The sequence below is a fragment of the Amblyomma maculatum genome, chromosome 11, assembly GCF_055883805.1.
Source record: "Amblyomma maculatum isolate TAMU_Amacu chromosome 11, ASM5588380v1, whole genome shotgun sequence".
Classification (NCBI taxonomy): Eukaryota; Metazoa; Arthropoda; class Arachnida; order Ixodida; family Ixodidae; genus Amblyomma; species Amblyomma maculatum.
This window is the reverse complement of record NC_139354.1, coordinates 1,940,124-2,084,302: the sequence shown is the minus strand read 5'-3', so window position 1 is coordinate 2,084,302 and position 144,179 is coordinate 1,940,124. Positions and strand designations below refer to the sequence as shown.

The window sequence follows — 144,179 nt, the reverse complement described above, 5'->3', positions numbered from 1 at the left end:
AGACTTTTGAACAGGGCTGTGATTGTGGCTTGAAAGAATGCCATGTTTACTTCGGCGTATGGTGTGTATAGTCTTCGGCATGGCACGTTTTTGTCCTCTGGTACACGCAAAGAACTGGTTTGGCCAGATAATGTATTGCCTTCGCACATTTGGCACATTGATCTACGGATACACATCCTGATTTGAAAACTGAATGGAATTCAGAGAATTTTTGCACCGCTACAGATCGACGCAGAGTCTAGAAGCATATGATGGCGCTCCTGCTTCTCTCTACGTTGTCCTATAACTCTTAAAAGTCATGTTAGGTATGAACTAACGAGATAAGCCTGAAGTTAATTATTTCAAAATTTAATCAATTTATTAATTATTAATTTTGTTAATTGATAATTAATGCTATGCTTTGTAAGCAAATTCGTTATTTCCAGCTGAACGTTGCTTTTCGCAGTTTTTACTTGAAGTACACGTTTTCTAGCTCTTTTTAGCTCCTGACTATTTAAAGCCGCCGGTCCATCGGTTAGTGCTGGTCACTGGGGCGGGTACCCTCTCAGTAATCGTTTAGAGAGGACAGATTAATCAACGGAAACGTGAATTTCACTCTATTGTGTGCCCAGGCGACAAAAGAAACCTTGTGCGAAATGTCCACTGCTTTCTGCAGGTACTGCAGGTAATGCGTTAGGTCAATTCTGGCCGATTCTGGTACTGATGTTCATACTGTGGCTGTGGCTTCGACTATCGCTGCTTTTGGACAGAGCCGAAGTGGCCGTGCTTAAGATGTTGTCGTATATATGACGGGCACATGCCACCGCCCTTGTATCGATCAGATAATGAGTCAGTACAGAACCTGTTGTCGAGCGAAAGCGTTGGTCGATGCAAAGGAACCAGAAGAACGTTACTGCCGATTCAAATAAAGTGAACTTATTTACACTCCTTGTTCCATTGTGTGTATTTGGTTCCCCACATCGGATCCTCTTGCTTGCTGTGAAGGGTAAAGTGAGAAAACCCAGCGTGATAAACTTTCTGGAACGGGGCTTTGGTGAATGAATTTAGTATCTGCATACGAACCTTACTGAAATAGATTTATATGGGCGTTCAGAAATGATAAAACTCAAGCCTATCTTCTGTAGGCTGCTTATAAAGACACTTGAATTGGTAATTTGGGCTCTGCAAAAACTCAAGCCCGGCTAGCGACTGTACTAAAGCTACACGTACAAGTTCGAGTATAGCTCTTGTGGAAGAGTCATGCACTTAGCCGCATGTCCTCTTTAGCCGTGTTATGAATACTAAATTTTTTCATATCTCCTACTCTCAGGACTGGTCGTACCGCGACATACATGGCAAAATCACTTTCGAAAAGAGATTAAAAAGCATAGTGAAAACTTTCCTAAACTTCGCACACAATTTAATGAAGTTACCTCACCAAGTAACGACATTTCCTTACAGCTACTTCCGACAAGTAATGCAATTACTCTGAAATAATTTTTTTAGTTTTCATGCTTATAAAAACCTAAATAAACAAAGTAAAGAAGCACCAACCTATCTTTATATGCGGAACGCCATTTTTTTTTTTTGGTCTTCGCGATAAATTCCTTCTTAGTCAACTCCTGGATTCTGCTCCTTTCCTCTAGCACGGGCCATTGAAGAAGGTAAATGATCGCCAAGAGAGAGAAAAAAAAAAAACAGAACGATGGTTTCACGTATATTTCAGCGCGGTGCAGTAGAGGCCAAAGCTTTAACGACGAGCAGAGCAGTAACACCTCTTAATGAAAGTAATGTTGGCTGCAATTATTTTACTGCGAAATTACTGCCGCAAAGTAATTCCTAGTATTAATAAATTGTCAGACCGGAAAAGTAATTTTTTGCATTGCAAATTACTAGGAAAAGTAATTAAGTTACTATTATTTCATTATAGTAACTCAATTATTGCTATGTCTGCCACATAACATTTCAGTTCTGCTTTGCTACTTCCTTTACGCAGGCATAGGAACTGGTGTCACCTCTGCATAAGCAAAACATTAACGTAATGTTTGGCATTCACGTATTACGTCGAGGTTCTGTTCGTTCAAGCAAGCGTCTCTACATATGTACAGCCTATGGTGCCTGAATGCAAGGGATCACGGCAACCACCTAACGGAAGAGCAGTGAGAGACCCAGCTGTCAAACCCCAGCCTGGATGACCAGCGTAGTCTCGTCATGACCGGACTATGAACATAGCTTGGGTCCACGGCTTCCTGCGCTGAGGAGGCTGCCCACGTGGGGCGAATATCACGTTTCTTTTAATAAAAGTTTCTCTCTGTCCCTCTCTCTCTTCATGTTGTCAATGCACCTAGTATGGAGGGCTTGAAATTCGGACCCGCTTTATTGCCATGTATTATGACACAAGGTAAAAAGTAACTTATTTCATACAATGAAAAATTATTTGTGGAAGCAACAACTACCAAACAACCAAAAATGTCCCCCCCCCCCCCCCCCCCTCCGTCCCCCTAACCTTTGAATGCGACGAACTGCCATGATTAGCTTATCGAATTGCAATTTAGCGAGAGAAGGAGGGAAGTACAACTTTATTATTGAAAGAAAAGGTAGAGGTTGAGAAGTATAGTCAGCCCGTGACTCCGAGATTGTGAAGTTCCCGGGTGACACGCCCATTTCATGGTTCGAAATTGAATGTTCGGGTCGTCGCTGACCTTTACTTCGTTCCACATGCCAAGGGAGGGATCAGGCATATGTTTTCTAGGAGTTGGGTGGGTCCAACGGTCCCAAATTATGTTTTTTAATCATGCTATTTCACCTCAAAAGCAACAGGCCGGGCTAATTTATGAATTAAGGAATTTGAGAAAGTCATCAACCAAGCGAATTCCTCAGAAGAGAATGAGCCACGAGCTCTGCGCCGCACGCTCGTGGCTCTTCCCTGTGGTTATGAGAAAAATACAGAGTGCTTTGCAACTGCACGTGCATACGCTTAAGCATATATATCTCAAATTATTTGCTGCGCTCGAATTTTGCAAAGTAACGAGTATCTTGATCGTCATTAGAATTTTTTTCCCTGCCAGAGCTCTAACTTCGATGTTCTTGGGGTCCGAGCCACTAATAATGATGCAGTGCAGTTGCAGAATATGAGCTGAAATGAATGCTGTAAACTCACCGTTAGAATTGTTCCTCAAAGCAGGTAGTTGAAATGGTTGTAGTAGTAGAAGTAAAAGACTTTGTTAATTTTTGTTTTGATTTGAATCAAAATTTCGGAACAGAATTTAAACATACCGACCGGAAACGGGAAATTCGTTTCTATAATTTGGCGAATAATATGAGGCATTTTTTTACTGACGGAATGCATTTGCTGACAACACGTGAACTGTGTTGATGAAGCACTTGCTTAATTGAGTGCTCTTTGCAAACGTCATAATTCTCTGGGCGCACTTGCGCCGACGGATAACACGATCTAAGCAAATTAAGCCTCTAGACTCTTTAGAACAACATAATAAGTGTATCTAAAAAAAAGTCGAGGCAAAGAATCTGTTCCAATATGTCTTAATTTAAATAATCGCGTGCCTTCACTAAAATACAACACCTGTGCCCGAGCCTTAAACACAATCGTCTAATATACGTTTTCCAGTGTATACATGAGTCAAATGCGATGACCGAGTACTTATGAGATACAACTTACTGTAGATGTGGGCCGTGTCATGTTATTTAGGACGCTGCGGCTATTTAGGTTTTTTTTTTCCGAATAAAACAATGCATACTCGGTTTATTAAAGTTGAAAGTGGGCTGGTCAACAGCATAACGTGAGGAGACATTCCTGAGTTCAATAGTTATATATATCTTGTCACAAATATCCAAATAGAGGCAGCTCAGCTGAGCCCCTGTGGTCAGCGCCTGAACCCAACTGCGCGAGCTCCTTCTTTCGCTGCCAGCTGGTAAGCAGGGGGTATTATTCCTTCCCGTAAAAAAAAAATACCAACACAAAATTACGGAAGCATCAGGTGCGGCAGTACATGGTAATCAAAGCACGGTATCATGCCACTACGTCACACATCGCCACAACGGCATCACACATTACCGATGACCGGGAAGTAAGGTTTCAGTCGGGCAATGTGCAAGCATCGGAACGAGGTTGGCGACGGCTAGGTTGGCTAATACCGTCGGGAACCACTTCATATGTGACGTCCATTACACGGCACAGGATTATGTATGGACCGAAGTATCGGCGCATCAATTTCTCTGACAGTCCCGGGCGTCTTACGGTGGTCCAATCCCAAATTTGTTCCCCAGGGTCATAGCTGCTGTGCCGGTGGATGGATGGATGGAAACAACTTTATTTAATAAAAACAAAAGTCTTCCAGGGTGGTCCCCTACTAGTCCGGGAGTCCACGGGCTTTTGCTTCACATAGAGCCCGATCGACCAGCCATTTCTGACCGGCGGGTTGAGCTGTCCGCAAAGCAGCCTCCCAGGAACTGTGCCGGTGACGAACAGAGGTGGGCAACCTCATGAGGTTTCGACCTCATGAGGTCAACCTCAACCTCAAAATGACCTCAACGTCACGCAGTGAGGTGAGGTTGAGGTGAGGTCGGCTACACCTGAAATATTTTTGAGTGAGGTCAGCAAATGAAACCTCAACCTCATGCGTGAGTTTGAGGTTGAGTGAGGTCGGTTTGTGAGGTCGAAATTATTGTTTCCCACAGAGATAAAATAGCCAGCAAAACACCTTTCATAATACCTTCTCGTGTACACTCTTTTGGCTCTACCAACGCGCACGTAACGAACGGTTTGCGCCTGTGCGTTTGCGTTCGACACGAAAAAAAAAAAAGGGTGGGGGGGGGGGGGGGGGGGGGCGTAAAGTGCAGCGCGGCAAACAAGTGGGGTTGGACGACGCTTGCAAACTCGAAAGAAAGTGAAACAAGATCCCGCCACCATTCCGAGCGAGTTTGGGAAGTAAAGAAAGTCTGCGCAAACTCGAAGGCTTTCCAGACCTACGTGGGTGTGCCGACTTCTGTGAAAAAAAAAATTAGAAAAACTAGAATAGTAGAAAAGAGAGAAGCGCGAGATCTAGCAACCAAGGAATTGCTTGGGGAGGACGGCCTGAGAGAGGAGGTTTCACAGAGGCATATGGAAAGAACAAGATTGCAGAAGAAACGAGAGATGAATGGCTTGAGGATAAGTCGCCCCACGAATTAGTAAATAAAATCTGCTTTTGCTATTGTATATTGTACGAGTTAACGCGAAAGACAGCAATAGGACTGGTTGTATCTGTGCAATTCACTCTTTCATTATTATTATTATTATTATTATTATTTTATTATTATTTCTGTCACCAGACATTAAAGTAACCCTCACATAAAAATCTGAATTTTATGTGCCCTTCTCGAAAAATCATTGAAGAACCGTTATAGTTCACAATTGAATGTGCTATTTTGTTTGTTCTTGCACTGAAGTTGATCATCTGTATATTTGTCTTCTTTATTTTTATTGCTGTATATTCTAAACGTTGTTTTGTAGGTTGTACTTTTATACTAATTACTTGTTACACTGCTTCCTATTTTTGCTTTACATTTCTACCTCACTTGCTTTGTTCTGGGACGTCCCCCCGGCAGTCTTGTACTACGGGACCTCCTTCTGTACAACTCTTACTGTATTATTTTTTTCGTATGTATGTATGATATAAACTTGAAACTTGAAATAAACAGGTGACTGACGACTGCCTGCAGTCATTCCTTTCTCATACCCTATGTGAGCTAGCGCCTTTTTCAATGTTTGTTTATCGAGGGCCTCCCCTCCGTTTTACAGCTTGCAGCCAAAGTGACGGGCCCGCCTTTTGTTCGTAAGCTGGCTTGTGTTCTTTCGGCTCCGCAGCCGGTGTCCGATCTCAACTAGCGGACGAAGCGCGGACCCGGGAACCCCTCGGCATTTCTTGGAAAGTAAGCCACTGAATATACGCGCGCCTCAGCCTCTGTTTTGGGGTTCCTTCTGTGAGTTTGTGAGCTTTAGGTATTTTTAAGTGCGTTTCTGTCAACGGGGTTGAGAGTTACAAGGACAGTGGCAGTGTGGGCGAGAGAGCGAGATGCGTGCGCGGTGCTCAAGCGTGTGAATGCGCGAGTGAAGATCTGCGTCTCCTCTTCTCTTTAGTTTTCCAGTACACTTGTACACCCCTCCCTGTTTTTGCTCCTTTCCTATTTTCGGTTTGTGTGGTCACTTACCAGTGCCCTCTCTCGTGTTTGTGCACCCGTTTACTCACAACCAGCCGCTTTTCTGCGGTACGGCCGATTGAACCCCCCCCCCCCCCCCCGTCTTCTTCCCCCGAAGAAAAAAAAATGATTCTTTCCCTCGCAACAGTCTTTTTTTTTTTTTTTTACTTATTTGGCTTTTGGTTGTGCGCTACCTCCGACTGGCGTATTCCTGTTGGTCTAAAGAAACATAAAGACAGGCCCTTCTCGCTTCTCGGAACACAGCGGCGGCTGCGCGGACTTCTGTCTCTTGTCGACCATGCAGCCACCTCATCGTTTCGCAGGGGGGACACGCCAGTCAGTGTTCAAACTCTGCTCTTCCTCGTAGACTCGTCGCCACCCTGCTCACCACCCGCTGACTTTCCTCTGTTGACTGATGTTATGCAGTCGAAGAAAAACGAAACAACTCCCGTACCATGAGTTAAGTGTTCGCGCTTCATTCTTCCAGTGGGCGTGGTTCTCTCATCGCGACTAGAAGCTGGTGTCTCAACCCCACGTTCTCATCGACACCAATCGTTCTTGGAACGTCTGCTTGAAAGTCGCCCCTAAACGGCGTCGATGAGCCGCCCGAAATCGGCAAAAAAAAAAAAAAAAAAAAAAAGGCAGCATCTAAACAACATGCTATGTTCTTCTCCATTTACCGTGGCCGTCCTTTTCAAGCGAAGACACGCAGCCATGCCGTGGTCGGCGACTTGCTGTAATTCATGACGGGGGTTTCCGCCCTTTCCAGCTCAGGTCTGCCCTTCTTCTTCGAGGTCTATCGCATTGTTTCGTTCAGCATCGAGGGTGCATGACATGGTTTTCGGTTATGGCAGATGTGGTTATGGCAGATATAGCGAAAAAATCTAAATATGACGATAATGATGTGCACGCTCGCAGTTGTCGAATTACAAAGACATCGAAGGCCATTTCCGTTACATTAGCCACGCAAAAGAAACGAAAAGCACTGTAAACTTGGAATGCATTCACTGCGACATGAAGCTGTGTGGACAAGGAAACCAGCAGTTGAGCTTCTCTCAGCATCTCAAGGTAATGTGCGAATTATCTCTCTTTAATTTACATGAATGAAAAAAGGACTGTTTTGGGGCTGCATATTCACCGTTAGTAATTATATGTAGAAGAGGGGGTAATCTTTCCAATAATTTGTCACGGCGTTTGTTCCATGCAGCACAACCCACTCGTCAGGATCATCGAAAGTAGCGCAAAGTCAAAAGTCAAGCACGCTTTACCTTTTCCTAAAAGCCGCGTTTACACTACGTGTGATGTAGAAGAGGGGGTAATCTTTCCAATAATTTGTCACGGCGTTTGTTCCATGCAGCACAACCCACTCGTCAGGATCATCGAAAGTAGCGCAAAGTCAAAAGTCAAGCACGCTTTACCTTTTCCTAAAAGCCGCGTTTACACTACGTGTGATGTAGAAGAGGGGGTAATCTTTCCAATAATTTGTCACGGCGTTTGTTCCATGCAGCACAACCCACTCGTCAGGATCATCGAAAGTAGCGCAAAGTCAAAAGTCAAGCACGCTTTACCTTTTCCTAAAAGCCGCGTTTACACTACGTGTGATATGTAGAAGAGGGGGTAATCTTTCCAATAATTTGTCACGGCGTTTGTTCCATGCAGCACAACCCACTCGTCAGTATCATCGAAAGTAGCGCAAAGTCAAAAGTCAAGCATGCTTTACCTTTTCCTAAACGCCGCGTTTACACTACGTGTGCAACGTCTCTGCATATGGCAACATTTTGTTCCGTCCGCGTCTTGTGATCAGTCCAACGTGAGAATTCAATTTGATAAAAGACTGTCAATACAATTTAAAACGCGAGATTACTAATAACACGTCTTTTTTTCATAAACTGGATAACTCTGAACTCAGCTACAAAGTCTACGAAACGACAAACATCGATAAGTGGCATATTAAAACATACAGAACAACATACGACTGTCAAACACTGAAAAATACGCTGCCACGTCTCCTGAATTCCCTTCATTTCAATTATATCCCACTAGAATATACCTCATACAAAAAACTGCTTGAATATTTCCTACTGAACGACGCTCCATTATAAAAGTAAAAATTCTACATGGTGATTTTATTTTGCATGTGAATAATTATGTATGTGGTTTTATTTTTGTTTTTGTGACGAATACTTGTCATGTGCTTATGTAGTTTTCTGTGATTGTCGTTTTCTAAATATGATGTACCACTTTTGCTGCCAAAGTAAACGGCTGGGTGCCTGTGGCCTTGTCCAGCTGCCCAACAGGCAGCTTTTACTGTAGGCATCCTGCCACCATGTACTTTGTGGTGGTGAAATAAAGTTATTATTATTATTATTATTATAAAAGAATGTTATGGTACTACAACTTCCATATACACGTAAGTGGTCGATCTATTTTTTTTTTTTTTGTAACAGAGACGTAACACTGAAGAAACATTAGATTGCTTGTGATTTTGTCATCCGATTCGATTTCAAATCGCTGAAAAATGTCTTCACCAAGAAATTATTACTTGCTTGTCATAGAGGAAACACTGTTTGACGGTCACAGATATGTGCGGCGTTTCATTGCAGACCTTCGGGTGTTCGCATCCAGCAGCGCCAAGGACGCAGAAGCATTACAGCGGGAATTAGGTCAAAAGTCACCATATCAAAACAAATAAAAATAAAATTCGAAGAGTTGAAACTGACCAATTATACGGAAGTATTAGGTCAACCTGCTATGAATCAGTAGCCCCGCTCGCAAATGTTCATTTCAATGTTTTTTTTTTTTTTTACTTTACGAGTGAGCCTCATCATATTCAATGTTATTTAAAATTTCTGTCATCAATCTGGCGTATCGCTGCACAGAACCTGTGCCTTGACGTTTTATAGTTAGTGTTCTCAAGGAAAAAATCTTTTCTATTTTTTTTGAGGTCGCGCAATCGACCTCAAACTCACACTTTGAGTTTGAGGTGAGGTTGAGTGAGGTCGGTGGTGGCATCAGAAAAATTGAGGTGAGGTCACCTGGTCAAACCTCAACCTCAAAGCATGAGGTTGAGGTTGAGTGAGGTCAGGGAATTTTTATTGATGTTAAGGTGAGGTTGCACTTTTTGAGGTCAAATGCCCATCTCTGGTGACGAAGGTTGTAGCGGCGCGCATCCACGGACTGCTGATCTTGAATGTTGAGACATGCCAGTTGGCGCGCTTCTTCAGCGTGTTGGCAGAATAGCTCAGCTTCCAACGCCAACGGCTTGTCGTCAGAAGTGCACGGTATCATGGCGTCCAACATCGCCTGAGCGTCCCTTCCGTAGATAAGACGAAACGGAGTGAACCGAGTCGTTCCCTGCATGACGGTGTTATGACTCATGAGCATATGTCACATAAGGAAGGATTGCATCCCCGTTCTTGTGCTGCTCGTCCACACACATCGAGATCATATCGCCGATGGTCCTATTTATTATTTATGTCAGCTCATTACTTTAAGGGTGATAAGCCGTTGTCTTGCGGAGGCTTGTTTGGCTGAGTTCGAGCACGTCTCGAATGAGCTGTGCCGTGAACGCTGTGCCTCTGTCAGTAACCACATACGATGCGGCACTATGCCTCAAGACGATTTGGTGCACGAAAAAATTGGCGATCTCGGAAGAAGCGCCCCGTTTCACCATCGTCGTTTCCGCATACGTCGTTAAATAGTCGGTTGCAACTATCACCCATTTGTTACCGGCTGCAGACCTAGGAACTGAGGCGCCCAGAAGATCGATACCGACTTGGTCGAATGGAGTAGCAGGTGATGTAAATGGCTGCAGCAAATGTCCAAGAGATGGTGACTTACGGCGTTGTATGTGACGGCAGCCCCTGACGTACTAGTGAACAGTGGCATTATGTTTCGGCCAGTAGTAGGCCTGACGCACTCCAGCAAGCGTGCGTGCGAAACCTAAATGCCCGACGGATGGTTCTTCGTGACAAGCGAGAAGGATGCATCACGTAGATCTGAAGGAATAACCAGGAGATAGGGTCGAGTCCCACTACTTGAGTTCCTTTTGAAGGAAACACCGTTGCGCAAATACAACGAAGAAAGAGATCTGGAAAGATGACGGGGCACGTCAGCAGCACGACCTTCCAGGTGGTCAATAACAGGTCGGAGTTCATATCGCCTGCTCGCTGCCGTGCCATCAACTGTATGTCACTGATCACATCAAGGAAACAAGTTTCATCAGTCTTCTCGTAGATCCCGTCATCACTTTTCTCTATAGGGGCCCGGGACAACGTGTCGGCGTCTTCATGTTTGCTCCCAGATTTATAGGCAATGGTGTAATTGAATTTCTGTAACCGCAGATTCCACCGGGCTAGGCTCCCAGATGGGTCTCGAAGTCTCGCCAGCCACAGGGAATGGTGGTCGTTATCACCTTGAGAGGACGACCGTAGATGTCAACACCTAGTGCGTGGCGCATGATAGTCCTGTAAATAGTTGCTTATACGCCATGAAACACAACACAACGCAACAATGGTTATATTATCCTGTTTTTAATGTAAGTTCTCTCAAACATGGCTTGAAATGTCGTCGGCATAGACAGACAACAAAGTGGAGTTCATGTCAAAAGGCGACATTCCTGTAAATGACCGAGACGATGACAAACGGCTGGAACAGACTGCTCGAAATCGCTTGCTTGGCCGACTGACAGCGAACCCGCCGCTGCAACGAAATAGCATTGGAGGTGGAAACCTCGACGTGGGGAGAGGGAGAGGAAGTGGCTCCCTTCAGGCGGCCCCGAAGCGTTCAATCGGGGAGGTCATCGCGTCGCGTCCTTTGTCCGTTAATCTCGATAGCGGTTCACGTACGCAGCAACCGGCTCTAGCGGGACACACGTGTCATCAGGATAAGCAGTCCACCCGCATTGAGTCGGCTGCTCTTCTTAAGCGCTGCTCTTCTTAAGAGCGCCTCCCCTCTCTCTCTCTCTCTCTCTCTCTCTCTCTCTCTCTCTCTCTCTCTCTCTCTCTCTCTCTCTCTCTCTATTCCTGTCTCTGCCTGTGTCGTTTTCTTTAGCCAGTCACTCGCAGTGAGCTAATTGCTGCAAATGTGTGGCGAACATAATTGCCAGAGTGTATTTCTCTTGGCGTGCCACTGCGGTCGCTGAGAAGACATGAGGAAAGCAGCAAGTGTCGGATCAGAGACCGGGAGCTACGCCGCTTGCATAGACGTTCGCAAGAATACAAATCAGCCGTTCCACTTAAGCTGTTCTAATCCCTTGCACTTTTTGACCGGTGCTTATAAGTATACAACATCTCTCTGTCGACTAAATGGCGGCTGGTTTTCGAGCGCGCATTTGCAGCTGTCTCACCGGCGTCCTTGAAGCATTAATTCTTCGGGGCGCTCCGCTTCCTGTATAGGCTCATCGAAAATAAATGGGTGCACTGTTATCACGATTTTACAGAGGCCAGCATAAGCCTTTGCGCTCCAGTTCCGCTTTGTGGAGAAAGGAGGGGATGTAGCGGCACGTCTCAATTCGACTGCAGGCCTTTTACAATTCGTTTATATGCTTGCACCGTATCGATTATCGCAAACTCGTCGCCGTGACCGCAGCAGTGACTTCCTGGAGCGGAGCATAGTGCGCAGTGTTCGAAAATATGCACCAGGGATTTGACCTTATAAATAGGAACAGGTTTCAGGTATGTAAGACGGGCTTTGGTCACTTTGCATGAGAAAGGCATGGACGCTTCCTCACAGAACCTACTTGAAGCAGCTGTCCTTCCTTAAAATTAGTAAAACGGAAGAAAAGAAATACATGTATCTCAGTGGTTGGTTAAAGGTGTTTTGAAGGGATTCCTCTTCTCCACTTCGTTCTGAAATGCCTCAGCAACCTGTAAACAAGTCAGCAGCTCGGGTTACATAACATCTGCTTGTCTTCTGAAGAAAGAAATCAGCGCATAGTTGCATGGTTGTTTGGCACCCGTGTCTTTACGTAACGGTACACTATTAAGTGGTATTTTTTTAGCACATTTATTGAAGATATTGCCAATGTGTCGGCCTACAGCTTCGGTGCGGTAGTCGAATCAAGGCATATGCTGATTTCGTTCGCTCAAACCACGGTTGAGAGTATCAGATCATGGCACACGAATGCACTAGTGATGTTTCTCTCTCTCTCTCTTCGCGTGCGCGCGCGCGCGCGTGTGTGTGTGTGTGTGTGTGTGTGTGTGTGTGTGTGTGTGTGTGTGTGTGTGTGTGTGTGTGTGTGTGTGTGTGTGTGTGTGTGTGTGTGTGTGTGTGTGTGTGTGTGTGTGTGTGTGTGTGTGTGTGTGTGTGTGTGTGTGTGTGTGTGTGTGTGTGTGTGTGTGTGTGTGTGTGTGTGTGTGTGTGTGTGTGTGTGTGTGTGTGTGTGTGTGTGTGTGTGTGTGTGTGTGTGTGTGTGTGTGTGTGCAGAGGTGGGCATTTCACCTCAAAAAGTGCAACCTCACCTCAACCTCAATAAAAATTTCCTGACCTCACTCAACGTCAACCTCATGCTTTGAGGTTGAGGTTTGACCAGGTGACCTCACCTCAATTTTTCTGATGCCACCACCGACCTCACTCAACCTGAGTTTGAGGTCGGTCGCTCGACCTCAAAAAAAGAAAAAAAAAAAGAAAAGGTTTTTCACTTGAGAACACTAACTATAAAACGTCATGGCACAAGTCCTGTGCGGTGACAGGCCATAATGACGACATAAATTTTAAACAACATTGAATATGATGAGGCTTACTTGTAAAGTAAAAAATTTGAAATGAACATTTGCGAGCGGGGCTACTGATTCATAGCAGGTTGACCTAATACTTCCGTATAATTGGTCAGTTTCAACTCTTCGAATTTTATTTTTATTTGTTTTGATATGGTGACTTTTGACCTAATTCCCGCTGTAATGCTTGTGTGTCCTTGGCGCTGCTGGATGCGAACCCCTGAAGGTCTGCAGTGAAACGTCGCACATAACTGTGACCGTCAAATAGTGTTTCCCCATAACAAGCAAGTAATAATTTCTTGGTGAAGACATTTTCCTGCGAATTGAAATCGAATCGGATTACAAAATCACAAGCACTCTAATGTTTCTTCAATGTTACGTCTCTGTTACAAAAAAAAAAGTAGATCGACCACTTACGTATATATGGAAGCTGTATAGTACCATAACATTCTTTTATCAAATTGACTTCTGACGTGGGACTTATCACAAGAGGCGGACAGAACAAAATGTTGCCATATGCAGAGATGCTTAGTTACGAAAAGGTAAAACGTGCTTGACTTTTGACATTGCGCTACTTTCGATAATCCTGACGAGTGGGTTGTGCTGTATAGAACAAATGCCGTGACAAATTATTGGAGAGATTACCCTCCCTTCTACTTATAACAACTAACGGTGAATTTGCAGCCCCAAAACATTCCTTTCATCATTGATGTAAGTTAAAGAAATAATACGTTGGATTAAGGATAATTCGCACATTACCTTGAGATGCCGAGAAAAGTTCAAAAGCTGGTTTCCTTGTCCACACAGTTTCTTGTCGCAGTGAATACATTCCAAGTTTACAGTGCTTTTCGTTTCTTTTGCGTGGTTATTGTAAAGGAAATGGCCTTCGATGTCTTTGTCAATTCCACAACTGCGCGCGCACACATCATCGTCGGTATATTTAGATTTTTTCGCTATATCTGCCATAACCACACCTGCCATAACCGCAGCCATGTCATGCACCCTCGACGCCAAATGCAACGATGCGATAGACCTCGAAGAAGAAGGGCAGACCTCAGCTAGAAAGGGCGGAAACCCCCGTCATAAATTACAGCAAGTCGCCGACCACGGCATGGCTGCGTGTCTTCGCTTGAAAAGGACGGCCACGGTAAATGGAGAAGAACATAGCATGTTGTTTAGATGCTGCCTTTTTTTTTTTTTTTTTGCCGATTTCGGGCGGCTCATCGACGCCGTTTAGGGGCGACTTTCAAGCAGACGTTCCAAGAACGATTGGTGTCGATGAGAACGTGGGGTTGAGACACCAGCTTCTAGTCGCGATGAGAGAACCACGCCCACTGGAAGAATGAAGCGCGAACACTTAACTCATGGTACGGGAGTTGTTTCGTTTTTCTTCGGCTGCATAATATCCGTCAAGAGAGGAAGACCAGCGGGTGATGAGCAGGGTGGCGACGCGTCTACACGGAGGAAGAGCAGAGTTTGAACACTGACTAGCGTGTCCCTCCTGCCAAACGATGAGATGCCTGCATGGTCGACAAGCGACAGAAGTCCGCGCAGCCACCGCGGCGTTCCGAGAAGCGAGAAGGGCGTCTTTATATTTCTTTAGACCAACAGGAATACGCTAGTCGGAGGTATAGCGCACAACCGAAAGCCAAGGAAGCAAAAAAAGTATGTTGCGAGAGGAAGAATTTGAGAATTGTCTCTTCAGATTTTTTTGCCTTTTTTTTTTCTTAAGCGAGGGAGGGGGGGGGGGGGGGGGGGGGGGGGGGGGAGGGTGAAGGTTGACGATTGGCCGTACCGCAGAAAAGCGGCCGGTTGTGAGTAAACGCGGGTGTACAAACGCGAGAGGGGGCACTGGTAAGTGACCACACAAAACAAAAATAAGAAGTGAAGAAAAATAGGGGTGGTGCAAGTGTACTGAAAAACTAAAGAGAAGAAGAGACGCAGATCTTCACTCGCGCATTCACACGCTCGAGCACCACGCACACATCTCGCTCTCTCGCCCACACTGCCACTGTCCTTGTAACTCTCGGCCCCGTTTACAGAAACGCACTTAAAAATACCTAAAACTCACAAACTCCCGGAGGCGCGCGTATGTGCAGTGGCTTACTTTCCAAGAAATGCCGAGGGGTTCCCGGGTCCGCGCTTTGTCTGCTAGTTGAGATCGGACACCGGCTGCGGAGCCGAAAGAGCAGAAGCCAGCTTACGAACAAAAGGCGCGCCCGCCACTTTGGCTGCAAGCTGCAAAACGGAGGGGAGGCTCTCGATAAACAAACATCTAAATGAAAAAGGCGCAAGATCACGTAGGGTATGAGAAAAGAATCACTGCAAGCAGTCGTCAGTCACCTGTCTGTTCTTTAATGATTCTTTGAGAAGGGCACATTAAATTTACCTCTTTATGTAAGGGTTAATTTATGTCTAGTGACTAATAATAATAATAATAAAAGAGTGGATTGCACTGATCTACGATCTACCGTCCTATTGCTTTCTTTCGTTTTAACTCGTACCATATACAATAGCAAAAGCAGATTTTATTTACTAAAATAGTCTTTGCGGGGTGACTGCTCGTCAAGTCATTTATCTCTCGTCTCTTCTGCATCCTTGTTCTTTCCATATGCCTCTCTGAAACCTCCTCTCTCGTGCCATCCTCCCCAAGCAATTCCTTGGTTTCTGGATCTTGCGCTTCCCTCTTTTCTAATATTGTAGCTTTTTTTTTTCCGAGAAGACGACACACCCACGTAGGTCTGGAAACCCTTCGAGTTTGCGCAGACTTTTTTTACTTCCCAAACTCGCTCGGAATGGTGGCGGGATCTTGTTTCACCTTCTTTCGAGTCTGCAGCCGTCGTCCGAAGCCACTCGTTTGCCGCGCTGCACTTTACCCCCCCCCCCCCCCCCTCCTTTTTTTTTCGAGTGGAACGCAAACGCACAGACGCAAACTGTTCGTTACGTGCGCCTTGGTAGCCAAAAGAGTGTACACGACAGGCATTATGACTACTGTGCCGGAGTTCCCGGGTTCGAACCCGACCGCGGCGGCTGCGTTTCGATGGAGGCGAAACGAAGTGGCGTCCGTGTGCTGTGCGATGTCAGCGCACGTTAAAGATCCCCAGGTGGTCGAAATTACTCCGTAGCCCTCCACTACGGCTCTTCTTTCTCTCTTTCCACTTTCATTCCCACCTTCCTCCCTTCCCTTACGGCGCGGTTCGGGTGTCCACAGAGCAAGTGTGACAGTTACTGCGCCTTTCCCTTCCTGTGAACCAATTTATTTATTTAAAGGTGTTTTGCCGGCTATTTTATCGCTGTGGGAAACAATAACTTCGACCTCAAAAGCCGACCTCACTAAGTTACGACCTCAGTCAACCTCAAACTCACGCATGAGGTTGAGGTCTCATTTGCTGACCTCACTAAAAAATATTTCAGGTGTTGCCGACCTCATCTCAACCTCGCCTCACTCCGTGAGGTTGAGGTCATTTTGAGGTTGAGGTTGACCTCATGAGGTCGAAACCTCATGAGGTTGCCCACCTCTGTGTGTGTGTGTGTGTGTGTTGCGTGCCGTTCTTTGGAGCTGGGAAAATAAATATCACATGAGGCTTTTTGTAATCGCGAGTAATGGAATAGCGGTTTCTGTAGTTGCTCTTCAACTTTGCAAATCTCATTTATTGTCTAGAATCAGTGTTTAATTGTAAACAACCTCAATCAAATAAATTCCAACACATAAAATGCCTTTGGTACAATAGTGGCCCCCACCATTATGCAACTTGTATCCGTCATCGCCTGTCCCTGATATTTTTGGCTGGGACATAATAGAAACAGCGTACCACAAACGGCACAAGGAACAGAATACATGCTCATACAAACATTGCACTGTGGTTGTCTCCTCTTCCTTGCGCATTTTGGGGTGCGCTGTTTTTATTAGGTCATTTACCAAATCGCCCGGATCTTTGCGCCATGCAGCTGGGACAGTCGGAGTAACGATGAACCGAAGGTGTTGGCAGCCATTTTGAACCACAGCTTTTGAATCATACCAGTTGGGAAACTCCGCTTCAGGAAGTGACTAGTTTTTGTATGTATTGTTCGTATGCCTATGAATTGTCGCACCATCTAGAAGTGGTGAATACAAGCTTGCTTCTTTTGCTGTCATTGCATTTTGTAAATTGCTTTTTTTTTGTTTCTTTTTTCCATCTTGATTACTCCGCGGCTGTTATCTCTAAGAATTTTTACTACTTCAAGTCTTCAACTAATTTTATTGTGCAGGTGGTTCCGCATTTATCAACAATCTGAAAGTTTGCAACTTAGCCGCAGTTCCTTTTAATGACCGCGGGCGTCGCCATTATTCGCCAACCGAATTTTGACCAATCAAAAGCGCCGTTTTTTTCTTTATGCATGAGCCCTATAGTTCCGCAGCTGGCAGCATTAAAAGGCTCTGTTTTGAACGGCATCTTTAGTCACACGTGATTAAATTTCATGTGCTGCTCCTAGCTCCCACGTGTTACACATTCAATTGGCACAAAGTTCAATTATCATTCTGGACTGTAGAGGGAAAAACGTCGTTTCTGAATGTATTCCTTCTGAAGCGCCCTCTGTGCATTTCGACCCACCGCGATCCTGCAGAATCATCTTCGTGCAAGCCAGAAGATTGGTTTGGTTTATGCGGTTTAACGTCCCAAAGTGATTCAGGCTGTGAGGCACGCTCTAACTGGAAGTTTCGACCACTTGCGGCTCTTCAACGTGCACTGACATCGCTCAGCACGCGGGCGCCTTGATTTGCGCTTCCGCCGAAAAGCCGCCGCCGCGACCGGGTTTCGATCTGGCACCCTTGGGTACGACAGTCAAGCAACTTAATCGCTGCGCCCCTGCGACGGGAGCAAGACAGAAGTGGGAGTCGAAATATAGTGTAAGGCTGCAATGGTCGTTTTACAAAGCGCTCTCCTCTCTTTGCATTCCTGTTTTTTCTCGAACGTTGAATAAGTTTCGTCTGTTGCTCCGAGTCCTTCGTCGCCCCGTATCAGCTACACGTCGTCGGTCAAGTCTACGGGAAGAGACGAGGGAAGAATAATCCGAACATGTGTCCATTTATGACAGCGTTGCCCCAGAGTACGTTCCAAACAAGACTACTTCAGCGCAAATATTTGGAACAGAAATCATTATTTTATTAAAGAAAGGACATGGACCAGGAAGGCTAAATGCAACAAAACGTAAGACAACGCAGCAGTCGCAAATTAAGGAAAGCACGCGCATTTCGGATAAATGCCGAAATTTTAGTTAGCTCAATCGAGCTGCTTAGTCATGAATTTTGAGGAAAAATTAAGGCGAAATGACTGTGAAACTTTCGTAGTTCTCATAGCAGGTAGCAAATAGTTCGTGTTAGTAGTTGTGGGATTCTGGCTTGTCTCGGCTGCCCTTTGTGCGGCCGCCGCCCGCTTCCCTGTTGTTCTCCTCTTTCCTTTTCTCCCATCCGTTTCACATGGTGCGACGCGCACGGCAAAATTCGGCCCGGGCACTGTCGTTGCGACGGCAATCGCAGCAGCCCGTTTCACATGCTTGACAGCGCCCTCCGATTTATGTCGGTACGGCGCGAGTGGCCGATGATTCCGAAGAAATTATTTTCAGAAAATCAATGTCAAACATGATGTATTGTTTTTATTTGATTGTTCGGTGTCTTTTAATTTATATATGCAACCTACATTGAGGCAAAGAACTGTTTTTGAAACTTTCATCGGCTTCGACGGCTTCCGCTCCGTCGTTTCCTGTGACGTATGCCTCGGAATCCTATTGGCAGCGGTAGCACCGGCCGTGCGGCAATGCGACCAACTCGTTGGAAGCCCGTCGCAGTGGCTCTGCGACGAGAGCGGCGAGCATTTATGCCGCTGTGCGGCTGAAATCGCACTCTGCTGCGGCAAGAATAGCATCATGTGAAAGGGGCTTTAGGCGGCTGAGAGATCTCCGGACGACTTGTCACTGTCATTCGGCCACAGCTCCGCCCCTGCGTTCCGATGGCTTATCTCATTGGCGCCTTTTGGCGGGAACACGGCACCGCTTCGACGGCCGCGCTCGCGCGACCGTCTGAGCGGGGCCCAGTGAGAGACCCTCGAAGACATCGCAAGGTGCGTACGCTACTCTTGTCTGCCGGCCTTTGTCCACGCAAACCATTGTGCACTCGAGTTCGCCCGCTCCGAGTCGTACCTAAGAGCGCAGCTCGAGCCTGTCGATTATGATCCAACGATCCGTGACAGGCATACCTTGCGGTGGTTGCCCACTCTCTCTCTCTCTCTCAAAGGAGCCCTTTGGTCACCGCGAGAGAGAGAGAGATCACAGCACGCCCTTGCGTGCTTGCGGCGCACAGGGGAGCCTTGCTCCTCGCGCGCTTCCGGTACACGGTAACTGAATGTGTGTGTGTGTGTGTGTGTGTGTGTGTGTGTGTGTGTGTGTGTGTATGTGTGTGTATGTGTGTGTGTATGTGTCTGTATGTGTATGTGTGTGTGTGTATGTGTGTATGTATGTGTGTATGTATGTGTGTGTATGTGTGTGTATGTGTGTGTGTGTGTATGCGTGTGTGTGTATGTATGTATGTATGTATGTATGTATGTATGTATGTATGTATGTATGTATGTATGTATGTATGTATGTATGTGTATGTGTATGTGCGTGTGTATGTGTGTGTGTGTATGTGTATGTGTATGTGTGTGTATGTATGTATGTGTGTATGTGTGTGTATGTGTGTATGTGTGTGTGTGTATGTGTGCGTGTATGTGTGTGTGTGTATGTGTGTGCGTGTATGTGTTTGGTTTGGTTTGGTTTGTGGGGTTTAACGTCCCAAAGCAACTCAGGCTATGAGAGACGCCGTAGTGGAGGACTCCGGAAATTTCGACCACCTGGGGATCTTTAACGTGCGCTGACATCGCACAGCACACGGACGCCACTTCGTTTCGCCTCCATCGAAACGCAGCCGCCGTGGTCGGGATTCGATCCCGGGAACTCCGGCACAGTAGTCGGGCGTCTTACCACTGCACCACCCCGTGTATGTGTGTGTATGTGTGTGTGTGTATGTGTGTGTGTGTATGTGTGTGTGTATGTGTGTGTGTGTATGTGTGTGTGTATGTGCGTGTATGTATGTGTGTGTATGTGTGTGTATGTGTGTGTATGTGCGTGTGTGTATGTGTGTGTGTATGTGTGTGTGTATGCGTGTGTGTATGTGCGTGTGTGTATGTGTGTGTGTGTAGTGTGTGTGTGTGTATGTGTGTGTGTATGCGTGTGTGTATGTGCGTGTGTGTGTGTGTATGTGTGTGTGTATGTGCGTGTGTATGTGCGTGTGTGTATGTGTGAGTGAGTGAGTGAGTGAGTGAGTGAGTGTGTGTGTGTGTGTGTGTGTGTGTGTGTGTGTGTGTGTGTGTGTGTGTGTGTGTGTGTGTGTGTGCGTGCCGCTGGAGGATGGCGTTTCAATAAACGTCTCCTTTGTGAACTTGGAGGCTTGAAGCGAAGCGCTCCTCACTATGGAGGTTGAGTGCGCGCTGCGATGTTTCAGTGTGCGCGTGGTGAAGGCTGATCGGGGCTTCGGCTCGCTCGACGCTCGAACCCGCGCTGGTTGGTGTCCTATGCCCACGTAGAAACCACATAGTGTAACCTCTAGACGCCTTTCACCTCTCGTGACAATCCCAAATTCTCAAGCTTTGGACGGGAGTACTATCCTCCACTCCCCATATTATTCGCTCAGACTCTGTTGGGCTCGCGTCATTCGCCGTCTTCAGACGGGCACTTTCGTCAGTCCCACGTTTTCCAACCGCTTCCGATGCACTGCTGCTCTGCACTAACTCGCACCATCGAGAAGGACGCTCCACCGCCTTTCACGTTGGGTGGCAAAGACGTGAAATCCCCAACCTGACACTCATCTCCTGGGAGAAGGGACTGACCGACTTTACCGCCGCCGGTCATCAGTGGATGGTGTAGAGGCAGATGCGGCGGAGCGGGCAGAGCGCCACTGAAGACACTTTGGACTAGGGGCATAATGTGCTAACTATTTAAATAAAAGTGACATTAGGCACACCATAGAAGCCAAAAACTGTCACTCAGAGGCGTTGCTGTCTTTCCGAATCCTCAACTTGCCATAGCCAGGGCAAGGTGGCAGATGAAGAGGGGAGATTCCCCCTCTCCACTTCTAGAAAAGGGAATAGATAGGGCGGACTCATAATGCCTCAGCAAAATTGAATCAAACACGCAATTAGGAATAGAGGTGAAATAAGAATAGAATTATAACAGTCGTAGTGTGATGAGTGAAAGGCGATGGAATCAGAATCGGAATAGATTGGCGAATAAATGGCAGATGTCATCACGTTTCCTTCGTATCCATCGAATTGATCACCCCTGATATTTCTCCCTCTCTCTCTCGCTCACTGCGATAGAAGTGACTTGTCTTATTAATGATTGCTTTAGCTCATTTTAAGCGGGAGATTATAATGGCAGAACTTTCAAGTTTTGCATGGCATGAGATCTCACCGCAGTAATCATTATATCAGCAAGGACTCCCTTTTTATAGTTTTCTGCGATTTCTTGTGCAAAACGCACCTCACTGTTTTTTTTTTTTTTATGACAGTCAACAACTGTGCACGAGAGCAGGACAAACTTTAAAAGCAACATTTCGCTAGGAATCTTAAGTTTAAACATTCCTATAAGCATAATTATGTTCATAACTGCATCATAAAATAATTCACATTTGCCTCATAATTAAATGCGATGCTCAAGAAAGCTTTACTAGTTTAGCGTCCTTGCCTTTCCTCAAAGACTGAGCTACAGCATCAGAATACGACAGCGACCGAAGTGCCTGGCTATGGGCTGGTTTAATTTACCAGGGAACAACTAGCTCCTCCTTGTCGGTGGACGTACCACCCAAGCTTTGCTATCATATCCGTTTACCTTTCGCAAGGGCGTGCAGTACAATTAAGTGCATTCGTTGATACGGCGCTTGTCTTGGCCTGGCTTGGCCGAGACCATTTCATTATCGTCTCTGCGTATCCGCTTCTATTACGCAATCTAGGCGAACTGTTCACGATTGCGTTACATATCCATTTATGTACTCTGGGTTTTTCCTTTTCCCAAGAAGAACCAAACAGAAGAGGAGGCTTGCTGCACTGCCGTATCTTCCGCATGCATCGCAGCGTTTTACGATAGTCCAGCGCACTACATGCACGTTTTTTGTTTTTTGGTTTGTTTCTTTTCGTGATAGCCAAGAACGTTTCTATTCTTCTTTTTTTCTCGCCGCATCATAATATGACAAGAATTGGAAAGAATAGATTTTGCAGTGGGTTTTTCTTGCGAACAGCAAGCCGGGCTGAGCGGCAGAGATGATCAAAGTGAAACACAGCCGCGGACGCCGCAGTGACCACTTGTTGCGGCCACTGGTCCTGCAATCGACGATTCGTAGTGGTGGTTTGGACGCAGGCACAGCAAAGAACCGGTCTCCGGTGAGCGCCAAGGAGGGGCGGTGTAGAGAGAAAAAAAAAAAATTCTCCTTGTCCTTTGTAACTTCTCGCTTTTTATCCCCTTACGGACTGCTGATCACCATTCCGAAACAGAAGCGCGAGGAGGCAGTTGGGGCCGTGTATATTATATATACACACCCGCATCGAGGAACGCAGTAAAGAATCCTTTTGCGAGCGCGGTGATGATGCATGGCCATAAAGCAGTGTTCGTGGCTTCTTGACCGAGGAAAAAACAAGAAAGAGTTAATGAGCCTGTTGAGAAAGAAAGGTTGAAGCGAGAGAGAAAGACACATGGAAGACTGTTTCCTCAAAATCTTTGGCATCACTACTTACGGCTGTCAGTGCTTACTCGCGGGAGTGGTTTTCAAACTAGTGGTGGTGTACAGCGAAGCGCCGGAAGCCATTAAACGAGAAGCATCTAAGACTCGGCGACGTATAGGTCCGCTTCGGGGCAGACCACCTCAGTGAAAAAGTAAACCTAAAAATCACGTTAACAAATCTGAACGAATCGCGTTCGCTTTTAATGAAGGACGACAAGCGGGGAACTGCTCCTTGCAATTGGGTAGTGAATTAAAGCCATAAGCTGCGGAACTAGAAAGAAACGGCGGGCCCGATACGACGCCTTGACATCGCCGTAACACGAATTCTGGACTGCTTCTTCGTTTTTATCAGGCGACTAATTCGTACGCTTCCTACTGATATCTTATCTCACTGCTAACTAGATAGTAAGCACAATTGATGGTCAGTTAGCTGCCCACCGTTACTGCTTGTTTATTCTGCGTGCTCAACAAGTCGCTTGCTGTTATACGGCACCTCGTGACATCTCCAGCAGGGCGAGAACGTTTGTACAGATATCGATGGTCACGTCCACGGGGACTTCTAAATATGCGAATTGGGAAGAAGTATTTGGGTTCCGGGGTGTCGGTTATACCTGATAGTCAGTGCTAAGGTGGCACCCATTCATCACACTCCTCATCCATTACGCATCACCTATTCATTACGGCGGGCTTTGGCGTAAATGGTATGAAGGGAGCTTCCCTATTCATTACGGCGGGCTTTGGCGTAAATGGTATGAAGGGAGCTTCCGAAGCTCTCGGCTGTACAAGAAGCTCAACTCTTCTTCAGTGTGGTGTCCGCATATTTGATAGTCTTTAACTGCGACCTGTATTGACCGCATTAAAAAGGCCAGTTTATTCGATGTATTTGAAATACCGAAAGGAAATGATTTTTTTAATGAAAAATACTTGCCCAAGAACGAGGAACGAATAGTTTTTTCGCCGATTATTTTATATGTGAACTCAAGTGCAGCAGTACATTGACTCAGCTGCTTTGTGTACCGTTCTCCAACCTCGAAAGTTTCGTGTGCTACAATATGTTTTGCGCGAAACATTTGCCTTTGAACTTGCGCTACTGTAGGGCTATTTTTTCTCCTGATGTTTGTAGTCTTCGTATTATTGTAAGCATAAGCTTAATACCTAATTGTGATATAGTTTTCTCCAATGCAGCGTTTGTATCTTTTTGTGCGATTAAAAAAGGCTGTTACTGTGTTCTCGCAAACAGCTTATGTTTCAACTCATTGCGTCATTGATAATACTATATGCTGTTAGCTTTAAAGCTTTTAAAGCTAAGCAGATTTTTACGCATAATAGTATATACTCCACCAGATAGGACGCCAGCTTGAAAACAAAAAAAAAAAAAACATGGTTACACTATATGTGACGTTTCAGTACGCTCACTCGTAGTTTAAAACGTGGTCAACAAGAAAGAGTAAGAAATTACCGTTGAGAATTCAACGTCGCGAAGTCATGCATAGATGCCGATTTGAACGTTCCTTTCCATCATCGAGGGACAAGGGACACCAGGACAGGGGAGTGACAATCCACTCTGACCAGGGTAGCTATTTGCCCGTGTTTTGATACGACACTATCGATGTTCTTGACAGTTTTTTATGGCGAAGGGCCAAGTGCGCCATGACAGGGCGTATCCTTTCTCTATACAAGTTGATGTCAAAGATCCCTCTCTTAAACATTTCATCTCAGGTAAGTCGAGCAACAGACCAGCTTAAAAGTTTAAAACGTGCACTCATTTGGTGTGACTGGTGCGCACCTGGCGGTGCAGGGCAACGATTCCCGCCCCTTCCGCTTGCGATGCAGATGTTCAAGCCGCTAGACCACAGGCGTAGAGCGATATAAGACTCTCAGAAGTGCAAGCCTTACGGGTTGATTTTTCTTAAACTTTATGCAGCTTGACTTCTTTGCTTGCATCCTAAACTCTTAGCATAATCATCATCAACCTGACTATACCCACTGCTGGGCGAAGGCCTCTCACATATTCCTGCAATTAACCCGGTCCTGTGCACTGCTAGCTGCATCCACTTGACCCATGAAAACCGCTTAAACTCATCTGCCCACCTAACTATCTGCCGCCCCTGCCACGCTTTCCTTCCCTTGGAATCCAGTCTGTTACCCTAAGCGACCATCGGTTATCCTCTCTTCGCACTACATGTCTTGCCCATGCCCATTTCTTCTTAATTTCTACTAGAATGTTAGCAACTTGAGTTATTTCTCTGACACACTCTGCCCGTTTTCTATCTCTTAACGTTATACCTACCATTTTTTGTTCCACAGTCCTCTGCGTTGTCCTCAACTTAGGTAGAACCGTCTTCGTTAGCCTCTGCGTTTTAGCCACATAGGTAAGTACAGGTAAAATGCTACTGTTGCATATTTTCCTCTTGAGCGATACCGGTAATCTGCTAGTCATAATCTGCGAGTGCTTGCCAAATGCGCTCCCTCATTCTCCTGGTTATTTCCCTTTCATGGTCCGGATCTGCGGTTACTGCCTGTCCTACGTCGACATATTAACCTACTACTTCCAGTACTTCGCTACCTAACGTAAACTGCTGTTTCTTCCTGAGGCTGTTGAACATTACCTTAGTCTTCTGAATATTGACTTTCTAGCCTACCTTTCTACTTTTCGTATTTAGGTCATCAATCATTCTTTGTAGTTCATCCCCTGAGTTACTTAGCAAGGCAATGGCATCAGCAAATCGCAAATCACTGAGGTATTCTCCACCTACCCTTATCCCTAACTGCTCCCATTCCAAATCTCTGAATACTTTCTCTAAGCAAGCTGTGAATAGCACTCAGGATATCGTGTCTCCTTGCCTAACACCTTTCTTTATAGGGATTTTGTGCTTTCTCTATGCAGAACTATGGTTTCTCTGCCCCCCCCCCCCCCCCCCCTCTCTCTCTCTCTCTCTCTCTCTCTATATATATATATATATATATATATATATATATATCTTCCAGTACTTTCACATACGGCTCGTCTACACCCTGATTTCGCAATGCCTGCATGTCCGCCGAGGTTTCTACTGAGTCAGATGCTTTTTCGTAATCAATGAATGCTATTTATAAGGGCTGGTTATATTCCGAGAATTTTCTAAGCACTCAGACCCCAACAGTATCGAATACCCATCAGTTTCCCTTGTTTATTTGCCCCGAGAAAAGTTTGAATAATCACACTGATTCTCCTGTGCGTAGTTGATTTTTTTTTTCTGTTTATTTTAAAGCTCGCAAATTCATTGAAAAATTTCAATCTCCACGACATGCATGAGTCGGCTTGGGATTGCGACATGTCATTCAAAAATATTGATCGCGACTAGAGATTCGATCTCTTAGTGCGGCGATTGTCATATACTATATATAATTTTATGTATGAACTGCGGCTTATAATCAGTGGGGATTCCCGCAACTTCGAGGGATTCCCGACCTCTACTATAACTGTCCGTAGAGTCGGAATGGGAGGAAACTGAGAGGCTCCTACGAGCACCCGCTCACTTTTCTTGCTTATGGCCAGTAATTTTTAAGAATCTTGACCGCGGATAACAGTAACGAGAAGCTGATTTCATCGTTGAAGGTTTGGTATCTAGAGAGCGCAATTCGGGAGATCAGAGTATCCATTTCGAATCATGTACGAGAATATGCCAAGTCGTTCGTAACGTCACAGTAGCTATGCACGCAAAATCCCTTCAAAGCAGCCGCCGCCTGCTTCGGAGAAGAGCGATCTCGCTGCTATTTTTTTTTTGTGTGTGTGTGTGTGTGTGTGCTCTTGTTGTTGTTACCTGTACAGCATTAGGACGGTTAGGAGGCGACTGATATCAATACGATCGTAAGAATTTGCAGGAAACGGGTGCGGATAACAGCAAAACAAATGAACAAACCTCTGTGTTATGAACAGTACGACCTCGCGGAGGGAAGCAACGAACCGGCAAACTATATCAACGATCGGCTTCGATATGTTTATAAAAAGAGCCCGTGAGAGAGAAGGGCCGGCAAGAACAATGCTATTATTCGAAGATTCCAAGGCCCAGTTGCACAAGAACCGCACTTCCGGAGGAGAGAACCTTAAGCTGCTATAGAACCTTCGCTAGACGATCGTATACTCCAGTGGACCTCCGTATTTGAATTGTCTTTTCTTGCTTCCTGCCCCGCGTACTGTTTCTCGTCTCTCTTTATTTCGTGAAACAAAAAAGGCCTCAACATCTGCATTTTCATTCTATTATATCCGTTTGAATATAATCCCCTCTTACTGATAAGATGACATACATGGGCACCTAACGTAGGTAGATATTCGAAACGCGCGAACATTAAACGAGATTAAACTTAACGTCGCAAATAAGCGAATACGCGATGTTCAGCCGTCATAATTTGCTGCGCATATAGAAAGTAACTAGCCTTGCCCCAGCCCAACTGTAACGAAGTACTGACGACTAGTACTTTCTTTCGCTTCCGCATTCTCTGGAAAATTCGTACTGAGCCACAAATGAAGCCTTGAGCTGCGGGACAGGCTTAAAAGAACTGTCCAATATGAAGCTCGCGTTGACAGACGGCTCTGTGTTGGTTCGACTCCGGAACTTGGTAGGGCGAAATCAAAGCAATATTATACGCGAACGGGGGAAGCGTGAGGGTTGCTTATTCGTTATTTTTAAGAGCGTTAGCTCGAACTATTTAAATTTGCCGGTTTCTCGTCTGTTTCTCCGTCGCTCTCAGATCCAAGATGGCGGCAAAGTCAGTGATGAGAGAGAGAGAGCCCATCTCTTTCCACCTCTCTATTCGTCATGATTCGCCAAAGCCACGCTAGCGAGCCATGTGACATGATCGTGCAGAGCAGAAAATGACGGGAGCGCCGGCCTATATTTATGCGGGCCTATTTTAGTGTCTTATTGGTCACGAAACCTACCTACTACGTGGTAGGTTTTTATTTTTAAGCATCTACAACAGACTGGTCATGGCGCGGCGTTGATGCGAGATCAAGCCTTCTGATCAGCACTCACACTTGCTTGGTGTCCCGCCTTTAATGTGGAACTGGCCCGAAAGCGCTACGGTTCTCTAGAAGAGGTTCTCAAATCAGCCGTTAACTTTACAGGACCTCATTCTCTGTTTCCGTGCACTTCGGGCTGCACTCGATATATACAATAAATACTGCAAAAAGCGCAGAACGTATGTTTAAATCATTTTTTTTTTTTTTGCTCGTAAAAGCTGTGTATCTTCTCTTACACCAATTTGCTTTACTGTTTGCATAACCTACGAAAACTGCTTTTTCCGCGCTACTGCTAATCCACCATAATTTGAACGCATTTCATGCACTGGTTAGTGAAAACTTTTCAGAGAAAAGACCTTGGCTTCAGCTCGTATAACGCACGAGAGGGCGCGTGCGGTCGTCCCGTCCCCACTTTTCGTCAATAGTGTGCGTGGCGTTCACAGCTAAAACCCTGCTATTGAAAACAGCGGTGTACATCCATCTTACCTGACAAGCTTGAATCTTCAAGCAAGGAAGAAATGAAAGAACGTAATGGCCGCCCAACCTTTTTCCTCGAACCGTTTACTTTCTATTACTTTTTGCAGCCTTAACAACGACTTCTGTACGCCGGGCCCCATCCTTAAAATCTTCCATTGGTAACAATTATATCGATCATCTCTCGTTGTTCAGGGCTATGGTTTATGATCTGTTACTTGAACACTGTTTGCGCCAAACATGATCCAGATTATCCCTCTCATGCGGCAACGACATGATGGCACGTACGGAATTAATAGCACGCATGCGAGTAAGAAATAAAAAATTTCCAGCACATTCGGATTTTGTTCTTACCGCCCGGCAACCTATACGTGTTGTCATTTATAAGGAGGGAGGGGGGTAGTGGCAGATTCCATTGTTGCGCGCGTGCGGAGGTAGTATGCACTACGTGGATCCATCATCGTCTGTTGCTTCATCGTGGCCCGATGGAGACTATACATGGAGCCACGGCGGTCTGCAGGTTAGGGGAAGGACGGCTGCTGGCGAAAGACGGGGGTCACTCCCGTACCCCCGTCGGAATGCGAGCGAAGTATGATGACGCCGGTCGGGCCTGTGGCGGGGACCGCCAGACCCCTTCCGACCGACGTCAACATGGGCTCACCGCGCTTTATGCTTCAGTGGTAGGACGGCCCATGAAACAAGCAAGGATGGATGCGCCGAAGGAGGGCAGGAAATCAGAAGGGCAGAGGAAGGACTCTTCCACATTGTTTCTTTTCCTTTATATGTTTCTTTTTATTGCGAAAGCAATACTAGTCCCATTTGCAGCCCTTCGCGTAGCAACGGTCGGTAGGCACGTTTGACCTTTAATGACCCCAGATGGCTGTGACGTCATACCAGCTGCGAGAGATGGGCTACCAAGTCGAGTCGTCGGATGGCGGCGGTCGTTAGGCACGGCGCGCTGCAGCTGGAGAGCTGGAGCCGCGCTGCTACCTAGTGGAGGCGCTACTGTCACTTCTTCTCTTGCAGTTGAGAGGAAGAGAACGATGGGTATATAAATGCTCGCGATTGCTAGCTCAGGCACTCGCTATGCATCCTGATAAACAAAAAAAAAAAAATGTCACGTTGTCTCGATGAAGCTAGGAAACGACAGCGGGCTGCAGAGACAGATGAAGAACGGGAACAGCGTCTCGCTCGACAATGCGCTCAAGATGCAGCTAGACGAGCGCGTCGCGCTTCTCTTGGATCGTCCTCAACCGGTGACGACTCCTAATGGAACGTAATGGACGCTGTTCATTACAATGATGTCATTACATTACATGTGTGTCCTGTGTTAATCGTACGGTCAACATGGTACACCACAATTGGCTACACTACGAGCTGAACTATAACATAGCCATGCTATTATTGCTTTCGCAAACTACCGGGCTTAACTAAAGCTAAGGCCACGGTAATTTTTTTCTTGTTTTGCTTCCTACCCACCTACCAACCTGCCTGCCTGCCTGCCTTGCCTTGCCTGCCCTGCCTGCCTGCCCTGCCTGCCTTGCCTTGCCTGCCCTGCCTGCCTTGCCTGCCCTGCCTGCCCTGCCTGCCTGCCCGCCAAGGCTTAGCGAGCGCCGCGGCCAGGATTCGATCCCGCATCCTTGGGCACAACAGTCGAGCGCCCTAACCACTGCACCATCACGGCGGAACTAATGTCAGATGAACTATACGAAAATTTGCGAGTGTGTGTGTGTGCGCGCGCGCGCGCGTGTGTGTGTGTGTGTGTGTGTGTGTGTGTGTGTGTGTGTGTGTGTGTGTGTGTGTGTGTGTGTGTGTGTGTGTGTGTGTGTGTGTGTGTGTGTGTGTGTGTGTGTGTGTGTGTGTGTGTGTGTGTGTGTGTGTGTGTGTGAAAGAGAGAGAGAGAAAGAGATGCTGGACTGCAGGGATTCCTGCGCTGTGACCACATAACTGCCAGTGACATGCGTACCTCTGGGGGACGCGTAGTAGGTAAAACCACAGGCAGCAACGCAACACTGTGGCTTTGACGAAAGGGCGCTGTCGTATTTAAAGATTCCAACTGCTCGACGTTCACACACATCCACAGGCGGGAAGCGAGTCCCATACGACGTATGCAGGCAGCCCCGGAAAAGTGGCGCCGGATCAACGCTTCTTCTGATGTCAAGTTCGAGGAGACGTGCAGGCATCGCGAGTGTGGGATTCTCCGTGCGGATGTTTAGTCTACGAGGATCGGAATGTCCTCACTTCAGGGGCGTCGATGGCTGCCTTCCCCTTGTTCCTGCTCGTCTTACCCCGTGTTGAGAGATACGTCCGGCACGGGAGGGTAGCGGTCTCGAATTTCAAGAGCCCAGGCGTCGGCACCTCGTTGGCTTGCGCTCCGTAAACGAAGAGCTCGCCCCCTCCGGTCGTTATCCCGTGCATGTAAACAGACATGCTATGGAGTCAGATGGCTGGTGCCGCACGCTTTGGGTGTTCTCGTCTTCGTACCTTGTCTCGCCGGCTTCCCCTGGGAAGAGGTAATGCGAGTGACCTCTGGCACGTGGTTACACGCAAGCGTTGGACGGCAGCTGCCTTGAGCTGGCGACTGCGAATTTGCCTTTCTGAATGCCTGAATGCGGTTGAAGCACTTCTTTCATTGTTGAGCCTCCCCTCTCTCCGCCTTTTAAGGTGAATGGTCGCGGGGATAAAAGTATCGCGGTAGATTACATAAAGAGGGTGCTCCGTGAACAAAAAATGCGAAAAGCAGACTTGTAGCTCAGCGTCAAGCTTTTTTTTCATACACGTGTTCATTTGTCGTAAGTTAAGCGTCGTTATAGGCGGTCACTCCGAGTTCTTCAGAGACAGATGCGAACGGAAATTCCTACAAGTGCGCGTGTTACCACCAAAACGCAATTAGGCTACCGTGGCCTTGTGAGAGTAGCCAGAACGATGGTGATCTACATGCAAACACAACGGTGGAATGGCGAGCGGTGAACCAATGACTGTCACTTGAAGATGTGCGCTGAAACAATCAGGAACTACGTTTGAGCATACTGGTTTACTAGCTATGAACCATGGCGCACACATGTCCCGGACAAAACAAAGTGGTCAATATTTGTACCCTAAGCTGATCCTTAAATGTAATCTAAGCCTGCCTAACCCTGTGTTTTCAGGGAGGCCAATTTTGAAGTCATCAGTACAAAAGATAATCGCAACGAAACCTACCACTCTCCTTACCTAACGGTTAACTGTTGCAGTTTGTATTCAAAATATTGCTGCAAAATGCATTTACACTATGCAAAATTGTGAAATGCAACCTAATCCTTCCTAGGCCTGTGGTATATATAACTATGCGTCAGAACTCTCTCAGAAATTATATATGAGGGCTGCATTGCCCACCCTCCCCTGTCGGGCTTTTTGCATAGATGTTTTTCGACCAGTGGCACATTGCACCTCCCCTCCCCCCACACCTCGCGAAAGTTATTTCTGGCTACACCACTGTGTAGTGCATATGATAGGCACGTGTTAGTTAATGATTCATTCTTAATTGCTTGAAGCAAAAAGGAAAAACCTACCACATTCGTAAACTGACCCTGAGGCTCCTAACCAAACTTCAAGCTTAAACTGATTTAATCACAGTCAAGCTACAGCAAACTGTCAGGAACTTACGCGTATCTGTAAGCCTCGGTTCAGGGAATATGCCTGTGACATTTGCGTACCGTGTAGATGCTTGTGACCGTTTCGGCCAGAAAGCAGCCGCTTTTTGCTCGTCGAAAAGTTGCAGCCGAAAAACTTTCGCACGCCGCTCGATTGTCCAACCTAGCAAGTGCTGCGACGCGAACAGTTGCAACTGGCATGTTCCATATTTGGCTTTTGGCTGCAAAGAGAACAACTATAGTGCGCGGACAAGGGGGACCCCCTGCTCATTAACCGTGTTCGAAACAAAGGTTTTTTTTCTTTCTCTCTGCTTAGTTGCCAGTAGTAGTTCCGTACAACGCCATTAGTGGAGGCGCCCGCCGGCCGCCCATTCTAATGTGCGAATTCTGTCCAGCCATCTGGCAACGAGTGACAGCCGTTCTTATGCCCTTCGCAACTAGCAAACATGAATAAGGCCCCAAAAAGCTGTGAACTCTACTCCGGGTTGTCTTAGAACTTGTGTGGTTTACCTGCGTTAAGCTAGTGTCGGTTAAACATGCCTTATTTTCGTGGTGTTGGAAAAATTTTCTAAGTGTGTTGACCGATGCTGAACCAAACTTGGGAGCGACATCTTTGGCTGCGGGCGACCGACCATTGTATCGAACAGAACCATCGTTTCGTTGAAGGCACCAAAGTTCATCGGCGTTCTATGCAGAACCCACTTTCATGCCTGTTATGAACGTGCCTGCGTGGTATAGGTGTAACGTGAATTCAAATGTCATGGCAGGCTGATCCTAATGTCCCCCTCCCACCTGAAAGGAGAGTCCAGAGTTGGCGCTCTTTCAGGTACCGGCGAAATGTTCAAGTGTAGAGCAGTGTAGCTTTCGCTACAAAATTGTTAAACACCTCAACCGTGAACTCCGTCACAGTAAACCAAGTGATCGTGAGCATGAGAGAGTCCACACTTGCGTTTTCCGTCGTTGACCCCCCCCCCCCCCCCCTCCTTTTTGTTTTTGTTTTTTTTTTAAATTTCCTTCAAGGAGCGTACAAAAGTTCATAGTGCAAAAATTCCCCAGTACGATGAGCCTTGACGGGGACACGAAAAAATGCAGTGAGCTTTGTCCTGTCCGGGTCAGTTCAAAATTACCGAGCTTCATTCGGTAACGTTAACTGCTATGAGCCTTTGCCTGAGATTAAGAGCCCGCGTAAGCTGTGTTGACCCTCAGGCAACCGTGCAAAGTGTGGACGTAACGTTTGCTAAAAATTGGAGATTTTCTGCTGTAGTAACACTGAAAACGAAATTTTCAGGAGCGCAGTCACTACTTAAAATACTGTTTGTAAAAAGGCAGCACGAAGACGTTGTGTTCATTTTCCTTAAAATTGAAGTCAAGGGCTGTTGATGACACTGTCTAGCTATTTTTGTTCCTTCCTCAAAGAGGTCAAATATGTGTGTGCATATCATGAAGCTGGAGAAATATCCCCACTGCTGCAGAAGTTAGGGTCGTGGTACTCGTTTTCTTATGCACTTTTTTCTTTTCAGGCCGGAATGTGGAGGCGAGAAATGTTATCCTTATCGTTCGTAGTAACATGTTTCCTATTTACCTTTCTGCAACTCCTATCCGTATTTACTGCACCCATTCAATTGTGTACGCAGGCCGCTAAAAAATATATTGAATCGGCTGTCATCACTGTGCACTGGCTTTCCTGGGTGCGAGATCCTGCACGGGGAAAAACTTGCCGGTCAACCTCTCATTTCCGGTTCGCAGACTGCTGCTCTCTAACCATTAGCAGAACGTGTTCCTAAGGCGCACTTCCGTGAGGTGCGCACATTCCTAAGGCCGAGCGAAGAACTCGCATGCCTGCCGATTAGCGTACATGTACCATACCCTACCCAGCGAAGACGTAGCCCTACCTCCTTCGCAGCGCTGGACGGATACAGCGTAACCTTCGCCGGCGGATCTACTATATAGACCTCCAGAAGACTACTCTAGCAGGACGCCGCTGCATTCGGGGCGGTTGCGCCCTGCAAGGGGAGGGGTCCGACGGAGGAGAAGCTCCTCTTTATCGACATCATCGGGCTCTGCCTAACCAGCTCTGTACCATCTAGTTCTTGCTTGCGCGGCGGCGGCAAGCTTATATATGCTCGCACCGCACATAAGGTCGTACCATAGGTTTCCTCAGAGCCGAGCCGACCCGCAATCTGCGCGCTGTAGTAGAAGAGTTCGCCCCCCCCCCCCCCCCAGCAGTTTGTAACAGATACGGACCACGCTGCTCCTCCCCCTCCTTCTTTCCCTTTCATTGGTTTTATACCAGCGGCCGAATAACTATGCACGGATGGCTGCTCCGAGCACAGGGGCATGCAATGTGCGTAACTACCTCCCTTCCACCCGATCGGGGTTAGCTCCGAATGTTGCTTATTTCTCTCGGCTTTCTGTTCTCTTTTTATCTGCACGCCTATCTGCTTTTGTGATTAGCTCTAGTTTCCTCGCGTTTTTCATTTTTTTCTATATCTTTTCCTAAACGGACAGTGCGAAGCAGGCATCAGCGTCGGGCCGGCGATACACCCTGACCGGCCCCTCCCTCCCACATCTAGTAACTCGCTAGAAAGAAGGCGCTTGCATCCTTCTCCCACAGCCGCTCCGCTATGGCAGCATCGCCAGCAGCTTCTTCTCTGGTATCGTCCGGCTTGGTATTACTCAGATAGGTTTCGTTCTCCGCTTGCTTCGCCTCTTCCCACTGGCCGCAAGCAGTTTATATAGTAAATGCCCTACGTGCTTTCTTTCTTTCTTGTTGTTGATTTTGTTACTTATACGCTCTCTCTGGTCTCTCGCGTCCGCGCGAGAAGCTCGATTACCTTTGCTTCCGTTTTGCTTCTTGTTTCTTTTTTCCTCTAGCGGGCAGTTAATAAACGCAGCGCATCCTCGTAGCAATTAAAAGGGCAAACGGGCAGCGAAATGAACCGATTTCGAAGATAGAAGGAAAGAGAGGGATGAGTAGAGGGTGAAAGAGGTTCAACACGGAGGGCGCAGAGAAATGTAGAGATGCGAGTTAGAGGAATTGGTGCCCGTGAGAGAGTGAGGCAAAGCGCTAGAAAAATAGGAGCCGAAATGCGGTCCGTACTGCCTGGAGCCACTCCTTGGACCGCCGAAGCCTTTTGTATACATGACCCTGATGCTAGCGGGTTGAGCCGAGCCGCACCAGATGTCGAACTGACTCAGCCAGACTCGACTATCACTTAGATTGACCGCCTAACGACGATAAATGCGCCCGACTGCCGGTTTTCAGACCGACAGGTCTACCCGGCATGACTTTATCGGGCATCCGAGAGTGCATGGGCTGAGGGAGATCATACGTGCGCCCGCTATCCCGTGTAATAGCTAGGGAGAATTGGCTAGGGAAAGGAACTATGCTTGGTTGTTGTATGAGCGGCGAGGAGAGGAGGACGATCATTAGGGTATAAGACAAAAAGTGCGGTGGAGATATTTGCAAAGCTCCACACAACTTAATTTCTTTGGTTCTGATTGCTGCCATTGTTTTTCTCATCGTCCTTTATTACGTGTTTGAGCAAAGGGTGGCGCAACAAGGGCTGCTGCTGTGGAACCCAGACGCTAGGCGGCGCGAGATGCGTAGTTATGGAAAAGTTGGTCGTCGTTTATGCTTCATATATACAAATCCGAGCGGGAGATGGTGATCTGTAAGAGAGGAGGCAGTGACCTTTCCCTTGATGGAAAGGGCGGATGGGGCAAAGGCGCGAATGACAACAAAGGGTTCGCAGCAAAAAGACCACGAGGGAGAGGAGGGAAGAGCAAAACATGTTATTAATTTAGACAACTCCAGCCTTTCTTCACAAGCCTTTCACTACTTCACCGACATCTAACGTTTGACTCCTTTTTATGCGTTTTGCCTCTGTTCACTCCAGGCCTTTTGTCGGAGCGCATCTAGTTTCTCCTCCGTATGCTTGTTTATATTGTTATTTGTCTTTTCTTTGCCGCGTCGCTTCGTCCTTTGTGTGGGTTCCTTTATAAAGGGGCGCATACGGCTGCACACACGCAAACGCAGCTCGTTACACAGGTTCCACGTTCGCTCGCTTAAAAAGCGAAAGGGTATGAAGGGGAGGAGAGTGACTGTCTCTTTCCACTTCTCCGCTGTCTTTATCTTTAGTCTTTGTTTTCTTCTTACTTCCGTTACTCTTTCCGCCCTCTTTTTGAGGCTTTCATTTAATGCGGGGACTGAGAAGCGCGAGGAGAGGAGACGCGTCTGGTCTCTTCGGCGTGGTATTAACTACAGGGCAGTTTGTTACGCGCGTAGCTAACCGGGCGCGTAGGCGAGAAAGCACCGCATTGAAGGCAGCCCTACTCTGACTTTATGTTCTCTTTCGGCGCTGCTGAGTGAACAGAAGGCACCAAAGTAAAAGAAACGAACTAGCTTTGAGCTGGATAAAGCCGCCTTTACCTGCTGACGGGAAGAAGCTTAAAGCGATACAGGAATTTAAGTCTACTTCCAATGTTAAACGGGCTGTGCTCTAACAGGGATTACAGTACAATGGGGAATGCGCGTGGAATCTGCGCTGTTTTACAGGTGACCTTTGTGGAAATAGTGTACTTCAATCATGCAGTTCAATCAGTAATGGAATAAAATTTAAGAGGCAGATTGATGCCGGGGAAACACGCAGCACAGTTCTTTCAATCTATCTGAGTCACGTCGTGAATAACTGTTTTGCGCACTCACTGCCCTCTCTTGCACACTTTTCTAAATAAAATAAAAAACAAGTACAAGAAGAATTTGGCGAATTGATCTATTTATTGAGGGAGGGCAGACTGGCACTGTGGCTGTTTATGGCTTTCACCGCGGTATTAGCACGTACAGTGTGCCATCCTGTAAAGGGGGCAACTGAACCCCACTTGCTTCTCTGAAATCCGACGGAGCCCTGAAAGTTACTTTGAGGTAAAACACACTGGATCATCTTTCTTTTGCGTGTCTCGTATCTGCAGGGGTCATCATCGTCATCAGCCTGACTATACCCATCGTAGGGCGAAGGCCTCTCCCATATTTCTCCAATTAACCCAGTTCTGTGATAGCTGCATCCACTTCACCCCTGCAAACTTCTTAACCTCATCCGCCCACCTAACTTTCTGCCGCCCCCTGCCACGCTTTCCTTCCCTTGGAATCCAGTTTGTTGCCCTAAGCGACCATCGGTTATCCTCTCTTCGCACTACATGTTCTGCCCATGCCCATTTATTCTTGATTTCTACTAGAATGTCAGTAACTTGAGTTATTTCTCTCACCTATTCTGCACGCTTCCTATCTCTTAATGCTACCCCTACAATTTTTCGTTCCATAGCCCTCTGCGTTGTCCTCAACTTAAGTAGAACCCTCTTGGTTAGCCTCCACGTTTCAGCCCCATAGGTGAGTACAGGCAAGATGCAACTGTTGTACACTTTCCTCTTGAGCGATACTGGTAAGCTGATAGTCATTATCTGCGAGTGCTTGCCAAATGCGCTCCATCCCAATCTTATTCTTCTTATTTCCTTTTCATGATCCGGATCTGCGGTTACCACCTGTCCTAAGTAGACATATTCGCCTACTACTTCCAGTGCTTCGCTACCTAACGTAAACTGCTGTTTCTTCCGGAGGCTGTTGAACATTACCTCAGTCTTCTGCATATTGATTTTCAATCCTACCTTTCTATTTTTCTGTCTAGGTCATCAAGCATTATTTGCAGTTCATCACCCCGAGTTACTTAAGTAGAAAGGCAATGTCATCAGCAAATCGTAGATCACTGAGGTATTCTCCTTCTACCCTTCTCCCTAACTGCTCCCATTCAAAGTCTCTGAATACTTCCTCTAAGCAAGCTGCGAATCGTACTGGGGAGATCGTGTCTCCTTGCCTAACACCTTTCTTTATGGGAATTTTGTTACTTATGCAAAACTATGGTTGCTGTGCAGCCACTATATATATCTTCCAGCACTTTCACGTACGGCTCATCTACCCTCTGATTTCGCAATGCCTGAATCATCACCGAGGTTTATACTGAGTCAAATGCTTTTTCGCAATCAATGAATACTATGTATAAGGGCAGCGGTAAGCGGCACCATATCGCATTTGTTTATTTTTCCCTCTTGAAAGCGACGCAAATGGAGAATGTATTCTCCAGATGACTTTAGATAATTAGTAAAAACTACATTTTCTCTTCGTTATAGCGACCACATGATTCTAAAAGCCAAGCGTGATTACTAAAGTGAGACGCAGGTGTTCTGCGCCATTTGCCGCGGATCACAGAGTCTATATATGTGCTATGTGGGATCGCGGTGCATGGCGGAAACGCAGATGAGTCACTATACCACGAACGCAAGCCAATTGTAAATGTCTGTTTCATTTATGATATCTTTACGAAGACCACGAGGACAAGTTCAAGTTCACTTGTCTCGATCGACAACTCCGTTATAGTAAAAACAACACTACTTTCACTGAAAGAAGAGCTTGCATAAGCATCGATATAGGCCACTAAATGAAATTATTACCGTTCTTGATACCATTTTGCGATTACGTTAAAATACTTCCTTTCTACTTGGACTACGGAGGACAGCGTACGCGGGCATTCACTCTTAACACCATCGAGTTGACCATGGTGTCGGTTACACCCCGTTAGATGAAATAAACCTTTCCACTCACTTCCTGTCTTGACGCCGCGGGTTGCAATCAAATGGCCGGTGAAAAATGTATTCCAGTTTCAAATTCGATTTTCTCTCCAATAAATTTGTATATTGACGATGGAAAAATATGAACGTACCCAGAGAGAGCCAGAGCCGCTTTTTCCAAGTAAAAGCAAGAGTTCGATGGCATTGTCTTCAGGACCTATTTAATGACACCGACTAGGATACGCACTCAGCATCAGATGATAGATGCAGTAAATTGCCCCCTTGACCTACTTAGATTGTATGACCACGTTGGCCATGTTGTCAAGAGCATCCATTAAAAGTTATTGTTAACAGCTTGCCGAGTCGCTGAAATTCCGCTGTGAAAGGAGCGGAAAGCAACCGTACTCAAGGGGAGGGCTCCATCGCTTCGAGTCTTCGCAAAGTGATTATCCATGCTAAACCTTTCCCGATGACGTTTCACAGCTAGCAGGCCAAAGGGGAGCGTTCACTTCCTTGAGAGATCGACTCGACGCCGGTCACACAAGCGAAGCCATTCACCCCAAGGAAAAAACACATGGCAGTTTGATAATCTCAATTGCAGCGATGGTTTCAAATGCGCTGGTGAATGTATCTTCCCTCTCCTCACTCCTGCTTATTTTCCCGGGAACAATGTTTCATAGCAAGCGCGATGTATATATTGTCTGGACGCCTGCACGGTGTCTGAGACATGCATCCAGCCGTCTGCCCCTACGCGCCCTTCATGGTCGGTCGCTGTGGCCTGCCCGATTTCTTTCCTGATAGTTTATTGCATGAGAAAGATGATGGAAGAGAGAACAGCAATGCGAGGTCGAATCGTTCTACACTTCGAAGCTACATGGTAACGTACGCAACTAGCCGGGGAAATTACCTCACATAGTTTCTTCGCCCTTATTCGTGCCTCGGGGATTTTCCTTTACGCATCTGCCTCGAAGGTAAGGTGCTTTTATTTCTTTTCTTGGTATGTGAACAACTCATCGCGCTGTAGTTACTCCCGTGGAGGTCGCTATAGTTGCGTGCACCTTCGATGCTTAAGATGGAAAGCAAGGGAATCGAATATCGTGCTAGCTTGCATTGGTTACTTTCGGGGTTGTCCTCGCTAACCTTACTGAACAGGAATGCCTTAAGTGCTGCAGGCTGCTGGCAGCATGGAGGATTGCGGCTGTCACTTCTGCGTTTGCAGTCTTCAATCTATACGGCCGTGTATTAGTGCTGGACGTGGACAAAAATTTTGTGGGACGCGCGTTTGCAAAAAAAAAAAAAAAAGGAAAAGGAGGAAATCATTTTTACGCTGTCAGGCAAAAGAAGCGGGTGAAAAAAAACGCACGACACAACATTCCGGTACCGTGCGCTGGAACAAGACACAAAACATATTTTCTGCTAGTAAACTGAACGACTGTACGTTAATGAAGACGATGCTATTCTAGATCGCTACAATCGTCTTGTTCCGCTGCTTGCCTATTCCGTCAGAGTCCTTGTTTTGTTCTCAGCCGATGTATACAAGTTACGCTAAACAATTTATCGACGATCACGTTACTTCCTAATGCGAAATTTGAGCGCAGCTCGTCAGCTGTTTCAGCTTTTTCGATAGTTTGAGGCAAACATTTCGAGCAAGACATGCATGTACTATTACAGACAACTATTTTATTTTTCACACATATTCCTTCAAGAAACACTCTACTAACAGATCTTGACTATCATGATTGAAGCTTCGTGGTCGGACTCAATGAAGAGAGCAATTAGGTTATTGGGAGGTTGCGGGAGGCAGCCTATAGGAACGTTGCGTGGTGAAGAGACTAATGCCACAAGCTGCAGACGAGAAGAAAGAACCTTCGCAAATGTCATAAACGGACTTGAAAGCGCTGTAGCCAAAGTTAGCAAGCATCTCATCGAATGTCTAGCAATATATGTTTTAAAGAAAAATGATGGCGGGCTAGATCCTGGTCAGGCCTTCCTCTAAAGCCAAGGGACGGTCGGCTAGATATCCGTACTATCAAGCCAGCTGTATATACGCAAACTACATCAAAATATGATGCTTTTCTCTGACAGTGTGTGAATACTCGGTTACTGCACATTATACCCTACAGTTCCAGTGTGGGCGCTCGCACTATTCATTAATTATTATCTTAACAGTGTATACCATGTGTGGTCACGTCTTCCACTTGAGCTCTGAAGCGTGCGTTTTATAATTGGTTCACAGGAATGGAAAGGTGCAGCATCTGTCACACTTGCTTCTGTGGACACCTGAATCATGCAGTAAGTGAAGGAAGGAAGGTGGCAGTGAAAGTGGAGCTGGTTACAATGGAAAGGCGCAGTATCTGTCACACTTGTTTCTGTGGACAAGAAAGGAAGGAAAATTGCAGTGAAAGTGGAGCTGTTTACGAGGGACAACGCCGACGCCGCGAAACCCAGGGAAGGGCGCCAAAGAGATTCGCTCTAAAATTAAATGTATGTGCTGTTTATTTTAGGTGAGACCGCGAGGCTGCCAGTAATTCTCACGGATAGTGTCCCGACGGAAGCCGGCAACGGAGAATTAAGTTGCTCTATTAACGGGCCGTGTTGGCTGAGTGGATAGGGCGCTAGATTATAGAGCCCGGGGACCCCCGGGTTTTTTTCGCATTGCCAAACCATATTCCGTAGCAGACTTGAGCAGACAACGCTCTGGCGCGTGATTCCGATTGCAAAGTTCGAACCTGAGTCTGCTGACTAATTCGATACAAAACGTTACCCGACAGGCGACAGACCACGTCACGACAAGTGTGTGCAAGAATTATTGCACATCCTCTACGTATAACTCTTTTATCACGGTCGATAACAGGCGCGAAGAACAAACGCAAAGCCGAGGCAAACGAAGCGCGTGTCCGGACACGCATCAAATCCAAGGACGACTACAACCCGCACAGAACTTACGAGACGTATATACGTCCTGTCACGAATGAACATTCGATACCGTCAAGGGCGCCCTGGTCGCTAATAGATGCACAGAAATAGCAAGAAGCGAACGGTATAAACCGAACAGAGTGTGCGAGATGGCAGCGGGGGCTCCTTGTAGGCTGCCCAACGGAGCGGAGGTATGTAGCGCACACATTGATCGTGTCTTGCCTCGCAAGGACACCGGTTCCGTTCGCCGAAGCTCCATTTGGCTTTCTGCTCTCAAGGCGACCGAACGACGGCCGGCATATCGCTGCCACGCTCAGACGGACAGCCATCACGGACCAGTGGGTCCAGGTTTGCTTCAATGAACACCAAGGAGAGGAAAAGAACGTAATGTTTTACACTTATTTGTATACGAAAGAACGAACCAACTCGCCGCGTCGTGAATCGGGACAGTGCCGACTGTTTTGTAATTCACTGGCGGCTGGGTGTGTCCTTAACACTGACTGGGTGTGTTGCGGCGAGCTGAGCTTCGTACATCGAGAGGCCCGGTTGTATATTAGGTATTTTGCTATAGGGAGCAGCTTCGATTCGCGAGATTACATTCTTCGCCCCTTCGGGTTGGTGCGGCGTGGGAGCCGTTCGTTATGCGAGGTCGAGCTTTCTTTTTCTTTTGTTGCGAAGGTTTGGATTGCTGGCCGGCTGAAACTACAGCGCCACTAAATCTTTGCCGACTATGCCGCGGAGTTGTATACTTTGTAACCATGGCGGTTGTACCGTTGGTTAGGTCTCCCTTTTAACTATAAGCCCAATCGGTTTTCGGCTCCAATATGGTTTTCCCTTTTCAAACTTTGCTTTTCTTCACGGCGGAGTAGCTGCATTTATCAGCAGACGATTTCACGGTAGCTTGGCGTCTCAGCGCTTGTTACAGAGGCTATCCGCATGTGCTGATCTCCTCACAGAAGTGGTCGTGGGAATCTCTTTATTCTTTGTCGAATGCGATCGAAATCTCCAAATCCACAACACGGTTGTTTGTACAACACGAAGACGCTTATTTATTGTTTCAGTGGTGTCATACTGAGCAGGTCTGCAGGCTGAAGTGTTTAAGGAAAAGAGACTAACGTTTTCAGGATTGTTTGCACGCGCAATTAGCGTTCGCTCGTTTAGATTTCCTAATACAAATACTGCCAGGTAACTAATGAATACAGGTAATACACCTTTCTTAATTTTTGCCTAGTCGTCAAATGGGACAAAAAAAAAAATCGCCAATTAAGGCTGCTTGCGTGTAGGAATGGAAAAGCATTATATATAGCCCCGTGAGCGGTCGAAACGGTTTTCAGTGAGGTTTCTTACCATCATCTCACTGGAGCCTCATGGACACAGAGGGTTGGGAGATCGCGGTCTCCAGCTCCGAACCGGCCTCACAAAGGCGGCCGGTGGGCGGGAAAGGTTGCCGCAAGTCATGGACTGTTGGCCGTCACCCGGTATCAAGAACTAGAGAAACACTAGGATGCGGCAGCCTTTTTAATGCTAATCAATGAAGTTTTCAACTATCTATACACAGTGCTTAAAGTCTGGCTCCATCGGAGGGAGGTCTCTAGTGGTTCGAGCAATGGTAGAAAGGGAAATAAAGAGGGGGAAAGAAAGCGGCTGGTGGCCTGCCTTGCACATCATTTTATACAAATTTAAAGGGAGAAATCATATTTCTCCTTCTCGGCTTTTAGAAAATATATTAATGGCCTGTTATTAAAACTTACTGAGATATTGCCGAAACAACTGAGAGGGAATGTTCTGACAACCACTGACAAGAGGAAAACGTGGCAGCCTGCTTTGTAGGCATGCAGTCCTTATACAATATTAGAGCGCAGAGGGGTCTCAGACACCTCCTAAATGATGGTGAGAGGTCTCAGACCCCTCTAGACCCCCCTGACTTTAAGCCCTGCCTATACATGTATTTAGGTTCCTTCTGCTGGTAATGAATTCGCAGTATGTTTGAGTTTTCCACGTAGACTGCCATGTTTCACGTTTCACATGAGAACAGTGTTGGCCAAAACTTTAGTTTGTGGTCAGCCAACTGACGGCACTACTGCTTCGAACCCATGTCGCGACCTACCCTGTATCTTGGTTAGCTCACGTATGCTTTATGCAACGAGAAATGGCATGACACCAACTGGAACGCTGCGCGACAAATAACTGAGCAACAAATTAGATATGAATATAAAAAAACTGGCACCAAATAGCGGTCAACCAGTGGCGAGTATATTAGACGAATGGTAGGAATGTATAGGATTGTCTGAAGTGGCGTTCGTCTCGGTCACGGACAGATCAGGAATCCGCAAACTGATGCATCTTGGATGCTCGGATTGGTGTGTGCGTCATAGGGTTGCTTGATGACGGCATCGATATAACTTGCTATTTTTGAAGCGAAAGCTTCGCTACCCCACTTCGGCCTTGATCAGCTCACATTTGGCCTTCAATGTGCCAGAAGTTTGCTATAAGCAGGCATGCACCGCCCATATGATGTCGCACCACCTTTGACCTTTGATTGAAAGTGTGGTGTAAGCAAGGACCAAACTGACAGTTAAGGAAAAAAAAAAAATGTCGCCGCCGAGAATCAAACCACTGTCGTTTCCCCAGCAGACCATTACACCACGAACGGCTCGCGAAAAACAGATCGTATTTCTCCTCATCTAGCGTGAGGGCGATAGCAGCGATCACGATGCAGTTATTTATTTGTTTGTTTCTTTATTTATTTTAGCATACTGCAAGCCAGAGTTGGCTCAAGCAGGACGGGCATACAGCTAAATATAAACCTATAAAACCTATAAAAGCATCAGCGATAACAACCGCAAGTCAATAACAGGACACAAAACCAGCAGGCACCAAAAAACAATACTAGGAAACATACAATAAATACTCCAGCTCATTTACAAAACGCTTGGATGTATATAGACCCGAAAGAAGACTATTCCATTCCGCGACAGTATTCGGGAAAAAACTGTGCTTAAATCCACTAGTTCTTGTGAAAATTGGTGCTGATGAACGCTCATGTACATGTCGTGTTCTCCTAGTGCTCGCCAATTTCACACAATCAGGAAGATCTGCCTTCAGATTTTCAGTCAAGGAATTATGGAGCAATACTAGACGGGTAACTTTTCTTCGTATTGCTAAGAACTGTAAATTACTCTAGCGAATTAATGCAGTTGGAGAGTCTGTCCTTCTATCAGTTCAGTTCAGGCGTTCAGTCGTGTCCGACTCTTCGTGACCCTATGGACCATGTCACGCCACGCTTTCCGGTCTCTCACTATCTTCTTAACATCACATAACTTCATCTGCAATGCCTCGAGAATGCCATCTAACCATCGCGTTCGCTGCCTACCCCTTTTCCGGCGACCCTCAACCTTTCCCAACATCAAATCTTTCTCCAGCGACTCCTCTCTTCTCATCAGATGACCAAAGTAGCTGAGCTTTAACTTTAGAATTTGACCCTCCAATGAGCAGTCAGGGTTTATGGTCGACAATATCGACTGATTTGATCTTCTGGCAGTCCAAGGAACTCTTAAGAGTCTTCGCCAGCACCACAATTCAAACGCGTCAATTCTTCGGCGGTCAGCCTTTTTCACAGTCCAACTCTCGCATCCATACATCACAACTGGAAAGACCATAGCACGGGTTATACGGATCTTGGTTGGCAGACTAATGTCTCTGCTCTTTACTAGGCGGTCAAGGCTAACCATTGCTCTCTTTCCCAGAAGCAGGCGTCTCCTAATTTCATGGCTGCAGTCTCCTTCCGAGGTAATCTTGGCGCCCAAGAACAGAAAATCTGTCACAGCTTCCACTTCTTGTCCATTGATGCTCCAGGACTTGATAGGGCAAGACGCCATGATCTTCGTCTTTTTAATGTTCAGTTTAAGCCCAAACTTCTCACTCTCTTCTTGTACGCGCATCAGAAGTCTCTTGAGTTCCACTTCACTTTCTGCCATTAAAGTGGTATCATCCGCATATCTAAGGTTGTTGATACGTTTTCCAGCAATCTTCACTCCAGCTGAAGACTCGTCCAGACCGGCCTTTCTCATGATGCACTCTGCATATAGGTTAAATAGGCAGGGCGACAGTATGCAGCCTTGCCTCACCCCTTTCTCAATCGGAAACCAATCAGTAAGACCATGCCCAGTTCTGACTGTGGCCTCTTGCCCTTCATAAAGGTTCCTGAGGAGACAGATGAGGTGAATTGGAACTCCCATCTCTTGGAGAGCTTGCCACAATCCGCTGTGATCTACGCAGTCAAACGCTTTCGCATAATCAATAAAGCAGAAGTAAATGGGTTTCTGGAACTCTCTTGCTTTTTCCATGATCCAGCGAAGGTTGGCAATTTGGTCTCTAGTTCCTCTGCCCTTGCGAAACCCAGCTTGCACGTCCGGAAGCTCCCGATCCACATACGGCTGCAGCCTACCTTGCAGGATTTTTAACATCACCTTGCTAGCATGCGAAATAAGCGCGATCGTGCGGTAGTTGGAACAATCTTTAACACTGCCTTTCTTTGGAATGGGGATGTAAACTGACCTCCTCCAATCCTGTGGCCACTGCAGGGTTGTCCAAATCTTTTGACATAATGTATGCAGTGTGTTAACAGCGTCGTGGTTGAGGTTTTGAAGCAACTCAGCTGGAATACCATCAATTCCGCTAGCTTTGTTCTTAGCAAGGCTGGCTAAGGCCCATTCAACTTCACTCTTCAGGATGCCCGGCTCGAGATCTGTAATCACAACCGTCCTATGTTGGGTTTGCACATCCGGGTCCTTCTTGTACAGTTCTTCTGTGTATTCCTGCCACCTCTTCTTTATCTCTGAGGCTTCAGTGAGGTCCTTGCCTCGTTTGTCCTTTATCACGCCCAGCTTAGCACAGAAGCTTCCTTTGATATCTTTGATTGTCTTATACAGAGCTCTTGTGTTCCTTAATTGGCTGTTGTCCTCAACTGCTTGACACTGTATGTTCAGGAAGGCATTCTTATCTCTCCTTGCTATTTTCTGAAAATCCGCATTGAGAACCTTGTATCTTTCTCTTTCCCCCATACCTTTTGCCATCCTCCTTTCCTCAGCTATTTGCAAAGCCTCTTCAGATAACCAGTTTGCTTTTTTGCATTTCTTTTGCTTTGGAACTACCTTAGTAGCAACTTCTTGTATTATATCACGAACATCAGTCCACATCTCTTCGGGCTCTTTGTCTTCTAGATCTAATTCTTGAAATCGATTCCTCACTTCCACAGCATATTCTAATGGAATCTGATCCAGATCATACCTGAAAGGCCTTCTAGTTTTCTGCGTTTTCCTCAATCGAAGCTTAATTTTGGCAACAAGAAGCTGATGATCGGTGCCACAATCGGCCCCAGGCCTTGTTTTTACTGCTTGTATAGCGCTTCTCCATCTCTGCCGGCAAATAATATAATCGAGCTGATTCCTGTACAGACCGTCCGGTGAAATCCATGTGTACAGGCGCCTCTTGGGCTGTTGAAAATGAGTATTCGCTATGGTCAGGTTGTTTTCTTGACAGAACTCTACTAGCCTCTGCCCAGCTTCATTTGGCTCACCAAGACCGAAGTTGCCTGTAATTCCGGATATTTCTTCACTCCCGACCTTAGCATTCCAGTCTCCTATGAGAAAAACGACGTCTGATGATGGGGTGCGGTCTAAAAGGCATTGTAGGTCCGCATAAAATCTTTCAACGTCAGCTTCTTCAGCAGCAGTGGTCGGTGCATAGACTTGGATAACTGTTATGTTGAAAGGGTGACCTTGGATCCGAAGTGAAATCATTCGGTCGTTTTTGGGGTTGTACCCTAGCACTGCTTTGCCCATTCTTCTGTTTACTATGAGAGCGACCCCATTCCTTCTCTTGGATTCGCGCCCACAATAAAAGACATAATGGTCGCCGGAGTTAAATTCTCCCATTCTGGTCCACTTGAGCTCGCTGATACCCAAGATATCAATGTTCAATCTGTCCATTTCTCGCTTGACGATATCCAGTTTACCTTGCGTCATAGATCTTACATTCCATGTTGCTATGTGATATATCTCCTTGCAACATCGGACTTTCCGGTCGCTTCCCGACACATCCACAACTGAGCGTCCTTTTGGCTTTAGCCCAGCCGCTTCATTCGTCCTGGAGCTACTAGGAATCGCCCTTTGTTCATCCCCAGTAACATGTGGGACGCCTTCCAACCTGGGGGGCTCATCTTCCGGCGCCATATCGATAATGGTATTGTGACTGGCCATAGTGTTTTCTTGGCAGGAAATACCGGAGTGGGTTGCCATTACCTTCTCCAGTGAATCACATTTTGTCAGAACTCTCTGCCGTGACCTGTCTATCTTGGGTGGCCCTACACAGCAGAGCTCACGACTTCATCGAGTTTCGCAAGCCCCTCCGCCACGACAAGGCAGTGATCCAAGGCAGTGTCCTTCTATATTTTGGCGTAAATAAAACGAACTGCTTTTCGCTGGACACGTTCCAGTTGAGCAATGTCTTTCTTGTTATGCGGGTCCCACACTGCTGCCGCATATTTAGGCCGGGACCTAACACATGGCTTGTATGCAGTGATTCTGGTACTTACGGGAGAGTTTCTAAGTTTTCTTTTAATAAACCATAACTTTTTTACTGCTGATGAGCAGACGTCGGCTATATGAGAGGACCAAGTAAGTGAGGGTTACTCCGAGGTACTTATAGCTCTCTACTTCTAAAATGGAAAAGTTGTGAAGTATATAACTGGGAAGCGTGAGCACTTTTTTCCTTGGGATTCTTAATAATACGGTTTTGTCTTGGTTGATATCCAGCGCTCACTCCAGTCTGCAATTGCCACTACAGTTTTTTTGTAGGGACAAGTGGTCAGAATCACTATCTCTTTAAAAACAATACAATCGTCGGCAAACAACCTCACCGCTACACCCTTTTCAACAATGTCCACAAGGTCGTTCACATAGATAAAAACAGCAGGGGTCCCAATACACTGCCCTGAAGAACCCCTGAAGTCACATGCAGCATGTCCGAACAACAGTCATGATAATGATAGCAGCGATGATAGTCATGCCACTGTTAGGACATTGATGGCAGTAGCGATGACGATCACTGTGCGTCTAATTGATTATGATGATATTGGCGTTAGTGATGATAATGATGAGTAATAAGAAACGTAACCAAGCCTAACGAAGTTTTCGCTTCGTCCGGATTTACCCAATTAAATCGCAACACTTTTTCTTGCGGTGAAGCTGCTAATGGTTTATTTTTCTAGCCATCTATAGTTTACACTAGGTTGCAGGCTTTTCTCGTAACGGGATAAGTAATGTTTTCGCATTAGAAAAAAAAAACAAAAAAACGAGGGCGATGGCGATGTCAACTCTGCCGGCGCTGTCCATTTCCTTTGCGCGCTTCTGTTGCAGGTATTTTATTTAAGAAGCGCCGCGAATCCTCAAAATCTTTTGGGCTTTGATGGCTGCAACCTTTAGCACCGCTGGAGAGAGGAAATCCACGGCGGCTTGATGCGCCGCTTTGAAAAGGACGACACGGCTTTTCTCACTCCGGCCATTACAATAGCGCAATACACTTCTTTCTACCCCTCTGTCACCTCTTATATCTCACCCTTGCCTCCCCCGCTTGATATCTGGGTCAGTGAAACGCCTAAGAGACCTCGAGACAGCACCGCTCGACGTATGTCGTCAGTACAAGAAAACAATGACAGCAAAAATAAAAAGGAAAAATGAAGATAAGGCAAGATGACCGCATCCATAATAACAACACCGAGGCGACCTTAACGTGCTGACAAAGAGCGAATGGCGGGCGACGTTGGAAACTCGGCCGGCGCGCCGTTAAGACAGCCAGCGAAAACGCAGTACACACAATGGTGGGAGAACAGTGAAGTCAGAGCGTGTACTTCCTGGTGATGGGCAGGCCGCAGATAAGCGGCCTCCAGCTTGAAACGGCGCTGCGCTTGCACAGATGTGACGTGTGGAAAGCGAGGGTTTATGTGTACGTTCGAAAGGGAAAAAAAGGGGGTGGATATGGCAGTCCTTTGTCTGCGGCCAGACAGCGCCGCTTTGTGGGTCAGCCGAAACCGTTCGCTCTCTTGACAGGCCGACGACGCCAACGCCGTTAGGCGAGACAGCCGAAGTGGCTGAGCTCAATTAGACGACCGCCGCTTGCAGGGCTGCGGCGCGGCTACAAGACGCCGGCGGAATGACGATGCTCTCTTCTGTAAGCTCGATTGGAATGTTGGCTGGCGCAACGCTCCGGCGTTGCTGTGATGGTGGACCCTCTAGAAAGCTACGCTGTCACCCGTTGCCGCGGAGGTTTGGATGGTGGCTTTCGGCTCCCGAGCTTCAGATTTCGAGCTCGATTGCCGTCTACAGCGCTCGCATTCGTACAGAGGCTTCAGTGTATACTAAATATGCTGTTAAATATTAACGCGGGATGTTCTACTACGAAGCTGCTCCCTGTATCTACTTGCAATACCAAGTACCCAGTGCAGTCTTGTATCAGTTTTGACGAACTTCCACACTCGGGAGACATTTTACTGGTTCCTCGGAGATATGTCAAAAACTGCTGTTCCTCTCTGCTCCATGTACATTAGTAATGTAGTTGGCTCGAAAGAGAAGGCAAGCCTAGTACTCTCTTGAGAGTTAGTTTCAAGGCGCATGCCGAATTCGCCTTTCTTGTAATGTATGGCCCAATTCGGCATTAGCGATGGGAAAGGAGGCGGGTATTCGACAATAAGGCAAGGAAAAGACACAGCTTTCAGCCATTGCAGTCTGGATACTTTAGGTCGGAATTCACCTTTTGAACAGTAACATGCATTTCCAAGCTGATCATGAAGCAATCCGAAAACACGTGCTTACAAACCACATGAAAAATCATCACGCACGTTGCTCAAAATAATCTAAAGTTGCAAGAAAGTTGGGCATGCCGGAACTGTCATGTGGATTTATACTAGCGGAGGAAATAACGAAACAAAAAGTGCAGGTGACCTGACCAAAAGTTGAGAAACACTTATCACCAACCAAATTATCTCTTATCACGAACCAACCAGGCGGAGTTCCGCCGAAGATGTTCTCGTTTAAGTCATGGTGACCTGACCGTGCTGAAGCGAGGCATAATTGAGTTACGAACGCGCAATCTTAGTATTTGCACTTAAGTGCAAAAGCACAGACAAATTACACTCACTAAATACGCCGTGACAGATAAATTTGATCTGCAAGTCATGTACGTTTCATTTCTGAAGCCCCTTGCACTTTTTGCAAAATACCCATGCAGAACATCAGCTATTAGGAATTCAGACTATTACCACCTAGTCCTTTTTGTTCCAGCACGGCTTTGTTGCGGCATGACCACTATATCAAAAATAAGCCTATTGTCAGGCTTGCAGAAAATGAGCCACTTGCTGAAATCTGTGAGTCAGATTCTCTGCCCGGCATGTTTGACAACCAAAAAGTCTCGTTCCCAGATGACACTCTCGCATTACTCAAACAACATGAAAGAAGAAAGCTGCCGCTTTTAAGTGCATGCACTTCAAGATGACTCAGGAAAAATCTGTCCAAAGGGTACAATGTTTAATGCTTGATTGTTTACCACCTTATAATAAGTAAAAGAGAGGAGGAAGGGGATGGTTATCGTCCAGTGCCTTGCTCCTCAAGCATGACTGGTTCCGACCCATTCCTCACGTAACCCCCCCGAACAGCGCGATAAAAATATAAGAGGATATCAATGGCTGCAAGATTACCTAGTGATTTGCTTACTATCTCTTGTTTACAAAGTATTTACTAAGGTAATCGCTGTTCGAATGAGACAATCCTTACACTTAGTTTAATCAAAGGGTCGGGCTAGCTTTCGGAAATGCTACAAAATAATTTACCATATACGCAGTATGAACTAAGTGATCAAAGCGCGGAATGTGACAATCGGCCGCCATAGCAATGGTGGCAGATTGTCACATTTTTACGAATGGGCTGGGTTTATTCAGATATGGTGGGGGTTGAACTGCAGGGCGGAACAGTAGCCCGGCCAACGTCCTTCGCTCTTCTTCAGCCTTCTCTTCTAACTACAGTCACTTTCACTTCGTTCACATCTGTTGCTGCGCAGCGCGTTACACATTGTCAATTGTTCAGCAATACAGGTCCCCGTATTTCGAGAAATTGACTGGCACTAGAATCCTCAATATATGTGCAGGTCTTGTGTATGAAATGTTGTGGAAAATGTCTGCAGCGGTCGCACATAGACCGTTGTCCTTTTCACAGAAAGTGATAAAATATAGGTCTGGAAGTATTTTAGGCACCTCATCTTCAGTAGTCTTCACTACATGTTCACAGGAGGTATTCGGATAAATGGATTGGGAAAACCACCCGGGATAAAAGCAAATGTAGAAAGTTAAATTGTAAGTTCTTTTCTCCACCTGTCTTCCTCCTCACGCCGAAGCCTGACCACCACGGAATTTTCAGGTCACACAAGAGTTTATTTACTGCTTTTTACACAATTTTCCGTGTTCAGTTCGTCATTTCGTTGTTCATTTTGCTTCAATCATCTCTCTTCCAGCACGCCTATCCCTTTGGGGTCCTCGTCGCCATCTTTTTTGTTGACCCTCCTTCTTCCGACATTTTTCCAAAATCTCTTGCCAAGGCAACGGCGTCGAGGCTGGTCCCCTGAACCCGGTGGCCGTTGCAGGCGTGCGCCGCAGATCCCAGGCGCAGACTGCGGCCAGCTGCGGCGACAACTATACACGGAGGGACGCGCTCTGCAGAAACATTATTCATCCCAGCTTTTCACCACCTTGGAGGCGGTAAGCCTCATTCTTCTGCGCTGCGTTCCTTTAGGGTGTATTTCGTCCGACGGCCGGACGCGCACACACGCGTGCACGAAGACAAATCCGCCGACGGAGATCTCCCGGTGTTCGTTGCAACACAACCGCACCCACTGCAGAAAACGCCTTAGTAATATACATTTTGCTAATGACATCACCTTGCTACGCATTTCAGAGGACGAACCGCAAACTAATATCGAGGACCTAAATGGGCAGGGAAGGGCGATGAGTAGAACAAGGGAAGGTGGGTCTGCCGAGGAATCGAAGTTAAGGAGCAGAGAGGTAAGAAGTGGCTGAAGGACGACTCCCATTCAGTTGCCCATTGTTGTGAACGAGGGCTGACAGGAGGTATGCGATGTAGGCAAATCAATGAATAAAACGGCGAAAGTATGAACACAAGCCTCGGAAACTCCCAAGATCTTTGACGGGCTGGAGTGGCTTGAAATGCTCGACCGCTTCAGTCTCTCCGGGGATCAGGTCTGACGCCAGTCTTATCAATGAGGTGTGCAAGAAGTAGCGCTTGACAAAGTGGCACATCTTCAAGTTCAGCACAAGTGCTGCTTTGCGTATGCACTCCAATACAAGAGCTAAACGGTCGTTGTGCTCGCTGAACGTCTTGCCCCAAATTACAACATCGTCCAAGTAACACATTTAGACCTCCCAAGGCCGAATGGTATCACAATAAATTCGTATAGTCCATTGGGTGTAATAAATGCAGTTTTTTCTTCGTCGGCTGGATGCGTCGGAATTTGCCAATAGCCTGATCTCAAATAGGTTGACAAATGGTAGTCAATGACATCGTCTGCAGGGGAAAGAGGGTATACGTACTTCCTGATGACAACAGTCAGGCAACCAGCGCAAAAGCGCCATGCGCTTTCCTTTTTCCGGACAAGAATCTCTGGGGCAGCCCAAGAAAGTTTAAGACTTGAATAACGCCCTTTGCTAACATCTCTTGTACTTGTTCGTTAGTAACTTTTCGTTCAGACGGTGACGCTCGATTGGTAGGGCTTTTGTCGGATCGGATGTAAAACGTCAGTGTCGACAGGGTCCCCTTGCACAGGTGAGCCCCTTGCTGAGAAAAAAGTCAAACAGGAATGAGAATGGCCAAATGGACACGGCGCTACTTCGAGATGTCAATCATGCGAACCAATCGCGATTGATAGAAAGACTCGGTTCAGTCACTGTTGACGGGGGGCTGGGACGTGTAGGAATTTTTATCTGTTGTACGCCGTCATTGCACCCGCCACCGCTTAGGTGGTGGCAGACGACGGCTGTTGCGCGTCTTTCTCTCCCTCTTATTTTTCTTCTCTATTTTCTCTTCTGTCCGCACGAGGCAGCGGAGGTGGCTCAGCTACGGAGCAGGCCCGTGCCTTTTCTTTTCAATCTTCCTACAGCCACAACAGCAACAACAGTCACTGTTATGTTGATGGCACCAGTGGTGAATACTACATACACTGGCGGATAGGTACTGCAGGACGCAAATTTCAGCTTTGGGGCGTGAACCCTTGTTCAGTGCCCTATTTTATACCGCGCGTAGCCGTCTCCTTTCTCTCGTTCTACATGAGGCAGAACGACAGGCTTAGCGGAGCAATTCACTGCGACCTTGATCGACACGGTATCGTGAGGAATAAATACATTTTTCTTTGCACACGTGATGTGCATCGGTTCCAGATTCGCATCAAACATGTCGAGGGTGGAGTCACGGCAGTAACCGGTACGCACGCAGCCATCTCCGGAAACACAAGACACACTGCTGGTAGTACTAATAGCGGGTCCGTTGCCTTCGGAGCGCTTTCGCTGTGTTGCTCTGTCGCAGCAGCTGTGGTTCCCGGCATTCGTCAAAGTCTGCTGTATCAACGGCGGCTGCCGGAGCGGCAGACTATAGGCGAATACGTTGGAGTGCAAGAAACGCTGAAAAGTACAAAGCGAACTACAGAGACCGGGCTACTTCCTCCAGAATAATCTGGCGGATCGTAGATGCCAAATCGCCAGTTGCTATTACGATAGCAGCGTCAACAGCGGCTACCGAAGCCACGCAAGCCAGACGTCCGAACTTAGGCGTGATGTGACGCGTTTTCAGCGTCTCAAATCTACAGCAGTGCTTAATTACATCAGCTGCGGAATCGACGCTTGATTTGCGGATTAGAACATTGTAAATGATCTTCCACGAGCCCTTGCAGCAGCTGGCCGACTTTGTCATCTTCAGCCACGTGAGGAGAGACTAGTTTGTACAGCTGTAGGACTTCCTCGATGTACTTAGTGCGTTCATTTCTCGCTGGTGGCCTGAGCTCTGAGAGAGTGCTTGTTGAGCTCGCTTCTTGACATCAGAGTCACTGAAGCAATTCTAATCTCATCTCTGAAGCGGTCAAATGAGAATTTTCTCGTGGTTGTCGCATCACGCTAAGGCCATATCAGAAAGCGCGAAACCCCACCGACTTGCCGAGCGGCAGAGTCTAAGTTATTGCGACTCACCCACTGGTAATGGGTCAACCACTCGTCGACATGTTCCCTGGTTGAACCCGTTAACGAACGCGGCGCCCGGTAATACTGCCACGGTTTGCTCGGCACGGTTCTCGCAGCGTCACCGCCGAGACAACCTTAGGTACACATGGCGGCAGGTCAGCAAAACGGTGTCCCCGGCTTGGTTCAAGTTGTGGTTCCGTCTTCGGGGTATCTGGTAAATGGTACTAACACCTTCACCACGATGTTACAAGCGAGACTTTATCGTCCGTAAGAGGAGCATCGCAAGCCAGCTGAGTCCGCTTGATGAATCCCCAGCATAAGTTGATCCTTCCTCTTCCTTCCTCATAACGTCCCGCGTTGGAACTTTGCAGTGGGTGAAACGCTATATTACATTTTAGCCCATTTAGGGGTCAAATAGGCAAGCCCAAATTGGGTTTGCCCTGCATGTCCCATTTGGGCGTCGTAAAGGCATGGCAAGGACGGCCGAGTCATATTGCCACATGAGGTCCTTATATTCCCTCGTGGGAACTTTAAGACAGACGCAAAAGAAATGTCGGCTTTATGTAAAAAGAAGGCCTGGACTAATCTAAATCGGTCTACCCACTCAAGTGCCCAATAGGTCCGCATGGGCTGTGACGGTGCTGTAAAATGGGCATGCCCGCACTTTGCCCCCATGGGTCTCTTCTGGGGTACTTGCAGGCGAATGCACCATATATTCGCTTCTGTATGATAAAAACACGAGCCCAATCGGGGCTGTCCATGAAATGCCAAGGAGACGCAGCTGCCGAACCGCCTTATACGAGTAATTGAAGATTTGAATAAATTCAAAGACACGCTGAAATGTATTTACGCGCCTTAGTTTCCGTTATCTACTTTGTAGTGTACTTTGCTTTTAGTTTCCAATTTTTCCTCGTTTTCCAATGCGTGACAAGATTTCCTTCCACTGTTCGTCGCCTGTTTATCTTTTTTTCGGTTATTGCTTTCATAACCACTGTAGCTGTGTTATCATACTGTTATTTAGTCCCTATATATGTAGGCATTATGCTCACTATATAGACCACGTTTTGTTGTTGCTTTTGTTGTGAATGTCCACCCCTCATGTAATGGCCCTTCGGGGGTCTTTGAGGTTACAAAAATAAAAAAAAATAACACAAATAAAAATGTACCGGGGTACCTCTGACTCTTCCCATTGCCATTATGAATCGACACAAAGCGCCAAGATAAAATTTTTCAAACTTAAGTTGCTCAGTATGGAATAGTACGTATAGAAATGCCGCACAGATTTTTACACTCAAGGGTTACTAAGATTGTGGCAACCGCGCAAATGCCAACATCCACCCATGATTACAATGCGTGGGTCAGCCCAAATAGGGCTGGTCCCCGCAGAACCCATAATGTACATCCACTTGGACTGCCCCCGCTTGTACAAAAGTAGGACCCATTAGTTAATTTGGTAGGCTGCCCGCATCCGGTGATCCGGGATGAATGTGGGCAGCCCTGATTGGGCTGCCCACAAGGCTACGAATTGAGGCTGATCGGGGCATATTTGGGCAGTCCAGGAGAGGCCCCTCTGGGCACGAGTAGCAAATTCCGCATGGAGCTCGCATGGGCTGCACGCAGTGACCCAGCATGGGTCCCGACTTCGTAGGGTACTTTATGGTATTTGGTACCATCCTTTTCTGGGTGTCATATTATCTAGAAAACTGGAGTGATATTTCAGCACCATGCAAGAGGAAAGCTGTGTACACTAGGCAGCGTGGTATTGAAAGCGCTAAGGGAATACCTTTTTGAGGGAAAGTAACGAGCTCAGAACTGGAGCAAGAAAGCGAAATAACGAAGATGAAAGAAGGGGGGAGTGCATTTGACGAGCACTAACTCTCAAGTAATGAATAGCAGTTTTTCAATATACCTCAAGCAGAAACTATGTTAAAGCTGTACCTGCTACTACCTGGTACTTGGAACTGGTTCCTGATACCGATGGGGCAAACACCTGGAGGTTGACAACAAGGATTGAACATAAACTGAACACAATGCAGTCAGCTATGGAAAGGAAAATTAGGTGTAACGTTTATAGGCAGGGAGAGAGAAGAGCGGCGCAGAAAACCAACCTGAATTAATGACATCCTAGTAGAAGACAAGAACAAATGATGCGAAGGCAAGCGTATTATATAGCAGGGGGCGGCAGAACGTCATGTGGGCTGGTTAGATTAGATCGCCTCATTTCCTCCCTTCAATTCCATGCTCTCTCTCTGCCTCGCTCTCGGTTCTATATATATATATATATATATATATATATATATATATATATATATAGGATAGTGACCAAAGCATATGTGCTAGGTGCTTTGTTCCTGGTGTCGTCTTTCTCGACTTAATCTCACAAAGTATTTTGCTGTTTGTTTTCAGCGAAGTGCAGGTGATCGAAGAAGGTTTTCAATAATTTTTTTTACCCAAAGCGGAGTATACAAAAGGAAGCCACTGCGATGAGTGCAGGTTCACGTAAACTATTGTTCTACTTCTGATATTCTTGAGCTGGACACGTCAGAAAGAAGAATGACGAAGTTTGTTCTCTACTCGACGCTTCAGGCAGTCAGTGCGCTGCTTCGAAAAAGCCAGCTTCGTGTCGAGTAATGCAAGCAGACGACCCGCCCCAGTCGCCAGCCGACCCGTAAGTAGCTTAACAGTTTTGCCGCTGCCTTGTATTCCCCTTTCGGAGGCACCGTCGCCGACCTAGTGTTCCGTGCTCGTCTCTCACAGGTCGCGCATTCTACGCGCAGAGCAGCTGCGCAGCGCTCTGAGAACAACGCGGAGGCCGACTTGGAATACGTACATATCTAGACTGGACAGGGACCAGTACTCGGTATTCTCTTGCTGGCTTTTGCTCGCCACCTCCGTGGGCCTGTTCATCGTCATCCTGCTGATCTTTGGCAAGCAGTTCTGCATGGTCGTGTTTTTATTTATAGGCACCCTGGTCGCACTCTTTGTGCTGTTCGTGCAGCCTCCAGAAGGCGTGCACAGGCGACAGGCCGTGAGAGACATGCTGATGAGGAGCTCACCCGTGGTCCCCGCTGCAACTCACACCGTTTCAATTCACAGCGCGGAACATGTCGCAGTACCGATTGAACTTACTTCCCCTGGAAGTCAACAGCAGCACCAGAAAAGGGAGAACTCTGTGACGGGCCTCAGGATGAAAGACCCGCCGACTCACTTGGGGCCGCCCCTGTACCAGTTGCGCAAGGCCAGCATGATGTTCGAGAAATACGACGCCGCCACACACGTGCCTCCTCCGCCGTCTACCACTACGGAGGCCCCCAATGAGACGAAGCGCGGCTTTTTCCGCTCACTATTCTCGAGGATACGGAAAGGGCACCTTCAGGCGAACCCTTACTACACGACACTCACGGACGACGCAACGAGCAACGAGGAATGTGGTGAGGTGATGACCCAGAGGACGGTGACGCAGCGCAGCGCCGAACTCCTAAGCTGTTCGAAGAGAGACATATCGGACAGCGCGAAGAAACACATCGGTTTCCAAGAGGAACCGGTTCCCGCGGAGTTGGCCGAGCAGCAGACAGGCGCAATCACGCCACCCGGCCCGAGCCCGAAGAACCGCCAGCGAAGTAGCCAGTCCATACGACCCCAAGGTGATATGGAGATGAGCACTGGCCGCGCCAGGGTCGACCGTAGCACCTCTGTGTTCACCACCGTTGTGCCCGGTTCCAGCGCACCTGGCCTGAAACCCCTGAAGAGTGGCGTCAAGGGCTCCATGATGCCGAAGCTGGGAGCTCCTGTGCGGAGGCAGAGTTCCATCGCCACTTCGAAGCGTACGGTCAACTTCTCAGGAGCCGTGTCTACACCAATCAAGAGACCGTCCCCGCAGAGGTACTACCGCAAGGGGGAAGACTGGCGCAAAGTGGCCGATTCGTCCGTATCCATGGGCAACGAAGGGGTTGACCCTGACCTGCTAATCGCTGCCTCTTCCAAGCCGTCTGAGTCGCGCCCGCCGAAGCAGAAGGCGTCGCCGCACAAGCGCACCGCTAGCACCGACTCCTCGTCGCCGGACTTAAGAACGGGCACAAGCAAAACATACGTTATGTGCGATTCGACCAGCGGCTACCGAAAGGTCTACCATGTGTGGAGCCACTGAACGGCATGTTCTGTCGTCCAGGAGTCTGCGATCACATCGCGACAATGCGCTCCGCACAGTCAATGCAATACAAACACTGCGCTTCTGCGCACGAGAGATTGTGTTAGTAAGCGCCTATGAAGAGTGGCACCCACCGCGTCCTGTTTTCTTCCATCGAATCGGAGGGATTGTGCCAGTGCGTCTCTGTGACTGGACACGCTTGGCTTTAGTATTTCCAATGAGCCGTGCTGAACACCAAATAACGCTTACCTCCATGTAGTAACATAAGATATGCATGTGTACATCAGGGATTCCAAGGGAACGAAAGCATGAATTAGTTGGAATCACAGCTGTGCTTAAAGACTCTAGAAACTTTGAGGAAGTTTGCTTAATAAATTACAAGATTGTTATAGTGGCAGCAGAATTAGAACAGCTAATTTACGTTTACACCTTACGTTCTAACCTTAGCTACGTATACATATAGAATATTTGTGTGATGACTTCGAAACTGGTCATATTTATCGGGAAGTAATACATGCAGCAGCTAAGCAAAAAGTGTGCGCCATCCTATATACATGCGTTAGGTTTGTTCGCGATAATGTATTTTCCGATAGGAAATTTGCTTTATTGCTGATGCGTATTTGCTGAGCTGTATCTTTTTTTTACCCTCAGCATTATGAACCTTTTCTTTCCTTTTTTTTTTTTGTCTTCCCTTCTTAACTGGATCGTTCCGGAGAAGTGCAGGATTGATTGGAATAAAATGGTAGAAGACTTTATCCTTCTGAGGACATAGCCCGGCTGATGATGGTGCTAAGGCTGATGATTGTTCGCCGTTCGTTCCGCAACAGTTCCCCATGCAACAGCTATACTGCAATGGGCCAGCCGTTCTCTCTGAAATGATGAAACCGTTTAGAACGTCGCCACTTTCTCTATACTAATTCTACTTACTTCTGTAAGTTCCAACAACATACAACCAGGCGCTGTCATTTGCTCAGTACGAGCGTTGTGTGGTACCCGCCATTATGGTTTGGACGTCCAAAACTTCAATCATACTGCTGCGTCAAGAATATTTGAGTAGCCGCAAAAGAGTTTATACGGGTGCCCCAGAATGCCAACCCTATGACTGAGAGTTTGAGGATAGCTATACTACTTGCACAGATAGTAAAGGGAGCCTTGGAGCATCGCAATATGATGCGCCTGCGACAAACGAAAACGTGATTCTGAAACAGAGACACGTGGCGTTCTTGTCGGTGCTGTTCTTGACAAAGAATCAAATGTTAAGCTGCGGGCCTGCTGACTGCCATTAGTACACACATTTCGGCATATATTTTTAATGATTTATGATTTCTAACCTTTTGTGCAAGTTCACAAATTCCAAGAAGGTACTAAGCAACAAAAACAACAACACCAAAAAAGGCGTGCAGATAGAAGTGCACGCTCCATTCCAAAGTACACACAAGTTTGGGTAGCTTTTCTACTCCTGGCTGAGACCACTTTCTGAGCTATATCCTTTGTAAATAATCCTGTTTCTCTGAAGTTACACGCAGGGCATACATCATATTTGTCAATTCGGCTACCTCCGACTTTGAAAAAGAAGCAGTCGTGGTTGTTCTGAACAGCAACGCCAAGGAGACAGAAAATCCGTGCCTGACTTCTCCACTCGAGCCGCCGAAAACCTTGGCAATTGTTCTAGCAATAGCCTACAGCTGGAAAGTAAGGCAGGGCCTGGCCCACCAGGATATGCGACCATGGACATGGATGGATGTCAGGCACGGGGGATTACCGGGGAATGGGTAGGCGGACAGGATGGCTTGACCTAGTACGAACCAACACTATCAAGCAGATTTTCCCGCACCTCTTTACTCGACCTTCGTAGATTACTTCGAAGCCTTCAGTGGCACTAGGTGCAAATATTGGCGTATTCAGAAATCTTCATTATATGCGTCATGTATCCAGTCGTTCCTTCGCGCGGAGGAACACCGACATTGATGTGCACGTAACGAGAAAGTCTTAAATAAGCCCGGTTTATGACAACACCTTAAGTCCTCCAGCGGAGCAGTGCGACGAACAACTGACCAGTTGGGACCTGCACGTCCAGCGAAAGCTGACCGCTAAAGACGGAAAGAAGCTTGACGCATATGATTGAATAGAAGAAAAAAATGCTGCCATCCGGAAATATTTGCACTATGCAGATCTACGTACTTCACTAAATGTGAAATATTTCTGTGAATTGTGCAACACACTCAATAAGTGTTCTTAGCATAGTGTTCAATTTCTACGAGCAGGCAGAAATTCCCGGAATTCTTGACTTCCTGAGATAATGTGCTCATCTTTATTATTTCTTGAAATTTCGTAGATTGACTAAACTAGCATCTTATGTATTTTCCCTACGCAGAGATTATAGTCATTAAAGCACTCCTTGCATAAAACAATTGCCCGGAGCGGCGGCTACGACTTGAAGCTATCCTCAAACCATGAACGCCTACTAAGGCCGACTACCTACTGAAAACTCTCGTCCATCTATAACCCCTTTTTGATTTATTTTTACGCGATATTTGAATTCCTCATTGCATTAAGCATTATCCCACGACCCTAGTAGTGCTTGCTTGAATTCTTCTGAATGTAGTTTTATTACATTGATTATAATTTCATGCTTGAAAATTGAGCTTACGGCGGAGGAGCTCGCCTTTGACCTCATGACGTGCACTGCTGTTAAAGGACCCCGTCGCTCGCAAGACACTCGTAATTCTTCGTAATGTCGTCCAATTGCTACTAGCAGTGAGAAATCACCTCACTGGCATCCGTGCCATGCGTTCCTTTTGCACGCCTGCTCAAGCTCTACAGTAGTGCAGCTGCATAGATATAGTGTAGCGGAACAAAACGGTCCTATCGATCGCGACATGATCAACGAAGAAGAGCGCATATACGTCAAAAAAAAAAAAAGAAAAAAAAATCTGAAAAGCCGAGATCATGCGTACCCCTCACGCCTGGGTGAACGCGAGAACGATGCGTGCGTAGCTCATCGGCGGCCGGTGATATGTACCTTTAACCTGTCCTTTTCTTTCTTTTCTTACCGGCGATGACTACGGGCGGCGGAGTAGGCAACCCCTCTCTCGCCATCTGAACTCTCCTCTTCGTCCTCTCTCGTATCTGTGGTCCCTTTATTTCTTTACTTTTGTTTAATGTCTCCGGCGGGGCGGCTACTAGACTTGTCGTAGATACAGGGGAGCAAATAACAAGCAACCACCCTGTACATATACGTTGCCGCCCGACGACTCGTTGTTCCGTTTTGCACGCTCGTGGCGCCACCCGTATGGGCGAGACCGTCTCGCTCGGCGATATGACCGTAAGCACGCTCCGTCGAGTTAGTTGCGTGCAGTGCATGACCCTTGTTTCGCTGATGGGTGGAGGAAACCCTGGCTTTGGGACCTTCCTTCTCCGAAGTCCTATGTGCTAATGATGAGCGCATATAGGCTATTTTTTTTTTATTTTTTTTTTTACGATACGGATGCAAGCTTTTTATAGCATATATTTCGCTTGCTTACATGCAAGCCAGGTTGGAGTACAAAATCGCGTGCGCGTTCATATCAGGTAATATTTCTGTAGCTGCCTAGAATCGAACGCTTATCCGCTCTGGTATTCACACTCACGCTTCGTCCATGCGAAAGCGACAACTAAGAAGAAAAAATGTGAGAGAGGGAGGAGTATGCATGATCCTGACATTCGGATTATATGCGTTATGTGTTTTTAAGAAAATATAACACGTTTCATTTAATTATTTATCGAAGTTAACTATGCATTTTTCGGCAAGACTTTCGAGGAGAGGTCGCTGCGGCTTGCCATTAACGAATTGCTCATGAATTGAAAGCATTTTTCTTAAAATTCAAACAGCTGAGCTCCACAAGGTATTTTACCACGTCTTTTGCGGTACTGCAACAAACAAATAAATGTATGAACGGATGTGAGTATAGCTTTAAAGAAAGGGAGGGAAGTGTGTACATTGCGAAGAGGGAAAACCAAACAAATGTTACTGAAAGTTTGCCAGACGGAATTTTGCTTGTAACTAAACACAGACCAAAACATGCATTTGCCAAATCCAAGATCCTTGGACAGGGACATAAAAGGGCCTATCGTGGCTGTTTTGTGTGCAGTAGGAAACAGTGAAAGCCAGGGGCTACTTTTTCATCCAAGAGGGGAGCATGGCATCAGATAGGACCCAGTAGGTCTCCGAGCGGTATCGATTTCGAATCCAGTTCCCCGCCCTCTCAGAGTCTTCTTGGTTTTTCCTTAGGTTTCCCCATGTGAAGAGTCAGAGAGAGCCTGTTTATTTATTTATGCATAAAATATTGCACACATAGGATATTGTTAAGCATGAAAAAAATATGAACAAGGTCGGCGAACGCAGTCAAATGAGATTGGGTAAGTCGAAGGATACCAATGGATCAACACTTGGCAACAGTTTCTCGATGAAAGTCGCGCCATTGAAAAGCCCCCATTTGACACCTGGCGAATAACGCTTATTTGGATGCCTCACCGGAGGTCTCATCGATGGACCGTTAGTCTTCCCCACTGCATACAACTACGCCACGCAGTCGTTTCTCCGCACCGGCGGCGGCTGCTGTGAAGAGCGAGAAATGGCATCCTCTTGTTCGCCTGCGACTGTGACGATGACCCCGCCGACGAGACCCCGCATTAGCCGCTTAACAACCCTCCATTTTCTGTCGTCGGCTGTTTTACGAGGTTAGCCGGAGCGCGGAGCTTCCTGTTGCTCTTCCTCGACCGCCGCTCTATTTTCTTGCCCGCTCTGTAGGCACAGCGCTGTTACCTCTATGTCTCGTTCCCTCCCTTGCTTGTCTCCTGAATGTCGGTACTCCTTCGAGTTAAGCGTTCCGCTTAAAAGGATCGCCACCAAAGGTAACTTTGCTTTCAGCACCGTGTTTACTTTTTTTTTTTTCTGGCAGTGTTTGAATTTACAGAGTGCCGTAGTGCAGGACGATCGGAATGTTGAAAACCGGCGCGTTTACAGGCGGGCAAAATTTAAATATGAAGATTAGGCTAAGTCAAATTCGGGTAGCGCACAACTGCCTGCTACCGTAGGCACTCCTGAGACACAGCCCACAGTGTCCGCCAGAGTTGGCCTCATAGAATTTCTTAATATTACTTAGAGCCGGTAAGGTAATATCACCTTATATTACCTGGAGCCACAGTACATGCGAGTTTCTCACCCAGTACTTGATCTACAGCAGCAAGATTTCCCTATAGGTAATCTTAACAAACTCCACGTTCTGTGCAGCTAGTTAGCAGTCAACCAAAGCAAGGCAAAGCAAGAGAAGCATGGAAAAGAAAACAAAGCAAGGAAAGAAAAGCAAGTAAATGAATCCAAGCAAAGAAGCAAACAAGCGAATAACAAAGCAAGAAAAAAAAAGTAACATGCTTACGGAAATGCAACTCAAAATTCATCAACTCCATTGCGCGATGTAATTGCAGCCGAAATTCGGAAATGCGCCTCATAGCATATAGAGCGTCAAGCTGGATGAGGGCAACGACATAAGCTCGCTGTAGACGATCCCATAAAAATCAATACACCGTCAACGACACGAAAAACTCGTCACCAATATTTCCAGCTTTAACACCGTACTTCGCTAAAACAAATCTGTTCAAATATTCATACTTTCCTTGCACAATAAACGAGTTTAATTTATTGCCTGAATCTATTGTCATCAGTGAAAATTTTAAAAGGACGCTGAGCACTCTACTGTAAAAAAAAAAATAAATAAAAGAAATGTAATGCAATGTGTACAAGTATCTTTTTTGTTGGCTCTTTTGTGTGATGTGTTAAAACATTTTTTTTCCTTTACATATTTTATGGCGTATTGAAATTATCTTGCTATCTACTCATCCTTTTTGGACCGCATGAGGTCCGCAGTATTATGTAAATAAAATAAATGAAAATAATAACTGCAGCTAACAGAATGATCGTGAATGGCGTAAGTTCATCAGCTTCTGCTTCCCTTTGTCACTCCTTGTTCCGCGTGAGGAAATAAACTGATAACCTGATGAAGAAATCAACAAGGTACTGTCAGTTATCGCACTGGGTTGCTATGTTGCAGGTAGGACAAAAAAGCAACCGGTATGAAGTGCAAAGAAACACTCCGCGCTCTCTCTTCCTGCGTTCCGGTGCTCAGTGGCTGCGGAACCAAGGTTTTCTCCTTTCCCTCTATTCTCCCACCCTCTCACCCGCCTCACGCACCGATAGGTAAAGCTGTTCACACACGTTCGCCGGCCGAAGCTGCTTCTTCCGTGCCTGCCTTTCGTTAACTCGGCGAGCGAGCGCGTGAGTGCTGACAGCTCGTAATGGCCGCATTAATCGCTGCTTGGCGCGCTCCATTAAGGTGTCCGAGCACTACTCCCCGCGCTCTATTTGTTCGCGTCTTATTTTCCCCGGCTATATAGTTGCACGAAGCAGTTGGGTGGTGCGATGGGTGGCAAAGGGAGGGGGCACCAATTAGTCGTTTGATCGAACGGTTCACTTTCGCTACCCCTGCATTATAGTAAGTGGGAAGAGGAAAAAAGTGTTGAAAGCATTTCTCGTTCTTTTTGTTCCCTTAGCTATAACGAGCAGCCGGCCATTCATCTCGAGCTGCAAGTGGCAACACGCAGTTTTTCCCCATATGGCGGCCATATAAGAGAAGAAAGCAACGCCGCCTAGCGATCTCCGATGTGTTGTAACCGCGGCTGCACACGCCATTGGTCCAATATTGGAACTTGGAAGCACCATAGAAACTTTACCTGCACACCACCAGTGCATTGCCACCGCATTCCACTAATGGGACAGTTGTTTTTGCTGGATGCGAAAAGGTCGAGTTGAGGAGGTTGCATATGGGCGCAGCGAAGTGTCAAGGCTATGGCTTGCAAGCCTCGATATTTTTTGTACGACGTTATGCTCACACTTCCTGCTCACGCCACTGTGGAGGAAATAGGCTTTCGCGTGAAAATATATTTTCATTGCACCGTAAGGCAAGCATTGAGCGAAAAGCGGTGGTTATACCTCGATTCATATATTTTCGCAGCCCGTGTAAATAACAATAGGTTAATAAAAATCTGCCGGACAAATTCGTCACAGCACAATTCGTACCTCAGGCTGTCACCAGTAGACCTAATTCCGAGGAATACATTGCAAGTTTCCTCCTAATTTACTTTTTTTTTTAAATCCGTCTCCAATATTGCGTCGCCTGTCGCTAGGAGAGGCGTTTACAAACGCCTATTCCCATCTAATCGGAATGGCAGACTCTCCAACGTGTGAGCAGTGCGGATGTGTTGAAACGATTGCGCACATACTTTGTGACTGCCCTCAGTTTGAGCGTGAGCGAGCCTTCCTGGCTGCTACACTCAGCCGCTTGGACTCTCGCCCTCTTACACAAGCTAAGATTCTGGGCCCTTGGACAACACCTTCATCAGAAAGGAAAGCAGTTAAGGTGGTCCTTGAGTTTTTAAAAAGCTCGGGGTTGAGTTCTAGACAGTAAGTGTATGCTCTCTCTACGCCCTTTTACTGTATCTCTGGTCAAAATATGTGACAAACGCTTTTCCTTGGCGCTCTTTCCTTTCCTTTTCTTCCTTTGTTCCTCTCCCCATGTGTAGGGTAGCCTAATGGGCATCGCCTAGTTAACCTCCCTGCCTATATGCCTATATTCTATTCTATTCTATTCTATTCTATTCTATTCTATTCTATTCTATTCTATTCTATTCTATTCTATTCTCTCTCTCTCTCTCTCTTTTATTCCGATATCATTATTGGCTCTCTTTTTTAGAAGATCCGGTGTCGGCTTTGTGAAGGAGAAATCATGTTCATGGCTCTGGCAAGTTGTATGTTTGACCGTTTACATGGCCGGGCATAGGTTCATTGTCGGATTGTGTGACGTTGCCACACGTCATGACATGGCTCAGTTGACATGCAGGAGCTGCCAACTCAGGCGGTAGGTCGAGATGGGAACCCCGAGACCCTTGAATATCGAATCAGGAAAGCTGCACCCCTTGACCACGTGGGCACGTTCCTGCGGTTTGGTTTCACCAAGCAAGGTTTCACTGTGAAACCGGCAATTGATATCTATGTCCGACGCTTTTCCTTATATTCTCGTAGCATATGACACTAATAAGTGTGTGCGAGATAACTGAGGCGCAAATTAAGCGATGATAATTAAGCGAGCACCAATGTGCATTTACACGAAGCGAAGTTAGGGAGAGCAATCGCAGGCGGGAGCCGTTAACACCGTCGCGTCGTACCCTTAATGGCGGGGCTTAAATACTCCCACCCCCTCCGCCCCCACTTTTTATACGTGGCTTAGATGCTGCATCAACAGAGCAGACGAGGTTCAGTTTTACTCCTGGGCCCGTATTCAGAGTTTGCGTCGTTATTGAAGTGTCGCTATCTCACGTGACCTCGAGTCATCTGGTTGGTAGAAACGCCGGAATATGATGTTGCCACCTCTTCCGGTTGTTCCATAGTGGCACAAAATAGTTCCGGCGTTCCGACCAATCAGATTATATATATATGTGGCGAGGGAACGGCAATTGTTGGCTGATTCCTGTGGTGATCGTTATTTTATGTACGTGGTTGTTTCATGTACGCTGCTACAATCTCGCAATACTGTTGTTGTTTTTTTCTGACAATGCTTAGCAGCTAATGCGGCAGCAAGTTTTGGGGGACATTTAAGCTTCGCCTTTAAGGTTATGACGAGACATAGTTAATGAGTCCCGCCTGTGGCTCTGTGTGTCGATCCAGGTTCACGTACATGACTAAAAATAGCTTAATTTGTGCCTCTTTAGTCGTAAGCTAGTCGTAAGCTAACACATTATATAGTCGTAAGCTAACACATTATATGAAAGACCACCTTGTGCTTCAGATATCAGATAGCAGATACAGGGGCTGGCAAACATCTTTTCCTTTCTTTTTTATATAAATAAAATAACCACTACTACAACCACCACCACCCGACATGAATTTAAGCTCCGCGCTTATAACCAAGCAGCAAGAAAATACCTGCGTGGTCTGGTGTGCCACGCGTCGGACATGGGATCAAAGGGTCCCTGTGTGTTCAATGACTCATAGGAGTTGCCCGAATTGGCAGGTTCGGCCACGTCACGTGGTCTCGTGACGTCACAGAACCTGCCACCAATCAGTGTCAGGTCATGTCAACCGGCAGCTACCTATTATCAGAACCATGACCGTGATACATTGCTCGCAACGTCGACGGCGGTTTTTTTTTTAAACGGGGGGGGGGGGGGGGGGCACCGCGGGGCCATTAAAAAAAAATTAAGTGGAGTATATTAAGCTGTGCTTTATGAGCGCCAGGACATTAGAAGAAATTCAATGGCGGAGTTCCACTGGAAGTGCGTCGAAGCAGTTTTTCTTGCTTCGCATTGACGAGTTCGAATTCCACCAGTCGGCCTATCGGTAAGTTGGGCGGGTTCAGCTGGTCGTATGGAGTAGCAGGGCGGTCTAGCTTGAACTGACGACCAGAGTAGGACCTGGCTGAAACTTTTATTGTGATAGCAATACTGCGCCAGGTTTCGAGCCGTCGCGTAGCTCGCGGCTGGTCGCCACGGTTGACCTTGAACAGAGCAAAACAGCGCAAACTTCACAATGGACAGAGAAGGGCAGACGAGACACAGGCGCTGACTAACAACTGAAGGTTTATTGTTCTGACACCTCGGTATATATACAGCAAGCATCAAAAACAAGAACAACAACAAAGCCTGATAGACACTCATCTCAGCCAGACATCAAGCAGGGGCACCATGATCATCCAACTCCCGGAGTTGGATGATCATGGTGCCCCTGCTTGATGTCTGGCTGAGATGAGTGTCTATCAGGCTTTGTTGTTGTTCTTGTTTTTGATGCTTGCTGTATATATACCGAGGTGTCAGAACAATAAACCTTCAGTTGTTAGTCAGCGCCTGTGTCTCGTCTGCCCTTCTCTGTCCATTGTGTTGCGCTGTTTTGCTCTGTGATGAACCAACTAGCTCGAGATGTTTTCTTCGACCTTGAACAGCCGCGAAGAAGAAGAAGAGGAGGAGGAGGAAGGAGAAGAAGAAGAACGCTCGGTCACCCGCAGCTAATGCTTTCGCTTCACATTCGGTTCAATAGCATTGAACCCTTCTCATTTATATAGTGTCCCCAATAATGTAGCACCTTAAACTGATAGGGCATGATAAGGGAATAATGTAGCAGGAAAAAGAAGCTTCCGCAGTTGCTATGGCAATTCAACTAAGGTTAACCAGAGTTAAACCACAACTAATTTTTTGTTGACGATATCATCACTCGTTAATATCCGGAGGCGGTGGGATTTTTCACCTAGTTTTAGTGGTTTCAGTAGGGACACTGAACGTCTCTTTCCAAGTGTGCATCAATTTGTGTCATCAAACAACGTGTACAGCGTTAACAGCACACGAGAGCAAGTTTCTGACTGCCGCCCCTGCGCCTATTTATCAATCGCAGCATATTTTGGTGCTATGATGCGACTTCAATATCCGGAAATGGTTTAGCACCTTCCGCCGTGCGCTCTGCACGCTCCACTGGTCTACCAAGGCTGATTCGGCGTGTAAATGATTTTTAGATTTGGGCGCCGAGCTCCATTCGTCCAGTGGAATTCGTCATAAGGTGGTCCGAAAAGCAACTCGGAAAAATTTTGCGAACAGCCGCCTTTACGCCACTGAAATATCCCTTTACGGATATTCGAGTATGCTTTGTACTGAAGCCGAATTCGATGAAAAACTTCAGGGTTAGACCTAGTCTATATTGTCAATGGTTAGTATAGTAAAGCATGCTTGTAGGCCACCACGAGTAGACTGGACTAGCAGCAACTCTTTAGGCGTGTCTGCCGTTGACAGCATCGCAAGTGGAACCATCGAGATGCATCCGAACGAAGCGCGGCCGATTACGAATCACCACCACCACGCATTCTCGGCCGTGGCACCGCGCACCGTCACCCAAGTCGACAAGGACGCCAAACCGTCCTTCGAAGGGTTACAGAGGGAGCCGCGAGAAACTTCCAGTACCAGCGAGAAGGTACAGTCGTCAAGGCATGCATCCCACCGCACGGATCCGGTCCTCCTCATATCGTGTCCTTGAGAAGGTCGCGTGTTCAGACCCCGGTTTCCACAGAATTATAGATTTACCGAGAGGGGAGCTCAAAAGAGATGCGGCGTTCATGCTCTCTCCCAATACCCCTTCCTCATTCTCGAACCTTCGGTCGTGGTTATTTGAGAGCTCGCCGTCCAGTTAACGGGCAGGCCCTGGCTTAGCGAAGTAGTGATACGAGAGCTATGAGCTCTGTCAGCGTGCCGGCTCGTGAAACTGCGCTTAGTTTTCAGTCAACCTCTGCTGTATAGTCAGCTCTCAGTCTTTTGTAAATACATTTAAAGTTATTTCTTCCGTTGCTGAAGTCCGATACCGTCCTTAATTCGTCTCACTGCGCGTGTGAAGTTTGAACTACACGTCACCCGCCAAATCCACGAGCACCCCGAAGAGGTGCGGAGAAGTGAAGAAAACAACATAAAGATCCTGATTTTGCTCCTTGCTTATATAGGAACACAATTAAGGATAACTGTACGATCCTACTTCGTTCGATTAATTCTCGAGGACGGGTTAGGAGCGTGTTGCTTTACGCTACATATTTATATCTAGCCTACTCTAAAGAAGCTAGTGCCTCAATAAACGATGGCATGTTCAGCTGTTGGAAGTTGGAAGTCAGTGCTACAGCAACTGATTAGTGTGGTTCTTCACTCCTTCAACCAGCTGTGTTCACGGAGATCGCAAACGCATAGACACGACGCTTTCTCCCCGATACGCCGCGCATGCGCCTGAGAGACTGCCAAGCTCTCGGATTCCGTGCCATGCCTTGGGAATTTACGAGCGCGGCCGCAGTGTTTCAGGATTAGCCCACGGGCGATTGACTTCGCCTGCCAGACAACGCGGGCAACTGCTGCCTGAGTGGAGCAAAAGTTATGAATGCATATGGCTGCTGTCGCAGGAGAGAACCTACACGAAGAAGATAGAAAAAAAAAACAACTACAAAAATGGCAGGGTCCGACGGTAATCAAATGAAACCAAAAGAAGCTGAAACATAAGTAAAATATAAAGTCGACAACGCGTCAAAAATGCTGCCTCTCCGGAGCGGCGGCGCAAAGCGGAAGGTCGTAAAAATCTCCTCCGTATAAACATCCCGTCGTGAGGAGATTCCTTGCTAGTCCAGCGGCTGGTCCTCTAATTGGCAGCAGTCTACGGGGGCCCATGGAACCAGTGTTATGCATCTAAGTAACGTGCACACATTTTTTACTCTCTGTTTCTTACCTTGATACACATGCTTAGTTTATCTTCACAGAGAGAGAGAGAGAAAGAGAGAGAGAGAGAGTGTGTGTGTGTGTGTGTGTGTGTGTGTGTGTGTGTGTGTGTGTGTGTGTGTGTGTGTGTGTGTGTGTGTGTGTGTGTGTGTGTGTGTGTGTGTGTGTGTGTGTGTGTGTGTGTGTGTGTGTGTGTGTGTGTGTGTGTGTGTGTGTGTGTGTGTGTGTGTGTGTGTGTGTGTGTGTGTGTGGAGGTAGAAAGATGTAGAGAAGTGGAGAAAGTGGGTGAGGGGCGCTCGGATCAACATACGGATATCTACTGGAACCGACCAAGCGCCCAATGTATAAAGCACCGGCGTTTCCGTCACTCTGTCGCTTAAAGTGTCTCCAGCTCTCTTGTGCCCTGAGACACAGAATTAAAGGAAAAAAAAATACCGCCAGTCCAAAGCAAAATACAAGGAAGCCATCATCCCCTTCGTTTTCCCTGCTGGATTAGAAAAGTCAGCATGGTGCTTTTAGCGGGGAGGTACTACGCTCGCAAGGCGCCGGACATTGGACAGTGTAACGAGTGGTCGAGGGAGGGGGTGCAATTTTTACGACTGTCGTCTCCGCCGCCGCCATCGAAGCGACGCCATGAATATGGATCGGCGAGAGACAAGCTCGACGCCTCGCGCGTTCATTATACGGGCGTGTAGTACAGCGCATATACGTAGTAGATGGACACATAGAAACAGATTTCTGCTCGGCGAAAACAAAATAACAGTAATAAAGACAAAATTTAAAAGCGGCGGCGCTCTCCTCGCGGGACGGGGAACGCCTTGTTCGACAAGTCGGAAGCGGCTGCAAACGGCGCGTGTGGCCTCCCTCACCTGGCTCGGGACCACGGTGATCAGGACCGAGCTTTCTGTGTCGAAGGAGAATTGGAGGAAAGCAGCTGCGGGTAGCCTTAGTGGAGATGTCTGTTGGCGTGATTCGTTGTTCGTGGCCGTGCTTTTTCACGAGCGTTACTGTATATGTTTTAGAGGCCTGCTCGCTCGTTCGGCGCGGTTGAGCCGAGTCACCGTCGGTGCCGTTGCGGTGTAACCGAGCGAGAGAGATTCAAGAGCCACGAGAGACTTCACGAGCCGAAGAAAATTTATGAGAAGAAGAGAAATAGTAAATATATAAAGTAACGCTTGTGAAAACGTACAGCCGCGACCGACGAATCACACCAACAGACATCTCTACGAAGGCTTTCCTCCAATTCTGCTTGAGAAATTCTCTTCGCACACATGCATGCATCTCTAAAATTATTTGCCTCCATATATTGTAGAAACGCTTAAAGGGATAAAGACACAAAATTTTTGTGTTGTTGTAGACAGTGCGCAGCGAAACTGTAAGCATAGAACACTGTGTTAGATGATAGCAATATACACATGTTGTTATTGCATTATTAGTACGCAACAGTTTCGGTTCGGTTTGGAGCTGCCAGGCTTTTACTTGCCGTCAAAAAACAGAAGATCGTAAAATCGAAATATCGCGCTAACCGAGAACCCGTGATGTCGTCGACCAGACGCATCTTTTCTTCACGTGTTTCCTGATGGTGGAGTCCACAGCGGAAACAGCTCGTCAACTGCGTCTGCTAGCATGATGTTTGCCTCGTGTTGACAGTCCTTTCACAGTTAGCCAATACGAACTATTTGGAAACATATTGTTGTCGCCTACCATCAGCTGTCGACAGCTTACTCTCCGAGAGTTAGGCAACACTGTATCACGTCGCGGAAACTTAATGGTAGCGTCGCCGATGTCGGGAACCGCTCGCTTCGCTATGCAATTTCGACGGAATGTTTAAGCTACATGAGGGGCTGGTAAAGGCTAAATAGTGGAAGGGTCTTTCGTTTAGTCTAAACTTGCTTTGACGATGAAGGAGGGCACGAAATGCTCGCAGGTTTATAGTTTGCATCGTACTGAGTCATCGCTTTCTTGCATCGTTTTGAGCGCCGCTTTCATGCGTCGAATCTCTTGGTTAGGGAGAGAAAATTCACAAATTTTAGCGAAATAAAGTAGCCATCGAGTATAGTTTTGGCTACAGTCAACTGAAATCGACAATTGCTTACATCGCAGGAAACGCGTACCCTGGTGTGAAGCTGTCCGCCAAGAAACCGGCGACAGCCGCTGCTTGAGCAAATTAGGCCGATTCAGTACGGTCGCTGAAAGCACGTCTTATGGAGCTTATTTGATAGACTTCCTTATTAAATCAGTGTCGCAGGACGGATGTTTATACAACGTTGGCCCGTTCCGTAGCGCCGGCGTCTACTGGGAAACCAAGTATGACGAGCAGGCAGGGAGCACTGCAGTTCGTCGCCTGGCGGGAGGCCTCGTTGTCGAAAACTCCGAACGTAATCTGCAGGCATGCTGCAGTTGCGCGAGTATAGCAGGCAGTCCTTCTAACAACATTTGTATTTTTTGGTGCGAACGCGAGTTGTTCACATCAAGCAGCGATACCTACACTGCTGAGCCGCCCGACCACTGCGGTATCGGCTACGGCAACCGACAGCAACGCCATCTGCCTACCATCGGAGCGCCGTCGATGGTAGCCTTGACACGTTTTAGTGAATGAGGTATAGTTTCGGCTATAGTGAGCTGAAAAATGCTTCGCAGGATGCGTGTATACAATCCCCGGCTATGACGCCGTCAGTGTTGTCTAGTGCACGCTGGCGCAATCGAAGAACGGAAAGCACCCGAAACATTGAAAGCTCGGGGAATTTAATAAAATACCACACGAGAGCACGCTCCGCGCACCCGAATGAATGCACCGCGCCACAGTTTAGTATGCGACTCTGGGCCACAATGTTGCGTGCACCTTATCGAAGGAGGTCTGAATCCTGCAGCGTTTAATTCAAGCTGCTGAGCCCTATACTATCGCATGATAGAATACCGTTAAAACAATTAAAGAGAACCCAAGCCGGTCGACATTATTTAAGAACACAGCTGGTCATCCTGTTTTCTCTGACTCCTTCTAGACTCTCTGGCTAGGTTTACAGGGGCAATTTTCTTTGCTTTTTCGTGGCGCCCCCTTTCTCGCTAGTGCGAAAAAATACCCTCGTGCTTTCATAAGCTGATTTCCGCGACATCTGTCATGTAGCGACATCGCGCCAGTCGGAGCGCTTAGTGACTCTAGTTACTTACCACATGTTGACATCATGAGCGGCATCGTTATGTTGGTCCAATCTGTGATTAACATCCAGGAAAATCAATGTGGCGTGATGACGTCACTGGGTTCTGAGCATTTCCATTGCGCGCTGTCGTGCGGTGGTGCGTGACGTCAATCTAACCTTTCTGCTGAAGGATTATTCTACCAGCGAAATAAGACGCACACACGAGGAAGAACAACGCAAGACAAGGGCTGGACTGATGCATGCGTTGACATGCTTACCTAGAGGTTGAAACAAAACAAAAGTGGTCATAATAGAAGAAAAGTGAAAAGTGGGCCAAGTTGGCATCACAATGAAGGATTATTTTACCAGTCATATAAGAAGCACACACACGGAAGAACACAGGCCTAGGGCTGGACTGGCGCACGAACTGTCCCACCATACAGACTTGCTTCAGCACTTTTCTTCTACTGTGGGCTCTTTTCTTTTGTGTCGACTATGACTAATTTTTCCAATCATTGGACCGCGTTGTGATAGAGTTATTTATTATGCGACTCCATTTTGACCAGTTAACGTGATGTGTCGCTCCTGGGCCTTTGCGTTTACGACGCAGGCGCTGACACTGCGCAGTTGTCAAACAGACCAATAGAGCGGTCTCCGCCAACTTGTTTAGGTGCTGTCTCGTTATATAAGTAATGAAGTAAGTCAGAAAAATCTATTGGTATAGCCGTTTCGAGAGATGTGAAGCCCATACACTACGACGTAGAAGTGTCGGTAGGTTGCATTAGGAAATCTGAAAATTGACGTTCCGCGAATAGTGGAACGACTGGACTTTGGTTAGAGATCGCCGAAAGTATCGATCTAAATTTGAAGCTGACGATGAACTACTACCTGAGCGTAGCGTGTCCACGCCAAGTTTTTTTCAAATATGCACTCAAATAACCTCAACCTCTTTCGCAAAAAAAAAAAAACAAAGAAAAAATATTGCAGCCACATTCCCGGCGTATTTCATTGCTTGCCAGACCTCTAAGGTCGTCGTAAACAGTGCAAAACTCTCAGCAGTGTATTCAGTCTGAACGTGTTTCCAACCTGAACCGTCCTGCGATACCGGCAGCTTCGATCGATCGCGTCAGCCCCTATCAAACATATACTGCAGAGAACCTGCAGCCTATCTGGTCCTCGCAAGCGCAGTACAACCTTTGAGCCCCGAACTTACCTCAAACGTGTTTGTTGACTACACACAGTTGCACGATAGCGGCGCCCTCTAACGAACGTGCCAGCCCATATCAAACGCCTCCTGTGAGACGCCACCAGCCGTAAATTCCTGTCACACGCTCACTATAAAAAAAAAAAAAGAAAAAAAAAAGAAAGTAAGAATGTACCAATGAAGTCGAGAATCTCTCGACGACCACCTGGTTACACCTGTGTTAAACCAGATGCGTACAGAAGAATTAACCTCAGTACCGCCCTCCGGTGATTACCGCACCTGCCTTGAAGAGACGTGCTCAAGTTCTGCAAATCGTGGTGTCACCGCGCGCTTTGGGCGTGCTTGCCTGTGACACTTTCTAATCACTTCCCTGGGCCATCCCACACCTCCTTCTTCTCGAACGTGTAATTTCGCGGCATTGACTGAGTCGATGCCAGTTGGAAGGAGCCTCGGGTTATCGCGACGGGCTACACGGGCGAGCACAGAGCGCACCGAATTCGGCGGCGTCGTCCCATGGAGACGACTACGCGAAGCTCTCCCTCCTTCTCCCGCTGGTTGTGGTGGGTCATTTTCGTTTCGACGGTGAGCGCGGGCCTCACACGCGCAGCTCGCTCGGCCGACTACGCCCTTAAATCACAAGGGCGGGCCCGCTCTTTCTCAACCACACATACACACACAAGGAGAAATGCACGTACGCACGTGTACGCCTGGTGCACCGGTAGGGGACCAGAAAGGCGTCAAAATGCGATCCTTTTCTCCCAGTGTACTGTTTTACTCTCTTTACTGCGTCATTCCCTCGTTTTGTTTTTAGTCTCTCACTTTGTCCGTTCTCCCCTCTCCCGCCCACTTACACACACCTATCTGCCTACTACTCCGAGAGAAGGAAATTCCCGCCAGGTGGCATCAGCGGCAGTTGTTGCCGTGGACGGCGTGATGGTGCTGCCATTGCGCTGCTCATCGCATTTGCCTGACTCCCTCCTCCCTTTCATGTGCCTCGCCTTTGTCAAATGGAAAGACCTCCCCTTGTTGCATGGCGGCTATTTTATACCCCGCTTTCATCCACCCCACCCCGTAATTTACCGCTCTGCAGAACTTGCGCTGACGCGGATTGCTCTTCGGGACCACCCTAAGTACATCTCTGTTTAGCCTCTCTGTTTCCCAATTGAAAAAAAAAAAAGAAAAGAAAATGTTTTCACTGTATTCTTTCGTTTTTCTGACCTTCAGGAAAATGTCGGCATCAGTGGCTCTTTCGATGGGGTAAGAAAGTAAGGTACAGGATGAATTTCCTGGGTGCCTAGAATAGGTCCTTGACAGTTGTCGACTGTTAAACGAGAGATAATTAAAATTGGGACTGTGGTGGCATGGATTCCGAAAGTTTGAGCTGGAGTAAGCGTTTCGTCACAAAACGATACAGGCAAAAATTAATCGACTCTATTCAAAAAAGCGTCCTTAATCAGACCTCCGTGTATTTCGAGCGAGTTTCCGGGTTTCGCTTGGAGTAAGTGTCATCTATATACGGTTGGCTGCATCTTCTACATGCAGAAAATGGAATGACAAGACGCAGTTAGTGGAGCTGGGTATGATAATGTGGTTATTTATTAAATAAATATAAAAACACAAGGAAAATGGAGAACGTTAGCCAAAAGGAGGTTTGGATTTGATTTAGGTTTTGAAAGGGAAGAAGGAACTCATAGATAGTGTGGGGAGCAAAGACGTCACGTGAGGACCTGCACACTGCCAGTGACCAGTATTATTCTGCTTTGCAAGCACGACGTGCTCAGGGATCGAAACAGTGAGTTGTAAAGCGCTACTGAGAAAAGGTTGCGAGCCTAAAAATTACTCACTGATCAATAAAGTTATTTCAATCAATCAATCAATCAATCAATCAAAACAAATCAATCAATCAAAACAAATCAATCAATCAATCAATTTTTGGTGGTTTCCAGTTTGAAAGGTTTTTATTATAGTGACTTAAGAAGAGATCGGCACTAAGATGAATGGGAAATGCTTCAGCTGATTCTATAGTGCATTCGCTTACTCGTATATGAACGACGACATGCTACATATATGCATATAGAGATACAGTATACGGCACGTAGAAAACGCTAGACCAAGCTGAGCTTTCTCAAGCCGCACAAGCCAGAGCGACCAAGCATTCTGTGATGCTCTGGTGGTACTGTGCTCCCCTCTGTGTAGCGAAGCTGTTCAAATCAGATATGGCCTATATTTCTAAAGCACTTTAGTTCATGTTTCATCTAATTGACTGTTATTAATAGAAATCTTTTCTGCTTATCAGTCTGCCTATTTATTGTCACCAAATTACCTTTTCCGGACATTGTGTTCATTGAAACGTCACTGAATTACAATTCTCAGCAATACGATTATTTTTCCGGTCTTCTCCATTTTTGCCAAGCATAACAGGACTACTCTGGTGATAACTACCCTTGTGTATTTCTCTGAGTCTGCGTCAAGCGTAACTTGAGTTAGCGTTCCTTGTCTCCGTCCATGGCCTGGACACTCCTCGGGCACGTCTTCAGGGCTGACCTCTGAACCTTCTTAGCTTTACCTCCCTCGCCCACGTCCTTGGATCTACGCCTGCAATAAAGGCCAGCAGTGGATGCACAACTACTCATTCGCACTTTGCCTCTGCTTGTGGGCGTTTAGGCGGCCGACACCCATGCTCCCACCACTGCGTGTTTTGTGCGAAGACCTTTTCCTGCAACTTTGTCGCTGATTTCTCGCTGGCCGTCCGCACATTAGTGTATGCAAAGGCGGAAAAGGCGTGGTCGACGATTTTCCTTTACTCTTTAAGCAGGCACGTTTCCTTCCTAACCAAGAGTCTCGAAACCATATGCGACCTGTTGGTGAATCTTCTATAGCGTTTGTTGGTTTCGCCATCTCTCTTTGTTCATCCTCTTAACCCCTTACACGCGAGGTCCTTCTACGGGCTGGAAAGAGAGAGCTCTCCGCGGATTTACGGCGCTGCCAGAAGGAAGACGCGGCAAGTATACGTTTCAGGGTCCGCAGAGAGCGTCCTGGAGACGTATGCATCTTGCCCGTGTCAAGGACGCCACTCCATGTCACGGCTTTGCTTGGCTCGTGCTGGAGACTCCGGGAGTCACTGGAACAGACGCCGACCGACTGCCCCTCCGCAAAAGGTCGCTGGCACCTCGGCGGGCTGGGCGTGCGCGACGCAGTCTCACCGCAGGTGCGATGGAGTTCTGGGGAACCGTAAAAACCGGTCGTCGTCGGAGGGAGAGTCAAGCACAGGGCCTCGGCTTGACGCATTTGTCCTGCTCGGAGGCGCGCCTCGTCTTCGCGGCCGCTTTGGCGCGACAATTCCGCGCTCTCAAGTAAGCCTGCTTGTAAGAGCGCGTACGCCCGTGTTCGTATCGTAGGCGCGGAGCGCTCTTTCCGTCTCCTAATAACGATGTGACCTGAGTGTTAGCACTGATACACAGATTGCGTGAATGCTGTGTGGATCTCACTCGCAGCGAAAAAAAAAAGCAGTAAAGAAAAGAACGGCCACCAATTAATGTTGACATCGCAGCGCCTTCAGCTCCTGCAACCTCTCACGAAATTACGGATTTGCTTGGAAGTCACATTGGGGTGATAAGAAACTAAATATCCACAATCGACATCACTAGCCCTATTGCGTTGGTGACGTGTTGGTGTTGGTGGCGTTGCGCCAGGGCGGGACAGACTCCGTCACAGTAGAGAATTGACTTGGCTAGGACCTAACTGGTCCACCTGGTAAAAAAAAGGAAGCTTCAGAACCAATCCAATCCAATCCAAGCCTAGCGGGTGCAGTGATGCGACACAGCGGGATGAGAGGGCTGTGGCTGTGGAGACAACCAAACGACGCCTTGAGAACTGGATAAGGCATACTAGTTAAATAGTGTTGGTGGAGTTGCGCCAGGGCGGGACAGACTCCGTCACAGTAGAGAATTGACTTGGCTAGGACCTATCTGGTCCACCTGGTAAAAAAGGGAAGGCTCAGAACCAATCCAATCCAATCCAATGCGTCTAGTGAACGACAAAGGACTCCCTTACTGGTATCCCTCACCCTGTATATTTTACTGCGCCCGCTTGGGTTACGGTACAACCGCAAACTTCTCAATATTATCGCCCCACTCGACTAACCTACCTGCGCATCCTATCCTCCTTTCTTCGATTCCACACTGCTATACACGGGGAAATCTGGTAGAATTGCGTGATCTGCCTCCTGTTCATTCTCTCTCCTTAATTTTTGATAAAGATATATATTTTTTAAAGAAATTCATTGCCCAAAGCAATTTGCATTTTCTCTGTCACCGGGGGCAGAACCTTTCACTTAAGCAACCCTATATGTCTCTCTGCCTCAGTTAATAATATTGTTTTTTTTTTATATAGTCTGCCGACAGAAAGGGCGGGGTTCTTCTCGCTGTGCTACATGGTATGGAGCTCGCCGTATAGGACCACGTAAGCGCATTCTTGTTTATTTTTTTTTTCGCGAATTATTTATAACTCTGTGGTCAGAACGATGGTAACTTTTACTACTAGTCCGCAAATGCTTCATGAGAAAAATACAGACAGAGAATTATTCCGCCTGCGCAAGGCGCTTCAGAGTGCATCCCGATTTTTGGACGTCCTAACGTTTCATCCAGAGCTTTCGTTTTTTTTTTTTTTTTTTCTGCAATTGCTCTAGCAACGCAAGCTGGTCCAAGCCGAGCTCCGGAGCTGAAGCAGTAAGCGCAGTTAGTTGGTTATATGCGGGGTAAGTGTGGTAAGTGCAGGTGGATTGCACCTCAAGGCGGACATTCAAGTGGTCCAACTCAGTCAAAGCAATTATGAACTGAAGTTAACTAAAGAAGTTTTTGTTTGATTTGTAGCGAGAGCTACATTGGCCAGTCTCGCCATTCGCCGTGCCGATCCGTGTCTGTCCGAAGAGCGAAGAAAGAAGAAAAAGAAGACGAAGAAAGAAGAAGCAGAAGAAGCAGAAGAAAAAGAAGGGAAGAAGAAGAAGACACATAACTCGGTATAATTGGAATGAATTGTAACAGTCTGTTGGCCTTGTGAATCAGGGGTGGGAGCCTCGTCAAGCTACAGCGTTTGTAGCTTTTTGATCCTATCTTAGCATTTTTTTCTGTTCCTCAGGACAAAAATGCTGAATAAAGTTGGTAGACGCGAACGACAACAGCGAGTTGCTAGGCCAGAAGGTTCGCTTCGCTCAAACGTTGTGACGGCGGTGAGCCCCGGAGTTCGACGTAGAGACGATGTCATATCACTAGGTGTCTTCTACACCCGAATTAGAATGTTCAACGACGAGAGGCTCATACTTGAAGTGACTCTACTAGAGGCATAAATAAAGCTGAAACCATAGAGTAAACTACTATGTGCAGTAGTAGTAGTAAAAACATTTTAACAGAGTAGTTCGGGGCACGACTCAAACGAAAGCCATGTCTTTACTTTCAAGCCGAACCTAAAGGTTTTCCATGCAGATTGCGCTCGCGTAACTCCACGTTTAACCACAAGCTAAACCACAGCTAATTATTTTATTTTTTTAGGGGTTAGCATTGTATTAAGGAAACGAAAAGCTGAGTTCAGTTTCTAAATTTCCTTTATTGGCAAGCTCAGTTCGAAGTATTTAACGTCTAAAAAATACACTTTACGCTCGTAAAGCTGTTTTCCTGACACTTCCATCTCTATACGGAACAAGATAGGCTAAGTGACGCCATTTTAAAGATTTGCACTACGGTAAGCCAACGACACTAGGTGGGCCTGAGAATAAGGACACCTGTAGTCGAGAACGACTCCGAGCTGCTGACCGAAGCGCCTCTGTTCTCATTTGCACCATGTGACGAAGTAAAGCGGCAACATGCTTTCAAGGAGTTACAGATGTCGATCAGTCGCGCTAATTCGCTGACAAAAAAAGAAGAAAAAAAGAAAGAAAATGGAATATTAATTTGAAAAGGAAAACCCGAGAGCCAAAGCGAAGCACTTCGCGTTTGAATGCTTTAGACGAAACTGGTGGCTGTGCGCGGAGACCAGACATCGCGGTACACTTAGCACGGGTGCGACGCGGCTCCGCACGAGAGAGACCACGCACAGGAACTGGTGGAGGGAAGTTCTGCGAGCAAGGCAGCCGTACGTGCTCTCCAGTGTGGCGCGGAACACAAGTTAGGGTGGGGAGGCCATAAATCACACGCCGGACAGACCATCAGGGCTGTTCACCGAGCGTAGCTTGTAACAAGATGCCCGAGCACGCCGCCAAAAGCTCGGAGTCTTCTCTCTCTCCCCCCCCCCCCCCCCCCCCCCCACTCCCTTCTAGACCATCACTTTCTTTCTTTCTTCTAGTTCGCCCAGTTTCGGCCCTCACTCCTTGTTGTACTGCTCTCAGCAGCAAAAAACAAAAAAAAAAAAAACAACAACAAAAAAACAAAAAAAAAAACATTTTGCGGTTCTTTTTTTCCCCTATCGTTATTCATTCTCATTTTTGTTTCAACTGATTCTTTCAGGCTGCCTGCGGGCATAAGCGGCCCTCCTCTGTATATTGAAATAAATACAAATATCGAAGGGGAGGGAGGAAACCAGGAGCACCGAAAGCATCTGCTGCGTGCGAGAAACCTCGAGGTTGTAAAAGAGCTTCGAAACACGGAGTTAACGCGTTGTACTTCATGCACGCACCCCTACCCTTCTGACTTTTATCACTTTTCTTACTTCTCGCATTTTTCTTTTTTCCTATTTCACTTCACCCCTTTCGGGCCGTAGGGTTGATTGTGAGGTCGTTCGCTTTTCAAGTTGGAACGGTCCACGGTAGAGCTGCACGGTGTGGAAAATAATTGCTGTTTTGTATTTCCTGCTCTTTCGTGTTTATCTTCCTGCAGGTATTCCAGGGGATGTTGCCCGATATCGCTTCGAGACGTGCCAGATACTCGAAGGGTCTGTCGCCTTTGAGGAATGCCGCTGATACGCAGGTGCCGATCACTCCTATTTGTTCGGATGCCCGAATCCCACGGGGGACAAAAAAAGAAAACAAAACATCAAGTTTGGAGACTGTCACGGGTAGCGACATTTTCGTTCCCATTCCAGAAGCATAGATCTGACAGTCATGGCAGCACAGACGCTGCACTAGACGACTGCATGCTGGTGCGGCCTTGTTTGTTGCCTTGTCATCTATGCACACTCTCTTGACAATAAGGCTCGCTGGAACACCAGTTAGATCCAACAAATTTGCCGACGGTTACGAAATTTGCGCGCAGCTCATAATAATAATAATAACTGGATCACAGGAAGGGAAAGGCGCAGTATCTGTCACACTTGTTTCTGTGGACACCTGAACTGCGCCGTCATGAAGGGAGGAGAGGAAGTGAAAGTGGAAAAAGAGAAAGGGAGTCGTAACGGAGGGCTCCGGAGTCATTTCGACCGCCTAGGGATCTTTAACGTGCGCTTACATCGCGAAAGCGAAAGGAGGTGGTCATGGGTGGCAGTTCTTGGCCCTACGGGGCTGGGACTACAGGTAAACGCCGCTTGCGGCGGGGGTTAGCCAGCCACCTAATTTTATCTGTTGTAGGCCGTCATTGCACCCGCCACTGCTTCGGTGGTGGACGACGGCTGTTGTTGCGGCGCGCGTCTTTCTCTCCCTCTTCTTCTTCCTTTCTTCTCTATTTTTTCTTCTCTTCGAATATTGAAAACGCACGATCGATTTTTTTATTTGTAAATGTCATAAATGAAGCTTTTACAGCGTCTATATATCCTCTTTTGTGAACGAATTCTTGAATGCCTGCTTTAAGCAGCCTTCATGTCTACTCTTTTTTTTACGAATAAGTTGGGATTGTTTCATTATTCGTGCTCGTAGCGCCGCGTTTTTAATTTGCAATGTACTAATACCCATATTACATTACCGTTTTGCCCTAAAACCCACTTTATTGGCGCTATAGGTGGAGGAATAAGTACTAATGGAACCAAAAAGTGGTTCAATACCTGTATGAATGGGCTACAAAGCGTTAACGAAAATTCGCACAGCAAATTTGTTTGCATCAGCGAACAAAGATTTCCCCACCGCCATCACAGCAAGCAAAAGGTTCAGTAACTCCCCACCGAAGCCGTGAAACCACATTCTTGTGCTCGTTTGGGCCATACCTTCTATGCCAGATCTTTGGCCCTCGCCTAGGTATACGCGCTCCTCGGTGTTCAGTACAACTCCAAAGCGCACTAAAGTCAAGAAGCATTCTCCATTTTCGAAAGACTGGAGCTTGACTGCAATGACTATAGAAAAAAAACAAAGAAAGGAAGGCCCCTTCCGCAAACTCATCGGCACTAAAAGGTTTGAAAGCGTTTCATATTAAAACCAGTAGCCGTCCATTAGGCATATCAGTGTGACCGAAGCACGAAGAGGCGATAAAACTGAGGTTAGCCAACATCGGAATCAGATCCATTTACGGCGTAGTTGTAATGTCGCTGTCTTGGAAAGGAGGATCAAGTGGCTATCAGGATTTTGCCGCTCAGTCACCTTATGAGCGACTGGACAAAGTTTCTCTAAAGGCATTTTTTATTTTTCTTATTCGCTTCCACTCTCCATAAACACGACCGTAGCGCCAGTTTCTGCTTTATAATGACCTCAGGAATAAATTCTGGGCGAGCGTAATATCGGGCGTGCGGGTAACATCGTTTATATCGTCAAGAAAATGAATGTCGGGGCGCATCCTTTTCAGCAAGCCGTTGTTTTACAATTGCTTGGCCAGTCGAAGTTGCACCCAGAGATCTGCTTGGTGCCCGACACAAGGCCATCGCATCTTCCTCGTGCCCCCCTTTAGAGGGCTATGGATATAAATCTGTGTAGTTCGAGTATGCAGCTTTTTCCAGTTGTGTATACTAACCCTTGCCCAAGTTGTTGCTTCCTTGTGTCAAAGTTTATGTAATCTTCTTTACGGCAGTGTAAAGAATTGACCATAGTAAGACAGAAGGTGCTTTCTACATTTAACAAAAGCCTCTCATCAAAGAACACCACCGAACATTTTCTCAAGTATAAAAGTTTTCTCATACCAGACATGGTTTCATGTCATCTGTGTCGAGCTCTTCAACAACAATTATCTAATCACACATGTTTTCTTCAAACACTAGCTGCGTTATTAGAAAGCCACACTCCGGCGTACCTAACAAGAAGCAAGAACCAATGGAAAGTAGCAACATATTGAACTTCCTATGGTCTACATACGATAGAAAGCAGGCTGCCGCGAATACTCAGCGAACGTCTAGAACCGAACATAAATTTGAGTGCTATGTCGTACAAACATGGGGAAGTGTTCCTGTCGCACACATAGCTTTATCTTTTTGCTCTTATCTTCTTATTTCTTGTTTAGCCTTAGTTGCTTATGCGCCAGTAAACACTTTTCCCATTTAAATGCATATTTTGTGGTAGTGCTATTTCTTTTGTGTTTTACTTACTCACTTGTCCCATAATTTGAAGATGTCAACAACTGCCATTAGCACACGCTTCGTTGTTGTTTTTTTTCGATGATATACTTTTCACATTACAGTGTACTACTGCGTGATCACTTGCGCTGCCTTTTTTCTATGAGAAGTGTTCATTTTGATGTTCCTTGCTGCTGCGAAAAAGCGTAAGGGGTGCAGGGCTTTGTCAAGCTGTCAACGGGCAGTATTTACTCCAGGCTCCCTGTCATCATGATGGTCGAATAAAGATTAATATCAATCAATCACTCACACAATCAATCAATCAATCAGTCAATCGAATCAATCAATAAATCTTTATTTATTGTGCGCAGGAACAACCATGTGGTCTTCGTGCTGCAGCAAAAAAAAAGAAAATAAGGAAAATGCACAAACAAGTTTACACACACAGAGAGCACACAAAATAAGAAATAAATAACCATTGAAATAAAACTGAGACGAAAAGTGTCACAGAAAGAAAGCAATCAATGAGTACCATCTCTTATATACACAGTGAGAGAATTGTTCAGCACATCGCGAAAGACAAAAAAAAAAAAAAAAAAAAAAAAGAAAAGAAAAAGAAAAAAAAAAAGAACGGTAGATAGAGAGAAAACAAACAACAAATAACTGACATTGGTTATAGTAATATAGAAATATACATAAAATAAACAACCATTCCAGGCACTACAAGTGCGTGGTACTTAAAACACAGGTTAGAAATACAGGAAAATACAATAAAGAAATAGAATTGAACGCGAGACAGTAAGATTCGTATATAAAGCTTAAAGTTATATTATCAACAAGAAACGGATAAATAGCAGTTCAAGATACAGACAGCATTGAACAGGAGAAAAAGCAAAAAAAAAATTAATATTATTATTTTTTTTTCCAACTTTTTTCCTCCGTTTACAAACATCCACATTGTGATTCCGTTTGTCTCCCATCTGGTGCACTATCTAATTCTGTTCTTTTTGACGAGGAGTTTATAACTGAGAGTCTTAAGCGTCTGAGACCATCTTTGTCTCCTGGACCTGATGGCATTCCAGCCGCCATAATAAAAGCCTTCAGATTATATCTTTGTACCAGTACTGACTGCCATATTTAATAACTGTTTAAGAAATGCTGCCTTTCCTCGCGTGTGGAAAATGGCACGCGTGTTTCCTGTCTTCAAGTCTGGAAACAAATCTGATGTTTCCAATTATCGTCCGATTTCTCTTCTATGTGCAACCTCTAAGCTTTTCGAATTAGCTTTGCACAGCGTACTTTCCTTCCATCTCAAACATATCATAGTACCGAATCAACATGGCTTCATGTCAGGTCGCTCTACTTCTACCAACCTAGTCACGTTTATGACGTATGCCTCTGCAGCAGTCCTTGAGAGGGTTCAGGTTGACACTGTGTACTGTGATATGAGCAAAGCTTTCGAGGTTGTTACTCACTCACCACTTCTTGAAAAGCTTCTACTCTCTGGCGTCGAAGTCTCACTCGTAGCCCTCCTACGCAACTATCTCCTTGATCGCTTCTGCTTTGTCAGTGTCAATGGACAGACCTCTTTCGTTTACCCTGCAACCAGTGGAGTTCCTCAGGGTTCTGTACTAGGCCCGCTCAGTCTTCTCCGTTTTTATTAACGATGTTTCTTCGGCGATCAAGAACTCCTCGTTTCTTCTTTATGCTGATGATATAAAAATATTCTAGGTAATACATTCTTTTCAAGATTGCTTGTTGTTGCAATCGGACATATCTGCTTTTTTTCTGATTGGTGTGCGAAGAATCGACTTACCCTCAATTTTTCCAAAACTAGGGTTGTCTCCTTTACTCGTAGAACACATAGCTTTCTCTACCATTATTCTGTGAATTCTGTGCTGTTGGACAGCGTTGATGAAATTAATGACCTTAGTGTACTTTTTAACCGCACCCTCAGCTTCTCCACTCATACTAAGCGCATTGCTCAGCGGGCTATGCGCACACTCGGATTCGTTTGCAGACTTTCGAGAGAGTTCCGTAATTCACTTCCGTTCTTAAAACTGTATCTGTCCATATGCTTGCCGCTCTTGGAGTACGCGAAGGTTGTTTGGAATGGCACTTGCAAATCGAACCTGGACAAGGTTGACAGAGTACGAATAAAATTTTTACGGATATTTAATTATCGCTTTCCTTGCGCAACTTCCTCCTCTCGTTCCACCAGGAGCGCCCAACTGAATCTTCTTTCTCTTCACTGCCGTCGTATCAGAGTTGATATCATTTTTCTGTACAAACTCCTTCATGGCCACATTATGTGCCCTCAGCTCTTAGAGTACATCCTACTGCGCGTTCCGCGAAAGAGCATGAGGGAATTCAGACCATTTCAAGCTTCTCCGTCTCTTCATTCCCATTCCCCTCTGGACAGAGTGCATTGGCTATTTAACTCTTTTTGTCCTCACCTTGACATCTTCCAAAACTCGCTCTGTTCATTTATATTGGATGTGCGTAGCGTTGTATTCTAAATAGTACATTATCACATATAACTCCCACTTTCTAGCCTAAAATATTGTATTTACTTCACTTTTTGCTTTTTCTCCTGTTCAATGCTGTCTGTATCTTGAACTGCTTTTTATCCGTTTCTTACTTGTATTTCAACTTTAAACTTTGTATTTGATTCTTACTGTCCCGTGTTCAATTTTATTTGTTTATTGTATAATTCTGTATTTCTAGCCTGTGTTTCAAGTACCACGCACTTGTTGCGCCTGGAATGATTGTTTATTTTATGTATATTTCTATGTTACTATAATCAATGTCAATTTTTTGTTGTTGTTTTTTTTTTCTCTCTACCTACCGTTCTTTTTTTTTTCTTTCTTTCGTGATGTGCTCAAAAATCCTCTCACTGTGTATATGAGTGATGCTACTCATTGATTGCTTACTTTCCGTGATACTTTTTGTCTCAGTTTCATTTCATGTATTATTTATTTCTTCTTTTGTGTTCTCTCTGTGTGTGTAAACCACGACCTACTGTAGGTCGTGGTGTAAACATGTTTGTGCATTTTAATTTGTTATCTTTTTTTTTTATTTGTGCTGCAGCACGAAGACCACATGGTTGTTCCTGCGCACATTAAATAAAGATTGATTATTATTATTATTATTATTATTATTATTATTATTATTATTATTATTATTATTATTATTATTATTATTATTATTATTATTATTATTATTATTATTATTATTATTATTATCATCATCATCATTATTGCAAGACAAAGGTTGCTTCAAGCTTTTACACTATACAAGTAAATTCAGCATCCTACTTTTCGCATCGTTCACAGTATTTTTATACAGTCTACCAACTGCGGGGGAATAACAACGGTTCTGCCTCGTTCATTTGGCTACTTCACTTCCTAACCAAAACTGTCCATAAAGTGAGTCACTCGTAACACTTGATCATGAAGACAGATAATTATTACCGTGCGTATTAATTGGCGTATAAGGTCTGGCTCTTAGAATGGTGAACAGGACAGAGAAACTAAGAATCTTGCGAGTTCTAAATGCATTATACTGGTCACCATTAACCTTAAATATAGCATATTGCGGTTTAAGCTCCTAGCTCGACAATTTCTCCTGTAGTGATCACGTATCTCTTACGTTGACTGCACCCATAATGCTAACCAGCAGTGCACATCTGTACCAACTTCCAAGTTGTCCATAACTGCTGAACCCGTTTTTCATCCTTAGATGGTAGTCGGAAAACTATTTTCCCACCCTTTAATGAGCGACTGCAAATGGAGATCCACATCAACTGTTTGCCTTAGGATATACCTTAAACCTACGTCTCTATATTAATAAAAAGAAAACACAAGTCGTCAGGCATTAGCACTTTTGCACTGTATTTGACTGTTAGCTCTACATCTAAGACACTGTAAGTAAAAGATTTGGCGGAGCATTAAGGGCTTTATTCTGGTCGCTGGCCATGTTGACGCCGCGAGAATTCGTTACCGTAAACCGGAACAAACTGCCTCTTGCTCACTGTCCCCGGCCGTTAGCGTCATCTCACAGCGAACGCCGCATTATTCCACGTTTATTTCAATCCTAGTTCGCAAGAACGATACTCGAAGATGTCATAGATACGCACAATTCAATAGCGTGAATGCCTCCTTTATTTACGCAGTTAACGGTGCTTAATTTAGTGTAGTATAACGCATGAGTGATGCCTGGCTAATAAGGACGCTTTGGCTACCGAGCAAAGCCCATAAAACGAGTAGTCCGTAATAACGAATCTCGAAGAAAAATATTGTGAAAAAAAAAAAAAAAAAGAACACGCTGTGATAAAGGTCTGCTCCTGTGTATCGTAGTGACCAGTGAATTGAATTAAACGGTAATTCTGAGAGCTACAAGTGTGTTATTCTGTTTGCCACAATGCTTGAAATACGGATGTGAAGCTTGATGCACCTAGAGCGATTTAGTCATGTCTTGATGGTGTCTCACGGCTACATAGCCTAACTGTTACTACGAGAGCTTCCCACGAACAGTTATATGTGTCGGAAATCGGTCGGCTGACAACTTCTGACTGCGGCGTTCTGTATGGCGCAGTCTGCAGCAGTTTCGTCCCCGTCCTTCATGACACTAAAACTAGTAGGGCGCGTCGGCTGGACAACTTTGCACTGTAACGCACGAAACCAATATAAAGAAAAATGCCAACAGCAAGTCACTTCCAAATTTTCACACCATTCTTCTCATGGGCTGCCCTAAATATTCACAATATAATGCAACTATAGTTCGGGCAGTAGAGATTTTGTGCTCATCACGATCCGTATTAACGCGTCGAAAATACATAGGCCCTAATGGGTTGCGTGCGGTCTCTGTTTGTCCACTCTCTGAACAGCGACTTTCCGCAATAATGAGGTGTGCATACACTGAAAACGTTTGGTCCGACAGAACGACGGTGTAGTGCATGTGGCCCGCACGTTCTCGGGGTGCAGTACACGAATAGATTGTCCACTGAGCTTCCAAATAGCAGTGTACCCCTGGACGTCGAAATCGCTGGTGCCTAAAAATGTATTAATCATTAGCTACTAATAAGCATATCTCCTTCCCGTGCAGAATGTTCGTATCGTCACCACCGAAGTGCAGCCGCACGAATTCAGCCGGGATGGCAGGTCATGTAATGCGCGTTTACTCACAAGCCGAAAGGGGCATAAGTAAAACAAAAAGCGATGGAAGCAGTTTAAGCTACAACCAACCACGCTTTCTCTTAAGCTTCTGTTTAGCTGCACTACACGCCTTACCTTATCTTAAGAACAACAAGGGCATGTACTAGCTAGCCGGCCGAAGTCGAGACACTTCGTGTCCGGCAAGGCGACCCACCACGGCCGAATCGGAAAGGTTCAAAAACTACGGAACGAAAAAGCAAGCCGGCGTGAGCCTGTCGAGTGACTCGCGCTTAGCCCACCACGAGGCACGACAACTGGCACCGCTGATAAGCAAGCGCAGACCGGCGCCTCGTCGCCTTCTCGCTGCCAGCGATGGTTTCGCAGCCGATATCTGGCGCTCCACTTATACCGCGCTCGAACATGTTGTGACTCGCTTTTCTAGCCTCAAACTTCTTTCCGTTTTTGAGTTTCGCTCCTTCCTCGCGCTTGAACGTTCGAGACGTTGACGAATAATCAGTCCGTCCTAAACCCCGCCTTTTAGTTTTTACCTCTCTTCGTCTGCAGTTGGTCGACGCCTACCATGGTTTCCAGACCTGCAGGATGCAAACTGGAAACGTGAAAACTGGAGATGTAGCCGGTCTCGGTCGTGGTATGCGGAGATATGGGAGAGGCTGCAAAGAAAGGATAGAATGAAATTTCAGTTTTTGTGTCAACGGCGCTTAACCCACTTATATCTATAGCGTCCTATACCTGTATAGAACATGACTTTTTCTCCTAATAACTCTAAATAACCCGCCGGCGTGGCGCAGTGGTATAGTGCGCTCGACTACTCTGCCCAAGGAGCGGGTCGAATCACGGCTTCGGGCGCAGCTTTTCGGTGGAGGCGGAAAGCAAGGCGCCCGCGTGCTGTGCGATGTCAGTGCACGTTAAGGAACCCCAGGTGGTCGAAATTTCCGGAGGCCTCCACTAGGGCCTCTCTCATAGCCTGGGTCGCTTTGGGACGTTAAACCCCATAAACCAACTAAACCTAACAACTCTAAATGTTTGTCATATAAAAGCTTGTTGCCACTAGCTTCGGTTCAAAGGGCCAGATCTTTTTATCCTGGAAGCATTGCTTCGTTTTCGTTCAGATTTTTTTCCCTTTGTAAGCTTTCAGAAGAAGCCACCATGGGCTTTCTGGCAGCCCTCAGCACAAACGAGCCCATCGACTACACTACACGCAAGAAAAGCAGATAAAGCATGGGTATTGTCACGATAGAACCAGCACGCGTGATGCGATCCGAAGGGAATGATGAGATACACACCGATCACAACCAATTAATTAATCAAGCTTAGTCATGACATGACCCAATGATCAACGTCTCTGCGACCATATCCCACATATATACCGTACACATTATCATACATCTTATTACTGTAACCATGGATAGCACGATTTTTACATCAAACACTCAACACGCCAAGTACCAACAAATTGTGGCAGCGACGCGCCTCAGTGTGTCGCTCTAAGGAGCATACATGTTGCGCCCAGGTCGCTCATGCTTAGAGTGCCGCTTGGCGGGCGGCTATCGCTTTTGCTCACACTGCGGATGTTTGCAGACATAGGCCGTTGATCTCCAGTTTGCCATCCCTTCTTTGCTTTAAAACGAAGACGAAACGGTTTCTCTAACACTCTTGCCACCAGGCAAATCACTGACAGAATCTTCCTACCGTCGCCATCTCTGCTCGAGTTCATCGCCGGCCACATTTCGTAGAAATTGCAAATAAACGTCTCATTTGTTGTAATAGGTAAAGTTTGATTCTGCTGAGCATATGTTATTCCTTCGGATGTGGAGTGCTCGCCGCGGCCGTATACTCTACTGTCACGTTGTGGAGTCTTATCGGGAGGGATCGAGACTTCAATGACTGATGACAGCCTGTGGACACTACACAAACTGCACCGGAAGCTTGAGCCAACACTAATCACGAGGCGCATATTAGGCCATATAATTTAAATGTGATAGAGGAAACATATGCGTTCAAATTAAGTACATCTCAAAAAATTAATCACCTCAGTAATTTCGATTCCACTGACAGGAACACATCCTGCAGATGGGCGAGCTGTCCCATTTGTCGTTTAACGGGTTGCTATGCAGTAGTCTATATGGACATAATTCTGTATGAACATAAACCAGCCGAATCTCGACAGTGAGTAGCATGCGTGATTTACCTGGGATATTACGCAAGAGGCACGTGTATTTTGTGAAGTGCGCGCACAAATATGAGGGTAGGTGTATCTATACTGACTCTGCCAGCAGTGGCTAGGATAGCGCAACCTCAGAAGAGGTGCAATAGTAGAATAGGTCGGGACATGTACGGTAGGCCATACCGGCTACAAAGGAGTCGTGATTGGCGTACAGCTGTGCGATTTGAAGCGAACTTGTGCGAACCTGCCCCTTCTGCGGTGAATATTAAGTTTTCTGAAAGCACAACTAGCACTCAGATCAGCCTGGTTTCTTTTGAAAGAGGATGCACAGACGGTTTTCCAGCGAATACTCGCGTGGGGTGCGGAATATGACGAGACTGAGCGCAAGTAGTTTATTGTTTTGCTTATATCATGCATAGTGGGTGGAACAGCGCGAAGACGCGAAGCACACAAGAAGAGAAGCACAACAAACGAGTGCTTCTCTTCTTGTGTGCTTCGCGCTGTTCCACCCACTATGCAACCGTACCAAGTTCTCGCCCATCCTACTTATATCGTGCAGCTGCGTTAAATGGACGCGTATTTCAGTTTGGCCCGCTGTGGCTTTCACTCTCATCCCTTATCCTTGCTAGCTATGGCGTTTTGGTCCTTGTTTACTAGGAAAAGAATAAATCAAAATTACCGCCATCTGGGCACCAATCTGTTGTTTTAGAGCAATGGTTCTCAGCCATGGATCGCGGTCCCGTTTCGGACCAGTGCAAGGAGTGGAGGACCCGTTGAGCCCGGGTGGGAAGTAGGGAAAAGGGGGGGGGGGGGGGGGGGGGCTATATTTTAAGCGGACAAGTGCTGCAGTTCCACGAGCAGGTTGCGGAATCTGGATTGAGACAAAGCTAAGCTACCCTATAAAAACGCGCACTGATAGATAAGCCAGCTTGCCGCGGCCTGCAGGGGACATAAGGAAAAGGCGACGCGTCGGCGCCTTTATGCATGCCAATTAAACGCCGCCCAACAGCGCCCCTCTCGCTCGTTGGACACCCGAGACGCTCAGAATTGCATCCCCGTCCAGGAGGGCATCCAGGCCTGCAGTTTCACCGATGCTGGCATCAACGAACATGGCGGAAACTCTTTTTCTTCCTCTCTCGCGCGCTCTTCCTGGCGGTAAAGAAAGCACTAGAAACTATGAAAAGGGGGAAATCAGCTGGAGAGGATCAGATAACTACAGATTTGCTGAAGGACGGGGGGGATATCGTGCTAGAAAACCTGGCCACCCTGTATACGCAGTGCCTGGTGTCATCGACGGTACCGGAACCATGGAAGAATGCAAACATTATCCTCATTCACAAGAAGGGGGACTCTAAGGACCTTAAAAATTACAGACCAATCAGCTTACTGTCTGTTACGTATAAGGTATTTACTAAGGTAATCGCTAATAGAATCAGGACAACCTTAGACTGCAATCAAGCAAAGGATCAAGCAGGGTTTCGGAAACGGTACTCTACTATCGATGATATCCATACCATCAATCAGGTGATAGAAAAATGCTCGGAATATAACCAGCCCTTATACATAGCATTCATTGATTACGAAAAAGCATTTGACTCAGTTGAAACCTCGGCGGTGATGCAGGCATTGCGAAATCAGGGGGTAGACGAGCCATACGTGAAAGTGCCGGAAGATATATATAGCGGCAGCACAGCAACCATAGTTCTGCATAAAGAAAGTAACAAAATTCCCATAAAGAGAGGTGTTAGGCAAGGAGACACAATCTCCCCAGTACTATTCACAGCTTGTTTAGAGGAAGTATTCAGAGGCTTGGAATGGGAGCAGTTAGGGATAAGGGTAGATGGAGAATACCTCAGTAATCTGCGATTTGCTGATGACATTGCCTTGCTAAGCAACTCGGGGGATGAACTGCAAGTAATGATTGATGACCTAGACAGGAAAAGTAGAAAGGTAGGCTTGAAAATCAATATGCAGAAGACTAAGGTAATGTTCAACAGCCTCGGGAAGGAACAGCAGTTTACATTAGGTAGCGAAATACTGGAAGTAGTAGGCGAATATGTCTACTTAGGACAGGTAGTAACCGCAGATCCGGACCACGAAAAGGAAATAACATGAAGAATACGATTGGGATGGAGCGCATTTGGCAAGCACTCGCAGATTATGACTAGCAGCTTACCGGTATCGCTCAAGAGGAAAGTATACAACAGTTGCATCTTGCCTGTACTCACCTATGGGGCTGAAACGTGGAGGCTAACCAAGAGAGTTCTACTTAAGTTGAGGACAACCCAGAGGGCTATGGAACGAAAAATGGTAGGGGTAACATTAAGAGATAGAAAGCGTGCAGAGTGGGTCAGAGAAATAACTCAAGTTACCGACATTCTAGTAGAAATTAAGAAGAAATGGACATGGGCAGGACATGTAGTGCGAAGAGAGGATAACCGATGGTCGCTGAGGGTAACAAACTGGATTCCAAGGGAAGGAAAGCGTAGCAGGGGGCGGCAGAAAGTTAGGTGGGCGGATGAGATTAAGAAGTTCGCAGGTGTCAAGTGGATGCAGCTAGCACAGAACCGGGTTAAGTGGAGAAATATGGGAGAGGCCTTCGCCCTGCAGTGGGCATAATCAGGCTGATGATGATGATGATGCTTTTAATCCCGCTAAACTTTTTCTAGCCAGGCCGGAGATATCGCGCACCTATTTTTTTCTGCGTGTGAGTTTGTGTGTGTGTGTGAGTGTGTGTGTGTATGCGTGCGTGTGTGTGCGTGTGTGCGTGCGTGCGTGCGTGTGTGTGTGTGTGTGTGTGCGTGTGTGTGCGTGCGTGCGTGCGTGCGTGCGTGTGTGTGTGTGTGTGTGTGTGTGTGTGTGTGTGTGTGTGTGTGTGTGTGTGTGTGTGTGTGTGTGTGTGTGTGTGTGTGTGTGTGTGTGTGTGTGTGTGTGTGTGTGTGTGTGTGTGTGTGTGTGTGTGTGTGTGTGTGTGTGTGTGTGTGTGTGTGTGTGTGTGTGTGTGTGTGTGTGTGTGTGTGTGTGTGTGTGTGTGTGTGTGTGTGTGTGTGTGTGTGTGTGTGTGTGTGTGTGTGTGTGTGTGTGTGTGTGTGTGTGTGTGTGTGTGTGTGTGTGTGTGGGTTTCGCGGACCACGAGAATTCCTGGGATTCGTGGACCCCCTTTCTAGAAACACTGCTTTGGAGTATTAAATGGTCAGCTTAGTTAAGCTCAGTTCACTTAGTTCCTAAGCGAATTTGAAGTTGTTAGGTCTAGCTGAATACTCATCCACACTTTTACACCTTATGCCACCGTACTGCACTTCTCGATGATCAGCGAGGTGAAAACGTTTGACTGCACATGTGTTATTTATCGAGAGCGTATAAACCTTGCAAAAGGAGAAAAAATAACCACGGTAGATAATAAAACAAGGCAGCCGGTAAACAACGTACAGTATTGAAAAAAATAAAAGGAAAGAAGCATATTCGACACCAGTGAGAGGAGATTTCAGTGTTCTATGAAAAACGGCGGAACGAGACGAGGGGGCGATGTGATCTAGCGTCAGCGGATGTTTGGACTAACAGACAGGCGACAGAACGACGCTGAGCTTGAAGCGGCTACGGAAACTTGTCCGACGACTTCTCCGACGAGGAAGCGATGCACGTCGAATGTGCGATAGCCTTGCCTCTCAACCTTCCCCCCCCCCCCCCCCCCTCCTATCTCCTCTTCTCTATGACAGGCATTTGCTGGTCGTTGCTTGTTTAATGTTTCCATTTTTTCGTCGGGCCTCACGTGAGGTGTACACACGGTGGTCCGATATCTGAGCGCGAATAACATGGTCGGGATACAAGATTATTTTTCATCGTTTTAATTTCGCTGTTTTTTTCTCTTGTTCCCCGGTCTCTGGGAAGGTGGGAGAAACGGGGCGGCTAGATCAGGGCACTCGTCAGATATGACGCACTGCTCTGCTCAACGAAAAAAACAAAAAAAAAAAAAAAAAACAAAAAAAAAAAACAAATTAAGCTCGCAAAGGCGAACGTATGACAGAACTGAACGCCGCCGCACTAATGGCTAAATTGAGTCTTGAAAGGGATACCCTTCATGTAGCTCGGCATTTGCTATATTTCTTTTCAATTCTTGCTTTCCTTTATTGCTCACGTATAGGAAGCCGGGCTGTGACGACGACCAGGAAGAAAGCGCTCTCTTGCCTGACGTGCGTGTGTAGGCGAGACCAAGGCACGACGGTATGACCGGCCATAAGATGACATCCTGGAATAGGCTCCTATAAGGAGTGCTTAGACAAGATTCCAGAGATGGAAAGTTCGACGAAAGAAATTCCTTGCCGTGAAACGGAGCAGAAAATTTACATTCACTTTTGCTCTTATTCGATTTTAATGTTTCTTTCGGTCTGTCGAGTATGTAATTGCCATTCTGTGACTTTGTTTTCGCACAACCACCTGTTTCACATCCTGGCTGCTGCATGTTGCGTTTCAATGCAATATATTTTTAAAATTACATGGATTCGTTGCTTCAAAAGTATGCACAGTATGTTCTAAACCAGGTACAGGCACTGTGCATTGCTGATCAATCGGCTTTTTAATGCTCCAGTGCTGTGAAATGCATGCATCAGTGCACTTCCTCAAAACAGTCTTGCACCTGTTCAGCAAATGCTGCAGTATCATCAGTATACACCAGTATTCACGTGTCGAACAAATGCACCAGTCTTACCAAGTAAGGCCAAGAGAGGGCAGCTCAGACGCGGTTCCTGCAGCATCCGACCCGTGAGTTGCCCACAAACACGAGGGAATCACACTCGCAACTTTGGGGCCTACTGCGAGTCTGGCGCCTCCCTGACAAGTCGACAGCCGTGTACGCGGCGTCCGAAGAGATAAGAAGACCGCGCGAGGTAAGTTATTACCATGCAGTGCGCCGATCAACCCTTTTATCTCATCCTCCATCCGTTTCTTTTCTTCCATCCACCGTGCGTTTCTTTTTGTCTTAGCCGATCGGCTATTCGTTTACATTAACGAATAGGCCTGGGTGCTTCGGATACCACAGACGAGACTGCAAGGAGAAAAAAATTAAAGCCGACAAAGCACTCGTAATACACATCTCTTCACATTCGAAACGCTTGGTGCTTCGAACCTCGCTTGGTGCTATAGTGACACTGGGCGCTCTCCTTCCCAAATAACTCAACCCTCTGACATCCGACGGAGCGTCGGCAGCTTCAAGTTTTAGCAGGCACAGAAAGACACAGATCACGAAGTCGACGGACGTGGGTGTTTTATAGCCCACTGGTGGCCCCGTTTGCTGACACGCGCTCTATACAAGTCAGTGTCCTTCACATGAAAAAGTAGCTAGCAGACACTTTCAGGGAGTCGCTGTTGTGCGTTCCGAGAAGTAAAATCAATTTACTGTACAGCTGTAGCGTTGCGCAATGACAGAGCGTTCTAAACCGACGTCAGTCGGTCGGCACGCTTTGATCGGGTAACTGATCAATTAGTTCATACGGGGCTGGCAGCAATGATCCCTACAGATTTCATACTCGGTTACTGCGCTCTGCAGTTTGACATTTCAGGAGTGGATCGCTAAGGTTTTCCCTGACTCTGTGGTATATACCATATTGGTTTACTTATCAGCAGCGGCGTGAAACGTGCGGGGCTGAATATCTACCCTATGCACAGGTCAGAGTGTTCTTATGCCTTTGTATGCCATAAGAATTATTTTAGCCGCATACAGGTAAGGGAAATATTTGCCCATTTACCAGAACGCTGCTGCTTTTCCGACGTTGTATGTGTCGCCAATAAGATAATGCAACATTTCGTGCACGAGTAGACGGGTAATCAGCGTTGTCCGTTGTCGAATGCGTATCACTTTCAGCAGTACAGAGAGTTCGGTTAATGTGTCAGTACGTGTTGCTATGTCACTATCTGGCTTGATGTGTCATTTTTTACATAAATGACGTTGAAGCGTATGGCGCACATGTCAGATAACCTTTTCGATTCGTACACTTTTCTTTGATGATAGAACGCAAAGTAGGCAGCAATGGCTGTAATCTATCACTGTGTAATGGTGGCGCTACAGACAACATAACGTCATGATCGCAAAAAGCCACCACAACTGCAATCATCATCACCAGCAGTCAGATCACTGCCACTTTTCACCACTGATAAGTATAATTGTATTATATCCTACGATGTTTCCTAAATCTTACCTCCGCACCGGCCTTGTAACTTTCCGTCTTCAAATACTTTCTTTTTTTTCCATTTGCAACCAGCTATGTTATCTTTTGGACGGGAAATAATAGCGCACAAAACGACTCATGCCGAAAGACAGAACGAGACAGCTGTCCTGTCCTGTAGCGCATGTCACATCTCTTTTTGTCCTTCCGTGCATACCTTCTTGCGCGTCGTTATTCCCCTATCAAAAGCTATATGAGTCATCTCGACCAAGCACAAGGTATGGTACCTTAACACTGAGCCGTCTCACATACCTGCAGCGCCACAATATGATTCACATGAGCTTGCTGGATAACTGCCTGCTTCAATCAAGTGCGCGAAAGACCAGTAATAAGCCAATAAAAAGCATCCTGCGCATGAGAGAACGGTTTGATAAACTCTTTCCTTTGATGCGATTCAACTACCTGTTCCTGTAACTTTAACCATTATTGAGTGGGTTAACGTGCAGAAAGGTATTTAGTTATATACAAAAGCCAAGAGCCAGGCCATGAATCATCACTGAAGGATAGCTATCTCGAGGGATTCGCGGATTTGTTGTTGCTATCTCGGTTTCTCCATAATCACGCTTTAGCCACTGGAAAACCGTGAAGACTATGTTAAGCGCGTACTGCAGGTCCTCTCCTACACGTCTGAGCTTATCTGGTTACCACTAGTTAAGACGCCCGCGTGAAGTGTTTTCATCACTGCCTGGCTAGGATAAACAAGAGGTTACCGCAGTACACACTACGCCGAACGCTCTGAAAGACCAACTATGTGTGCTGAGGGCTGGCTTTCCGTCCTGGCTACGTAAGCCTGCTCGAACTAAAAGAAATAAAAAGCGCCAACAATTGAGAATGGCGAAAAATGTCGGCGGTGTGCATAAAGTAGCAGAAGCACAAAGTAAGGAAACACGCCCATTCAGATCCACTTGAAGGATCACTCCTGCTCAAGTTACTCATCACAGGCCAACAATGCTAGTTTTCATCCCGCCTCCCGCCAGCGGCGGCCTCCGTTCTGGCAAACTCTTTGACGACCCAAGGAGCGAGCAACCCCTTCACTCAAGTTGAGATCCGCCTTGCATCGCGATGCTGGCGAGTGATACGGTCTCAAGGAGGTGTAACGAGCAGGTTTCGAAAATAATATTTTTGATGCAAAGAGCGGCACACCGCTCAGCGTGGCTTTGCTCTGAGGCCGTTGCAGTGTGGAATCCGAGAGATAGCGGGAGCGCTGCAAAAGTTGGAAAATGTAGAAAACAAAACGCACGCGAGCGTAAGGCATTCACACTAGAGAATGCCTTATACGCTCGGTGTAGTTACTTCGCTACACAGTAATACCGCATCCCCCCGTACTTAGTCTCTGGAGGTTAAGGGGGAGAGTGCACAGCCACAACTGGCACTTTTTCGTTCAGAGCTGTAGTCACAAATGGGAAAATTTAAGAATTTTTCGCCTCTGAAGAAGAAAGTTGGGAACAATATAATCTCATTTCTGATGGCCGAAAATAGGACGAAAACCTTCGTTTGCTTGTATGAATGTTCCAGGCAAATACTGGATTAAGCTAACATTAGAGGTTGCATTCATTGGGCTTTCTATACACTCTGAAGAAAAATAGAACATTGGGCGAGTTGGCAATGAATGGTTCATGATTGTTCATGATTGTTCAACAGTGAAAACAAACAGGGCAGAAAAGGAGGGGGGGTATACAAACAACATCATCTGTGTGTCAGGAGTGGGGAAATGTATTCAGCATCATGTGTTTTTCTCCTCTCCGCCCCTGTCCTTTTTGTATGCGCTGTTGAACAGTCATGAATCATTACACGCGCAAAGCGACAGTTTCAACAGGTGGGCCAATGGCTTGATCTCTGTTTAGCGTAGTTTGGACAGTCAGCCGTACCCTACTGCCGGATGCGGTAGTAAATGCGCTCAGCTACTGAGCCACCTGTTCGAACCTGGCCTTGGGCGGCGAAACGCAAAAACCGCCCTTGTGCTGTACAATGTCTGCGCACGTTGAACGTGCCGAAATTATTCTGTCATGCGAATGTGAGACCACTGAAGCCGACATGCACCACTTGCTGTCGGATTGTCCTGCACTGAAACCAATGATTAGGCCCCTGACAGAAGCGGGTTTTTCAACTCGGATTCCTGCTACATATACTGCCTGGACGCAGGGACCACACCAAAGCTCACTTCTTGGTTTCATAAAACCAGCAAACCTCTTTCCATTAATTTAATCATTTCATCATCTTTAAATACATAACCATCTGATGCCCTACGGCAATAAATTTCGTTCATAAAAAGTCCTATTGTTGTTGGTGCTGGTGGTGGTGTTGGCCTCTTGAAAGGAATTGGGATTGGCCAAGCTTGAGATTGGCCAATCCCAACTGACGAGTGATTAGCCAAGGTGTAGTGTTTTACACAAGGGAATTTTCAGCGCCAAGCGAGAATGTAAAGAAGTGTGACAATGCAGCTATAAATATTATGGTTAGAATTTAATAGCAATCATAGTAATCTTGAAACCGTACACCGATTCTTTCTCCCCTTCTTCTTTCACTCCCACCTTTCTCCAGTCCTTACAGGCGAGGTTGACGGGTTCGCCGAAGTACGAGATCTTTTTCGTTCTTTCAGAACTTTAGCTTTTCAGAAGACAAAGTTAAGTTTTCAGGCACGCAATCTGTGTAATCACTAATGTCGTCGCTTGAAAAATTGGTATACGAGGTGAGCGTTCCTCACTCTATATAAAGTTTTTGTGATGGATGTTTATATTTGGTTTCATGTGTTTCGTGGAATATTTTTACAAGAGATATAACCTGCCAGAAAAAGAAAAAAGATGCCAAATGTATTCCGATTTCAGCCGCAGTTTTATGTCGTTCTCTTCACGATACCAGAAAAGGATGCATTTTTTTCTGGACTTGAAAAATGTTTCAGTTTAAGTAGGAACTTAGTATTTTCTACGAATGCCAAGCTCCTTCACTTCTGTGCCCCTGACTGCTCCATGTATTACAGAAGGCGGACTTTGTGCTCCTATTTCTGAATGGCTGTGCGGCGTGTCCCCAGTTTGGACTCATTAGGTGCCGAAAGGACAAGGTGATACCCCTTACGCGAAGACGTAATGGCGATTTGTCATAAGTCTATCACGCATGTACTGCTTGTATTCACACTCTCTTTTATTAGTAGTGCTTTTTTGTTTTGTTTTCTTTTTCGATTAGTACTGTTGCTGATCGGCGTTCATGCGAATACTGCTAATAATAATTGCTAGTGCTTATGCTGCTTGTATTAAAACTGCTCGTGTTACTATAACTGCAGCCGTTGCTGATACTACCAATAATACTGAGGTGCCGTTAAGGGATGCAGAATCTTCGCGATAAGAAAGGGCAAAGGAAGAGAGTGGCTCTTAAGTTCGGTTTGATACGGTACATAAGCTGCCGCTTTTGTCTCATTTTCTTTTCCTGACTGAGATGCGGCACGGATTTGAGGTTCCTTAGCCTACCAGAAAAAAACAGCAACAAAAAACAGAAAGCGATGGTAGCAGAATGGGGAGGTGAAAATGCGGAGGGGGTTTGTTGGTTCGGACGCACCACGGTGATGATGCATCATCAGCCGCTAGCTGACCTGATCCATTTTGCGCGATGCCGCGAAAAGGGGCAGCCGGAGACTGCCGCTGCGTGGAGCCACGAGAGACCATGCTTTCCATCTTGTATGCACCACCCCCTGGAAGACCGCGCTTCTGCTGCTGCCGCTACACATCTTAGCGAATGCACCGGGGCTTTTCCGACAAAAGCGCTCGAGGTTGCCGCTTTCTGTCTTCTTCTTGGGAGTCGCATTTTGTTCTCCCGCTTTCGTGTCTTCCCTTTTCTTCGTTGTTTCTTCGTCTGGCTTTGTGCATAGAGGAAGGGTGGCTCATTATTTCACGGACGACCACGCGTTTAATCCTGTTGCGTGGCGGCGAACCGTGAGGGCTTCTTCAGTTTCTTTCTAATATTTCTCTCCCTGAGCGCAACACGAGTTTTCGTCTTCCCCGTTCCCGGTGGGCCACTGTAGCTCGCCTTCGTTCGAGCCACTGCAGGCGTAAGCTGAGAGTTCGAGGAACTTGGAACACTCCCCTATGCTTTTCGACTGGATTTATGCAGTACAAAGTTATCCTTCGATTACAATATACAGTGACGTGCTCTTTTTTGGAAATATGTTTGCCATAGTAGAGTGGACTCTCGTTAATTCGAACTCAAATTCTAAACTAAGCTTTATTAGAACTTACGGATTGCTCATTAATGGTTTGGTGTGTTCGGTAGCCTATTCTTAATTCGGACACCGCGTATATCGAATAAAGTATTGTCCTTTCCGATCTATCGACGAGATAGACTTGAGGGTTCCTGCGCGATATTAAGCTGCTACTTCATTACGTTTAATTCCACTTGTACATTCGGGCTGTAAGCTATATATGGTATTTGATGTTGGCAATTGTCAGCTACCACCTTGAAATCTTCATGACATCATTTTGTCAAACTGCTGCCTTACATCCTGTTACACCATCCTATAAGAGCACGTGGAAGGCGAGACGAGCAAATAATTAAGTATTCATCGCCTCACCGCAGAATTTACGTGCTACCACTGAGCTCTAGATTCTCTACGGTCCAAATGAATATCAAACAATAAGAATTAAAAAGGAAGCATTCCAATTGGCTTACTGGCCGTTCCACCTGCGTACGAAATGACATCTCGAGAGATGTCTTCACTTATGCGGGACTTTTGTGTGCCTTCATCTTCCTCTTGTTTTATTCACAGCGTGCCTTGGCCTAGTCCCCACCTGTGCCGAGTATATTCGAGAGTAAAAAAAAAATGGCGCGTTCTCTTAATGCAGAGCTGAAAGTGTCCAGCAGGGCTACCTTTATTGAGCTATCAGATGCTAATCGCTGTGCGAACGTCGCGAGCCCGTTCCTCGTCATTCATGGCGTTATCGCAGGATATCTCTCCCTCACACACTATAGTCTATCCTTCTTCCTCACTTTTTTCCCACGAGGCTGATAAGACGATAGCCCGAAAAATAGAACGTAATGATAGCTTAGATTTGAAACTGCATCCGCTTGCTTTCCGTATTTGCATTTTTTGTGACAAACTTCACTTTTCATTGCGTATGCATTCTATACCTTCCAGTTGGTTGGTTAAGGATGCGATGAATAATCTGGTCAGTAGCTCCTATGATAAATTATTTTCCTCACAAGCTATTATTAAAGTGTAGTCAATAAGCGCTTGACTAAAAATGAGCTTAATGAGTGAATCAGCAGGGTCGTGTGTAGGCAAGTCTATTCTTGCCCGCCAGCACAAATTTGTATCAGTGGCTACTATAGCTAAGAACGTGACGATATAGTATGCCCCTTGACTATCAAAACACTCAGCACAACGGCTGTCATTCAGATACCATGAACGAAAACTGCATAAGTTATGGATGAACCTGTCACACTGAATGGAAGTGAATAATTTTACATGGACGGCAAACGAATGTGGCGGCAGTAAATCAGCTGCATGTATTTAATTCACAGTTGCTCTTTGATCACCAAAGGTGTCTTAAGAGGGCCTTTAGAAATGCATTGTCATCATTGTTTAGTAGCAATATATTTGCATTGTTAGAGCCACCACTATGAGATCCAATGATCATCTTTGCGTTCATTAAAACTGGAACACTCTGGTGCTCGTCTGCTGTCTAATTAAGACAACATTTTATCTGCTATCACGTGGTCAGTTTAATGGCCTTCAGAATGGGACCTCTCTGGGAGAGGGGAAAGAAGGAGAGCTGTCTTGGGCATATCATTTATACGGGAGGAGGGGAACCCTCTACTTTCCACATAAGTCATTCTCTAACAGTTGCACATGTGGAACAGACTGTTACGACCAAGCATCCGCATTTGCGCGCTCTATTGTTCGCCTGTGGGCATGGAAAAGTGCTGTGAATATGTGGTGATGGTCCAATGGCTCTAAGTGAGCCTGTTTCCAGGAATCCTGTTTTGTAAGCCTGTTTTGCTTTGTGGACACTCTGCAAATGCCAAATTGACCCTGCCAAGAGAACGTCTGGAAAAACACAAAGAAACGTCCCCCTGCGGGAAATGCAGGAAGTGCTTTCTTTCTTTTGTTCACCCTTCCAGTCGATAGGCCCTATCGTCCAGTGAGGAATGCCTACTTTCCAAAGGAGACGACAGAGTGACATGTCCGCTGACGTGCAGGACAAGAAAGGAGCATGACGCATACAGCCATTAAGTGATTTCCCAGGAATGCAGGAAAGATTTGCAATTGTCGAAAACGGACAATGCTGGGAGCGGATGCGGCGCCACGTGCACTCGGGTTTCTGAGAAGTAAAACCACTTGTCAGAACCAGCCTGTGGTTTCTTTGCTGAAGAATAGAAATGTACCTCCTCTCCTCGCCGTTCCCAAGCTTTTCCCGCCAACAAGTGATCACGCCCAACGAATGAATGCCGGACCAGTCAGTGCTTCAGACCATCAGTGCAGTGATGTGTTCGATTGGATGCCGATACCTGAGGGGCGTGCCCTGGATTTGGTTGGTCAGCATCTTCAGAGAGGGGCTGGACATAGGGGGTTTTAAGGACGCTGCAGAGCACGAAATGTCGCTCTGGGCCCTGGGTAAACGGCTCATCCAGTCGCTTCTCGCTATGAACTCTTAACGCTTGCCATTTTGCTGATGTACCCTTCTTTTTCGTGTAAATAATCTTGTAAATAAGTTTCTCAAAGTGCCATTAAACCTGCTTGTACATATTTTACCAACTTCGAAGATTCAGTCCTTCTTCAACCCCGAGTCTCTGCACGCTACCAAGTGAAGGCCGGGTCGACGTAGCCCCAGCGTCACGATGACTGGTGGCAGCGGTGCGATCTGAATCTACAAGCCACAACATCTGGTGATTCGAGGTGGATCAGAATCTACAAGCCACAACATCTGGTGATCGGAGGTGGCATCTCAAGCAACAAGCAGGAGCAACAATCGGCCAACAAGAAAGCAGCTCGGAACATCGATCGCATGTGTGGGTGAGTGCTTGGCTTTTCTTCTGATGTGGACCAGGTTCTAGAACAGGGTTAGATTTTAGAACTGGTAAAGAGAGTGTGGAAACGCCTTTAGGTTTGGTAGTTTGCACAGTTGTTTTGGAAGTAGCCGACACTCGGAGCGATCATGGACCTACAAAAGCTACAGAAACCGGAACTGTTGCAATTGTGTGAGGAATTGGGAATTGATACAAGTGGTTTGGCACGAAAACCTTTGATTATAAAGGCAATCACAGATTTGGGAGCCGATGATGAGGAGCTCAGTGAAGCATGGAACCTCATCGGTCAAAAAAAGGAACAGCTCAGACAGCAGAAAGAGCGGGAAAAAGAGGAAAAGGAGCGCGAACGTGAGTGGGAAAAAGAGGAAAAGAAGCGTGAAAGAGAAGAAAAAAAGCTGGACCAAGAAATTGAGCTCCGGAAATTAGAACTAGAGTTGAGCAAGAGGTCGGGCAATTGTCCCCAGCTAGCGGTACCTCTTCTCAACAAGGAGGCAGATTTCAAGATGTCAAAGTGCATGCAGCCATATGTGATATCAGGGGATATCGGTCTGTATCTGGCTAACTTTGAGCGAACCTGCGAAAAACTGTCCTTCCAGCGAGACACGTGGTCTCAGAGATTATTGACGGTTCTGCCCTGCGAGGCAGCGGAGGTTGTCGCGCGGCTAAGCAAGAAGGACGCGGACAACTACGAGAAGGTCAAAGCTTGCCTTCTGAGAAAGTATAGACTTAGCGCCGAGGCGTTCAGACAACGTTTTCGGAAAGCTACTAAGTCCAGGGACGAGAGTTACCCTGAATTCCTGTACAATTTAAGAGTTAATTTGGGCGAGTGGCTAAAGAGCACTGATTCCTACAGTGATAGGGACGCTGTAGTCGAGCGAATTCTTTTGGAGCAGTTTTATAACTGCCTCCCAGAAAAAGAAAGAAATTGGTTACAGGACCGAGGCGAAATTAAGTCGGCAACTGAAGCTGCCGAACTTATTGAGGAGTATGCTTCGCGCCGACAATTCGGCGGCCCAGCAGTGGATAGGCCCCGCAATCCCAACTTCAGTGTGAATAACCGTCAGGAAAGGCACTTTGCTGGAGTTGGAAACGAGGAAATGAGGGTTTCTTCGGGCGGACTCCCTGGAAAGGACGGCGGTGAGAGGGGTGGGGAGGTGACCAACGCGCAGAGCACAAAGAATAAGCTTGAGGCTAGGAAGCCGCTCACATGCTTTAGGTGTAATGAGCAGGGTCACATTGCCGTCAACTGCCGGAAAGAAAAGATTGCTTTCTCGTATGTCAGGGACTGCGATGAAAATATGCAGCTTTTAGAACCCTACCTGCATGACCTAGTAGTCAACGGGAAGCCTTGCAAGGTACTGCGCGATTCGGCCGCAACGATGGATGTTGTCCATCCGGCGTATGTGTCGCCTTCCGACTATACAGGACAGTGTGCGTGGATCCGCCAGGTAGTGGAGGAACAGAGTGTGTGCTTGCCAATCGCGAACGTGGTCATCGAGGGCCCTTTCGGCAAGTTGGCAACCGAGGCTGCCGTTTCAGGAAAGCTTCCTAAGTGCTATCCGTATTTGTTCTCTAACAAATCGGACATGCTACTGCGAAAGAGGGGCATCCTTTTCGGAGACAGAGTTGTGCAAGCCTTAACACGTTCAAAGGCGCGAGAACTAGCTACACTGCTCATTCCAGAAAAATCCACAGCGGAAGAAACGGCAGCTAAAACAGTGGTAGATGCGGAAGATAGCGGGTCGGAAAGCTTTGAGAGCGAGGCATCTCAGATGGGTCAACTAGAAAGTGAGCTTGATAAGACACGGAATGAGGACGTTCTAGAGATTAACCTCTTGCCGCCGGTGTCTAGTAATCTCACGAGACTTCTAAGTGGAACCCGAGAGGACTTAGCTGTGGAGCAGGCCAATGATCCCAAGAATAAGCTCGAAGTACAGTGGGAAGGACCGGCTGAAGTCGTTGCAAAGCTTTCTAACACTAACTACGCAGTGAAAATCCCCGATAGGCGTAAAGCAGTGCGCATTTATCATTGCAATCTTATGAAGCCTTATGTGCAGAGGGAAGCCGTGGTAAATCTAACTTTAAACCTTCCCGAGGAGATGGGGGACAACTTGATTTGCCTCAGCGGAAAAGGAAGCAACGCTCAGGAGCTTCTCAAAAAGACGGAGCAGAGAGGAGAACTAAAGAAATCCCAGCTGTCCGATCTGGGCGAGATAATAACAGAGTTTGAGGCCTGCTTCGTGGACAGGCCAGGCAGAACTGATTTGACTGAGCACGATATTGAGCTGACTTCAGACGTGCCAGTGCGATCAAGGTGCTACCGATTTTCTCCAAGGCAAAGAGAAATTCTGGATAGGGAAGTAACTCGCATGCTGGAATTGGGAGTAATAAAACCCTCGGAAAGCGATTATGCTTCGCCTATGATCTTAGTAGAAGCTCCAGGTAAAGACCCTAGGCCTGTGGTAGACTACCGAAAGCTAAATTTTCTCACCAGGGATCAAGTGTATCCTATTCCGAATATTGAGGAGAGAGTAGAACAGGTCAGTAGAGCGGCATATGTGACTACGCTGGACCTTACTCGAGGATACTGGCAAGTACCGCTCACTGAACGCGCCAGCAGATACGCGGCTTTCGTCACTCCGACGGGCAGCTACCAGCCAACAATGATGAGTTTCGGGCTCAAAAATGCTCCATTTTGTTTTTCCCGACTCATGGATAGGGTTTTAAAGGGGTGTGAAACATTCGCGGTGCCTTATTTAGACGACATTGCGGTTTTTTCCGACTCATGGGCGGACCATATGGTACATCTAAGAGCTGTACTGAGCCTTTTGCGTCAAGCTGGACTAACCGTAAAGGCCGAGAAATGTTGCCTGGCAAGGGCGACCGTGGACTACTTGGGTCACAATGTAGGTCAAGGTTTCAGGAAACCCAGCGAGATTAAGATTTCTGCGGTAGCAGACTACCCGCGGCCGAGCACGAAGACGGAAATTCGAGCATTCCTGGGTCTGACTGGGTACTACAATCACTACATCCCTAACTATTCAGCTTTGGCTAGCCCTCTGACCGACGCTCTCCGCAAGACAGAACCGACAAATGTAGTCTGGGACGAACAAAAGGAAGCCTCCTTCGTAAACCTGAAGGCTGTGCTGATTAGCCGTCCGGTATTGCGAGCTCCAGACTATGACCGAGAATTCACGGTCCAGTGTGATGCCAGTGATCGAGGGCTAGGTGCTGTTCTCTGCCAGAGAGATGACGACGGTAATGAGCACCCCGTGCTCTACTTGAGCAGAAAACTGAGTTCTAGAGAGAGGGCTTATTGCGCGTCAGAGAAAGAATGCGCTTGCATTGTATGGGCCATTCAAAAATTGCAGTGCTATCTTGGAGGGGCCAAATTCACCGTAGAGACGGACCATTGTCCCCTGGCTTGGCTGCAAACTGCGACATCGAAGAACAGTCGCCTTCTTAGGTGGAGCTTGATTTTACAGCAGTACAATTTTGAAATAAGATACAAAAAGGGGAAGTTAAATGGGAATGCGGACGCGCTTAGCCGCTCTTTCTAAGCGGTCCGAGATGTTCCTCACCATGTATCGAAATTGATAATCAGGTTTTTTTTTTTTTTTTTTTTTCCGTGCGCTTGTATATGTGTGACTATGTAAAGCAGCACGTTTGGTTTTCTAGGCATACGTGGGTCCTGAACGTCTTGAGAGTGGGCTTTTCTCGAACAACAATGGCAGTTTTCTTTTAACCTGGTCTCTTCAGACGGGAGCCGAGTGCTTGCTTCGACATGTGGTTGAGTTTCAGACAGCTCGAGCAATTTGGCCTACAACAATCAAGACAACGCGACAAGCAACAGCGAGCTTCAAGCGTTCACGTGCAGGCCATTAAGTCGTCTCTTCATGCACCAGCTGGGACTGCTGCCCTCCGAGACTCTTCTGGCGGGGGAGGAGGCTGTTACGACCAAGCATCCGCATTTGCGCGCTCTATTGTTCGCCTGTGGGCATGGAAAAGTGCTGTGAATATGTGGTGATGGTCCAATGGCTCTAAGTGAGCCTGTTTCCAGGAATCCTGTTTTGTAAGCCTGTTTTGCTTTGTGGACACTCTGCAAATGCCAAATTGACCCTGCCAAGAGAACGTCTGGAAAAACACAAAGAAACGTCCCCCTGCGGGAAATGCAGGAAGTGCTTTCTTTCTTTTGTTCACCCTTCCAGTCGATAAGCCCTATCGTCCAGTGAGGAATGCCTACTTTCCAAAGGAGACGACAGAGTGACATGTCCGCTGACGTGCAGGACAAGAAAGGAGCATGACGCATACAGCCATTAAGTGATTTCCCAGGAATGCAGGAAAGATTTGCAATTGTCGAAAACGGACAATGCTGGGAGCGGATGCGGCGCCACGTGCACTCGGGTTTCTGAGAAGTAAAACCACTTGTCAGAACCAGCCTGTGGTTTCTTTGCTGAAGAATAGAAATGTACCTCCTCTCCTCGCCGTTCCCAAGCTTTTCCCGCCAACAAGTGATCACGCCCAACGAATGAATGCCGGACCAGTCAGTGCTTCAGACCATCAGTGCAGTGATGTGTTCGATTGGATGCCGATACCTGAGGGGCGTGCCCTGGATTTGGTTGGTCAGCATCTTCAGAGAGGGGCTGGACATAGGGGGTTTTAAGGACGCTGCAGAGCACGAAATGTCGCTCTGGGCCCTGGGTAAACGGCTCATCCAGTCGCTTCTCGCTATGAACTCTTAACGCTTGCCATTTTGCTGATGTACCCTTCTTTTTCGTGTAAATAATCTTGTAAATAAGTTTCTCAAAGTGCCATTAAACCTGCTTGTACATATTTTACCAACTTCGAAGATTCAGTCCTTCTTCAACCCCGAGTCTCTGCACGCTACCAAGTGAAGGCCGGGTCGACGTAGCCCCAGCGTCACGACAAGACCACCGCAGCGCGGCAGTTCGTCAGCTACCGTTAAACTTTCTTGCGCGCTGCAGGGTTCCGTATTCTCTGTGAGACTGTCTGACTTCGCCTACCTCATTTTCCTGAAATAAGCCTCCCAGAGTCCCGGAGGCAAACTGTACGCAGTTTACAAGTTAACAGATCGCAGCCATTTGTTGTTTTCAACCGGGAAGTCGATGTACCGCGGCTTGCACAGAGCTCATGGTAAATGCTCCCCGTCCCACCCCCCTCTCTCTGCGCAACAGTTCCATGGTCTATAATTTTCGCTTGCACGCACTATGTGATAGGGAGAGAAAGCGAGCGTTGACCAAGTAATAAATATATTACCGGCCAAAAACCATACGCGGCGCACCAGCACCCATTCACTACTAGGACAATTTCTTGCAATGGACGATTCATTGGGTTCGACGCGGCTGCAGGCAGTGCTGACTCGCTGCTGTAAGAGTACGCCACTACAACGTGCAGCAAGCTGCACAGTGCACTAGTCCATCCCTGCGGTTGCGGATTTGGCCTTTTCGTGCAGAGCTTGGCAAAGCTGTTGGCGAAAAATTGCTTTCCTGCTGTCTTCTGCACGACGGAAGAAGTCTTTGCGACCCAAACTAAACATTTGGGGCGTCGTTTTGCAAACCTCTACATTCCATCTCCCGTCCCTGTCAAAGCCATCGATTCTCGCTAGAAGCATCGTGCATCTTACCACAGAACAAAAGTTAAAACAACACAGGTGGAAACAAGAGTCCACTGCTCACAAAACGGTGTATTAGTCCTTTTACGTATCACTGCAGAAAACGGAACCATTGGCTTCAGTACGTCATATTAGTTTAACGAAGTTGGAACCGCCAAACTTCACGCACCTATAATTCTGTGTTATCGTTAGACTTGCTCAGGGAGCACGAAAATGTTTAATAATAGACCAGTTTGCTTTTGTGGCGGAGCCACGTGTGGCATGAATTAATGTGGACGTATGTTATCCGCAGTCTCGAATGCTATGAGAGTATAGTCGTACACTAGCTACTAGTGCCAGTCTGCCACAGCTGGTGGTTAGTAATTTCACGTCATCATGTCATGTGTGTAATGAGTATGATCATACTAAAGGCGCATATACTCAATGACAGAGTAAGGATAAATAATCAGGATATATGTGATGACATCACGGCACTGCTGAAGCCATGACGCGCAGTTATGTATGAGTCCCTTCTCGTCCGGGCACTGTACTTGGTGGTGACGTCATGTATGAAGCCACTGTATCTGGCGCATTGATTGGCTTCCGTCTGTGACGTCCCAAGTGGCGTGATCTGTGGCATTCACGGCGAGGTCCTGATTCGTGGTCACATGATCTCATAATAATTTGGCATCCTCTATGTATTTGACCACTGGTATAAACGAAGCTTTTCAATTTCGGCTTACGGCCCACACCCAAACAGCCGAGAGCGGAACCATTCGGAATAATTTAGCTGCCAACGAAACCTGCACTATGAAGAAAAAAAAAAGCACAGTTGTTGTAATCTTATATGTTTCTGACAAATATAGACGCACGCTAACTAGGTGACATGACCACAAAAGTCGAGCTTTTAAAAGCCACGGCTGGGTATATATGGCATAAATTCCAAGATCCTAACTCAGCACAAAGCAATAAAAGAAACAAATAATGAAGCATAGATGGAAATGATCGCTGAGTAGTAGTGGCGCAGAGGCGTGTTGTCTATGGTTCGTTCTGAAAATCAGTTTTATTGTGAAACTGAAACATTCTACAAAACGTTATGAGCTGGTACAAAAGCCTCGGCTTCCCTTGTAGTTGCCTTGTAGAAACCGTTGGCTCGGCTTGCGAACTGAGGCTCCCCCCAACACTTGTTCAGCTCTCTTCAATGTTGTCTAGCCTTCTTCTTCCTCTCGTTGTAAACTGAGAGAGAGAGAGAGAATAGAAAGGCAGGGACGATGTCCAGTAGGCTATCCTACACGTGTGGAGGGGATCAGAGGGAGAAAAATGAAAGAGCGCCAAGGAAAGGAGTCTAACATGTCCAGGTATCTATAGAGAAAGGGGGTAAAGAGCGTTCAGTTGAACTCAACCCCGAGTTCCTTAAAAACTTAAAGAGCGCGCCTTCACTGATTCACTGTGATGATGGAGTCACCCAGAATCTTCGCTTCAGTAAGAGAGTCCAAGCGGCACAGCAGCACGCTCAAACTGAGGGCAAAATATGTGCGCAATGAGTAAACTTTGGCCCTGTTTCACACAATCCTTGCTATTCACAACGCGTCTTCCATGGAAATTCTTGGTTGGTTCCAAGGTTCGACTGGGGCCTCCGATGCCCGATCGGGCGGCTAGCCGGTCGCCCGACCGACCGCGTCCGGGCGCAGGGGGGCCTCAACGAGGCGGCGGCGTGGTGATCCGGCGGCCGGCAGGCTCCATGATTTACCGTCCCCGTGATGGTCGCGGATGTTGGCCGCGCTCGGACCATTCATCACCGGCGTAGCCAGCTTCGACCTGGTCCTTCTTCGACCCGACTGCAGGACTTCGCCCCTTGTTCCCCCAGCGCGCATGTGCGCGCACTCCTTATGCGCCGTCGGCGCGGCGGTACAAGAATGTGTGTTGTAGAAAGCACCGCAGAAGCCCTGTGTAGAGAGATGCCTGCCCTTTGGGGCAGGTATAGGTGCAGCTCCGCGGTTGAGGCTGCCTCGTGCGGCTGAGAACTCGCATGAGCCCTCCCTGTGGTAAAGACTGCTTCAAAACCCTGCATTATGATCCGGCTCTTCTAAGTTGTGTTCACTTGGCGTTAATACCTTGATACGGCAGTTTTATGAGCGGCAAGCATTGCTGATTCGCTATTAACTGCTCCGACTAACGATCAACATGTTTTCCTGTTTATGTTAGAGAAAATGCGCCCTAAAGAGATAGCAGCGCAGTTTGCAGATACATGCATGGTTACGGATAACAACTTTTGCGCCTGAGAAAAAGTAAAATAAATATGACAGAAAGAAAGGCAATTGAACGATGTAAATGATAGCGATAGGAGCGGGGATGGTTAAGGTAAGGCGTAAGCAGATAATCACCATAAACTTTTCCTTTTATTTGGTTTCGTAGGTTGCTTGCAAGCATTCGATAACACGTGTCTCAAATCCCATGCGATACTTTCAGCTAAAATCAGATGTAAATAATTTTTTGTGTGCAAGCCAATCTTGTTATGCTCACGATTTAACGTAATGCGTGCTTAGCCCTCATGCTGTTTATTATGTAGGTGCGTCGTATATACGTTTTAAGCGTGATGATGTGTGATTTATTTGCTTCAATGGCGGAATATCTACTTTTGACAAAGAGTGCACAAGATAGGCTATTTTTACTCTGCACTGTTTGGGATAACATGCAAATTTTTCGGAATTTTACCTTACATAAGCGAGCCTCCAGGTAGTGACCTACGCTTACTAATTCTTTATAAATTATTAAAAACAAACAAAAAGACGCAGAGAACATCTAGCCTCCCTAGTCTTTTAACCAACGAAAAGTTCTTATCACTTGATTTTGGACTCTCCACTAGTCGGATGCTCGTCGGAGACGCATACTGGTCGGTGCAACTAGTAACGCGTTAAGTACATTTGTTTTGCTATGTTGGCGTTTGACCGGGTCTCCAAAATTATTCGAGAACACTAAGATATGGCACCAGTTTCACACATTTCCCTCTCACTCATTCCTTCTTCTATTATTTCGCAGTGTGGTTATGATGATCACCCAGAGTGAAACAGTTGCTGCGTGTATCCCATTGTCATAACCAATCAGAGTTAAGGTGAATAAAATTATATGGACAGCGATGTGATTCATGTGGCATAAATCCGTTAAAATTAGGCGTATTCGTTTTGCGCCTCTCTCTTATATCCGTCTATGCGTTTTCTTCGTTCAGCGAAGGAGCGAGACCGTGACAATAAAGTATCCCCCACTCGCCACCTCGTCTCCTACTGCTTCTTAGTCCTCGATCCCTCCCTAATTTTCTCTCCTCCCTTCCCCTGAGAGAGAAGGATATTCCTCTTTCCAATTCGACTCCCACTACAAGTCACCTGCAACCCTCTTTTTGTTTCCCTCTCCCACTACCTTTTCCGACTCTCTTTCGATTTTGCAATACGAACCCCCCCCCCCCCCCCCCCCTTTTTTACCTTTTCCCTGTCCCTTCTTTTCTCTCTAGTCTGAAGGGGATTTTCGGGTTTCCTCCTTTTCTCCACTTGGCCCCCTGCCAACATCAGACCTGTAATGCTAACGCATCGCAATCCTCCGATCCATTCGACACGGAACACAGCTGCTCTGCTGCTTTGCAAATTATATGATATAATGATTGTACTTTTAGTTTTGTTCATGGAGTAGAAATAAAAGTCATCGCAGACAAAACACTGGTCATTTCGTGTACGCTCTCACACTGCGGTCGTGCGTGTGAGAAGCCAATTAATCTCGGTAACTGCGTTATGGTGTTGTGGGTCGAGCGTGATCGCTGCCTGACTATTTTCTGCGTGCTAATTTGAGCAAACACTGCACGCTGTATGTTATTTCTTTTCCCCCGTTACCGCAGGGCAGTTCACAGCGCTGCCACTTACAGACTCGAAGAGGGCACTAATTATCATCACTTCTTTTAATGTGACCTTATCTGATGGAAGGCTTCCGTCGATTTTAATGCGCTTGTTGCGTTGCTCAGTTTGGGTGACTAATTGCTGGGGTGGAAGCGCATTAACTCGATCGGTCGCAGTCGTTAGCGCGGCTTCCTGTATGTGTGGCAGGTCGGCACATTCTTTTTTCAATGTCGGGCCGAGAAAGTGGCGCACAGTTAGCATATACAATGCACGCGGATAAGACAGCTTCGGGGACGTAGGTACCTATAGGCAACATTCTATTTATTCGTTTATTATATTGCCCGTCTTCCAGTCCAGCATAAGGCTTTTAAAGAATCGGAAAGAACTTGAATGCACTTCAGTCGGATATCACAAGAGATACCTGAAAATTCAGAGAAACCTCGAGTAACAACACATCAGCTACAATTCGCAACATTTAGACATTCGAACGCCTAAGTGGGAGGTAAAAAATGCATGCAAGAAAGGGAGGAGAAAGCGGTTCAGGAGCCAAGAGTCCCAGAGCAATGATAGCAGCACGCACAGAGCAGAAAGTAAAATTATATAAAAAGCAAGAAAGCATCAGTCACCGATGCGACTGATGCGGCGTATACACTCTTTTGGCATATCTACTAAGAAGCCATTTTCCACCCTTCACAGACAACGTTCTATCGCCTGCCGATATCTCTTTGTATTCCCTCGCGAGTTTTACCATCGCACTTGGAAGCCTGGGATTTTTGGCTCTACTTTGTCATCTGTGAAGCGACATTTCAGATGTACGGACGGACAGGTTCCAACCTCAAGTTTCTGATGCAAACTCACTAAACAGCTATCATCATGTGATAGTCGGACATAGTCAAAATCTCCCTCCCTTCCTTCCTTCCTGAGAGAGTGATCTTCATTTCTTCACGAGGTTTTGACTTCTAAGGTTGTGAGGCGGCTAGGGTCCTTTGTTACCTGGAGGCTTCCTGGATATGGTTAGCGATCTCTTAATTATTATTAGAGCCTCATTTCTTTCTTAGTTTCTAATGGCCCCTGAACGGTTAGCATGTTTGCATGGTGCATGACAAGTTTTTCATTTTTTTTTTTTTGTAGTATGGCTCGAGTTTCATTTGCTCAATATGTTGCGATTTGGGTATGCGCGTGTCTGTATCCACCTCGAAATTATTTCCTCTCTTTCGCTCAGCGTGTGATCAGCTTCCAGTGAAAGCCAGCTTGAACTTGAGACGAGGAAGCCACAGGAGACAGAAAACACATCGCTGGCACCGCGTCTTTTTTGTCTCAGAGTTCAAGCTGGCACCCAGTGCGGAAGAATGCCATTTTAGCTTCCGGTTCATTGATTTGTGTTGAGCTATATTCTTGTTTTGTGATAGCCTGTTTTTGTCCGAGGTAGAGGAAAAAAAAAAGAAAAACAAAACCCCGCAAACGTTGGCTTTTCGGATTTGAACCAATAAGCGTAAAATAAATCACTGCCGTGCTCATCGGTGCGTTGTTTTGTGATGAGAAGTTCGCATCCAGGAAAAGAGAGTCGTCGGACACGGCTTATTCTTCTAGCACAACGTAATGGACGCGTAGAGAAGAATCAGTGCAGCACCTCGAACGTTTCCGCGTTCCTCAAATCAATTAATCGGGCGCCTTCAAACTTCGGGGCACAAAGAAATGTTTCACTAAGTGAACGCGGACGCGAACAGGATAGCACATACCACACTTCGGTGGTCGAAATTTCCATACCTGTAAGGAGTGTCGATGATTATTTTACACCGAAGCAAGTAAATGCTGCTTGCACTTGACACAAACAAACCAGTTGATTTCTATCACTGTAGAAGAACCACAAAATCGAAGCGTAATATATTGTTCATAGAGGCCACATCGCATATAACGTGTAGGCACAGAAGTGACTGGAAAATGAGTTTGTTGTTAAGACAGAAGTGCCGGACGGAAGGGCGTGCTTAAACATTCAATATTTCGAAAATTGCACTTTAGCGTGATGTATAAAGAAACCACAGAAGAAGATGAATTATTTAATAAACAAGCGTTTTATTGGTTCATTTGTCAACGAAAGCTGCAATGTACAAAGTAGTGATACAACCGTAATGTAAAATTTTACGCCTTAATTGCTAATGTAAAATTTGAGAAAACTTCTTAAGCCTTTTTTGATACATCGAGGGAAATAATTTAAAACATGTTTGTATGTATATATGTGCCGTTACAAAATACTCCTTATAAAGACAATTTCACGAAAGAATGCAAAAGAATAGCCAAGAACGAGAGACGCCCAGTTTGTTGCTCTTTATCTTTGAGGAATTCTCATGGACGTGACCCTCTCGTGTCTTGTGACTCTATTTACCTGGATTACACCGACAACAGCGACGGCACGGCTCAGATGACTCTGCCATTTAGAGAACGGAACGAATCAAAATTCAACTCAGAAAATCATTAATAAACATTAATTTTGTATATATTTTTTGCGTTTCCGTAAAAAAAAATATAGAGCTCTACTGCCTATGTTTTTCGCGTTGTTCTTTTACTTTTGTTCCCTCGCACTGGTCACCTTCTGCATACTGCACGCAAGACGATCGGAGTCATTATAGACACCAAGATGCACAGATCAATATCAGACTCATCAAAATCAATTCATGCCGAATTTCATTTTCAGAATCCGTGCATACAACAAAATACATATACTCTTAGAGTCTACATACAGTTTATAGCAAAGCCTTGTTTTTTAAATATTTTGTAGATCCTTGGAATTGTTATGTTTTCAGACGCAGGCTTTCAGACAGCTGGAACTGCCCAGAACGCGTAGCTATGCTACACCTAATGTATAGTCTTTGTCAGAAGTATAGAGCCTAGGGGGGATATGCTTCTGAGCCACTTCGTGTGGCTCGTAATGTATTTACAGTGTTCCGATTCTATGGATGGTAAGATTTTTGGTCCTACCATCTCCAATGGGAAGGACCTCTACTAATGCTAAATCAGCGCCCCTACACGGTTCAAAAGCAGACCCCTTGGACTCTACACTTTTGACAAAGGCTGTACCTTCCCTGCCGTCCATCCAAGCAATGACACCCGGCAGTATCCTGACTCTTTCGGGCGTGATGCATGATTCAATTCCTCCCAGTCGCTCCCGCGCCCAATGACGCAACTGTCACGGCTCACCCCTATGGCCGACGAACGAACGCTTCTTCATAGAGCGTGGGACGGCGTCAGGGAGACTTGAAGAATGTACTACCTCGCCCCGAAAAAGCCATTTTGTGGAGCGAGCGCTCACCGACAGCACCCGCGTGGAGCAGGGAGATCGCACCATATATCATCCCAGCTCGGCGTGGCGATCTTCTCACAGCAGTAGACGGCACTGCTTGATAACGCACGATGTATTTATATACATATACGCACCCTGGGCTCAAAGAAAAAGGAGCTATTAAAGCCTACGGGGCAGCGGAAGCCTGTCTATTGCGCCAGTCGCGAAAACGGGTTTCGCAATGAGCGGACGAGTTCACGAAACGAAGTGAAAGGCTTCCTTATTTGCCAGGTGTAAGAGGAAGACTGTTGGCCGGACAGGAGAATGTTGAATGCAGTTTGCTGTGACAATTACGGTAAGACGGTGAGTTTGCCGCAGCATTAGAAAGCAGGGGAATGCCGACTAAAAGAGTGAAAGTCAGGCCTAGGTTTCGGCAGCATTATGTAGGAAACGGGTGTGCAAAAATATAACGTTGGACTTGCACGATCATGTGCAACACGGAGGAGTTGGATGCTCGAATAGAAGCACCAGTGTCGGACCAGGAACATTGGCAAGTGGGGCCGACTAGAGGATTGAGTGTTGAAGCTAAATATCTTCAGTATGGGAGATGGCGAGTTGAATTTAATACTTAAAATATTTTCCTGCCACTTTGAGAAGTATGACACCGTACCATAGTTTTTTTTTTTTATTTATTTACAAATACTGCAGGAAGCAGCGCTGCCCAAGCAGGAGAGGGGTTACATGTCCTGCAATAACAGTTCAGCAAACATATTTTCATCGGTACATTCAACAATAAATTGAGGCAAACGGTTCCACGGATGTGTTGTGAGGAGAAAGTATGAATTCTGGTAAAGTTTGGTCCTGGCAAAATATGGGCTTACTACTTTGGAATGGTTCAGTCTACTATATCTCTGGGGTGCAAGAAACATATAGGTGTCACGTGACAAACCAGACTTGTTGTTATACAGCATGTGAAAGAATTTCAGCCTAGAGACCTGACGGCGTATTTTAAGGGGTTCTAGTTTAAGCAGACTCAGCTTGTTAAAAACCGAAGATGTTGAACGGTAATCACAAAAATAAATATGGCTGAAAGACACTGCTCTAGTTTGATAATATCCTTATTATAGCACGGTTCCCAAACTACCGAAGCATACTCGAGAACTGGTCTGACTAGAGAGCGGTATGCTTCAAGTTTGACGTCAAGAGTAGCGCCTTTTAATTTTCGGCCATATTGTCATATTGAACCGCGGTATTGATGCTTATTAGTCGGTAGTTTATATCCGACTACTACAGAACAGTGCACAAGTCCATGCCAGTTTCCCTTCCCTGGCTCTCGATGCCGTTAACCGTATTTTTCCTGCTTTAGCCGTTTCCTGCACCTATCTCCCTGCGTATTTCCTTCCCTGCGATGAGCCGCAAGAGAGCGGACTTGTCAATTCTAAATTCCGGCAAAAGTGCATTTCTCTCTCGCTCTCTTTCAATTTGGGGCTTTGCAATAGTTCGAGAATTTCTCTCTTATGCTTCCATGGCAGCAGCCGCAAAAGTCACGTTGTGCCGGCCGGGCCGCTAAGGACAGAGTTTCACGTGTGGAGGTGAGGATGAAACAAAAGCTGTGTTGTAGCGTCATTACATCGCTCCTTGTTCTTAGGTGTGCGGCAGAATTTGGAGGTTTTAAAATTATCCTCTCGTTCCGCATCGTATCGTGAGCTAGGTCTCCATTGAAAGCAAACGCTAAAATGCGCACGGTGCGTAAACGTGAAGGCCGGATATCGTTCATCGCGATGCAGCTGATTATTGCACAGAACAAGGCTAACGACAACGCCCAGAATTCAACACAGCGATAAATTTCATATCGCAATAAGCTAATCAATCAGCCAATCCATTCTAATTAGTAACTAATTGTAGATATGACTAACCAAGCTAACATTTTTGGCGACGGAAGTTTTTGCTCTACAAGGACGTTCTCACATATATACATGAGGGGAGGACGAGGAAACACAGCGAAACGCAAATCGAATAGCTTGCTCTGCGACCAGTCACGGAATAGTGGCACCTCTAGAAATTCTTGATAAAAAACATAACATAAGAAACGAGAAATAAGCCATCCTTTTGAGCACTAGGTCAACAATGGATATTTGACCACCTTCTTATGGAAACATCTGTGGGAGACAACTTTATGTTTGGGCTGAAGGCGGACACCTAGAAAGCAACGGTGTGCGTTTCCCTTTGTCCCGTTTAAGCTGGCCTCCTAAAAAAAAAAAAAAAGGAAAGCTTCTCCTTCGAGCCGAGAAGAATACTATTCTCAATAGAGGAAATCTGCTTATTTCTGCTCTGCACAAATGGTCAGAAGCTTATGGTTTGGTACTCTGGCAATATCAAGGTTGCCTTTCTTCTGCCCCTAAGCCTGGATATTTTACTGTAGACAATACCTTACAGCTGGAAAGTAATATTACTGAAACTATGGACAGGCTTAATGACTCGGCGTTGTTTATAGGACTCTGGTGGGAGATGATCTGTCCATATAATGCATATTGAAAGCAAGTTTACTAGATCGGTACACTTGCCCTGGATACTGTGGGACAAAGTTTTCCGGAAGCACAAGCTTCTTACTTACCACGATAATTTCAGTCGTACAGGTGCGTACATAAGCACACGGAGAGTGCATTTTCATTCAAATTAAAATAACGCCTTCTGCACCAGAGATAAAAACAAACAAACAATATTTGTCCAAGTTGAAGGGCACTAACGTCTACTACAGGTTCGAACATACCTTGACAGCCAGTTTCAGTTATGCAATGCATGAAATATTTTAGAAGGAAATAGCGTGCTCTGTTTACTTTTGTCCGCAGTGGCACATAATTTACTGTCACCTCGCTACGGCACAGCATCCAATACAAATCTAAACATCATACTCGGTTTCCAAAAGGAGGCAATTAGACTGATCGCTGGTGCGTGTTTTCTGCCCACAGAGATAGAAAGAGAATAATCTTTATTTATAAAACGTAATTACGCGGGTGGTTCACCCAGATCGAAAGCTTATTTGAAGAATATAGGATTCTTCACGTTGCTGAACTGCCTTGATGCATCGCCTCAGATCGTCACTGCAATGCTCAACCGACTTCTTAAGACTCTCGTGGAACTTATAAGTCTCATGATAAATGCTTACACACACAACTAAAGGAAACAATATGAGGCTTTTCTTGGCCGACGACGCTCTGCCGCAACCAGAACCTTTGTTCCACTTCACTAAATCATCATTGGAAACAACCCAAACATCTTTACCGCCCCATTAAGGACTTTGTTATATTTCATCAACAGAGGTGGGCATTTGACCTCAAAAATCTCGACCTCACCTCAAACTCAAAAAAAATTTGGCGACCTCACTCAACCTCAACCTCATCAATTGAGGTTGAGGTCCCCCAGGCGACCTCACCTCACTTTTCAGGTGACCATTGGCGACCTCACTCAACCTCACCTCAAACTCAAAATGTGAGGTTGAGGTCGGGCGCTCGACCTCAAAAAAAAAAAAGAATCATTAAATTAAATCGTAACTTAAAGCAAATACAGATTTCTCGGTAATCCTGGGATATATAGGCTAGCCAGAATTTTGTCTTATGAAGGCTGTATTTTACTCCTAATTTTATACAACAATTAATATCCGGGATAAAAGCAGAAAAACTCCGGACACTACCATGTCCAACTCTGCTCTTAACTGGCAATCCTCTCGACCTCCTCGCCTACCCTTTTGTGGTCGGTTTAATCTAAAGCCTACATGGGTACCACGCATAGGCCCATAATGCAATACGAAGAGTTTATCCCATCTGACCCACGTGAATAAGATTCGTATTAGAAATAAAACAAGTCAGTTCTTACTATAAACTGAAAAGACAAGTGCTGTTGACCCTAGTGACGACGACAACAATGACGATATGCTCTAAACAGACAGAGGCACAGCGAGACACACGGGACGGGCGCTTTTTTTTAGCGCCCGCCCCGTATGTCTCGCTGTGTCCCTGTCTGTTTAGCGCTATGTGGCAAGAAAATCGACACCAACTCGCCCAAGTTTCCATCCTTGCTCTTTTTCTTAATTCGAAAAAAAATTGATGATTGCCGAGCTTTTTTTTTAATACACTGTACATTGTCTTACGCCAGAATACATTAAATTAGGGAAAAAAATAGGAATACAGTTGTGCCATCGTTAGTATGGACGTTTGTTTCCGACAAAAACTGTCTATAAAGCAAGTCATCCATAATAACGAGTCGTGAATAAAAAAAAAAGTATATAATTGAGAAAAAAATATAATTAATGGCTGCTGTTTTAATTAATTTGGGTATTTAAACACAGCCGAGATGTCGATGCTACCCTCTTCTCCATGAATCCGTCGACCCGAAACGTCTTGTCTGTTCTTAAAACCTTGTCAGCCATCCTCTTGAGTAGCTGAAGCCAGTAACGTCTAGACATAGCGTAGGATAATATTTCTCAGTAAACATCCCCCTGTTTTACTGAACAAAAATTCCGTAAGTCATCACAAGTAAAACCTATCAAGACGGAGGAGAAGCACCCATAAGTTGCCGAGGCAGCGAGCCTTCTTTTGAAGCATTTCGTCGCTCACGACAGCACCATTCGCGTGCACATTCCCGAACTACGTTAACAAGGCTGACTCTCTTCGAACTGTGCTGGGCGCTGTGGGACTGTGGCTTTCGCTGCGATGCCGACGTTGAGCCATTTATCGGAGTCCTGTAGTATCGATGCTACCGTCAACCTGACGAGGCTGAGGCCTAGTTGAACTTCGGTCCAGTCTTTCACGGCTTGGATTGACTGAGATGGCTTTTGCCGCTTGTATTCACAGATTTCCCGCTTCGCGCCTAAGTTCAGCTCCATTCTTTTGCGTTTAACTCCCGCCATGCCAAAAGTCAGACAAAAGTTGAGGGTTCCAGGCATCTGCTTCTTTGCACTCTTTTTCCCTATAGTTAACCTCCCTGACTTTCCGTTCTTCTGATTCTCTCTTTTTTGCCTTGTACTGTTCCTGTAAAGAAACGAGGGAGTCAAGCTGGCAGGCTACTATACAGAGGACTATCAAACAGCCCTTTCCTGTGCCGTTTGTATGTGTTCCTATGAAACAAACACTGCAAGCTGAAGTACAGTTTAGAACGACGGCTAGCCGACTTCGAAGAGCTCAGACCTTGTCAAGGCTGCATCGTTGACTCAAGGCGAAGCCGACATGCGGATCGCTGTGGTGCAAAATGTGGTAGTTCGGCAGCGCAACAGTGACGAAAACCAGGAGCATGAGAAGGAAGGGCGTCCAGGACGGGACGCCCGGTCCTGGTTGCGTGCTCGTCGCCTTTCTTTTGTCGCTCTACTTCTTGAGTGTGTCTTAACCCTGACCGAAAAGCGTTAACGGCTTCATGGAACACACTGTGTTCTGGGATAGAAAAACTTCAGTTCCCAGTCCCAATTTTGGCACTTGTCTTTCTTCCTATTATTTCTTTCTTACGCTTTTACCGGCCTCTCTTCCGTTCACGTTCAGCAGAATTTATTGCGACCACATGTTGCTGTTTTCCTGACTGCGGCCTCTCGTTGCGGCGCTGCCGCTGCACCCAGAAATCTCCCGATTCCCTCCTATTGGGGTCTTTCTTAGTTAGCCGACCCTCGGTTTGCTGTGTACGATCCCTGCCACCCACCCTCCTTTTCTCCTCCTCCTCCCTTCCTTTCCGCTCTTGCGCCCCCCCCCCCCTCCCCTCCCCTCCTAAAATGACGACACGCCCGCTTTAGTTCTTTCCAACTCCACAGGACTGGTTCAGGCATCCGACCGTATCGGCTGTCGCATAGGTTCCCGGCCTGCGCCCCCGTTCGGACTCCCCTGCTTTTTTCGAACGATGTCCATATTAACGAGACAAAAATACATGGGCCGAATAGGCTGCGTGCATTCATCCCCTGTCCATTGTTCAGAGAGCTAGTTTCTATATTAACGATGCATAAATACATTGAAAAATCTTCGCCCCCAGAAAAACTGTCCATAATTCGGGTCCTCCATATTAACGGATGTCATATTAACGGGGCACAAAGTTTCCATAATAGCCACTCATGAAACGACTTGTGAAGACTAAATCCCCAACGAAATAAACAAAAGAGGAAAAGACAGCAAAACACCAATTAATCATAAAACTCGGCCAACGCCGAATAAACCTTCAGAAAATTTCGAAGAGGAATGCTGTTTATCTTATGAGGTCCCAACCGGCAACTCCTGGGCAACTCCTGTTTATAGTTCTGTGATCCCGTGGCGTATTGCAAGAATTAGCGAAATTGCTTCTTCGAACACCACGCTTATATTAAAAAATTACAAGAGTCGGAACTGCTAGGAAAGAGGGTTAAACGTGAACCACTTTGCTGTCGCGAACATCGGCTCGCCCGTCAAATTTCGTCGGAGCAAAGTGTCCAACTCCCACCCGCCTAAGAAAAAAAAAAAAAAAAAAAAAAAAAACACGTGATATAAATATTTGTACGTCCGAACTGAATAATGGACGCCATTTCGACAACAATTCTGAGACGAGCTTCTTTGTGGTATTCACTTGTTTTCCTTTGAAGACTGAACTAATAAACTGGACGGTGGTGTCTCCGAAGCTGCTTCGCCGCATGCACCGTACGTGAATCTAGAGAAACCGTTTCCCCGTTAGTGTCGTATAGTTACAGCACATAAACGTAAAATAAAGACAAGAACAACAGAAAGGAGGCGAGCAAGCAGCCCGGAGGGACCGCGCTCCCTGCTGTGCACGCGCTCCTCCCTTCGCCGTCCGTCTCCATGGCATCTGTTTTTTCTCGTACAGTGAATGCCGAACTGTCACCAATACACACCAAAAGGCAATGGCGCATGTGTGCCAGCTCCGCTTTCAGAGACTAGATCGCGCTTTCCAAAACTTGCAAAATAAAAAGAAAAAAAAAAACTCAATGACCGCGCCGGTAAGTGGAGAGGAGGGTTGTGCTATGGGCCTCTGAAAAGAGGCCAAAGAAAGAGCCTAATGTGAGGGAAGAAGCCTGTTCTCTTTTCGGCAGTGTACGAACTTAATTGACATACAAGAAAATATAGATAAATAAATACCATGTTGACGAAAGTAATAACAAATGTCGTCCACTAAAAACAGAAGAGAACTGCGCTTCCCAGAGCGTATAGAAGGCTTGAGACATCGACTTAGTACTGCATTCCTGAGTGCTAGCATGTAATTGGTTTCATTCACGTATATCTAAATTGATTTAAAAAAAAAGAACAAATGTCTGAAAAAATTATTCCGACATCTGGCCACAGAAATTTTCATCCGATTGATTTGTCCGTCTCGAGCAGACGGGAGCACAAAAGAGACACGCTCAGTTCGCCACACCAATTCGTCCGTCTAGACACCAAAATGTCGAGCCGGAAACCATCTCAATACTTTCTAGCTCATAAAAAGATGTAGGAGAACGCTTTTCCCTTTTTTTTTTTTTTTCTGCGCCTGAATAAGAGATTTCAAGAGAAACCTGATATTATGAAGTTAAGAATCCCTTACTCTCCTCCTTCCTCTTGCATTGCTTGATTTCACTAGAATTTGAGAGAGAATCAAATGGCCTTAGCGGTGCAAGAACGTTTTGTTTTTCATTGGGCTTTACTGTATGCAAGCCCCATATATTTTTTGTCTCTTCTATCTCGGCAAATAGTTCACATGCGCAGGTTTCTTTCCTGTATATCAGCTGCGTCTTATAAGCTGTGCCGTCCGTTTCATCCTGTTGCACGTTTTACCGCTACACTAGCACCTTCATCCCATTTCAGTTGTTCGGGGCCACCTGTGAATCTATTAGAAGAAACAAGCAGCACAAGGCCAAAGAGAGGTTGTTCTGGAGAATACAAGAATTAAATTTACAGGACCGGAATATAGAAGGACGACGTACAATTCGAAAGGGAGGACTTTGATAAAATGCTCAGATGGTATTGTGCCGGTTTTCCTGGTTTGGTCATGTTTTCCTTTCTTTTTATATCTGTCAGTATCACGTGCTCTAACCATTTCGCTGCACCATTTTCTGTTAAGTTTCCGTGTAATGTACAGCGGGGTGGTCCTTAATCGAATGTAAGGCAGCAGCCGTGACGTTAGCGCCTAAAAACGGGCATGCACACGACAAACAGGTCTGCACCGCGCCGTCTGCGCAAAGACAGTTTGCTTCGCTTTTTAGTTTGCTTATTTCTTTGCGGCATCCGACAAAGGCACCCCGGTTCAACGTGAGTTATGTGCTTTGCGCGCTCCTGGGTGTTTGAGCCTGCGGAAAGCATCGGCACAAACAAGTCAGAGAAAACGGGGGTGGCGGGGGGGGGGGGGGGGGGGGGGGGGGGGGGGCATGAGGAGTTCGCGAAGTAAAAAAAATATCTCCTTCTAAGAAGACCAGAGGGAAGCGTCCTCGGGCTGCGGACATTACGGTGGAATGCCGAAAGCTGGGCAGGGGCTGCGACATCCGGTCGTCCGAACGGGGGGTAACCAAACACCGAGAGTCGGCGGGCACACCGCGGCAGTACGCTCGAGCTCCGCGTCAAAAGGGGCGCTCTTCGAAGAAAGCCGTGGCAACAGCAAAAAAGCCTGGACCTCACAATTTCGACCTCACACAATGACGACCTCACTCAACCTCAAACTCACGCGTGAGGTTGAGGTCCAATTTCGTGACCTCACTCAAAATATTTCGAGCTGTCGCCGACCTCACCTCAACCTCACCTCAATCCGTGAGGTTGAGGTCATTTTGAGGTTGAGGTCGACCTCATGAGGTCGAAACCTCATGAGGTTGCCCACCTCTGTTCATCAATGGCGCTCAGTTATCTGTTCTTTGCCTAAGTAAGCATTGTCATGACGGCTTCTTTTGATTACGTTTGAAGCATTATACTGTCCACGTTCTTAATTTGCTTGCTTGATGAGCGCAATTATTTTTGTTCTTTTCTTAGTGCATAACATCAAGCTATGTTCGCCTTGAGTGTGCACATGTTCTGCTGCTCTTCCTTTACCGGGCATCGGGCACCTCTCAAGCTACCCTTGCAGTTTTGCTTTCAACTTTCAACTCCATGGAAAGTCTTTATTGTTTCGTTTTTTGCGTAATTTCTTACTGAGCATTTCCATTTCTTTGTCCGTGTTCATTCAACGTGGTCTCCGGATTTCGTGCGTCATCCTGGCCTTTACAATGCGGCCGAATAATAATGATAATAATAATAATAATAATAATAATAATAATAATAATAATAATAATAATAATAATAATAATAATAATAATAATAATAATAATAATAATAATAATAATAATGGAATAATTGGTTCGCAGGAAGGGAAAGGCGCAGTATTTGTCACACTTGTTTCTGTGGACACCTGAACCGCGCCGTAAGGAAAGGGAGGAAGGGGGGGGGGTGAAAGTAAATAGAGAGGAAGAGGAGCCGTAGTGGAGGGCTACGGAGTAATTTCGACCAGCTGGGGATCTCTAACGTGCGCTGACATCGCACAGCACACGGACGCCTCTTCGTTTCGCCTCCATCTAAACGCAGCCGCCGCGGTCTGGATCGAACCGGGGTACTCCGGCAGAGTAGTTGGGCGTCTTATACCACTGCACCACACCGGCAGGGCAACCGAATTACGGCTTGATGAAGATTTGGAAAGCACCCTTTGTATATGTGGAGTGAGATAGACAAATTTTCTGATGCTGTGAACTGGTGACTACTGTCTTGATCCTCTAAAAGTCCTTTGTTGATGCACCTTCCAATTTGGCAAATATGAGACTTTCTTCAAGATAATGTGATCTTATACAACATTGCGGTGGTAGTTTTATTCCAGCATTATTTATTGATTTTATTGCGAAAGCAATACTATGCCAGGTCTAACCGCTCGTCGCGTGGTCCGTGGCCCGTGGAGCCCCCTGCTCCTCGACCTCCTCGATCAGCCGGCCTGCCATGACATTTTAATTCACGTTACCCTTATTCCACAGGCAGGAGCTGCCAACTCGGGTCGCTCCTTTCATATGGGAGGGTTGACATCCTAATCAGCCTGCCAGAACCGTTTGCAATCTCATTACCCTTACGACACTCTGGCACGTCCATACGGCTTGGTCAAAGCGTGACTTTATATGTGGGCTGATAGCGTACGCTCTCGCGTCATACCCTTAAAGGATGAGCTTAAGTGTACCCAATTATGTAACACCTTACACTCATAGGGCGTAATAGGGGAATAATGTAGCAGGCAAAAGAAGCTTCCGCCGTTGCTTTCGGAATTGATCTAGGGTTAACCGGAGCTAAACCACAACTAGCTTTTTTAATTTCGAATACTATTAAAACCTTGCGGGTTGTTACGGAGTGGGAAAGACAACATTTTAAATACATTTGCAGGAAAAGCATTTCCAGCCTCATGCTAAAACATTTCAGGTCAGTAGCGCCCAGTAAACGGACTGGAAACGAGTTTGCTCCAGTCAACAATGGTTTCGAATGAAACATGAAAGTTTAAATGCATCAAATCTTTGTGTGCAAGGCTGTAAGTCGTGAGAGTGATTTGTTAGTGGAGAAACTAGTAGCAGTGGGGGGTGTAGATATATATATATATCTGAATTTGTCTAAGTTTTTGTATTAAAATTAGTAAAGGAATTTAAGCCGCGCTATTTTCTTCTCATAAACATGGATGGTAGAACGGCCCTCTCACGGAACTGAGTCACCGATTGCATTTATTCGTTATTTATTCGTTCAGCTTAGTAATCTTGCTGTGCGCCCCTTACATGGATATCATGGCGGCGATAAAAGTTATGTGCTGTACGGATGGGGCGAAGTTACCAACAAATAAAACAAAAGCGTAGTTACCCTTAGATGGCCTTTAATATCTGAGCCCTTGTATATCCTCCATGTAAGGCCATGTACTGCACAGGCGGAATAGCGGCGTAATCTTACTTTTGCTTAGTGCAGTGAACGCGAGAGGGCGCTGCATTTCCAAATTGCCGCCTCCTGAAGCAAAAAATGTTTGTTGTATCATTTCGCAAGCGACGTCGGGTGCACGACTGCACATTTGCGTCTCTCTTGACCATGCACGGTACACGGGGTCAGGGCACGTACACGCCACGCCCCAAGGTTTCACGCTGTTCTAGCGTTCCAAAGCTCCATCTCTTTCCAAAGGTGTAATTTGGCAAAACGGAAGTCGTTTCGTTTCTTCGCAAGGTTCTCTCTGAGTGAACAGAGTCGTCACGCGGCGTAACGACAGCGTGATAATGCACGCCTTACCCGCACGGGATAAATTAAGTCATCCCAGCCGTGCATTCCGCCGGGCAGAATGTGTAGCCTATCCGGTATAGAACCCAGTTCTGGAGCTGTATTAAAACCACGAAACTCTGTGAACGTTCTCCGCTCCGCTTATAGAAAACGACGTTGACATTACGACGGAGCGTTAATTTCTTTTTATTTTATTTTTTATTTTGTGATTCACACGTTGGTAATGGCAATGTATTCAGCTCTGCGTGACCATGCCGTCAAATACCGATGAAGGCGAGTGTGACGATGTGGGCGTATTGACTTACTTGCACCCCAGAACCTTCACCAATAGTCCGAAGCACCCTTTATTTTCTGCAATTCAGCACAAAGTGAATCGGCTGAAAGAACCTGTTCTTTCTTCCCCATGCTACATCATGCTAGAAACGCATTCTCAGCAGCAAGCGTTACAACCTGTTCTTAACGCAAACTTCCTAACAAGAATGGAGAAGATAATTATGCAAATATGAAACTTACCCACTCATGTTTACACGTAAAGAACATGAGTCATAATAGCTCCAGCGTCCTCGCTATTCCACTAGTGATTTAGTGGTTCTACTCTACGTAACCTATAAAGCTCACAGCTCATAACAGAGAACGCACATTGTTGTTAGCTCTTTGTTGGTGCCCAGGAAGCTTGTGTCATGAATTGCCGGCAATAAACAGAGTGCGCCGGCTTTGAAAATGATCCGCCTAATGTGGACACGTGGTCACACAACGCGATAAGAACGATTTGCTGGAGCGTGAACACAAATCTCACAGACATAAACAATTTTAAGAAGGCGCGCCGAAAAGCTTAGCGCGTGCGCATTCTCCTGTACCCGCGTAACGGCCCCTGTAATTGAGTTCTCAAAAACACCAGAGGGGAGACATTTCCTTGCTGTCCTACCGCCACCATACCTCTCTTCCTTCCTACTTGAGGGCGTAGATTCAATCTTTTTTTTTTTTTTTTGCCCGTCTTTCCGCCTCACATGCCCCAACGCGCCGTGATAATGCAATTACGAGAGCATAAATTGTAATTGCCGCTCTTAAGAGGTTTAAGCAAAAACATTAAATGGCATTGTTCTCCCCTCTTGGTGCGCTTGGTAGAAATATGTTTTCACTTGATTCTAAGTGTTAGAGGCTTCCCTGCCTGCTAAGTTCATTACCCACGCGGATACACACAGGCAGCACAATTGCTTGCGTATAGCCATTGCAAGATTCACCCTACTGTCATCACGGTGGTTTGGAGTCGTGCTTCCTATAGTTCATGAATTTTTATGGTGAGTTATTAGGGTAGCTAAAGCCAAGCCTCCCCTGCAGCGCGGGAATGTGCAGATCGAGATTGTCATTAAACACGTTTCTTCGTTTCATTGCCTTCGCCAACTTTTGCTCCTGGTGGGCGTCGTATGATGTGAATTAATTTTTTTACGTGCTTCAAATTCAAACCCTCGTATTATCTGGAGCACAGTTGGCCCGTGTACAGAAAGAGGGCAGCTCCGGCACAACAAGTGAATTCTACGCACAGGCTCAGCGGCACAGAAGTTGGCCCGATAATTAAAGGCTGACATTGCAGAGGCCTGTTAGCCAAACGGCATAGTGGTCAAGAGGTCTTTTATCAATAACGCCCTCGTGTGAACTGAAGCATGTGCAACACTCTGAATAAACTTGCAAAAACAAAAAATCGCTGCATACCGGCAATAAGTTGTGTGGTAAGGGAAGGGCCTCTGCGTATGGGGTGCGCCTCGCGCTGTTTCTTGCTTTTGAATGCTTAACTAACTACACGATTGCAGTGGGGTAATAAGGTTACCTATAATTGGTCAGCTCATGCTTATGTAGTTTTCCATCCAACATCAAACTGTGAGTAACCTAGGCATCAAGGTTGTGAAACGTTTCGCCGTCATTTGATGTCAAGCCTTTTAACGTTAATTAATTGACGTTAAGCACTGCGGCAAAACGTAGTTAATTGTTACTATATGCATGTGAAGATCGCCAAAGACTTCGAGGCACCCTGAGCAAGCGCGGTATACGCATTACACACTTTGGGCAATGTGCGATTGCCGCATTAAAATGAGGCACCACCGTCATTAAGTAATTCGACGCGTAAATAATAACTTGCCGGAATACTCTAGAAAAAAGGATTTTGGTCTCACCAGTAAAACGCCGTTGAAAACCGAAATAGTGCGGAGGCGGCCACAAATATATGGATAAGACCACCATATTAAGTTCTAACGCTGTTTTGAGATGCACGAAGATGCTGGCTGAAATGATCTATCTTAGCTCTCGCGCATTGCGCAATTACGTGGTTTAAACTGTTATAAGAAGTCGCAACTTTAACGCTTTATGAAAGTTACGGTTTTGATAGCTTTAACATATCAGATAAAGATTCATTTCGAAAACAGTCTCAAACCGGTGTGTTTTCCTTTTTATTTACAAATAGTGCAGGCAGCAGCGCTGCCCAAGTAGGAGAGGGAAGTAATTCACATATGTTGCGATGATAGCTCAGCAAACATTATTTCATTAGACCATTCAACAATAAGAGGAGGCAAACAGTTTCACTGATGTGAGAGTGCGTCAAATCAAAATCCAGAAAGTACTGCTGTGCTGAAAAAGCTCCCACATGTTACAAAGTGCTAAGAAACGCGAATATTCGAAAAATGGCTCGACTACAAAACGCTCGCCAAACCCACCTTGCGACCAAACATTTGGGAAGCATTCATTGAACGCTTCGGAATGAAAGTTGCCCGTGGATGCAAGAAAGGAATTCGGGTGCGCACATCGGCTCCCGCTTGCTTTCTTGCTGGGCCTCCGCGGTCTAGAAACGATAAATGTACCACATTGGTGCGGTACCCCCGCCGCCATCCGACCGAACCTGCGGATCGAAGGCAAAGCAGCGCAAAACAACGCAGACGAAGCAACGCCCTTCGAAAAAGGAAAGCAAAGCATGGCTAGATGACAAAGGAAGGCGCAAGAAGCAGACCGCCTCGCCCAGGCGAGATCTCTCTCGAGCAGCAACGGCGATACCGAGGAGACCCCTCCCCCTGAATCCTGCAACGGCGCTGATTAATTAGGTTGAAGAACATTCTGAATGCTAACTATCTTCAATGGCCGAAGCCCAACCGGCTCGCTCCGGAGGCGTACCATAAGAGGCAGCCCTGCCGGCGGCCTTTTATATAAACAGAGATAAAATGCGCAGAGCGAAGACGGCATCCGCGAGGCCGCTCCAGTAAGCATGGGCGGTACTCGGCGGAATGAGAGAGAGAAAACAGAGGCGGTTTCGAAGAGTATGCCATAAATACGGCCACTCTGGACACCAACTGCAACAGCGTCGGCGGGAAACAACAGCAAGAACGCCGATCTCGAATGCCTCGGCGCCGCTGCCATGGCATCGTCCCCATTCGCGTGCGGTGGGTGAAAGATGGCTCGCACACATCGGACGGTAGTGGAGCTACACCGAAGAAGGGCTGCCGAAGCCCACGGAGCGGCTGTACGTGGCGAGCGCCAAACCTGGCGGAACCAGCATCAAGACGCGGCCCTCCTTGTATAGAAAGAGCGTCCGCCAGGAGTCGGCGTCTCGCTTCGGGGCATCCTTCCGTCCTTCTTCTGCGGTGTTGCACCAGGGCTGCTGGAAGGCGAGCATCTTTCTAAAGCCACGGCGGCGGAGCGTTGAGGGCTTCGAGGGCGCGCACTGCTCTTCTGCCCAGCCTCGTCTTCCGCGCTCCCGTCAGCGGCGCTCAAATCGGGGCGAGGCATGGCAGGGAAGAAGGGGAGGAGATCTTTTTTGAATATGCATGAGAAGAGACGGCGCTACTCTGTTTTGTCCTTTGTTTCTTTCGTACCTTTAGCATCCTGAAGGCTCCTCTTCTCAAAGAATGAAGGGAAGGCCAAGCAGGCGCAAAACTCTCTGCCCCCGTAACATATCCTCCGGGCCGCTTCTGCTGGGCCTTCGTGGCGTTTTGAGAGCTAGCTTCATTTGGCTCTCTCGCGTAGGGCCTCCTTTCGGACGCGTCCAAGCGCATCCGCTCGTTCCTGCCGGGTTCCTCATCAAGGCGAGTAATGCCGGGCGACGATGCCGCGAGGGCTGAGGAAGGGAGAGCAGCTTTATTTTAGAAAACAGAAGCGTGCTTTTTCTGAAACAGCAGGTAGGTGTATCTTCATGCTGATCGCGTTTGGTTTCATTGAATAGCTCAAAAAAGGAGTATGCGTTCAGCAGCTCGACACCGGAGCATCGACAAAAAACATTTCTGTCAATGTTAACCCCCCATTGTGAACACCCATAAAGTTATTCGTTAAAAAATTTCAATGATATTAATAGTGAGGCATATGGTGGTTGACAAAATGCTGTGACAGAACTCTGAAAGCCAGGATGTAAAGTAGAGGATGAAAACGTTTTCCCGTTTAAACTCTCTTTTTCAGAAGTTGCTGGTAGCACCCACCTCGAAACTTATAAAAAAATGGAACGAGTTGAACTTTTCATCATATAACTTGGTCGAAGCAGGAGCAACGAAAAGTAGGAAAACAAAATAACTTGTGCTGTGATTCTTTATCCTTGCTTTTCTGCACGAAACGTATCGCCAGATAAGCCGGTGAAAGAAAAAAAAAAAAACAGAGAGAGAGAGAGGCGATTTGACACCGCCAACAAACGTAGTACCGTGCGAAAGCGTCCAGATCCCGACTGTCCATCCACATTCAAGGACTTTCCGACCTAATTTTGGGGGCGTAGGAAGTTGGTTTTGAACGTGGGTCAACCAACTTTTTTAGATGGGCGGAGTTAATTCTAGGAATTGTCAACCGAATTTTGGGGAGGAACGAAATCTATTTCAAGGGTGGGTCCCGCCAGCTTTCGAAGTGGGTCAACACAATCTTAATGGGTCAGTAAGTTATAACTTCGGTCAAGTCGAACGTGAGTAAACTAAATTCTGGAATAGGCGGAAAGTTAGTTTAGAGGATGGGCTACGTACCCAAACTTATGGGTGGGAAAAGTCGATTTCTGGAGTGTCCATTCGGTTTTCCTGACATTCAGAAATTATCGATGAGTAGGGCTCAAGACTTTCGCACTGAAAATCCCACACCCATACTGGATAAGCACCGAGTTACAATCTGTTGGTCTTAGAGCCTTTTATGACAGCTTTGCTTGGGTACTTCATAGAGTGGGGTGGACATTGCAACCATACGTTTGAAGATTCGGAGTGTTGTCAGCTAACACAAGCTGTACGTTTTAAACCGCTGATATAGCTTGGTCAGATATAGTACAACTTTCGATGATAAGCCACGAAGGACGCCTTCTATAGGCACAGGTGAGATTATCGCAAGGCGTCTGCGGAGGACATAGCACACAATTAAAAACGCGTCTACTACATTGTTTTCTAATGAAGCACCAAGCAAGTATGACCACTTGATCACCGGTATGAGCTCTTTAGCTTGCCAACCACTCATGACGTCATGATATGCACTATTACAACTTTCATTTCGGAATTATAATTCCTTCTCTTCACGCGAGTAGGACGGTAGTACAAGCTTACTCGTGTATCGGAACCCGCTCATTGCAAGGCATAGTTTTGGCGAAGTATTCTACTTGTAGCTGCTTGCAGGAAGTGCCAGGTGGGTCGGAGTATGCAACGTTTGGTCATTCTGGACTTCACGCCATAATAACAATGAAACGTTTGTTGCAAACTTACAAAATTTGAGCATTGAGAAGTCCCGTCATTTTTAAGAATGTAGCGATAAACAAAGCCTGGTAAGATTCAACTGTAAAAGAGAGCTTAGAAGGAGGCCCAAAACGAGGAGAAACCGTCATTGACTTTGGCAGCCAGTGGCCGGGATTGAGGCCACAGTCCAATTAGAAGAGGGTGATAATTAGTGTCCTTCCTATTGGGGTAATATTTACACGTAGCTTTTTAAAGTATAATTGCTTCCAGGTAGGTATGTCTAATGGAAATATGAACAAGCATGGAACTAGGGCGAGTACAGCCTTCATGTTCTCGGGCGAGGAAAAACTAAATATCATGATGTGCCCTTTTCACTGCGGACTGAGCTCAGAGGAACTCGAGGAACTTATATAGTTTGGAATAAAGGTTTATCTATGGTAATTGCTTCCGAGTGATTTCTGCGATTCCAACGCGCACGCCTTGACATCACGAATGAGAAAAGTAGTGCATGCCCTCACAAACCAGCGACTCAATTTACGAAAAAAAAAAAAAAAGCACTGAAACAAAGTTGGAAAGTCTTGTACACGCTTTTAGCATTTAGCATATTTTAGCATATATAAGCTTGCAACGTTAGATAGTTTTCCAACTTTACGAAGAAGTTGAAAAACTAAGCATTTAACGTGGCGCCTCTGGCAGTCGGCACGAAGTAATACTTAGAATCCGCGGTTATGAAGAATAAATTTATCGCACGAAGAAATGGCAATTTCGTTAGCCGTGAGTACGTCGATGAGTGTTGGGTATATGCAGTTTCTGTTCATAAAGGTGATATATTCTGTTGAATTTCGAACCTGCCCATGGATCATAAACCGTTGACCCTAAAAGGGTTCTGCACAGGAAGCGTGCGTTGCAGTCTGCAGAAACCAAGCGCCGGCCAAGTTTTCTTCGCTGGTGTCGCAACGGTCAATTGCAATAATGCAGCGAGGCTTACCACGCAGAGTGTGCATAATGTACGCACTCTCCACGCAGCCACAGCGACCCAATGCCAACAAAGGAAGCCGTGCCGGTGGTGCATTTAGCCAACACAAGCAGAGCCAAGCCAGCTCGGACTAAAACTACCCGAGCCGGATAGGGCCTATCCGGAATGGGCAGTACCTTACCGGAGCTTAGCATGCTTTAAATTTGTTTTGAGGCGGTGGCAGCATATATCTACGCCAGGATGTAGCGCTACTCCCAGCGTATGCCCTCTACCGCTCCCAACCCACACTTGAGAGCTGAGGTCCCCAACGAAGGCTCTGAAAAGGCTTCTATCACTGGCCCTGCTTCTAACGCCCTCTCCCTTTCTGAGCTTTAGGTCCTTCTTCTGCCCTAGGTGTTGCGCAGATACATCAATGTGCCCAAGTGCGCGCTCCAGGCACACGAGGAAAAGAGGACGGCTCCGTAATCGGCCGGACGAATCTGAAGCCAGCCTTTTTCGTTTACGCGCGCTTCAGAGCGCGATTCCTTCGCTTCCGCGCAGCAACCGCGACTGGAGGCGTGGAACAAAGGACCTCTGCCATGAAAAACACCAATGGCGCGAGATTGAAGAGGACCATGAATTGATCTGTGGTGCTCTTTATATATGGGCCATTGTGTGTATCGGTCTTCGTTGCGTGCTTTGTTCGTGCCATTTTTCTTCCTTATATTTTGTGCGTTCAGTCCAAGACGGCGAGTTTGTCTTAGTGCTTCATGGATTTCCTTGGCGAAACAGCGACCGACGCAGCGGTATCATGGCTCGCTGGGGCAGGATGCGAACCCGGACCCTGCACCACTTAGCCTCGCAGCCGGCGTCGAGAGGTCAGTTGCCCGATGGCCGGCACCGATCGCTATAACGCACAATGAAATGCAGATGTTATAGGCGGCAATGTAATGAGCGGACAGTGTGAGGAACTTTCAACAGGCTGAACGGGCGCAAGTTCACACATACCGTCATTGGTGCATGCGTATGTTTGTCGGTACACTTTTTAATCACAATTGCAACTAACAAAGACGACCACATGACGGAGGAACATACAACACACGGGCGAACGCAAGTGTTTGTACGTTCGTGTCTGCATCGCGCGTGGAGGACCTTTATATTTGCAAGTACTGTTACACATTAAGCCAGTTGTGAGTGCAGCGTCCGTCCGGTTGTTGCGTGTTTCTTCGTTACATGATCGTCTTTCTGCGCTGCAATTATGATTCACGAATTTGGCTCAAAAACTTGTTTTACTCATGTCGGTACGTTGTCTACAGTGTGGACCGAATCTACGTGTCTTGTTCTTTTTTTCTTCCTTCTGCGGACGTGCGTACAACTGCCCTAATTAAATTCGCCGCAATCATCCCCGCAGTGTGCTGACCTTACACGACGAACTAAGGCATATTCTGCAACGGAGAGCTCCGAGTCAGTAACGATCGCCTGGCAGTTTCTAGCAGAGTGCAAAAATACTAACACTCTAGTGACGTCCATTTCATCATACTTTTTTCTTTTCTTTTTGCACTCCGCCGCTGTCAAAATGCGGAAGGAGGTTGGTGAAAGAGAATTGCAGATGGCGCGTCATTAACGCAATCATCATCATGATCATCACCACGACCTCAATCGTCATCGCGTTCACCATACATGCACTGGGGAGCGGTGTATGCTGATGGGCCGACTTCTCTTCTGGTCCCCATATAGACATTTTCCAAGAAAGTACCACTCAAGTACTTCAACCATCTATCCTAAACTGGTGAGAGCACTATACGGGCCTGATTTTCCGTCCCGGGCCCGGCCCTGGGACCACTGTTTGAAGCCCGAACCCAGCCCCGGCCCGCGCTGATATGGAGCAGGCCCGAACCTGCCCGGCAAAGTCAGTCCGCGCAGACACCTTAAACATATACAGGTGAGGTGAAAGAATAAAGGTTTAACTCTTTTATATTTAATCATAGATAATCTAGTTCTGGTTGACAAGTAGCAGTATATAAAAGAGTCCACATCCCAAATGACGCTAAAAAAAATTCCAAGCCCGTTAAAAATATTTTCAAAAGACGGCATGAAGTGTTCCTTTTTATCGAAACAGCACGAGATTGTAATAAACTGACTAATAATATTGTATGTGCAAAGAGCCGTCAGTGGTTCTCCTCTCTTTTATCTGAATTGCTGAATCAGCGTTTGTATAGTGTTCTTTTCCCAATTTTTTTCTTTAGTCATTGCTGCATCTCATGTGTAATTTTTTAGTTTTACAACTAAGTGTGTACTTTTGGTGTAACCAGCCCACTCCTATCTTGGTACTCAATAGGATTGATAGGCGTTTTAAATTAAAAAATGATACTATTTAAATGGTACATAAGAAAATCAAAATGAAAGAAAAATCTTAAAAAATATTCTTCTCAACACAGAATGGCAAAGTTAACGGCAGAAGCAAAGAAAGGCTTGGTAAAAAAATATTGGCATGGCATTTTATTTAAAGCTATCGTGCTCAATGCACGCTTAAGAGCTACGAATTATATGCATTTCAAATATGGCTTCTTATCAGCAATTAGCTCTTTGGGCAAGTTATTTGCTTAATCACAAACTAAGAGACTGCCCCTGGCAACTATGCCACTGAACGTATACGTGAACAAGAAAAGGAAAATCAAGAATCTATATATTCTTGTGAAGAATTCATGGCAGCATTGCCGCGTCTCTATGGGGACGAAAAACAAAACGCCTGTTTATTTTGAATATATGAATACTCGAAGATTCAAGCAGTACGCTCGTAGAAACTTTTTATTAGGGGCGGAAAGTGAAGCATCGCAGACAAACAAAGATTATCTCTGAACGGACGGCTGAGTGCCGATTGAAGGTCCTTCTCCGGGGGCTTCAGATGTCGTTAGCGGTAACACAAAGCCGAGATTATGCACAACCCCTTTGCTAGCTCCGACGGAGTGGGCTCACTGATATCTAAAAAGTATGAAGCTAACGGTATTGTGCATTTTAGTAGGCGGGTGCTCGTGCAAGCGAGACGTATACCATGCGTTGCTGCGCTCCATGTGACCTAGCTGCTCTGTAGTGAAGCGCGTTGCTGGGTTTCGCGCTTCTTTTTACCTTTTTCGCCTGTGCTGCTGAACGCCGCAGGCGAGTGCGTCCAGAGTTACTTGTACAAACCTCTGAGTGGCGCTGTTTAAACTCGGTCTACAAATTAGCTTTCTCTCATTCGATGTGAAGTGCTGGTGGTGATTTATTCAGAAACCACTGAAGCTATTTAGCACCGGGATTCCTTCATTTCCGAAAGAAGCCGTACACAGCTTGCGGAAGCCTGGCCTGGGCCCGCCACTTCAAGCCGGAGCCCGGCTCGGGCCCGGCAAAGCAGCAATGTTCGGGCCGAGCCCGGGATTTTGGTCCGACCCGAGCCCGTGCAGTGCTCTAAATCTGGTTTCTCGGCCTGACGCCGCTCAGGTCATATGGCTAAGCAAATGCAGTTGTGTGTGTGTGTGTGTGAGAGAGAGAGAGAGAGAGAGAGAGAGAGAGAGAGAGAGAGAGAGAGAGAGAGAGAGAGAGAGAGAGAGAGAGAGCCTTGCACATAGAACCGCTGACCAGAGGCCTTTTAGTCAGTGTTACTTCAGATACAAAAACAAAACAAAGGAGAAAGCTTTCCGAGCGTCGAACAACGTAAAATGCGCAGGCGTTTGCTGAGCCTGGCTCGTATCTTCCCCTTGCGGCGGATGGATATATCAAGCATCACAAGACCACTGAACCATCAACCAAGAAACCAGACTCTCTACCTCTGTTCATGACAACCACTGAAGCAGGTGCGGGCGATGCGTACTTTTTAGTTGTATATCCAGAAATGTTAGCCTGTACAGTCCTCATGTTATCTAATCTTTAGTTCCTCCGCAGTTTACAGTAAGCACTGTGAACGAGCGCCTCGCTGCCGACTACTGTAGCTCCTACTGTTTCCGCTACAGTAGACACTGTTGGGTTAGCATGTCTTTTAGGAGGCTCGAAGAACGTTCGGCGCAACAAAGCCAGCTAGAATCGCAAGTGACTCCAAGGAAATGGCTGCCACTTTTTCCGGCTTACTTTTCCTTTTTTTTTTTTTTTTTTTTTTTTTTTAGCTGCATGCTGGAAATACCGAAGTTTTTCTGAGACCCATCCGCAACACGCAAAAACCTCCTTACCAAAATCCGCGCTAGACCTCCCTGAGAAGAAAGCCGCGACGAACCCGGATGAGTTCTTAATGGCTCTTCTGTCAGCAGACTGGAAAGCAGGAGAAAAAAGAAATAAAGACAAATAGTCGAATAATAACGCCCAAGCATTTCAACCGAGTAAAGAGGCGGCCGGCGTCCATTTCCTAGCCGGACAATTTGGAGGCAGCTGGAAAAATAAAACGGACAACAAAAAAGGGGATCGGGAGGAAGGTTAGGCATCAGGGGAGGCTCGCAAACCCATAGGCTTGGCTGCTACGTCGAGCGAACACGAACGGGCGCAAGGAGGACGCGATCTGACAGGCGGAAACGAAAGATAACCTGTTGCTTAGCTTTTTAGTATAGAGCCTACAACATTTTTGTTTTTGATTTCTGCTTTCAACGACGATAAAGCGTGGGGTGGCTTTTGGCGCGGTGTTGTTGCTCAGCGAGCAGTGGAAAAAAGAACTTTGCATTGGGTAGCAGCTACTGTCGACCTTGAATAAAGGACGCAAAATGTACATTACGGAAGAAAAAATCGCCAAGTAGTTTTCCCTCAGGAGGTTTGCTGTTCAGGAAGTGGAGCGAAAAGGTGAAATCGCATCCGGCTGAGATTTGTCTGTTCCTTGGTTTAAGTACTGCCCGCACAGTATGACACTAATTCAGCACTAGCCATCCCCGTATAGCTTATGCCCTTAAGTGTAGGCTTTAGTAGTGCAGAGCATAATTTTGCAAGTCGAAGGCTGAGTACTGCGCGTAGAGGCCCAGCTTTTTCTTGCAATTTTGCTGTCCATTGCTGTTCCAGTAAGAAATTTATTGACCTTTACATTTACACCTAATATTTGTAGCTATAAGTAAGCATTTCCGACATTCATTCCTCAAATTAACCCTGTTTTTGTATGATTTCAAACATGCAGTTGGACACAGTATTACCATAGAACCAGCTAGTTCTTTTAACGTTCGTTCGGACTTGCCGCGCTTCTCTGCTGGTTATATCTTAATCTCACACTTCGTAAAGTTTGGTAAAAAAAAAAAAAAAAAGAACCTTCAGTATACAGATGTGTACTGTAATTTGCCTTGCTACCTAACCTTAGCATTACAGCGAGTAGCAAGTCTGTATTTAAATACGGTTATGAATCGTAACCAAAGTTCACTGACAGCCCTTACCTGAGAGCTTTAAAGGTTGCTGATGAAGTAGCTGCGTACTTATGCTATTCTAAATGCCTTACATGACTTGGCAAAATAATCTTCAAGCCATTCTTAACGTGTAGGAAGCAGACGAATTGCGATAGGGATGCATTTATGCGTAGGGGTGCAATAAGGCTTAAAATAAGACTAGCTTTTGGGTTGCATGTCGGTTGCATTAACAAGGATGGCAAACTGAGGAAAGAACACATATCGCACCAACATGAAATAATAATGTTTTCGCGTACCTTAGCCCGACGACCCAGTGTATCCGAAATACCGGGATAAAATGTCACTTTCTTTGACTGACCCTTATGACTGATGCAATATGGACGTCCACGACAGAAAAACCATCTCAAAAGGCTCGGAGTGCAACGGTCCATCGTCTCCAAAACTGAAGTCATCGACTTCAGGGCTTTAAAACGACGCGAGAGTGCCAGGGATGATATCAAGACCACTATATAAGACAAAGGTAGGTCCACGCATCGAAAGCAAACAAGGCCCCTCCGAGGATATTCTTTCCCTAATTCGAAACAATGAAACAGATGCATCAAAAACCACGTCATAGATAGGAGTGTAGAACGCCATAAAAAGAGGCGTACAATATAATTAGGAACACATTCGCCCTTGCGCCATTAAAATCCATCATCATCATCACAATATAATTAGGAACACAATGGTTACAGTCCATAGCGCACCAAGTTCTCTCCGGAGAGCGTGGCAGCCGGCCACGAGGAGGAACCGCGCTATTAGAAAGGATCATTAACATCGAGCCGGGCCTGTGCTAGCAATTATGCCGTGTATGGGTCATCCACGGCATCTGCTCCCACTCCCTCGGCAAGCACGTGCCTGGAGTGCATATGAACGATGGGCCGCGGTTGTGAACTAACAGGCGGGCCCGGTGGTTTCAATCAGTCATGCGAACGCGCGGGCTTTGTGCGTGAGATCGCGTCCTGCCGTTAACGAAGCGCCAGCTTCGGATACCAGTGGCTACTAGTAATGTGGCTGTTTGCGGGGTTGTTTGTGCAGAGTAATAGAAAAGGAAGATTACGGAGATATGAAACGGAGCTTAACCAACGAAAAAAAAAAACTGTTTTCATAGCGGTACTACCGATGAGATTTTTTTTTTTCTACAGTATCAAAGAATTCAGTGACCTGAGTGCAGCAGGATCATGTATTTACTTTTTTATGATTACCCACGATCACGTCATTTTGCGGCAGATGATAAAAGAGCACGTGCTACCGTCACTCTCTCTGCAGTATGTAAAGCGGTACTTGAAGGCTACAGGAGTGGGCCTTTTGATGAGGCACTCCCAAACTATATACCGTATCAAGTTCTCGCCTCTCAAGAGGACCTCACGTCCAGGAAGTCCTCTGCATCAGTCGCTTCAGTGCATCAGTGCAACTATGCATCAGTCGCTTCAGTGAATAATTTGGTGCTATTTTTTTTCCGAAAGCGCTCGCCAATATCCATGGTTTCGGTATAAAATGTTCGCCAACGATGCATGCTCTAACAAGGTTTCTGTGTGTTGCATATTGCACGAACAAAACGAACTGAGCTGTTTGATATATACACAGACTTTGGAGAATTAATATACACCCGATGGCCGCCTATTGTGACTATAAGAACTTCAAAGCACGCCGAGGGAATGCCGCGACCGGTCGGAAAAGGATGAGGTCGAGAGAGGTTAGGAAGTCTACTGGGTTAGCGTGATGGGTGGCTCCTATAGTTTTAGGTCTGTGCGAGATGCTTCGGCTCTTTCGTGGTTTAGGTTAAGAGGACATAACTGTGTCCTAAAGGGAAGCAGGCTATGAGAGACACCCTTGTGGAGTTCTCCAGACATTTTGACCACCTGGGGTTCTTTAACTTGCGACTGACATCGCACAGTACACAGGCGCCTTGTTTTTCACCTGCATCGAAAAGCGGCTGCCGCTGAGATTCGATCTCACGTCCTTTGGTCCAACAGTGGAGCTTCCAAACCACTGAGCTACCACGGCGGGCATCTCTTCAGTGCATTTTGCTTCCTTAATAGGGATAGTTACGAGCATACAAGCTGACAATTTACTTCCCCGCTGAATCATTGGCTGCACTGTTTACGTACACTTGAAAAGAGATTCAAATAAGCACACAAACTCTCTTTGTCGAATATTTTCCAGCTCTCGTTTTCTGTTCTCTTCTGGTGTAAGGCTTTTCCGCAGCCTGTTTGACGAGGCCCCTTCCCTGTCGGTGATAAGTTCGCTTGCCTTGAGCGATCTTGCTTAAAAGTAGAGACTGAATCATGCTGTATTAGAATGGGGGGGATCCTAACGGTTAGGGGGAACAGTGGAATGGCTGGGAGGGAGTGTGCCTGGTCAGAGTAATTGCCGCATCCCCCGCCCTTTCATCGCAGTATTCCGCGCGTACGTATTCTTGCCGCGCTATTACCCTATCCCCCTAACCAGATTGGTTCCTTTATTTTGAAGCTCCCTATTACATGGTGCGAGGAAGTTTTTGTTGCCAAGTGAAGGTCGTCCAGAATAGAATCTTGATCGCTGATGAGCTGGCTGCTGGCTGATCCTGAGCATCAGCTGCATCAGCATAAGAAAAACCATTTCGAAAAGGAGTGCATCATATACGCAAATATGGCAGCAGTAACAGGCGACCAACACAGTATACCTGCCGTGCTATAGCTCTGTGCTGTTCTCGCTGCCGATGCTTCTTTTTATCGGAATTTGTAGATATTTATTTTTCGATTCCTTACCGGCTATAAAAACATCCTGATGGTGAGGTGCAGTACTCTCTA

At 46.4% G+C, this 144,179-nt stretch overlaps 1 protein-coding gene across 1 annotated transcript; it reads left to right on the top strand.

Moving 5' to 3' along the window:
* Positions 1 to 57,551: 57,551 nt before the first annotated feature.
* Positions 57,552 to 58,757, top strand: LOC146172644 (uncharacterized). Its single transcript, XM_084584328.1, has one exon. It carries the CDS (start codon positions 57,552 to 57,554, stop codon positions 58,755 to 58,757), a length of 1,206 nt encoding a protein of 401 aa, XP_084440454.1.
* The last annotated feature ends 85,422 nt before the right edge of the window (positions 58,758 to 144,179 follow it).

Bases quoted from the DNA above. Each gene is read 5' to 3' on its own strand.
- LOC146172644 (XM_084584328.1), top strand. From the start codon at position 57,552: ATGGTCGTGTTTTTATTTATAGGCACCCTGGTCGCACTCTTTGTGCTG.